The sequence below is a fragment of the Haliotis rubra genome, unplaced genomic scaffold (assembly GCF_003918875.1).
Source record: "Haliotis rubra isolate DU_JTF1 unplaced genomic scaffold, ASM391887v1 Scf140, whole genome shotgun sequence".
Lineage (NCBI taxonomy): Eukaryota > Metazoa > Mollusca > Gastropoda > Lepetellida > Haliotidae > Haliotis > Haliotis rubra.
This window is the reverse complement of record NW_025765337.1, coordinates 1,176,978-1,288,931: the sequence shown is the minus strand read 5'-3', so window position 1 is coordinate 1,288,931 and position 111,954 is coordinate 1,176,978. Positions and strand designations below refer to the sequence as shown.

General features: G+C 42.1%; 3 protein-coding genes across 6 annotated transcripts; all 3 read left to right on the top strand.

Moving 5' to 3' along the window:
- The first annotated feature begins 62,838 nt into the window (after nt 1-62,838).
- On the top strand, nt 62,839-69,036 carry LOC124268851. 2 transcript variants are annotated; one of them, XM_046703875.1, is made up of 4 exons: nt 62,839-63,681; nt 65,172-65,363; nt 66,209-66,316; nt 66,587-69,036. In XM_046703875.1, exons 2-4 carry the CDS (start codon nt 65,187-65,189, stop codon nt 67,190-67,192), a joined length of 891 nt encoding a protein of 296 aa, XP_046559831.1. In that variant the 5' UTR covers nt 62,839-63,681; nt 65,172-65,186; the 3' UTR covers nt 67,193-69,036. The 2 variants fall into 2 exon arrangements, with proteins under 2 accessions (XP_046559831.1, XP_046559832.1); XM_046703876.1 differs by lacking the exon at nt 62,839-63,681 and adding an exon at nt 63,714-64,513.
- A 13,067-nt stretch (nt 69,037-82,103) lies between these two features.
- LOC124268849 lies at nt 82,104-91,709 on the top strand. 3 transcript variants are annotated; one of them, XM_046703872.1, is made up of 4 exons: nt 82,104-82,210; nt 87,504-87,940; nt 88,344-88,451; nt 89,697-91,709. In XM_046703872.1, exons 2-4 carry the CDS (start codon nt 87,515-87,517, stop codon nt 90,402-90,404), a joined length of 1,242 nt encoding a protein of 413 aa, XP_046559828.1. In that variant the 5' UTR covers nt 82,104-82,210; nt 87,504-87,514; the 3' UTR covers nt 90,405-91,709. The 3 variants fall into 3 exon arrangements, with proteins under 3 accessions (XP_046559828.1, XP_046559827.1, XP_046559829.1); XM_046703871.1 differs by lacking the exon at nt 82,104-82,210 and adding an exon at nt 83,874-83,974; XM_046703873.1 differs by lacking the exon at nt 82,104-82,210 and adding an exon at nt 85,526-85,940.
- Nucleotides 91,710-92,769: 1,060 nt separating this feature from the next.
- On the top strand, nt 92,770-98,253 carry LOC124268850. The gene is made up of 4 exons (XM_046703874.1): nt 92,770-93,036; nt 96,224-96,454; nt 96,817-96,924; nt 97,351-98,253. Exons 1-4 carry the CDS (start codon nt 92,977-92,979, stop codon nt 97,618-97,620), a joined length of 669 nt encoding a protein of 222 aa, XP_046559830.1. The 5' UTR covers nt 92,770-92,976; the 3' UTR covers nt 97,621-98,253.
- Nucleotides 98,254-111,954: the final 13,701 nt, after the last annotated feature.

Sequence of the window (111,954 nt, the reverse complement as noted above, 5' to 3'; positions counted from 1 at the left end):
AATGATAAGCCACATTATCTAGCTGATATCACAGAGTGCAGTGCGCATACATATCTGTATCAAGGATACTGATACAAGAACCAAGACCACAACACCCAAGACGAAGTCTGGTTAAAACAACTCTTCTCCCCGACTGTTTAGTAACAAGCTACTCGATGCCATAAAGATGGCGTCCTTTTAATAACGAGGCGAGGTCAGTGTGACGTTCATTGTTTCATGGCACTGATAAGATTGTAACATGACACTATGAAGTCGACTGTTGCATGACACCGTGACGTCATCAGTTACATGCCATCGTGACGTCATCAGTTACATGACACTGTGAGGTCGCTATGACGTCCACTGTAACTGTGAGGTTGACAGTTACATGGTGCGTTACATGTATCCTTGATGTCACCTTTTACCTGACGCTGCATCCATCGCCCGGCTAGACTAGTGGTACATCTCTCAGGTAATTCTATTTATATTGGCAAACAGACCGTGTTGTAGTGCCACTTAGAACATGAGGACAATCTAGACTTGCTTCACTTAGGGCTGCTGCAGTCGGATGGGACCGGGAGGAAGGGACGACAGTAGGATTTAGGGACTGTGAGACAGACTATCGTTCGGCTGACGTTTTACCTTCTTGCTCATTTTGGCTCAGCAATGCAACTTCGTGAATGGTGTTTTCCGCCACAGACAGACTCAGTTAGATCACCACAATCTGTGAATAAGCGCCCCGCCGTGATATTGCTGGAAAGACCGCCTCCGTGGTGTAGTGGTTAGAGCGTCCGCCCGGAGAGCGGAAGGTCGCGGGTACGATGCCCGGTCGCGTCATACCAAAAGACGCTGTTAAAATATGGTACTTGTTGGTCCCTGCCTGGCGCTCGGCATTAATGGGTACAAGGACTGGTCGGCTCGGAGTCAGTATAATGTGTCTGAGTGAGGTATTCATGCTTCACTGCGACATGGTATCTCAGTGGGCTAGCACTATAAAACCAGCTTCAGTCTGGGCTAGTACAAGTAGCCGCACATACACATACACACGCATGCACGTCGTCATATGAGCGAAATATTCTCAAGCACGACGTAAAACCCAATTTCACCTCACCTCACCTATTGCTGGAAATGTCTACCTGCGATGTAAACCCCAACTCACTCACTCACTGTAAATAAGCTGGATTTGGCAGAGCAAGCCGGTGACTGACGGCACAGTGTTATCGAGGAGGAAACATAATGCTATCGGGTATCAGTTCACGGAACCACCAGGCAGGTAATCAATAAAACAAGATAAATACTGGAGTTGATCAGGTACAAGTCAAATCTCAAAGAAATGGGTACCTCATTGGACTGATTGCAGGGCCAACGTAGATACAGAACAGCGTCACCTGGTTTCCTTCTTTACTATATATATTGAAACATTTAAATAAAGACCAACAGTTGTGTGGCGCGTGAGTGACGTGTGTCACGTGATGCCTAGCGCGATGTTTGCTTGTTTCTCTAATGTATGAGCAGTGTCACCATGTCTCAAAACATTCACGATATATTCAAATCGTCTGATATCCAGATTAATCATTGTTTGAATAATGTATCTCATATTTAATCTCCCGGAAAGGAGGGTTTCCGGTGTTAAGTTGTCCGTACTGAACAGGTTCCACCGACATTAAATCTTCGCCGATAAAGAAATGCAAACCAAACAATTGTGAAACCCGCCGGCCAAATTACATCAATGGTGATTAAATAAGACCGCAGCTGTCAATACATGGAATAAGAACTCCAGCTTAAGTCTGTTGACTGTGTTTCGTAACGACTACAGCTCGTCTAATCCCCGGGCGCCATGTCACCAGACCCCATGACACACTTCACCGAGGGGGCACGGTGTGTTCTCCAGCCAGTGTCAACACATCCAGGCTTGATTTTTAGTCAAGAAACTGTGTACCTAGCAAAGCTTTGGTCTCCGTTCAATATCGATTGAGGTTGGTTCGACACCGTTTTGTTTGATCACAATCCGGGGCGTGTGGCAGCGATGCAGTGTGAAGGGCCCTGTTGAACTCACATTTAGTTAGGGGTTTGGGGGAGAAGTGTTAGACTGCAACAGGTGAGTGTTGATATGGTCATTATCGTTGAGGCCATATTTAATTATATGGAACTACAATGAAATAGGTATAGAGAGATCATACCCAGCCATATGTCAGTCACAACTGTACACATTTTGACTCCCAGTTAGATCCTACTACAATACTTGACTACCAGTCAGATCCATTCTACAATACTTGACTCCAGTTAGATCCTACTCCGATACTTGACTACCAGTTAGATCATTCTACGATACTTGACTCCAGTTAGATCCTACTACGATACTTGACTCGGGTACAGCAGTAAGATCTTTTGGGGAGTCAAGTATCGTAGAAGGATCTAAGTATCGTAGAAGGAGGTAAAAGGGAGTCAAGTGCACCTGTCCTAAACCTCTGCCCCCCCCAACTCCCCATCCCGTCCTCTATACCCCACCTGTCCTAAACCTCTCCTTTCCACTCCGTCTCCTCCAAACCCATCCTCACCCCAAACCGCGCCTACTTCCAACCCTGAAACTCGTCTGCTCATGACGCATCATATCTACTGATGTATATTAGATGTATTATTAAATGATAAAATTGTTTCTAAACACGGACGTGACAGATTGTGCCTGCGGTCCCATTCATAGCGGAAGCAGCAGCCGTTGATCATTGCCAGATCATGAAACAATTAAACATTGTTCCTGTGTTACGCTAATAACTACTTGTCGCTACAAACACTTCACACGGCAGTCACAATACCGAAATGTTGTCATGAAATCTGCGAGCTGTAATTAGTTGACAGCTCGGAGCCATGGAGCATGAAATGTACTTCGTGAACCCTTCGCCTGCCGACCACGAATCAGAAATGGCGTAGATGGCGTTTAATCATGCATATTGTTAAGCATGATTCCAAGCTGGTTTCCCGCGCAGTGTTTATGTCAATATTGACAAGCCCCTAACACCTGAAGATGATTGTCCATACAATGCTCGTAAAATTCCGATAAAGCAATTTTTCGCATTGTGAGGTGTGAGAGAATATATCTTACTGGTAACACAATAGTTTTCTGGATATCCGTTTGTCTGGTGACATCACAGTGTTCTGGATATCCGTTTGTCTGATGACATCACAGTTTTCTGGATATTCGTTTGTCTGGTGACATCACAGTGTTCTGGATATTCGTTTGTCTGGTGACATCACAGTGTTCTGGATATTCGTTTGTCTGGTGACATCACAGTGTTCTGGATATCCGTTTGTCTGGTGACATCACAGTGTTCTGGATATCCGTTTGTCTGGTGACATCACAGTGTTCTGGATATCCGTGTTCTGGATATCCGTTTGTCTGGTGACATCACAGTGTTCTGGATATCCGTTTGTTTGATGACATCACAGTGTTCTGGATATCTGTTTGTCTGGTGACATAATAGTGCCCTGAATATCCGTGTGTCTCGTGATATCACAGTGTCCTGAATATCCGTTTGTCTGGTGACATAATAGTGTCCTGGATATCCGTTTGTCTGCTGACGAGGGAGGTGACCAACTAATTAACCACATTGTTTATTTGTATATTACTACACTGTTATTTTGGAAGGGATGCACGGAGTGAACGGATGGATGTCTGTATTTTTCTCTTTCAGAATGCTGTACAATAAGGTTCCAATAAACAAACGCACATTTGAAGGTGGAAGTACTGGAAGCCCCAGGATCACGTGACACCCAAAGATTGAGTAACAGCAGGACGCGGACTCTTTCTGCCAAATCCTGTGATAGTTATTGTTCAAACAACTCTTACACCCTCAATATCCTCTCACCCCATCCAATACACCGTTCAATATCACCTCACTCCAATACACCCTTCAATATCCTCTCACCCCAACACACCCTTCAATATCACCTCACCCCAATACACCCTTCAATATCACCTCACCCCAAAACACCCTTCAATATCACCTCACCCCAACACACCCTTCAATATCACCTCACCCCAATACACCCTTCAATATCACCTCACCCCAAAACACCCTTCAATATCACCTCACCCCAACACACCCTTCAATATCACCTCACCCCAAAACACCCTTCAATATCCTCTCACCCCAATACACCCTTCAATATCCTCTCACCCCAATACACCCTTCAATATCGCCTCACCCTAATACACCCTTCAATAATAACTCACCCCAATACACCCTTCAATATCGCCTCACGCCAAAACACCCTTCAATATCACCTCACCCCAATACACCCTTCAATATCACCTCACCCCAATACACCCTTCAATATCACCCCATCCAATACACCCTTCAATATCACCTCGACCTAATACACCCTTCAATATCCTCTCACCCCAATACACCCTTCAACATCCTCTCACCCCAATACACCCTTCAATATCGCCTCACCCTAATACACCCTTCAATAATAACTCACCCCAATACACCCTTCAATATCGCCTCACCCCAATACACCCTTCAATATCACCTCACGCCAAAACACGTTTCAATATCCTCTCACCCCAATACACCCTTCAATATCCTCTCACCCGAATACACCCTTCAATATCGCCTCACCCCAATACACCCTTCAATATCCTCTCACCCCAATACACCCTTCAATATCCTCTCACCCCAATACACCCTTCAATATCACCTCACCCTAATACACCCTTCAATATCCTCTCACCCCAATACACCCTTCAATATCCTCTCACCCCAATACACCCTTCAATATCACCTCACCCTAATACACCCTTCAATATCCTCTCACCCCAATACACCCTTCAATATCCTCTCACCCGAATACACCCTTCAATATCGCCTCACCCCAATACACCCTTCAATATCCTTCTCACCCCGAAGACACCCTTCAATATCCTCTCACCCCAATACACCCTTCAATATCACCTCACCCTAATACACCCTTCAATATCACCTCTCCCCAATACACCCTTCAATATCCTCTCACATCAATACACTCTTCAATATTGCCTCACCCCAATACACCATTCAATATCCTCTCACCCCAATACACCCTTCAATATCGCCTCACCCCAATACACCATTCAATATCCTCTCACCCCAATACACCTTCAATATCGCCTCACCCTAATACACCCTTCAATATCCTCTCACCCAAATACATCCTTCATTATCACCTCACGCCAAAACACATTTCAATATCCTCTCACCCCAATGCACCCTTCAATATCCTCTCACCCCAATATACCCTTCAATATCACCTCACCCCAATACACCCTTCAATAATACCTCACCCGAATACACCCTTCAATATCACCCCACCCCAATACACCCTTCAATATCCTCTCACCCCAATACACCCTTCAATATCACCCAACCCCAATACACCCTTCAATATCCTCTCACCCCAATACACCCTTCAATATCACCCTTCAATATCACCCAACCCCAATACACCCTTCAATATCCTCTCACCCCAATACACCCTTCAATATCACCTCACGCCAAAACACCCTTCAATATCATCCTTCAATATCCTCTCACCCAAATGCACCCTTCAATATCGCCTCACGCCAATACACCCTTCAATATCCTCCCACCCAACCCAATACACCCTTCAATATCACCTCACGCTAATACACTCTTCAATATCACCTCACCCCAATACACCCTTCACCGTCATCTCACCCCAGTACACCCACCACACAACACCTCACCCCAATACACCTTCAACATCATCTCACCCCAATACACCAACCACACAACACCTCACCCCAATACTCCCTTCAACATCATCTCAGTACACCCACCACACAGCACCTCACCCCGATACTCCCTTCAACATCATCTCACCCCAGTACACCCACCACACAACACCTCACCCCAATACACCTTCAACATCATCTCATCCCAGTACACCCACCACACAACACCTCACCCCAATACACCCTTCAACATCATGTCAGTAACCTAGTAATATCGTTATTAAAGTAGTGACTTCTCCTCACAGACGAGGTGTGTGTAAGTGGATGTCAAATACCCCGTGCAGTATGTTATTCATCAGACACAAACATCATTGTGACCAAACACGTGCACGGCTTGAAGACGTACAGGGGACGTTACACACACCACGTCAAATGGGAAGAACCGACGGTGAGTAAACTCACACCTGATGGTCGCTTGTCTCTGTACCTTCTGGTGGAATTACACAGTAAATGGATGTCAGCATAATAAATACGAACAACCCATTCAAAGCCCGGCAAGATTAAACAACCATCAGTCTATTATGTTTATTGTGAAGAACACACATCATCACATGATTACGACAGACACATTCATTGCCATTTAAACTCTCTGCCCAGTCGTCGGTGAGGTTACAACCATGGGACATTTAATATCGGCATGTCAGAATCTTTGTAGACGCGCTCCCCCGTTTGGATTTGTCGCTCGTGCCGTGACGGAGTGTTTTATAGCTTTGATGTCAAACTCTATTGGCAACTTGCCAATCTGACAGAGACGTAAGCACAAAGGAATAAACATTGAGACTGAAATGGACACAGTTAGAAATGATTGACAGCTAATTACAATTCTTCTGGTAACAGGTGTGTGAGTTCTTTGTGCGCCGTGACTCGACGATTGTGTTACATCGGGCAATAAATGCCTTGTTTAAGAGAAAGCTTTGGAGTAGAGTATCTTCATTTGTTTCGTAACTGGTTTGAAGGTGCAGTTATATTTGTTTGTTTTTCACAGTCACGCGCCTTCTGTTTTGATTAGCAAAAATGAATGAACCAATATGGACACTTCATTGGTATTCATGGCAGAACTAACTGTCCTTAATGTGCCCCTCTACAAGGAATGTGAATCGGCTAGTACCGGGTGGTCTACATGTGTTCCCATCGGGTATCGGGTAGCCGAGTGGTAAACGCGTTTGCTCCACCGAGGACCCGGGTTCGATTCCCTACTATTCATTGTGGAAACCCTTTCTTGGTATAACACGCGCTGATATTGCTAAAAAGTTGCTGAAAGGGGTTTTAGTATTTACTCGGATAAAACTTGATAAATTGTCATAATTATTGATAAATAATTGAATTGGTCTTCAGCAACCCATGCCTGTCGTTATAAGAGACTAACGGTATCGGGTGGCCAGGGTCGCTGACTTGATTGACACATACTAATTCATATCATTGGATTGTCTGGTCCAGACTCGATTATTTACAGACCGCCGCCATATAGCTGCAATTTGTGCGGCGTTAAGTGTCAAAGAAACAATCACAGAATTTAACACTGCTAGAACAGAATTGCAGGCTCATGACGGTGTGGCAACCAGATAGGGTTGATTTGGTGTCGAAATACCGAGAAATATCCGAGCAAACCTGGCTTCGAACCAACGACCATAGGTATTGGTCCAATTTCCGTTATACAAGCAGTGCCATCAGGAGCTGATGACATGGGAAGTATGTGATGCCAACTATGGTGTCACTTTGGTCAAGCTCCGTGTTAACAAAACAGTCTCTGTCGTGACAAAAGTACAAAGCCGTGTGCCGGCATGTGTTGAAATGAAACTTTCCCCTGACATCAGTCACATACACTTACATACAGAAGCAGGTATATGGTGCATTGGTGGACGTCAGTACCAAGTATCTAAACCTATACATACAACTATTTATCGTATGTGATAAGAGTTCTTTAATTTGTTTAAGTTACTATTGGCCCATGAAATCAACACTTGCCAATGTCTCGAGGCAAACATATCACGTTACGATCACATTTCTTCCCCTAAAGTCTGACCGATATGGTCGATTCAGGTAAACATGTCCGAAATCACTCAGTGGGGTTCGATTGTCACAGATTGTCAAAAGCAACATTAATAGTTGATATAAACGCAGATGTTTTGGCAGCATTAACCGACACATATGCTTGACTGACTTTTGTTTCCCCTCAGTGTGGTCATCCGTGAAATTGACAACTTTTATCTACTTTGGAATGCGTGTGGATGTCAGATCAAAGATAATTGGAGACTTTTTACCGATGGAAATTTTATCCCGGAAAGCACCTGGGTGTTGTATATTAATTACCTGACAGGTTTCCAGTAACAAATTTTAACTTAGATGTATTGTCATCTGATTGACAGATATGTTTTGTTCATACACGTGTTTTATTGTTGTTCATATAATTAAGGCCTGGGAGCAATAGGCGGCCAATAAAACACACACGTGTGTCCGTGTTGGATATATATAGACTTACATATCGCACAGATGGGTGGTGTATATCAACTATACAATCCTCATGTTGACTGATACAAAATATGACTGGGACAAGCAACGGAATAGACTCCGCTGATCTGCTGGGGTGCGATGGATCAATTGTACATCTCTACATTTACATATACAGTCAAATCCCGATGAGTCGAATCGCTGGGGACCAAGTAATAAATTCGTCTTATCGATGTATTCGAGACATAGGTATGTCTATGAGGGTAGAAAAAAGATGATCCAGTCCTAATTCCTCCACCTAAGCATTTGTTTACCTAATGATTTCCATATCACTAATAGAGGCACCTTATCAGTTCCAGTCTGATTAGCACAGACAGTGATTTCCGTAAAATCACTAATCTGCCTTTTGAACTCACCCGCTTATGTATACAAGATTGCTGTTGTTTGAATCTCATGGGACCAAATTTCCTTCTCGAGTCATCGTGTGTATTTATGAGACGAATTCGTGTAACCGGTATTCAAATGATGACAACTATAACAGGGAATGGTCGGGACCGACAGGTACTTCGAGTTATGCATAATATTCGAGACACCGGCATTCGACTCATCGGGATTTGACTGTATGTGTAACTGAACTTACTAAAATGGGATATCATAATATTTTTTTTCACGACGCGCGCAGTGACAAATAGCAGATGCAGAGCGAAATATTTTTACTGTCTGGTGTCTATTTCCATGTCTAGACAGTGGTGTGATCATCGTACCATAGACTATGTATCGGCACAATTATGGTAATCGATAGACTATTATTCATAGTAACATTATATTAACAACAGTGTTGGTTTTAATTAATGTAAATAATTTTGTTGGAACTGTCTGTTGCTCCATGTAAACGGAACAGCGTGTTCATCGCATGAAGTCATAACTTCAGAAACGGGAATCAGGTCAAGTCGGATCAATCTGCTCGATAAGTTCGATAAGAAACTCATTGCTGTCAATCACTGTCATGACACCCTGATACCTGTACACTGTGTAAACAATGCTGATATAACATGAGTCCTCTGTGGGACAAACAAAGGTCAGACATCTTAGCTGTTGGTCAATATCAAGGTGAGTAGCAGCTCACACCCAGTATCGGGGGATCTCGTAGAGGATCAAGGTGAGTAGCAGCTCACACCCAGTATCGGGGGATCTCGTAGAGGATCAAGGTTTCGTTTTGCTTGTTTGTTTATTTGTTTACTATTTAAAGCCGCACTCAGCCATTATTCCAGCCATAATTATGGCGTCAGTCTGTAAATAACCGAGTCTGGACCAGACAATCCAGTGATCAACAACTTGAGCATCGATCTACGTAATTGGCATACGAGGGCATGTGTCAATCAAGTCAGCGAGTCTGACCACCCGATCCCGTTAGTCGCCTCTTACGAAAAGCATGGGTTCAAGCTCTCGTTCCTCAATGCGAATTTAGTGCTATGACAGCCGTAACCTAATATCAAAGAATGTCGGATGACGTGGAATATCAATTTGAGTATCAGATAACACCAAGTATCAGGCCACGCCAAGTATCTATGTAACGTAGAGTATTGGTTCACGAAGAGTATCAGGTCACCAGATTAGGTCACAGCCACTATCAGATCTCATAGAGTATATAAACTAGTACTCAAAAGAAACTATACACCGCAAAATATTACATAACAATTCACATAAAAATGAAGTGATAAAACCATATTGAGCCGTGTCACACACGTACAGAACCATCCTTTCCGGGAACAAACGGCGAACAAGTTAACGAATTGCCAGAACGTCGCAAAAAATCCAAAACGACTTTTTTGATGTAACACGAAATGCACGTGCATACTGACGGTATCAAACAGCCTACGCGACACGTGAGAAACACAGTAGTAATCAGGACACAAAAAATATGCCACGTTTTAGGCAAATCGATCGATCGAGAGAGAGAGGGGAGAGAGAGAGCGAGAGAGAGAGAGAGAAAGATTTTTTTGAATATTTTCCTCTAATTGATTAACTATATTATTTTCTATATACCCTGATACTAAGTTTGCGTAGGTTGTACCCATAGCTGTACCTTTAGTTAATGTATACCGTCAAAGAAGAAAATGTCATTGTTTAATATGAATTGTACACTTTCAAGTATAAATGACTTAGTAAATCTATCAGGTAATAATTATATATGCTGTCGCTTCAAGTCCCAGTTTATGGGGAATATTGCAATATTATTTGTTAACATTAAAAGTAACTGATTTTATATCATCAGGGATAGCTTCAGGTAGAAAGATTAAGAAATCCATCGTATCTCTGGTATAACTTTTTACTTTCATGAGATACGGTTTCAAAAGAATATCTATGAAATAACTCAAACAGTGGGTTCCACAGCTTGGACCGGCAATTATCGGTCTTAAGGAAAGATCTTGGCGATGTTCACATTGAATGTAGTTTATCGAAGGGCTAGCACATTTTGTGTTATAACTTTACATATAGTTTTATATTTCAAAGAGGTCATTTCCAATATCAGGTCACATCCAACATCCAGTCACGGTGTCACGTAGATTATTCTCTATGCCGATATATCGGGAATTCCTTACCAACTAGGTTCCGAATATCTCCCTTTACCGGGATTGTTAATGTTTCCTGGACATGGTTGAAGTAGTGACATCTGTTGAACTGTCACGCAATATAGTTCACTTATACATTCAATTCCAAATGACGGTTTATCTAAAACCACGCCAATCCACATCTACCACATCTGTGTGTGTCACTGCGATGTTGTCTCCGTGAACCCCGTGACTAGTCCCAACATCGGCTACAATCATGCACCGTGTCTCTCTCACCTGCAGGCCTAAACAGTGTTGCCATGTTCACCTGTGTATTAAATAGGTCAGCACTCTCCCCTCTTCTCCGTCCCGTGGGTGAGGATGAACTAGGGCACCGGGCCACCAGGCCACCGGACCACCAGGCACGACATGCTGTAACGGGTAGTGAGTGTGGACGTTTACGTCGCCTCAACTAATGTTCCAACTAATGGTCTTGTACAATACTTTAATCATATATATAGCGGAAGTGATAGGGAAAAGCTTGACCTGATATACTTGTTGTGTCTGTACCCTAAAAGAAATAACTTTCATATCTACAAAGTAACCACAATTACTACTACTGTATATACATGTACACAATATACTACGCCTATATACATAGTATACTACACCTATGCCCAAGACGGTAATAGTATATGTATATGAATGGACAACATACAGGCACCAGAATAGATGAAAGATGCATCATCAGAACAGATGAAAGATGCATCACCAGAACAGATGAAAGTTGCATCACCAGAACAGTTGACGGATGCATCACCAGAACAGATGAAAGTTGCATCACCAGAACAGTTGACGGATGCATCACCAAAACAGATGAAAGTTGCATCACCAGAACAGATGAAAGATGCATCACCAGAACAGATGCAAGATGCATCGCCAGAACAGATGAAAGTTGCATCACCAGAACAGTTGACGGATGCATCACCAAAACAGGTGAAGGATGCATCACCAGAACAGATGAAGGTTTGAACACCAGAACAGATGAAAGATGCATCACCAGAACAGATGAAAGTTGCATCACCAGAACAGATGAAAGGTGAATCACCAGAACAGATGGAAGATGCATCACCAGAACAGATGAAAGTTGCATCACCAGAACAGATGAAAGGTGAATTATATTATATATAATAAATACATACCGCTATCCACGCGTAACATGCGTCCATATCTATAATCGGGCAATATGGATTCTGTGATTTATAATAAATTTGTTTCAAGTATGATGTTATAAACGTGTTGGGTACCTCCTTTTCTGAATATAATGAACTTATTCTGAACCGAGTTTTCATAAATATTAGACTGAGCACATGCGTCATTTTCATCAAAAATGAGTTTAACATTTTGTGATTTTATTTCGAAACACAAATTCATTTTCCTGTGTTGTCCCTGGCGACAGAAGGGATGGTCACTCCACAAGTAGACAATGGGTTGGATAATTCTATAATTAGAAACTTACCTTATCGTACCTCGGGGCGATCAATTGTATTTGGGGCCGCGCCAAGCGCCTGCAGCAGATGCACGGTAACATGCACAATATATTATCTGATAGTAATCTGTAATAGTTGGGCTGTCTGGTTGGTTAGCCTGCTGCATGTTATATTTACTTTCAGTGTAAAACTGAATGTTCATCTGTTATAGATATAAATCAGGCTGTCCCGTGGTGGAATACATCGAATACAATGCACATTATGGTGCACAGTTGTTGTAGGCGTCGTGTAAAGTTGTACAGGTATAACAGCTGCCGTGTAAGGTTGTACCGTTATAACAGCTGCCGTGTAAGGTTGTACCGTTATAACAGCTGCCGTGTAAGGTTGTACAGGTATAACAGCTGTTGTGTAAGGTTGTACCGTTATAACAGCCGTGTGTTAAACCGTTGTAACAGCTGCCGTGTAAGGTTGGTATAACAGCTGTTGTGTAAGGTTGTACCGTTATAACACTTGTGTAAAGTTGTACAGATATAACAGCTGTTGTGTAAGGTTGTACCGTTATAACAGCTGCCGTGTAAGGTTGTACAGGTATAACAACTGTTGTGTAAGGTTGTACCGTTATATCAGCTGTTGTGTAAGGTTGTACAGTTATAACACTTGTCGTGTAAGGTTGTACCGTTATAACACTTGTGTAATGTTGTACAGATATAACAGCTGTTGTGTAAGGTTGTACCGTTATAACAGCTGCCGTGTAAGGTTGTACAGATATAACAGCTGTTGTGTAAGGTTGTATCGTTATAACACTTGTGTAAGGTTGTACCGTTATATCACCTGTCGAGTAAGGTTGTACCATTCTAACAGCTGTCGAGTAAGGTTGTACCGTTATAACACTTGTCGTGTAAGGTTGTACCGTTATAACACTTGTGTAAGGTTGTACCGTTATAACACCTGTCGAGTAAGGTTGTACCATTATAACAGCTGTCGTGTAAGGTTGTACCGTTATAATACTTGTCGTGTAAGGTTGTACCGTTTTAACACTCGTCGTGTAAGGTTGTGCCGTTATAACGGCTGTCGTGTAAGGTTGTACCGTTATAACACTTGTCGTGTAAGGTTGTACCCTTAAAAGAGCTGTCATATAAGGTTGTACCGTTATAACACTCGTCGTGTAAGGTTGTACCGTTAAAACAGTTGTTGTGTCAGGTTGTACAGTTATAACAGATGTTGTGTAAGGTTGTACCGTTATAACAGATGTTGTGTAAGGTTGTACAGATATAACAGATGTTGTGTATCATCTATCAATCATTTGTAAATTATTCAAGCGTATGATCATTCAATATTTTACTGATTAAATGAAAAACCGATCGATATTTCATTGAATTACCCTGACAATGGATTCGTAAAAATCTATAAGTGTTTATTGCCACTGCCAGGTTGGTCGGTTCGTTAGTATCCTTCATTTATTTAGTATCAATTACATTGATACATTACTGATACTTGTTACGTTTACAAAGAGTCATGAACAAGTGGACCTGAAGCAGAACCTCCCAGATTGTTATCAGATGGGGTATCGGAATAACGGCATCTGGGATGACGCGGTGTCAATCTTTGTACCATGGAACTTGTGAAAAACGAGGTGTGAATGCTACGGATGAAGAGGTCTGGTTTGTTTAGTACCATTACGGGTCACCGTGACCCAACTGAGAGGCCTCGCAACAACCCCGACAGTGACAACAGTGCCACGCCGCCATGCCCCGATGTAGCTGGTGTTGCAGAAAGCTTGTTGTAGAGTTGATGTGTAACACCAGCAGTGCACTCGGTAACCTCGCAGTGATGTCACATATCATTACTTCATCTTCCTCTCGATTTCAAAAACCGAACTCGTGTTGACCAATGTTCACACATGTTAACTGGTGACCATGATACTGGGTGCGACCTTCGCCTCCATGACGTCATCGTTAAGGTACAAATACATGCACTTTTATTTATTGATTCAATCATGAATTAACTCGGTGTTGTAGTATGTATACTAGCCACATAAAGAAACTGTGCATTGTCAAAATATTATCCCAGTTGATAAGTACGATAACAATGTCAAAGGTACATATAAACTTTAATGGAGGGATTATGAGACCATAACAAGTCGGGAGAATTTCAATTGAAAATTCAATCACAATGACGTCACGAGTCCACAAGCGGGACAGGGGTCAAACGACCATGTCACAAGCTCAATAACGGGTATGTCCACCATCGGCATTGAGAACAGCAGTGCATCGACGACGCATAGAGCCTATCAAACGTGCAAGGAAGGCTTGTGGGATGTCACGCCAGATTCTCTCAAGTTCTGTTGCAGGGTCAAGGACGTTATCTGGCGGATGAGGAAGACGGCGTAGACGTCGATCCATCTCGTCCCAAACATGCTCTATCGGGGAGAGATCCTGTGAATTTGCAGTAAATCAACGTTGTGGTGTTGCAAGAAATCCATAGCAACCCTTGCCGTATGAGGGCGGGCATTGTCCTGTTGGAATGTTAACCCAGGGCCATGACGTTGCAGAAAAGGAATTGCCACAGGTCGAAGAATCTGATCCCTGTAGCCCATACCAGTAAAGTTGCCCTGAACAATCACCAAAGGAGTTCTTTGGCGTACTGTTATTCCACCCCAAATCATCACGGAACCACCACCAAAGCGATTCCTCGTGGACGTCCAGAACGTGGCCGATCGATGACGTCATTTGTGTTCTGGTAGCGTCTCACCAGTGCAGAAATGGTGTTCCGGTGGCAGTGGAAATGTGCAGCCACTTGTCGTTGAGACATTCCCCCACGGACCATCCCAATGGCCTCATGACGTTGTGCAGTCGTGAGCCTTGGCATGCTATGCGTTTCAATAGCCGTTTAATTTTTTGAACGATCGCAAGGGCAGGGGTTGAGCTTTCCAAAGTGACAGTATTGTGTGGCATTCATTTGCTCTGTTTCTCTTTCCCGGAATGCACGTGCAACAACGTATTGCACATCTCAAGGACGAACCCACTGACGTCACGGAACGTGGCACGTGCGTGCATGTTGGATATATGTCACTAATCTCTGAGTTTAAATCCTTATGTGTCTACACAGGTTTGATAAATTTAGATTTTAAATTTTGTATGCACAATTTCTTTATGTGCCTAGTATATATGTTGTATGACCGGAGTCAGTGACGTCGTGTGTTGTTGATACATACTGTGTTGTCAGGAACTCAGCCTTGGAGGACAAGTGTCATAATACAACACAAACCAGCTTGCAATTCAGTCACCAGATAGAACCTTCTCCGTGGCTTGTCGAAATACATTCAATAGGAGGCCGTAATATGATATTATGTGTCACGAATAGTATCAACCGCAGATTTCGTGTTAAATATATTGAAATCACATACTTGCAGAAACACTCAGAGGTATCATTCTGTTGAAGGTAATGAACGGATGAGTGAATTCAAGGACGATATGCAACAGGACAAAACACAGACCGTGTTGGCGGTGGTCATTACATTCTGCTGACGTTTGGCCACCGAAGGTCATTCGTTACGACACGTGCACGCGTGACATGATCTCGTCGTCCTGAAAGTCTTTGACCAGCATGTGTCTCGGTAGTGCTGCCATTGACATTTGCATGGACAAACGCGTTGGCTTTCTTGCAGTGTTACTAACACTGCCCCATTGCAGTGCATACTCTGTCTCACCGTAATGTCGTCCTACGGTGACGTTTGTCTGGCGTTCCGTACGACGCCAACACGCCTCATGCTTATCCAGTGAACCTAAACTCACCTGGAAACCATCAGCACTGGTGTCTGGAAACTCCGGTAGCGTGCCGCAAGTGAACAGACTTCTGATTCATCCACCCTGATCTTGTGTCACCAGACGAGCACGTCCTGTGACAGACCCTCATTGATCCACCCTTGTGTCACCAGACGAGGACGTCTTGTGACGGACCCTCATTGATCCACCCTTGTGTCACCAGACGAGCACGTCTTGTGACGGACCCTCATTGATCCACCCTTGTGTCACCAGACGAGCACGTCCTGTGACGGACCCTCATTGATCCACCCTTGTGTCACCAGATAAGCACGTCTTGTGACGGACCCTCATTGATCCACCCTTGTGTCACCAGACGAGGACGTCTTGTGACGGACGCTCATTGTTCCACCCTTGTGTCACTAGGCGAGGACGTCCTTTGACGGAGCCTCATTGATCCACCCATGTGTCACCAGCCGAGGACGTCCTGTGACGGGCTCCCATTGATCCTTCCTTGTGTCACCAGACGAGCACGTCTTGTGACGGACCCTCGTTGATCCTCCCTTTTGTCACCAGGCGAGGACGTCCTGTGACGGACCATCGTTGATCCTCCCTTGTGTCACCAGGCGAGGACGTCCTGTGACGGACCCTCGTTGATCCACCCTTGTGTCACCAGACGAGGACGCCCTGTGACGGGCTCCCATTGATCCACCCTTGTGTCACTAGCCGAGGACGCCCTGTGACGGACCCTCATTGATCCCCCCATGTGTCACCAGCCGAGGACGCCCTGTGACAGACCCTCATTGATCCACCCTTGTGTCACCAGACGAGGACGTCCTGTGACGGACCCTCATTGATCCACCCTGGTATCACCAGACGAGGACGTCCTGTGACGGACCCTCATTGATCCACCCTTGTGTCACCAGACGAGGACGCCCTGTGACAGACCCTCATTGATCCACCCTTGTGTCACCAGCCGGGGACGTCCTTTGACGGATCCTCATTGATCCACCCTTGTGTCAGCAGGCGAGGACGTCTTATATATATTAAGTTTTTTTTCCATGTGTACGTAAGTCTGATTGTGTCTTCTGCTTCTTTAGGATATAAAAGACTATGTCCTATCTCAGCTGTTTCTACTTCTATTGACTTCTTCATATCTCATTAATTTCGAATAATGTCGCCTGTTTTGTCACCTCTCGATTTCTCCAGATTTCATTAGTTTCCTATACTGTCGCCTGTTTTGTCACCTCTAGATTTCTTCATTTCTCATTAGTTTGGTATGCTTTTGTCTGTTTCGCCACCTCTCGACTTCTTCAAATCTCATTAGTTTCCTATACTGTCGCCTGTTTTGTCACCTCTAGATTTCTTCATTTCTCATTAGTTTCCTATACTGTCGCCTGTTTTGTCACCTTTCGACTTCTTCATATCTCATTAGTTTGGTATGCTTTTGTCTGTTTCGTCACCTCTCGACTTCTTCATATCTCATTAGTTTGGTATGCTTTTGTCTGTTTCGCCACCTCTCGACTTCTTCAAATCTCATTAGTTTCCTATACTGTCGCCTGTTTCGTCACCTCTCGACTTCTTCATATCTCATTGGTTTGGTATGCTTTTGTCTGTTTCGTCACCTCTCGACTTCTTCAAATCTCATTAGTTTCCTATACTGTCGCCTGTTTTGTCACCTTTCGACTTCTTCATATCTCATTAGTTTGGTATGCTTTTGTCTGTTTCGTCACCTCTCGACATCTTCATATCTCATTAGTTTGGTATGCTTTTGTCTGTTTCGTCAACTCCATAGGTACATAGCTGCATACTTTCATCTGTTTCGCTTCAGATGACAGTAAATGTGAATGATCAACAACGACCTGTCAGTCAGATTGTATATTCCGATATCTTTTATTAACTTTACGGTTTAGTTGATCAAAGACATAGAGGACATAGAGTGCCCATGTCATACAATGTTTACGACACGAGTGCCTAAAGAACGCTGCATGCAGAACGCAAGTTCACAGAATGAGCGAGTGAGTTTAGTTTTGCGCCGTACTCAGCAATATTCTAGCTATATGGCGGAGGTCTGTAAATAATCGAGTCTGGACCAGACAATCCAGTGATCAACAGCATGAGCATCGATCTACACAAGTGGGAACCGATGACATGTGGCAACAAAAAAGCGAGCCCGACCACCCGATCCCGTTAGTCGCCTCTTACGACAAGCATGGGTTACTGAAGACATTCTAAGGTCACAGAAGAAACGTTCATGACGTCACGTCACCATTAAAAAGTGATATTTTGCCCTAGGGCATAGTATGAAAAATATGAACCCCGATATTTTCGCCCTTGTAGGTAATAAAATGTATGTATTGAATATGAAGTAACGAGTAACTATACGTTATTACATGCTGGATGAAATGTGATCATTACACACTCAAATATTACATTTACCGCAGACAAATACTTCATACATGAACGTTTCTACCTAAACATGTCCAACTAAATCATTGGTATGACATGGAACTGACGAGACATGATAATAGAAGTGACGCAACAGGTGAGATCCACAGTGATACGAAATGACACGAGACCGTTCAGGACTGCCACCTGAAATGAATAACTGCTGACTAATCAATATATGTGTTTTGTAAATAGAGAAAAAAATCTACGTTAGAAATCGATCAGGTACACAGTGAAATATATTGAAATCTGATGTCACATGTCACATTCACACACGTGTCTCCAGAATGTCCCATTCAGGGGAATTCCCAACCAAATCTGGGTCACGACAGATGTAGGTCTCAGCAATACTCCAACTCTGTCAAATGAATGCTATGACTGTGAGGACGCACGTATACGGACACATCAATAACGTGGACGGGAGAGGAGGGGCCGAAGGGGGGGTACCCTTGTGAGTGTGTGTGCGTGCGAGCGTGCGTGCGTGTGTGTTGTGTGTGTGTTGCCACCCGGAGAGCGGTGGATTGGCTGTTTCGATTCCCGGTTGCGTCAGTCCAAAAGACGTATATATTTGGTACATGTTGGAAATATTGATCAACACTGCTTCCGAGTGGGGTATCTATGTTAAACAGCGACTAGGTCGGGCCGCGAGTTGGCACAACAACAACGGTGCGTACTTTTGCCACCGGCTTTCTAATTCATATCATTACTTCGGGCTGTGTACAGCTATCCGAAAGGCTGATTAGATGGACGTCTGGCTACGTTGGCGATGACACAACTGATAGAAGTGTAATAGTGATGCTGAACCCCGTCTTACCTGAACACACGTGACTATATACATAATCCAAAGAGAGGCCAGAACTCAGAGACGCATTGACTTGCAGACCTGCATAATCACTCTATGCTTGACTTAACTTTAGAATACAATTGTTAAATATATCACACTTATTTGGGTGTTTATTCACACAAACTCCTTTTACGGACTGATACCTGATTAATTTATGGTTATTGCGTCGTAACACACAATATTAAAGTCTATAGTTTATAGCGTGGGATACAGCCGGGGTGTAGATGACGACGGTAACGTCACTGATGCTGAATGTCTTGTCGCCGCTCTGGTCTACAAGACTCGACATGTTACATGTACACATTGTCCTGATCGTGACTGGGATGTACGGTGAGTAATACTCGGAAACAACTGGTCATGGTTTACACGATTGTGTTAAATGAGGAAGCGAGGAGGTTCCAGCAGCTGTGCTTCAATTCCGTTACAGAGGTTCTTTGAATCTTCATCATTTCCCCGAGGCCGCTATAAATGCTTTCATCAATAATATTGCTTAACTTGGGAAGTTGGCCATTAAAAAACAGGTTACAGTGTGGTTGTTGCCGAGTACACGACGCCTCCTGTCGCCCCAGACGGGCCTTGGCACTGATACGGAACATGTTACATGACTAGTCGCGATACACAACCTGATTTAACCAAGTCTTTATATATATCCATTGCCTTCTGTGCAACCAGATGTTCTGTAGTTTGATGACAAATTACTCATCTCTTTTCAGTAGAAATATACACCCAGGTTCGTGTGAAGCTAATACCTAATTATTCAGTTTACCTCAACGGCAGAATCAAAGCATATCATCAGAGACCTCGGGTTCAATTTATGTATGAAGTAGACACATTGAAACTGCTATTAAAAGCATCATTGTCTGCATGGTTACGTCACCTGATTCGAGGATGAGACAGCACATTACTCAGGTCACCAAAGCATATATTTGATGTGAGCACATTTTAAAGAATCATATTGTTCATTTAATTCAGTGTATTTTCTGAAAAACATACACCAATTGTTGTACTTGAGGATACGTACATTGCACCCGATATCAACGACAGCACGCTTAGACACTACAATAATGAACTTAGAAAGGGTCTTCATTTTATCGTTTTCCGAGATGAGAATTTTTTTGGTTTTAATTTGTTCATATTCTGTCATTCACAGATATCTTTGTAACTGTGGGTTTAACAGAAGCAGTTCATGAAACCAAATATTCGTTAAGCTTCCACGAGGTTGCATTTCATACTTTATATCTTCATGTTTATTGTCGACTCAACTCAGAAATATTGCTTCATACTTTTACAGTGGATGTCCACACCATTTGATAGTGAATTCCTTTCTGTCCTTTATACGACCTCATAACTTCCATGTACACAATATATGGAGAATGGTCCTTTGCACCCGAATTCTCAGGTTGCCTCCCTTTGGTGTGCCAAGATGTACTACTCACGAAACCTAAATCACTATTATGAACTCCCTTATGTAACTAAATATGAAAATTGACACTTTATCAAATAGAATACTGAGATATGATAACGACTCTCCAATACACATAACCATTCATCGAGGAGCTCTGTGAATTTTTTTCTAACAAAATTGTGTCTAACTGAAATTTTGTTTCTTTCAAATAACCTTAATAACATTTGACAACAAAACGCCATGAACTTAATAGTCAACCAAACATGATATTTCTGCATCAACCACAAATTGGATAGGGCCTAGTACACGGCCCTAGCTCATACCCTGCTCCAATAAATTACAAGTTGTGTCACGGTGATAACCTAGGTGTCTCTTAGCCATTTATTACAAACGAGTTATACCCTGATCAATTGCAAGTTTCACATCGTGAATGTAAGGAAACCTGATTGAACGCCCGCCAATGCAGAGGCAAATAGCCCTCTTTCTACAAAAAGCAGCGGCCTATGACGGCCAACCAACCTGGTAGAATGACTTGAGAGGGAACATGTTGCAACAATGGGGTCAAACATAAACGTTGATTCTTTTATCGCCTGTCTATCGCGTATCAGGTTGCTGGACTGTCTGTTTGCGAGACTTGCATAAATGCTGAATCAGTAGACCGAGAACCGGATGACTATACAGTTTTCTTAACTAACGTTGTTTAGATCCTTTATGAATTTTGTTATATATTAATTATACTCCTGTGGTAAAAACTCATCTTAGCAGCATTGGAAGACCCGATTATCTTATGCTTCCAGGTTTAATTATATTGCTATCTACGAGGTAAAACAACAAATACTAATCCGCATTATAATACCGGTGTATTTTAATATCTTTTTGATTTACAGATTTGTACAAGTTCTTCAGATACTTTTACATTCCAAATTAAAATGTTATGTCATGCTTCGTATTTTCTAGTATTTCCTTCATATTTATAAATGTATACAGTATCCTCCCGTATTCTATATACATATACATATACTATACCAGGATGTAGTACATCCTCCGGTATACGTTGCATACAGGACACTAAATGTGTTGGATAAACACCTGGAGGAGATACCTCTGAGTGAGCGTCAGGAGTTAACGTACATCTATACCATGTATGTACTACTTTATATATTGTGAATTTTGTATCTTATTTGTTACTGTGATGTATGTAATAGCTCTTGTAAGCATCAGGTTTGCTTTACTCCGGACTTCCCTCCCACCATTAGCGGACACGCCTTGGTGTAGCTGAAGTAATGGTTTAAAGTGGTTTTAGGCCTAACTCAACGGTTGCTCTTGAAAATGTGACAGTGAAAGTGTGTGTGTAGAGGGAAGTGGACTTGCCTTCCACACAAACTGTTATAACCATGAGTGACTGACTGCTGCACCGCTATAATGACAGTGTGAATATCAAGGAAGTTCATAGCCCTGGTGAAACACTGCATCATCCCGGTCTGTGTACCTTTGCACGGTGTCAGTTGTCAACACACGTCACATGTCACCATCGTCAAAACTTAGATGCAAAACATTTCCCCCAATCGTGATCCCGTTATGATGCATATGCATTGATCACTGCTGCCTGACGGGTCAGCACAATGGGACAAAGTTGTAGTGTGACCCTCAGCCGACAGTTGCGTGGCCGGGGCCTGCAGACAGGGGTCGTGATTTACTCTACATACGTCCTTGACCTTTCCGTGAGGATATTTTTACATCTGACGTGTCTTTCTAAAGCAACACACTAATCGCAACAATCTGCCTCCGTTAATTTCTCATTTACATATCATGAAATATATAATTTCATACCTACAGGCAAGGAAAAAATGGCCAGTTTATATCTTCCATACGAACGAACGCCGGAACAACATGCCATCATCTGTCAGTCTCAAAGTATATCCACGCACAAAATAAGACATATAACGATTAATGTGTGCTGTAGACAAGGTGTCAAGCGTAATGTAGACCCGCCGGCTTGTTTTAAACCATAATTATCCTACTGCATATGTTTATTTATTTTTTTTTCAATGTGTTGTAACTTTTCTGTTTGCTGATGTTGCGTCCAAACATTATACAGGTTAGTTACAGTTGCTCTCCCCAAAACCCACCAGTTTCTCTCTCTCTCTCTCTCTCTCTCTCTCTCTCTCTCTCTCTCTCTCTCTCTCTCTCTCTCTCTCTCTCTCTCTCTCTCTCTCTCTCTCTCTCTCTCTCTCTCTCTCTCTATTTCTCTCATTGGCATATTCAAATGAATGCAAATTAATACACAGTAAGTACACTGGCATTATACATCCAAGGCAGGGTAACATAAACACAGTGATCATACAATAATTGCAACACTGGCCAAGCTTCCAGGAAAGGTCGGCCGAGTATTAGGGTGAACAGTGATCTTCACATAGTCACTCATGTCTTGTCATGTGATGTGGCGCTCCTCATGTATAGTGTTACTGTTCTGAAAGTTTCCATAATATTCAGTATATATTTCCATAATATTTAGTTTATTTGGAAATGCCCATGCAGTTGTCGTACCTTGCAGTTAACCTCCAGAACTCTCAGTCGATATATGGCGCAAGTCTGAATATGGCACACCCCTGCCTCCTGGCCTCAACTCCCACCCTTCCCCTGCTGAATGTCAAACAGTGTAATGCATTGGAAACAGTACCACCAGTGAATACGACTGTCACACTGCGGACCTCGTTTAACCAGAGACCCGTGGTGTGAGTGACTGGGTGAGTGATGAGTGAGTGGGTCAGATCCAGAAAGAAACAAGACTGGTCGTAGCTGATCTCCACGAACACTAGACCAGCACTGTCATACCAAGGCTCATAAACACAACCTTGTAGTACACCGTGGTCAATTCAGCTCCTTCAGTTTTATAAACACTTCCAGTGGTAATCTTAGATTATATTTTCAGCCACCACCAACCATGGGTATATATGGTTTTTTTCAGGTTTATAGCAAATTAATACTACAATTTTCTGCTGATGGTGCTTTTTACATACATAAGGAATTTGGTGAATTAGCTAGAATAGTCCTCTGCAATGTCAGTTGACATAGAGGGAAGGCGAATGATATCGTACTCGATGTTGTACTTGTAAGTCACAGTCAAAACATGTTTTAACAATTATTTACGATTATTGGTCTTTGGAAGATAATCTCACAGAACCGGGTGTGTACTTTCTTTTATACGTCAGTTTAGTTAGCACGTGTCAGCCGAGGTGTCATGTATTTCACAATTGGGTCACATTTGTAGTGAGGAAAAGTTGGCCTGAAATGTGACCACACCTTTGACACGAAGTTAGGTCAGAGGTCTGAGGTCACAATTGCAGCAATGAGTCAAATGTATTATACCCAGATCAATACAGAGATAAGGTTTCCTCGTGAGTTGCGTGATGCTAGTGCAATCCACCCATGTATGTGATCCCCCCACCCCACACATATGTGACACCTCCCCCATGTATGTGACCCCCCACTCCACCACATATGTGACACCTCCCCCATGTTAGTGACTCCCACCCACGTTTGTAACCCCCACATAATTATGTATGTGATCCCCTACCCACGATTGTGATCACCCACCCATAAATGGCATCCTCTACCGACAAATGAGACCCCCCACCCCACCCCCATTCCTATAAGTGATGCCCTACCCACGATCATGATCCACATATCTACGCGTGCGACCCCCACCTGTAGGTCGGGGTAGATCTGTAGGGAGAAATTAATCAAATTTTACGAAAATCTAGCTACAGAGTGATACATGTATCATTATCATGGCACGTGGAACCAAAGTGAATGGTTCGAGGGGATGGTGTGTGTGTGTGTGTGTGTGTGTGTGTGGTGGGGTGGGAGTGTTTGGCAGTGTTTTAGCGTACCAGACATTTGTAGCACTCGTTGATCGTGAACATGGATTACCCATTACATGCATAACCCCTGGGAAGAATGGGCCGTGCGTGGTGATGTATGGGGCTGGTACTACCCCACACAGATAAGTCGTACAGCATGGTGGTTTCTCCAGAATTAGTGGTACCAGGGTGAGACTGTCTGCGGCACCCTCATCACACCTGGCATGCAACTAGGGTGGATACCCCTCGTTGTAGCATGTCATACAGACCCAATACAGCCCGCGCAAGTCTAAAATAGGTCACAAGTCAAGGTTACCGCACTTTCAGAAAATGAAGAACGCCTCTGGGCTCTTTTTATTACATTTTCTGTGTATAATTTAGGAACTGTCTTTCTGTAAAAAGTGTTCATTAGCTATTACGGGTAATCAAGCATATGACAAATGGGGTAGCCTAGTGGTTAAAGCTTTTGCTCGTCACGCCGAAGGCCCGGGTTCGATTCTCCACATGGTACAATGTGTGAAGCCCATTTCTGGTGCCCCCCCGCCATGATATTGCTGGAATATTGCTACAAGCGGTGTAAAACAAAACTCTCACCATATGACCAATATGAGTAGGTGTGATTGTAGCTATTATGTAGCACAAGTCTCTAAGGTAACAATTAATAGTTTAAATGGCAATTTCTAAAAAATAATAAATAACAGACAGGGGTACTGTCCGCTTATTTAGACTTGCCTCTTTGAATGATAGAATTGCTGTACATCCATGGGCTCAGCAATCAGTACAGTCTTGGAGCAAGGCTATTATTACAGGTATGCAAGCATATGACCAATACGAGTAGGTGAGATTGTAGCTATTACACTTGTCTGTCTCACAGTCCTTGAACCACATTTATTTTCCCTAATGCCTGGACCCCACAGCAATGGTAAAACCCTAAATGGTGGTGGGCGAGCTGGCTAAGGCGCCAGGTTTAGGGTGGTGGGCGAGCTGGCTAAGGCGCCAGGTTAGTGAATCAGGGAGCTTAAGGTGCCGGGATCGGCAGACAGATTTCGTAGTTTCGTACTTTCAGATATATATGTGTCCTTTTGGCCGGCGGTAAATGCATGTGTTGATTTCATCGTAACGATAAGCTGGCAGAGGATCTGAAGCCTTCGTGGATTTACGGTAACATGGATTAGCTGATAGCGCATTGCCGGGAGAGCTACATTCACACGATCACTCAACCATGCCCATTGCCGATTGAGCCACACCATTTTCAACTCTGTTTTTCTTAAATGTGGCTTTCCCGGGCTATAACCCCAGGGCCTTATTACAAAATTGAAACTCTGGATACCAGTACCTTGAACATAAATCAACAATATGTGATCGCAGGGGTGCCTTGCCAAATGACAAATCATGATTGACTGAAATGTACACGGCATAGAGACACATTCGCTGGAAGACACACACTGTTATGAAAGGCGCGTCCCCTGCTATGGGCAAGTGGTGGCACTGGACGTGTTGATTGCTGTAAGACCATCATGGAAGTTGTCAACAACAGAACACGTTTATGTTTGTTTTGTGTCCCGTGTGTGCTATTCACAGCTGGAGATTCTTGCAGACATGAAATACATGACAGAAATGGTTTGATTGATTGATATCCGCTGCGAAACGGTTCCAGGGAGCCCTGGGTTGATTTCATAAACCAAGAAGACGGAATGGCGAGATTTTTTTAATCAAATATACTACCCATCAAAAGTTTAGATTCACTAGTGTAAATGTAGCCACTTACTTAGGTCAACTGTTCTAAACTAGATTTTGCAAAATATTCATACTGTTTAAAGGTACTGTTTACACATGAACTGATGTATTGTAAAACAAATTCGTAACGTTGAAAAGATTATTGTCATGAGTTCAATAAATGATGAAACTCAGTGAAAATTGGCGAATTCTTAACAAAACTTTACACCTTAACGCTGCTGTTCATATGCACTATGTGTGCACATGCTTTTCAGCAATTTGATGCATGATCCTCGTGCAATTCATCTTCATATCATTTGCAGTTGGTTCCCCCAAGTTAGTGGAGAAATTCATCTTCGATGTTACCACATATATATATATATATATATATATATATATATATATATATATATATATATATATACATAACATATAGTGAGTGCTTTAAGTCAGTCTACACCTTTGATGGGTAGTATATATACGCTTTCGAGGCGTGGATATAGAGGCAATTGTAAACTATTAATGATGTAATTTTAAACTCAACGACGTATCTAATGATCATATATCGTCACTGACAGTTGGACACTCGCAGGAGTAGGTGAGGAAGCAACTATGCAAGACCAGGTTGGAAACATAGTCAGGAGGAATCGGACCAACGTTCATGGATCCCCACCCAGCCAGTTTTGCCCGAGCCCAGGAGGCTGTCACCTCTGACCTGGAATGGATCGGAAACTGCCGATAACAAAATATATATGCCTTGGTCATCAACAGAATCATCACACAGAGGAAGTGCAACATAGAACCTCGATAAGGGTGTTATGTATGATATGACACAAGCCCAGACAGAGTCTGTTATACACAGGTCCTGTCCCACGGACATTTCACTCACCAGGTGGGTGTTGACGCAACGGGGTGTGAATGCCTCAACCCATTTTAACCGCCTTGGGTGCCTGTCTGTTATACACGGAATTATTATTTAGATCAAATTACCTATCGACAGGTAAGGAAACCTACTCCCAGTTGACGGTTTATGGGTGTTTTCCGGTAGTTAAACTACGCTACTGAATGCACGCTGTCAACCATTGAAAGTCTTGTCATACAAGGAGACAGAACCCGGCTCCCTGGGCGCTGGAGAAGACAGACGGTTTATCTGATGAAAGGATGCGTGCAGGCCGTGATTTATACCTGGTCAACGGATCGGTTCATGTTGCACTGGAAACTAGGGTGGTAATAATTTAATGCACTGAATCACTCGGCTACGTTCAACTTGAATCTGCTTTTGTAGTACAGACAATGGTATAGAAGTATATATGCTACTGTTGGTAACCCATTGCGTGCTATTTCATCTCGCCTACCCTTTGATTAAACACATTCACCAATGCTCCTGTCGTGTACCACGCTGATCATCCATGTCGTCGGGGAAAGTGGCAAATCTAGTGGCAAATTACAATGTTGTTTCGTGAATTGAATCATATAAAATTTCGGATTGAATATAAGTTATCAGCGACCGCTGCAACTTTACAGAACAGAACAGAATGTATTCACTATTTTGGCCGTATAGCCTGAAGTACAACTGTAATAGAAGTTGGGTTTTTTAACAGGTCACATGACAGTACGATCTTTATAACTGACGCAAAGCAAACACATGTTTCAAGGGAATAGCAACATTTTCAGTACATCAGTACTTGTAGTATTCAGAAGACTAACCATGTACATAAGCAGGAAGATACTTTAGGCGTCTATAGATATATGTTTCACTAACATATAACACGTGAAGATTCGTCTTCTAAGGATCCAATGCTGCATGGTGTACATATTACATTTGCAACTTAAACGTTAGGACGAGTCATGGTCCAGCTCGTCCCTGTTATCAGGCAGCACAGACACAGACACGACACATACACACACTCGACACGCACGCACGCACACGCACACGCACGCGCGCACACACACACACACACACACACACACACACACACGACACGACACGACACGACACGACACGACACCCAACACACAGAGACAGACACCACAGACTCGCAGTCGGGGCCTTGGTTTGACCTCTCGGGACCCCTGCAAGATATACAGTTGTAAAATGACACACTCTGGCGTGTTTTGTGTCATTAGATTGTTGACTTTATGACACGTTGTTTTGTAGATCACAAAGGGCTAAATCACCTGGTTTATCCGGATACCCCCAAGCCGGGCGCACACAGTAAGGGTTGTGGGGAGGGTGGGGGTCAAGTAATTATTTAAAGTTACTTGTATTTTTCCCGATCAGTAGCATCGGGACGAGTATCACCGAAATCGGGATTTGCGGCGTCCTAGAATAGAACCCTTCGTGCCATTCCCAAACACACATTGACGATTTTAGCTTTCATAGTCAAACGTGTGGGTTTATTATCTCGAAAATATAAGTAAATTCTTTATATTTCGTGTTTAATGAGGATCACGTTTCGATCGGGTCAATAATTGATTAAATAAATAAAGGACGAAAAAACGAAATACAAGTTTGGGGGATTAGGGTATTGGGGGAGCTAAGGGGCGCCTTAGTGGTAAAAGCGTTCGCTCGTCACGCCTGAAACACTAGTTCAGTTCCCACATGGGTCCATTGTGTAAATCAAATAAGGACACGAGGACCATGGTAACTTTGGGACGGTCCGCTCGTCACGGCGAAAACCCGGGGTCGATTCCCAACACATCATAATTTGACCAGGTTGCCATATTTTCTTAAATATGTCTTAAATATCCTACCATAAACAAACAAGAGATCACATGGTCAGAATATGTTTCAGTGTTGATGCGGTATTTTTATCATGGTGTTTATTTGTCTATCATATAGGCAACTGCCATACTGTTTGGTGTTTGTAAGTTTCACACTTGAAGATACAGGCATCTACTTAAACAAAGACTCAAAACAAACCTTCACCCCGCCAGCTCTTGTCAAACATTCGACATCCTCAGCCTCAGCCGTTTCCAGTCGTCGGAATCAGCTTTCAAGTGGAATTGTTTCTTTAACAATGAAATGCACGACCTTGCTTCCTCGATGAAGTGATACGCACACATTATCTGTCAATCAATCAGTCGGCGTTGTGTATCAGGACGCAATGTAAGTACATTGTTTGTTCTCAGGTCTATACTCAAGCTGAGGGTATTGACATGCCGCCAAATGATAGCACATTTGTCGTACATTTCTAAATATCGATGTTGAGTTGAATGTGGCCTTAACATGTTATTGTGTTTTGTTATTTAAATGGTTGTTTTTAGTCGATCCTAGTGACACATGGGGAGCACATGTTGTCGGCACATGTTGCCGGCATAACGGTGCATAGACGGCGGATCAAAAATATTGTATTGAGTGATTTCGGGAAGAATAATAGATGGAGTGGAAAGAGTCAAATGGTAGAGTTTTACCATAATTTAACTGATTGTGAAACATCATTGTTAGCCATACATGACTAGCATAAGTGTTGTGTTGTGTTCAGCAATGTTCCACCCACATGACGGCAGAATGTAAATCGACCAGACAATCACCCGGTCCATAAAGTCATCTGTCTGACAACATGGTCCATTAAGTCACCTGTCTGACAACCTGGTCCATTAAGTCACCTGTCTGACAACCCGGTCCATTAAGTCACATGTCTGACAACCCGGACCATTAAGTCACATGTCAGACAACCCGGTTCATTAAGTCACATGTCTGACAAAACGGTCCATTAAGTCACATGTCAGACAACCCGGTTCATTAAGTCACCTGTCTGACAACCCGGACCATTAAGTCACCTGTCTGACAACCCGGTTCATTAAGTCACCTGTCTGACAACCCGGTTCATTAAGTCACATGTCTGACAACCCGGTCCATTAAGTCACATGTCTGACAACCCGGTTCATTAAGTCACCTGTCTGACAACCCGGTCCATTAAGTCACATGTCTGACAACCCGGTCCATTAAGTCACCTGTCTGACAACCCGGACCATTAAGTCACCTGTCTGACAACCCGGTCCATTAAGTCACATGTCAGACAACCCGGTTCATTAAGTCACCTGTCTGACAACCCGGACCATTAAGTCACCTGTCTGACAACCCGGTCCATTAAGTCACCTGTCTGACAACCCGGTCCATTAAGTCACATGTCTGACAACCCGGACCATTAAGTCACCTGTCTGACAACCCGGTTCATTAAGTCAGTCACATGTCACCTGACAACCCGGTCCATTAAGTCACATGTCTGACAACCCGGTTCATTAAGTCACCTGTCTGACAAAACGGTCCACCCGGACCATTAAGTCACATGTCAGACAACCCGGTTCATTAAGTCAACCCGGTCCATTGTCTGACAACCCGGACCATTAAGTCACCTGTCTGACAACCCGGTCCATTAAGTCACCTGTCTGACAACCCGGTCCATTAAGTCCATGTCTGACACATGTCACCTGTCTGACAACCCGGTCCATTAAGTCACCCATTGACAACCCGTCACATTAAGTCACCTGTCTGACAACCCGGTCCATTAAGTCACCTGTCTGACAACCCGGTCCATTAAGTCACATGTCTGACAACCCGGTTCATTAAGTCACCTGTCTGACAACCCGGTCCATTAAGTCACATGTCTGACAACCCGGTCCATTAAGTCACCTGTCTGACAACCCGGTTCATTTACTCACCAGAGAGACCACAGTTCCAGTTAGTCACCAGTCTGACATCACTACATCCCTGACCCCGTCGTTACCCAGACCATAGCTCCTGATTAATCCTAACCCACACCCTCACCTCAGCCCCATCGTATAAATGCAATAAGATAGTTAGGACGATTGCCCACACACTGTAGATTCTCAGGTTAGAATGACCAGACGCCTCAGTGACCCAATAGAGCTTTATCTGTCCTACAGGAACCCGGCTGGGAGCAACCCTCGAGTACACCTGCAGGTGTTGAAGTGCTGTACTGTGCTGGCACTGTACTGGTGACGATGCCATAGGTAACTGCTGTACATTCTCTATTGGTTTGCCTATAGCTACGTACGCACATCCACTACATCGTCCAGTGACATACGCTTAAGGACAACCACCTCCCCCGTCTAGTGATATACGCTTAAGTACAACCACCTCCCCCCGTCTAGTGATATACGCTTAAGTACAAGCACCTCCCCGTCTAGTGATATACGATTAAATACAAGCACCTCCGCATCTAGTGATGTATGGTTATGTAAAACATTTCCGCGCCAGTGATATATGATTAAGTGCAAGCACTTCCTCGTCCAGTGCTATATGATTAAGTAAAAGCACTTCCTCGTCCAGTGGTATATCTTTAAGTACAACTTCCTTGTCCAGTTATGTATCTTTAAGTACAACTTCTCTGTCCAGTTATGTATCTTTAAGTACAACTTCCCTGTCCAGTGATGTATCTTTAAGTACAACTTCCCTGTCCAGTGATGTATCTTTAAGTACAACTTCCCTGTCCAGTGATGTATCTTTAAGTACAACTTCCCTGTCCAATAATGTATCTTTAAGTACAACTTCCCTGTCCAATAATGTATCTTTAAGTACAACTTCCCTGTCCAGTGATGTATCTTTAAGTACAACTTCCCTGTCCAGTGATGTATCTTTAAGTACAACTTCCCTGTCCAGTAGTATATGCTTACGTGCAAGCTGACCTCTGATCACCTACCGACACAGCGTAGACTGATCCGACGTGCGCACAGACGCACTGACGCACGCACGCACGCTCTCCCACTTATTTATGTTCTATCAACCCTGAAACAGTGATGTTTGGTTTTTACAGCCTGGAGATAATATACTGAATAAAGATGACTGAGGCTTCACCAGCAGCATCCCTTGTGCAAAGTGACAACTTCAGTATGGTTCACGTGGATGATTGCTGGGCTACAACATCCCAAGAGAATACTTCAGTATGGTTCAAACTACCAGAATACCACTATACCAGTATATATACGAGTACGGCCACCCCAGCACAGGCAACTTGGTAATCACACGACAGAGGGCTTTACGCAATACATCTATACTTACATTGTAATGAGATAAAGTATTTTGTAATGAGATATTTCAAGCTTATCAAAACCAGATGGTAGAACCACGATGGCTTGGGATCAAGCTGAGCTACTTGATGTCCCCCGCAGTGCTGTCAACAGCAACCCCGACCAGACAACACTTATCTCGCAAACTGAGACATCCATTTCCAAACGGCTTATAATGCAACAGATAGTGTACATACATGTAAACGTCCTTTGTAAGTACATATCAGTTTCCGTCTGTCTATTATCTATGTCGCATCGATCGATCACGCGTCTCTAATCCTTCGACTTTCCGGTCGTACCCCCAGGTGTTCGACGTGAAATCTTATCAACAAAGCAGCACACTTCGAACCATGTTCTGGTCTGGTGTAACACACACGGGTTTGTAGGGGAGATCGCTTAGTCACGCTACTGGGTCGGGACACTGGACAAGTCGGGACACAGAGAGGCTCGTTATTATACGTAGATACACTGGTGATGGGGAGATGGATGGATTGGTCAGCGGTCGGGTGGATGGGCACATGGGTGTGTGGGCATATATGCATATAAGTTTAAGTTGGTAGGGAGAAGAGGCGAGTGACTTGTAAGTAGATAGCTAGTAGGGTGCAGAAGTGTGTGTGTGTGAGTGTGTGTGAGTGTGTATGTAGATGGATGTGTGGGTGTAGATGGATGTGCACGTGGATGTGTGGGTGTGGATGAATGTGGGTGTGGGGGTGATGATGTGTATGTGTGGATGTGTGATGTGTGGATGTGATGGTGTGGATGTGTGGATGTGTGGGTGTGGATGTGTGGTGTGGATGTGTGGATGTGTGGTGTGGATGTGTGGGTGTGGATGTGTGGGTGTGGATGTGTGGGTGGTGATGTGTGGTATGTGATTGTGGGTGTGGATGTGGTTGTGGGTGGATGTGTGGGTGTGGGTGGATTTGTGTGTGTGTGTCGGTGGATGTGCACGTGGATGTTGGGTGTGTGTGGATTTGTGTGTGTCGGTGGATGTGTACGTGGATGTTGGGTGTGGGTGCATGTGCGAGTGTGGATTGATGTGATGATGAATGCGTGGATGAATGTCGAGATATGCACGTGTGTGTGTGTGGTCGGTAAGATGCAGACAGTGTGTTGAACAGACATGTGGTAAAGTAGTCGATCAGTAAAATATATACAAGGGTGATGGGTTAAATGGAAAGATCACACAGATACAAATTATTGGATTAAAAATTGTGTATATGAAAAAATGCCATCTATTGTCTCGTTGTTGTATCGAAAATAACATGCAGCATTGAGGTATCAAATTACTTTCGATATTCTATATTTTTTACCGACATGCATGACAGATGCCTCGTGTTCTACCTGCAGCACAGTGTTGTAGAACGGCTCACGTGACAGGTCGATAACCTTTTTAGGCGTTCTGATCACCCCTGTCTGTGATATGATGTTGGAAACACATGTCTTACGGCGTATGGTGTGGGTGGGGGACGTCAGCGTTATGAACTTAACCTTGCGACAGTTGACAGTCTGTACACGCCGAGTCTCATCTCGCTGACTGTTGTCATAATCCACATAAGATACATAACTCTATTCTAAAACATGAGAACACTGTTAACCAGGCATGCCATGATAACTGTAACGATTTTGGGGAAAATGAGTTGTTTGCAATGAACGTGTCCCTTTAAACTCAGCAGCATGTCAGTTTCAGTAAGGAATATGTATTACCCCCGGATTCAGCTCAAGATATTATAACTACTGATCCCTAGCTAATAGGACAAGGAGAAAAACAGAATCTTAGCCACAACTTGGCACCGTGGTCTTTGGAGGTAAAGGAACGCCATGTTATCAATCTGCCTGCTTCGTTCACTTTGCAGTGAATATAGACTGCTGATTTGTACAACAACCTCTCGTGAAGATTCAGGTTAGGAGGATCGGTCTTCAGCAAACCGTCTCCGTGACGACTAGCGGGATCAAGGGGTCAGGCACTGACTTTGGTGACGTCATTCTATCCCCAGTGCGTAGATCGAGGCTCATGGCGTCAATCACTGAGAATTATCAATTTACATATAGTTTAACTCTCTATTGTCTGGTCCAGACTTGGACTGTTGCTGAGAGCGGCTTTGAACAACAGTGTCAATATACACACGTTTGTGTCGCTAGTTACGTCTGATGATATACAAACCCAGCATTGTCCTGCATTGCACATGCATCATACAGTAATATGCCAGTCATTCTAACAACAAGCGTGTAACCGATGTCTATTATAGCAGTAACCAGATAATCATCAGACTAACGTGCAACCTCTCTCTATTGAAGAAATTATCATATTACATACTGCGGAGACTAACGTGCAACCTCTCTCTATTGACGAAAATTATCATATTACATACTGCGGAGACTAACGTGCAACCTCTCTCTATTGAAGAAAATGATCATATTACATACAGCGGAGACTAACGTGCAACCTCTCTCTATTGAAATTATCAGGAAATTATCATATTACACATAGCGGAGACTAACGTGCAACCTCTCTCTATTGAAGAAAATTATCATATTACATACTGCGGAGACTAACGTGCAACCTCTCTCTATTGTAGGAAATTATCATATTACATATAGAAGGAGACTAACGTGCAACCTCTCTATTGTAGGAAATTATCATATTACATACTGCGGAGACTAACGTGCAACCTCTCTATTGAAGAAAATGATCATATTACATACACCGGAGACTAACGTGCAACCTCTCTCTATTGAAGAAAATTATCATATTACATACTGCGGAGACTAACGTGCAACCTCTCCTATTGAAGAAAATTATCATATTACATACTGCGGAGACTAACGTGCAACCTCTCTCTATTGAAGAAAATTATCATATTACATACTGCGGAGACTAACGTGCAACCTCTCTCTACTGAAGAAAATTATCATATTAAATACAGCGGAGACTAACGTGCAACCTCTCTCTATTGAAGAAATTATCAGATTACATACAGCGGAGACTAACAAGCAACCTCTCTATTGAAGAAAATTATCATATTACATACTGCGGAAACTAACGGGCAACCTCTCTCTATTGAAGAAATTATCAGATTACATACAGCGGAGACTAACGTGCAACCTCTCTATTGAAGAAAATTATCATGTTACATACAGCTCTATTGAAGAAAGATCATATTTACTAACGTGCAACCTCTCTCTATTGAAGAAAATTATCATATTACATACTGCGGAGACTAACGTGCAACCTCTCTATTGAAGAAAATTATCATATTACATACAGCGGAGACTAACGTGCAACCTCTCTCTATTGAAGAAAATTATACATGTTGCAACATATCATTATTACGGAGACTAACGTGCAACCTCTCTCTATTGAAGAAATTATCATATTACATACAGTGGAGACTAACGGTGCAACCTCTCTCTATTGAAGAAATTATCATATTACATACAGCGGAGACTAACGTGCAACCTCTCTCTATTGAAGGAAATTATCATATTACATACTGCGGAGACTAACGTGCAACCTCTCTATTGAAGAAATTATCATATTACATACAGCCGGAGACTGCAACTAACTCTATTGAAGGAAATTATCATATTCTGCGGAGACTAACGTGCAACCTCTCTCTATTGAAGAAATTATCATATTACATACTGCGGAGACTAACGTGCAACCTCTCTCTATTGAGAAAATTATCATATTACATACTGCGGAGACTAACGTGCAACCTCTCTCTATTGAAGAAAATTATCATATTACATACTGCGGAGACTAACGTGCAACCTCTCTCTATTGAAGAAAATTATCATATTACATACTGCGGAGACTAACGTGCAACCTCTCTCTATTGAAGAAATTATCATATTACATACTGCGGAGACTAACGTGCAACCTCTCTCTATTGAAGAAATTATCAGATTACATACAGCGGAGACTAACGTGCAACCTCTCTATTGAAGAAAATTATCATATTACATACAGTGGAGACTAACGTGCAACCTCTCTCTATTGAAGAAATGATCATATTACATACAGCGGAGACTAACGTGCAACCTCTCTCTATTGAAGAAATTATCATATTACATACAGCGGAGACTAACGTGCAACCTCTCTCTATTGAAGAAATTATCATATTACATACAGCGGAGACTAACGTGCAACCTCTCTCTATTGAAGAAATTATCATATTACATACAGTGGAGACTAACGTGCAACCTCTCTCTATTGAAGAAAATTATCATATTACATACTGCGGAGACTAACGTGCAACCTCTCTCTATTGAAGAAATTATCATATTACATACAGCGGAGACTAACGTGCAACCTCTCTCTATTGATGAAATTATCATATTACATACAGCTGAAACTAACGTGCAACCTCTCTCTATTGATGAAATTATCATATTACATACAGCGAAGACTAACGTGCAAGCTCTCCCTATTGAAGAAATTATCATATTACATACTGTGGAGACTAACGTGCAACCTCTCTCTATTGAAGAATTATCATATTACATACATGCTGCGGAGACTAACGTGCAACCTCTCTCTATTGAAGGAAATTATCATATTACATACTGCGGAGACTAACGTGCAACCTCTCTCTATTGAAGAAATTATCATATTACATACATGCGGAGACTAACGTGCAACCTCTCTCTATTGAAGGAAATTATCATATTACATACAGCGAAGACTAACGTGCAAGCTCTCTCTATTGAAGAAATTATCATATTACATACTGCGGAGACTAACGTGCAACCTCTCTCTATTGAAGAAATTATCATATTACATACTGCGGAGACTAACGTGCAACCTCTCTCTATTGAAGAAATTATCATATTACATACTGCGGAGACTAACGTGCAACCTCTCTCTATTGAAGAAATTATCATATTACATACTGTGGAGACTAACGTGCAACCTCTCTCTATTGAAGAAATTATCATATTACATACTGCGGAGACTAACGTGCAACCTCTCTCTATTGAAGAATTATCATATTACATACAGCTGAAACTAACGTGCAACCTCTCTCTATTGAAGAAATTATCATGTTACATACAGCGGAAACTAACGTGCAACCTCTCCCTATTGAAGAAATTATCAGATGACATATAGTGGAGACTAACGTGCAACCTCTCTCTATTGAAGAAATTATCAGATGACATATAGTGGAGACTAACGTGCAACCCCTGGCTGAACATGACTGTTATCGCCTTACGTTCACGGAATGTCACTGAAACACGTACACAATGATATGACAGAAATTGCAGGTAAACAAAGTCATGCGATACAGTTGGAAAGATTAGAATTGGAGACCAATGCTCCAGATACTCAAAACATAACGGTCACCGTGACCCGCCTCAAGTCAAGTTCACCGTTAGTGAATTCAATATTGGGTCACACAAATCCACTAGTATCCAGACAGGCGCACCTGATTGCAGGTGTAGGGATATACATTGTCGCAATATACGCGTTGACAAGAAAGCATACCTACATGCATGTGTTTTGACATCTACCTGGATCTCAGACACAAATAGCCTGAGATAAGATCCAGATAATACATTGCATGAAACTACTGTTCAGTCTCTGAAAATGTAAAATATTCAACACACAGAAACAAATAAATTGAAAAAGATACCCAGTGACATGGAATATTTCTGAATCTGATTGAAGTCTATACGTTACAGAAGGGGGGGGGGCAGGAGGGGCGTAAGGTAAAATGACATGGTTTATAATGTGTGTTCAGCAAGATTATTTATATTTATTCCCGGTGGGGTCGGATGTTATAGCGTATTTGATGTACATTACCCTGACGAAATTACGAAGAAGTATATTCAGAAATGTCAACACCCTGTGATGATTAAATTTTGTGATAACATGACGGTTTTTATGACGAGGTATGTTAATATCAGCAGGTTACAGGGTTCATGCAGGGTCCCTATACTTGTATATACAGTCGTTGCTAGGAGAGGAAATAGGGTCCCTATACTTGTATATACAGTCGTTGCTGGGAGAGGAAATAGGGGTATGTACAGTCTGCTGAGAGGATATACAGTCCCTATACTTGTATATACAGTCGTTGCTAGGAGAGGAAATAGGGTCCCTATACTTGTATATACAGTCGTTGCTGGGAGAGGAAGTAGGGTCCCTATACTTGTATATACAGTCGTTGCTAGGAGAGGAAATAGGGTCCCTATACAGCCGTTGCTTGTCCCTATACTTGTATATATACAGTCGACGCTGGGAGGAGAGAGGGTCCCTATACTTGTATATACATAGGGTCCCTATACTTGTAGGGTCCCTATACTTATATATACAGTCGTTGCTAGGAGGAAGTGGTGGAGAGGTAGGGTCCCAATACTTGTATATACAGTCGTTGCTAGGAGAGGAAGTAGGGTCCCCTATACTTGTATGTACAGTCGTTGCTATGAGAGGAAATAGGGTCCCTATACTTGTATATACAGTCGTTGCTAGAAAAGAGAGGAAGTAGGGTCCCTATACTTGTATATAAAGTCGTTGCTAGGAGAGGAAGTAGGGTCCCTATACTTGTATATACAGCCGTTGCTAGGAGAGGAAGTAGGGTCCCTATACTTGTATATACAGCCGTTGCTAGGAGAGGAAGTAGGGTCCCTATACTTGTATAAATTCGTTGCTATGAGAGGACGTCTGTGCTCATGCAGGGGCGGTGGGGTAGCCTAGTGGTTAAAGCGTCCGCACGTCACGCCGAAGACCCGGGTTCGAATCCCCACATGGGTACAATGTGTGAAGCCCATTTCTGGTGTCCCCCGCCGTGATATTGCTGGAATATTACGGCGTAAAACCATACTCACTCACTCACTGTGCTCATGCAGCTTCGGTATGTGACGCCTTTAAACATGGTCCTGGAAGCGTGGTTCATCTGTATGTGTGTCGGCTACTCGGAAAGAGATACGTACTGGACAGATATGACGATTAGGGAATCTAAAAGCGATGATTTCACGGCAGTATAATTCCCGGCACCCAATATTTGTTTCCGCAGTTGAGATTCCAGTGTTTTCAAATCTTAATCAGTTGGTGCTCGAGACACGAATAACAAGAGATATCATCTCCACTTAATGGTGGCCTTTGAATGAAGTGACCCTTTAGTGCAACTTGCCATCATAATAATGTCGGCCGTGACATCCCGCCACACGACACACTGACCCTGTGACCCACCAACCCTGTTGCCCTGTAATCTGCTGTGCTGTAATCTGTTGCCACTGTGTTGCATTCGACTGAGTTGATTGGTGAATGTGTGTTATGTGCATACAAACAAACGGACCAGCCATAACAGTACTAGGTCGCTAGCCAGGTCGAGGTCCCAACAGTCAAGTCCTCACCACACCTCCCAACAGTCAATTCAGAACCCCACCTCCCAACAGTCAAGTCCCCATCCAAGGTCCCAACAGTCAAATCCCCACCCCAGGACCTAACAGTCAACCCTCCACCCCACCTCCCAACAGTCAAGTCCCCACCCCAGCTCCCAACAGTCAAGTCCCCACCCCAGGTCGCAGGTCAAGTAAGTCCCCACCCCAGCTCCCAACAGTCAAATCGCGACCCCAGGTCCCAGTAATGAACAGTTCCTGGATTCCAGGGCCTAGATTTTCGATAGTCGAGATAGTCGTAGGTTGATGTTAATGTATGGCACTTACGAGTATCTTAGCGCTAAGAGAGCTTCGAAAATCTAGGCCCAGGATTCCTACTGTCCAGTCCTCATACCACGTCTGAAAAGTCAACACTGATCGAGTCCTGGCAACCCTGTTCTGTGTGTGATTGTGCTCGAGGGTCCTCATGAGGGCTTTTATCAATGCTAATTGACGTATCTGTCAGTTATATCAATTGTAGACTTGGCCTCATGCAAGTGCAAGTCATATGATGTTTAATTATCATCACATTCCCCTCAACAAAACCCCGGGGTCATTTTGGCAAATAATATTTGTACTGTTGAGCGCTGCGATATATAAGTGGCCGTATTATGTTATGATAATTATGTTTCTTTTCAGTAAAATCTCACAAATGCCAATAACTCCATAATTTGATATATCATTTGATTAAAAAGATTGATATACATGGTCCTGTAAGTGATGCTGTCGGCATAATGAAATAGAATACACGAAACCGACGTGTGTTCCAGGACAATGCTACTGGTCTCATCATTACTGTAGTTACATCAGCAGATTCAACACAATAGATGTTGGTCCTGGTCGTCACAGGTCGGTGACGCCCCCAGCATCAGCAACCGATACGTTTGATTGACATGTGTTGATCACACCGATACCGCAGTTACCGGCCACTGTGAAACATGGGGACATCAAACCTCCCTGTATAGTGGTGAACTCGCTTCAACTGTTGCCGTCAGAGTGACTCAGGTCTTCCTGGTGTATGTAGGTTTCTGTGTTACGCAGTTTGTTGACAAAAACAGAGAAGTGGTCTGCACAAACCGCACAATACACTCCACGAACAAGTAGCAGATTCGTATATTTAACTCCTTTCACTGGAACACAGTTGTATAGGTCTTCTACACCTGACTCCGCCTCTTTTGTTTATCACCTGTAGACATGTACGCGTCGGCGCACCGACCGTAGCCACTTCAGATCTATTTATTAAGAAGGGGTTCATTCGATAAAGTCTTATTTCCACTGGCTTTAGAAAGGGAAATTACATTTTGTCTTCGTTTGTTGTTTGGGTTTAGTTTAGTTTCTTTTTGAGCTCGCCTCGTGTATGATTGTACGGCACGTGCTTCTGGGTTTCCTGTTGATGTATCCCAAGGACAATGAATTTGTTCGGTGCTTTAGTTGGTTCACCCAGCAGCGAATGGGTACCCGGTATGTTCAGTGGGGAATGTGAATGTGAACCTACTTCAGCTTGGGTTGTCGATTCCCCTGTGACATGTTAGCAACACTGGACGGAATGTCCAGTAATTGTTGCTGTCCATAGTTATTGCCATGAGTGTGCGCTGTGTGCGCTGTGTGCGCTGTGTGACAGAATATTCATAATTAGAGAAAGCCTTCCTGTAATCCATTCCTACTAGCATCACAATGAAGCCTTTTACGCACTATGGATTCTGTATCGGCAGATAATTGACAAGGATTATTCTCTGTCTTAATGTTTTGAATTTGCATTTGAACGAAAACAACAAATGATACATGAAAGCACACGGATCTGACGAACAATTTCGGGAGTAGTCTCTCATGACCATATTAAAAATATGTTACACATTACCATAGTACAAAACGCAATTAAAGATATCAGTATACGATATATCAGATATAGCAAAAACTGTAGTTTCTTACCCGATCTCAATTTCAATATATTATTTTATGTGAGTAACAAACTGCAGATTCCCGCAACCATAAGGGAAGACTCCAACAAGCCAACACTGTATGTTTATTTGCCAAATCCAGAGGGTGTAATATTGTGCGGCGCACATACACTGCTATCCCTCCCTCTGTCGCGACCTGGGGATTTATTCATTATGGTAACAAAACAATTATGAAGCTTGAAACATAAATATCTATAATTTGTTGACGATGTGGGCCAGCTGACTGACCCGCTGTGCAAATACAGATAATTATCTGTGACGGCCTCGTGGACTGGGTGTCCGTCTTACCGCATCAACTACCAACAATCCAGTCCTCGTCCCAGCCCTGAACTTGTCACCTGTGATTAGACACATGTTGCCAGTCGGTTATTCAATTTTCAGGAGCGATATACATTTTTAACTGCTCACTCCAGGGGTTGGGAATATCAGTATAATTGGGCGGGGTTGTGACCTCTCAGTGGCAACATTTTAACGAGCTTTGTAGTGTTGTGGGGTTTGTGTTGGGGGGTTTATGTGACGACAGCCACACGTGGTGAGCCGTTGTGCGACATCCGAGAGGACGATGGCAACAGATTTATACATAGGATCTGGGATGCTGAAACTCAACGCTTCTCAATCGTTTTTGGAAATGTCATAGGCGTTTGAATTGTGCTGTTAATCTGTAGGATGATAATTAATGGTCAAATTTGATCTGTGGAGAAACAGTTTTATCATGGGCAAGTGTCAGTACATGTATGGCGTACTAGATTTAATTACAGTAATAGAAGCGACAGATCGGAGAGAGTATTGATTGAGGATCGTTACTCATCCCAGTTCGATACTGTTCATGTCATTAATGATTAAGTAGAAGTTATTAAACACATGAGGACTGTAAGCCAAACTGTCAAAGTACAGGAGGGAGTCGGCGATCTTTACATTGCAGGGACACTTGTGTGAAATTTATGCTTCCTGAAATACATGTTCCCTGATATACATGTTCCCTGACATACATGTTCCCTGATATACATGTTCCCTGATATACATGTTTCCTGATATACATGTTCCCTGATATACATGTTCCCTGATATACATGTTCCCTGATATACATGTTCCCTGATATACATGTTCCCTGATATACATGTTCCCTGATATATGTTCCCTGATATACATGTTCCCTGATATACATGTTCCCTGATATACATGTTCCCTGATATATATGTTCCCTGATATACATGTTCCCTGATATATATGTTCCCTGATGTGATATATGTTCCCTATGTTCCCTGATATATATGTTCCCTGATATATATGTTCCCTGATATACATGTTCCCTGATGATATATATGTTCCCCTGATATACATGTTCCTGATATATATGTTCCTGATATATATGTTCCCTGTTCCCTGATATATATATGTTCCTTGATATACATGTTCCCTGATATGTTCCCCATTCCCTGATATATATGTTCCTGATATATATGTTCCTGATATACATGTTCCTGATATACATGTTCCTGATATATATGTTCCCTATGTTCCCTGATATACATGTTCCCATATTCAAGGTCCCTGGTCCACATGTTAATGAACATATATAGTTTATAGAGTTACATCAATACATTGATATGACGTTGTTGAATCCGTGATTGGCACGAGGGCGTGATCTGTGTTTCACATCACACTAGCAATAATAAATCATTAGTAAATGATGATTATAATGGTACTGCCATTAATGTATCGATAACGCATTTCTTACTTATTAATACAAAAACAACAACAACAGTATCAATACTAGACAGTATTTGAACATGAGGGGTGGGATGCTGCTGAAGGGGGTGTGGGTACACAGAGGTTATACCCAACGTTAAGTGTCCGGGGTTGGAGCAGGTACACCATTGCTGACCAACACGTTGTGGTCCAGTGGATAGTGCCAGGATCCGGAGAGCACACACACATACGCACGCATGCAGGCATGCGCCTCCAGTTTTAATTGCAACAATCATGAAAGTAACATTCAACCCACCATAGCCTCAGCTACCTGGACTAACATCTTGTCTCTGAAATGAACATATTTTACAGAAAAAAGAAATGTTCACATAAAAATGATAATAAAATCTAGTGAAAAGGAGCCCAGAGACTTTCTTCATTTTAAGAAACTGTGGCAATCTAGACTTGCGGCATATCCTAGACTTGCGGCATATCCTAGACTTGCGGCATATCCTAGACTTGCATGGGCCTTCTTGGATATATATTTGTTGCAGGGTCTGAATGACAGACTATTAGTCCCTGAGTATACATAATTTTGATAGTAACAAATAAACCTATTTAAATTGAAAAGGAGCCCCAGTGGGTTGCGAGATCCAGGCCTAAACCTGGGGAAATCTAGACTTGCTTCATTTACGGCTTTAGCATTGCAGGGAGGGCTTAGCATTAGGGGAAATAATGTGGTTCAGGGACTGTGAGACAGACTAACAGCTCACTCTCCTTGGATATTACATAGACCCTGCTTTCTGGTTACCCGCTCCAGCCACAGGTCCCCATCCCCTCCCTGTCTCACCCCCAACCCCATCGTTTCTACCCCACTGGGAACCCGACCCCGCCCCGACAATCACATCATCAAAGTTTATAGATCTTCCCTTTATTCGCCAACGAGAACGCTTGGTTGAGGCAACAACCTTCACACTGAATAAAAAACAGGCGTCGCTGTATACCATCAATACTGACACGTGATCGGCGGACCGGGGAAGAGATTTCCCTTTGTGCCGTGGACCTAATCAAAGCTCCACTAACGTAAGCTTTATTTATATTCCTAACAACTGCATGCATCTGAAAGGCCAAGATTGTTGTCATTTCAACAAATCGGCAACTTCAATGACGCGAGACACGTGTTGCGACTAAATAGCGTTTTAAATGGTTTAAAAGACTTGAAATAGCCCCACTGAACGCCGCTTGGTGTTATCTAACTACAGGATGGCGACATTAAATAGACTTGTAGAGATGTGTATACTTCATACACCTGTCTCCGGAATGTCCATACAGACAGGTGTGAATAAACTCTCCAATAGGTGGCGCTGCTTCTGATTTACATGAACATTTACCTGCATCTGTTGATTACCTGTGTTATGAAATGTTCATTATTACCATCATCATCATCATCAGCAGCAGCAGCAGCAGCAACAGTTTTCAGCAGGTCTGCGCTGTAAGGACAGTTGGGCTGTTTGAAAGAACTCTTCATGTACATCAATATCATTTGCACATAAGAACTCCCCATAATCAGTCCATAAACTTATTTGTACTTTTGTCGTACAGCGTTCCATACAATTGTAATATCCCAACCATGCATTTTCATATATCTTCCGGGAATTATCACAGGCTGAAATTAACCTGAGTAATTGCTAAAATAGACTGAGTTAAATTATTCAGTATCTAATTTGTAGATCGCCATTGTCAGTCTTCCCAAGAAAGGAGCCCATTAACAAAGACACAACTGATTGAAAAGATCACTTGAATTACCTATTGACAAACGATCATCAACCGTTCTTGTTACAAAGTATACAGAGATGAAAGGAGTTGTTTCAGCGGGCCTCGCTTCACGTCACAGTTAATATTGTACGATGATTTGTGTCCGTTTGATGACGCCGTGTGGACAATATCTTAATTTGATTTAACTCTCACAGTGCGTCGGTAAGGAAGACACACGTGGGGAATGTATCATTCTTCAGTATCATAATTAATACATAATTAATACATAATTAATAGTTGATCTTTGATGTCAGCAAACGCCGCTTTTTTCAACCATTAAAGAATTTTTTTGCTTTGGCATAAAGAAATTAATAACAGCCACGTGCAGACTTAATCGTATGAATGTTTGATGAGTAAAACACTGGAGCGCCCATTGAGTGGCTACTCCTGAACTGTATGCATGCGCTAAAAGATAGCGGACTGAAATTTAATCTCTTTAATCGGGACGCCCTCGAAGATCAAAGAACACTAGAAACTGTGGAGACAAAAAGCAGAAATTTTCCAGTCTGTGGAGATTTCTTTTTAAAGAACTAAACTTAAATAGACCTCTGTTGCAGTTCTGCTGAATAGAACGGGTCTTAACTACTACTACTACTACTACTGCTGCTGCTGCTGCTGCTGCTGCTACTACTACTCCTACTACTACTCCTACTCCTACTCCTACTACTACTATTGCTTCTGCTGCTGCTACTACTACTCCTACTACTACTACTACTACTACTACTCCTACTACTACTACTACTATTGCTTCTGCTGCTGCTACTACTACTACTACTACTACTCCTAGTACTACTACTACTACTACTATTGCTGCTGCTGCTGTTGCTGCTGCTACTACTACTACTACTCCTACTACTACTCCTACTACTACTACTTCTACTACTACTACTACTACTACTACTACTACTCCTACAAGTACTACTCCTATTACTACTACTACTACTCCTACTACTACTCCTACTACTACATGTAATTGCACTGGACATATTGGAAGAAGTCAGTATATCACATGATATGCATCTAGCTACTAACATGACAAGTGACATTGTTAAGCCGTCAATCAGAAAACAATCTATCTTTTGCTTTGAAGAACAATGTAGTTTTCAGAAAGTGTGACTCACATTGCCATAGCCAGTATTTCATTATAGTATGTCCAACCTTGTTGTGGGGATACTGGTTTTATGGTTACCGGTCATGGTTTGTGAGAGAAGATCAACATTTTTATCATTCAATGGATAGTGTTCTCGGCACGATAAAGCCAACGGATATTTTCGGTATCTGTTGGGGTCATATACGGATATCGATGCAAATTAGGGAGGTCATATGCAAATTTCAGGGACTACTTTCACAGTGTAAACAAACATGGCATCAAGGGTCGGCGGTCGTGTCCGGATTAACGGCCGTGGTTACGGTACTGTCAGTGCTTTGATCCCAGAAAATTCATGTCTGGTTTTGATAGATGGAGTAGATTACAAAGCGAAGATAGAAATTCATAGGCATACGAAGATACCAACATCAGTTCCCCGACCGACTGTCAGTGTTAGCGAGAGAACGGTGCACAATATCATGCTAACATTAAAGCGTGTTTGGTTGTTCAAAAGGGTAATTGAAGGTTTCCGAAGTTCCACATGAGTTTGTTGTTATTTTGCAAACGTAAGCTAAGATTTGTTGACAACAATACGTGCTTTAGCATAAAAGCTTACTGGGAACTAGAGTGATCAGGGGAAAATTATGTCACCGAGCTTGTGACGTAACGTATTACTCCGCACATATTTGTGATTTGTGGCATTTGAAATCTCATTTTTTTAAATTATAAAGCAAAAATGACATTGTAAGATAAATAGGATATCACACTTGTGTGTTTTGGGATGGTTAATATCCTGCATTAGGAATAAACACTATGTGTTTAGCTCGCCAAGGCTAGCTAAATACAATGATTATTCCTTATGCAGGATATTAACCATCCCAAAACACACTCGCGTGATAACCTATATTCCCTTTCCTCAAGAGGAAGTATGCTGATATATATCCATTTCACTACCTTACAAATTCCACCGTTTTCTTTTGCAACTCTCATTGTATTGTGATTTTGTTTCTGAGTCAGCAATAGATGGATTCTAGTGTTCTGATTGCTCCCGATGTATCATGGTCTGTAAATTTGCTTTTTTTACAGCTGTGAGAATCCGGGGTAAGAATAAAGGTCCTCGTGCAATCTAAGCTTGTCATGAGATGCGACTAAATGGATCAGGTAGTCCGGCTTGGTGAATTGGTTGGTTGTATGTTGTTGCATCCTAATTGCATGGATTAGTAAAATTTAATCTAAACCTGTCTCGACCAGACTTGACTATTTAGTGAACACAAAACATGTTAGCAAAATGAACTACCATGAAAGTTGAAGTAGGTCAAGCACTTAGATTTTATGTTCCCAGACCGACCCTCTTCAAAACCACACCCACTACCTACCCCCACTGTTATCACCTACATCTTCCTTGACAACACAAAACACACATCGTGTAACAAAAAGCTATATGTAAGAATGTGAAAAGCACCAGAACAATACAAAAGGTGGGTCAGTTTAGGGAAAAGCCATTTGAGCAATCCATTGAAATCTCAAGTATCATCAAGTTATACATACAACATTAGGAGATGGACTAGAGAGTTTGCTTCACCTGTATTTACATAGGATCACTAGAAACTGTGGAGACAAAAAGCAGAAATTTTCCAGTCTGTGGAGATTTCTTTTTAAAGAACTAAACTTAAATAGACCTCTGTTGCAGTTCTGCTGAATAGAACGGGTCTTAACTACTACTACTACTACTGCTGCTGCTGCTGCTGCTGCTGCTACTCCTACTCCTACTCCTACTCCTACTCCTACTCCTACTCCTACTCCTACTCCTACTACTCCTACTGCTACTACTCAGCTACTACTACTCCTACTACTACTGCTGCTGCTGCTACTACTACTACTACTCCTGCTACTCCTGCTCAGCTGCTACTGCTCCATGTATACTGCTCCAGCTACTGCTACTCCTACTCCTCCTCCTCCTACTACTACTACTACTACTACTACTACTCCTACTCCAACTACTACTACTCCTACTACTACTACTACTACTGCTGCTGCTGCTACTACTACTCCTCCTACTACGACTACGACCACGCCTACTACTAAACTATTAAATCCACTTTCAGTTTGGGTTAAGTGATCGGTCGTTCAAATATATTCGATATCAAAATTGTGTTAAATGGTACGCAAATACGTTCCATTCAAATAAGTTACTCCTTTAACACACTAGCAAACATCGCTTATGGACTGATCTGTCTTTTGCCAGATTCTCACGACTGACTACTATTGATTTGCAAACAAAACACATCTGATCTATATCGAGATGAATTTACCTGCCAGGTGAGATCGTATCTGAGGATAATGCCGATTGCAGGGATGCCCTGTAGATGAAGGGAACGCCAGTGTTACATTGCCATGCCCTACATTGGTTAAACATAACCTGAACACTTGTAAACTAATGTTGGATTTGGGGAACGATAGCTCACATCTTAGGTAAGAGCTGTGTGTATATTTTAAGGTATTTTATCGTGCAGGCATTCTTTATTACGTTGTGCACTGTTTCCTAACTCAGTGTAATGTGGCACAGTTTTAGCAAATCGAATCTTATTAATATTTAATTTGTATTATATTCGAGGATTGACTGGAGTATATGTTGTGTCTGTCTATATTTTTGTCGAGGTTCTATTTATGTAAGTACTGACGCTATGGTGACAGAGACGTGTTGTTGGTTACGTGTAATCAAACACATGACGTAGACGTTATCTGGAGAGGAATCTGTCACTGTCCCACTGCTCATTTCAACCCCGAAATTGACACGACTTTGATAATGGCTTCAGGTATCTAAACCTATATCATGATGAAATCGACAACTGTGTATCTGCTATTGACACTGGCGGTCTTTCTTAAAACACACTGAATATACAGGACAAACTACAGCGCTTCGTGTCAACAGATACCACCAGGTTAATACAGTAATGGGTCGAGTGACCCTATAAGCCGCCCGGGGGACGGGATCAGCGCCATGGGATACGATACACAGGTATCAGGTGCAGATATGTCCTCCTAGGTTATCACAAGACAGTGAGTGAGGGAGAGAATAGAGGTGTGAGTCAGTGAAGTTGTTACAGAGAGTGATTGAGGGTTTTAGTGGAGTAGTTACAGAGAGTGATTGAGGGTTTTAGTGGAGTAGTTACAGAGAGTGATTGAGGGTTTTAGTGAAGTAGTTACACAGAGTGATTGATGGTTTTAGTGGAGTTGTTACAGAGAGTGATTGGGGGTTTTAGTGGAGTAGTTACAGAGAGTGATTGAGGGTTTTAGTGAAGTAGTTACAGAGAGTGATTGAGGGTTTTAGTGGAGTAGTTACAGAGAGTGATTGAGGGTTTTAGTGGAGTAGTTACAGAGAGTGATTGAGGGTTTTAGTGAAGTAGTTAGAGAGTGATTGAGGTTTTTAGTGAAGGAGAAAGGGGGCTGGGGATGTTGTCGTTGGTAAAGGATACACTGCGTTCGATTTCAAAACCTTAAATATGTATTCTGTGTCAGGGAATAACATATATGAAGACTTAGAATCCGTTAGAAAGCTTTAGCTATATTGTTATTTGACAGTTGGTAAACAATTCTGTTGTCAGGAATGGATCACTATGTAAGGTAAGCAGTGGAGTGGAAGGTGGTACACCGAGATGATGTTGACGCCAGGGATAATCTGAAACCTTGAACACCTGTAGACTAACCCAGAATTGTATATGGAGCGTTGTATTTAAACAATCTCAGTGGGCACGTGCATGCCTCCCTCATCTAGTGTTCGACAAGGCCATGGGTTGTATAAACATCATGTTTGTACCATGTATGTCCAGACCATGTGTATTTTGGAACTACTGCCAACTGGCTGAATACTATTAGTACTGACGTTATTGTTGCTACAACTGCTGTCATAATTTATACTGCTTGTAATTGTACTGACATCGTGTTCCGCATTGTCGCTGAAACCACTCATCTGTAGCGTGTATTGGTTTGTGAACCTACACAACTACATAACGTTTCTATGTCGGTTGTCGGTTTCACTCCTTTGTTTAGACATCTCTATAATAACTTATTATGTGAAAGAGGAAATCGACACCTAGTAATAATTCCGCTGAATATTTAGTTTAGTGAGTGAGTGATTTTAGTTTTACGTCGTACGTAGCGATATTTCTGCTATATGGCGGCGGTCTGTAAATAATGGAGCCTGGACTATACAATCCAGTGATCAACAGCATGAGCACCGATCTACACAATTGAGATACGATGACATGAGATCAGTCCTAACCCAGATCTTCAGGGGGCCTATATTTAGTTATAAACCTCTTGGCACTGTTTGATCTAGTAGCATTGTCAGCTGTGGCCATCTTGTCGGGAGATACAACGTTCAAGTGAGACCTGGGAGGTTTGCATAATTTTGAATTGTACATTTTGATATGATTTTTTGAACGGTTAAGAGTCACATTAACATGTTATGACCTGAATTGAACCTACAAACTCACATCTGTATTCTGCCTTGCATGGCATGACCTTTGTTGACTTCAGGGGTTTTCTCTCCCTCGTCCGAGGCCATAACATACATGACCTACGTGGTTGCTATATTATTTCACAAGAAGGTGTCCCCAAGTTTTCGGATTCAATCTGGTACTTCTAGCATTTGGACAGTTCAAAGTTAGTTCAATATCGATCACTCAGCGGTTTGATTGAAAATGTAAACCCCCAGTTCGGGGTACACTCTCGGAAATCGGCCGTCATGCTTTTCCAAGCTGGGGATTTTACATTTTTAATCAAACCCTCAGAGTCGTGTTTAACTTCTACCTCCAGGGTTTCGTACATAACAGTAAAATGTCGGGACTGTAAGGGTCAAGGCGAGCTATTGTAGAGGAAGGTACTACCGGAGCGTGACCAGGGGATTTGTGGTAAGACATCTCGGAACAGCGCAAAACCAACCATCTCACCTGATGAAGACAAGGGTTAGCTCCCTTGAACATTACTCTTTGCAATAACATGGCGGCGCACTTTCTGACTGATTTACATATAGATATGTTCTCCATTGTTGATAAAAAGGATGACGACCTACAATTAAACTTCACAACCCAACGGGAGTATAGACCCATATCCCAGACACCTTAAATACATCATATCTAACATCATGTTCGAACTCTGATATCCATGTTGAGCGCACAGTGCCAAGTGTGGTGAATCTCAATATACACTTGACGGGCGTTCAGCCTATGCTTACTAAGTACAGTAAGTCCAGATCATCGGCGTGTAAGCGTCTGACTCATAGCAACCGGCTGTCCAAAAAGTCGAACTGTCCAGGGTTCAACCAACTGGAAATCCCCTTCCAAGTTTAGCACGTCCGGGGATTATTTTAATTGGCTTTCTTTGTCTGTTCTGAAACATGGAACTTTGGATGTCTCCGTAACCTGTGAGTTTCTTTCCCTCGACAGGTGGAGAGTGTTAAGGAATTTAAACCGCGTTACTTAAAAGGTTAATGCAACATTTCAAGTATTTGTAATAGATATGATCAACGGTAACTCTTGTACAGGAAGAAGGGCTATTGTGCTTTGACGATGTCATATATATCTAATCTCGTATATTGCTCACACACTGCCATATAGATAAGGTATTTCTCTCACTCACACACACACACACACACACACACACACACAAACAAACAAACACACACACACACACATACATACATACATATATATGTGTATATATGAACATGACTCACCGTGTTAGTAACCGACCCTCAAATCTATATATAGCAACTTCAAAGCTATTATTACTGCTTATTCATCCACTAAGGAGATATTGAACTTACATTATAGTTACTTGGTAAGCGTGATATAAAGGTGAATACAGAAATAAGTAGATGCATTGTAATTGACAAACTGATTTGTTAACGTTGACTGGAAAATCATAATAATTTTTAAGATATCTACCGATGCAATCGTCTTCACACTTAGTGTGGGTGCATGTTTTTGTTGATAGGCGTATTATCTACGATTTAAACGTTAATGTTTAACCTCTGACCTGTTGTGTGTCGCCACTAGCCTTAAGTCCCAACAAACACAAGTCAACGACCACCTTTAAGTATCTCGACCTTGGCAGGACACGTGGTTTGGGTTTTGGTCACTAACAATGGCACTGATTGTTGTGATGCTGGCTTTATAAATACTGGAGCAGATAGAGAATTCTAAAGTATGCGAATCACTGAAAACAACAATCTGTTCATTTAACAACACTATTTCTATGTCGTTCAACTTCGCAGCCCTTCCTGGGAGAGTGAGTGAGTTTAGTTTTACGCCACACTCAGCAATATTCCAGCTACATGGCGGCTGTCTGTAAATAATCGAGTCTGGACCAGACAATCCAGTGATCAACAGCATGAGCATCGATCTGCGCAATTGGGAACCGATGACATGTGTCAACCAAGTCAGCGAGCCTGACCACCCGATCCCGTTAGTCGCCTCTTACGACAAGCATGGGTTACTGAAGATCAGTTCTAACCCGGGTCCTTCCTGGGAGAAGTCCCTTTTGTTATCTGGTCTGTGTGTAGAGGGGTCAAGGGTCCTGAACTGACGATGAGCCTAACCGGGGTCACCCAAACCCTCTTTACTGCATTCAGGTATTTTAATCTGTAAATAATAATAGCTCACTGCCTTAAGTCTGGTTAATAAAGTAGTTCAACCTTTGTACTTCTCAGCGGCCGCATTGAAATATGCAAAGCATTTGTCGTGAGAGGAGTACGTCATGTTCAATCTTTTCCAACATGCAAATTGACGAATAAACGTTGAAGTGAATTTTTGCTTTATTTCTTATGTACTATTCACTACTGGGAAAACTATTCAACTATTGACGTTAAACAGAAGGTTAAGACAACGTAAAATACGTTGGCATCAAATGACTTTAACATTGAGGCGACGTGAAAATATTTTATGACAACGACACGTCATAACGTTGTGACAACGTAAATGTGAGTCTACAGAATAACGTAACAACGGAAGCATAAGGTTGGGACAACGTAAATGTGAGTCTACAGAATAACGTAACAACGAAAGCATAACGTTGTGACAACGTAAATGTGAGTCTACAGAATAACGTAACAACGGAAGCATAAGGTTGGGAAAACGTAAATGTGAGTCTACAGAATAACGTAACAACGAAAGCATAACGTTGTGACAACGTAAATGTGAGTCTACAGAATAACGTAACAACGGAAGCATAAGGTTGGGACAACGTAAATGTGAGTCTACAGAATAACGTAACAACGAAAGCATAACGTTGTGACAACGTAAATGTGAGTCTACAGAATAACGTAACAACGGAAGCATAAGGTTGGGACAACGTAAATGTGAGTCTACAGAATAACGTAACAATAACGTAACAAAGCATAACGTTGTGACAACGTAAATGTGAGTCTACAGAATAACGTAACAACGGAAGCATAAGGTTGGGACAACAAAAATGGGAGTCCACTAGTGTTGGGAACTGGTTAAAATCCCATAATTGATGATTGGTTTATTACAACCGATCAATCATCGAAAATAATTGGTTAGCGTCATTTATGAAATATTCCTGGTTATTTTTGTTTGCACAAAAACATAAAGAAAAAAACATGTAGTTCTTTGGGTTTTTCTGTTGCAAATTGCACATCTTTAAAGGATGACTAGTATGTTAGGAACATAAATTTCTTGGGGCCTTTAAGATAAATTCAATCATGGCTTGGAACGAGCTTGTACCGCTCATGAAATGTAACAGACAAATGTAACCAACCTTGTGAAAAATATTGTTAATGCAAAAAGTGTTCCAGAATTGTTTGTGTTCGATTATGAGAAAACATGATCGATTGCTTGGTCGTTTAGTCACTGTGACCAATCTTCGATTATTTCAATTAATCGGACCACCACTAGAGTCCACAGAATAACGTAACAACGAAAGCATAACGTTGTGACAACGTGAAATAGTTAAGAGGGGAAGGCTAATGAGGCGAGTGGGTAAAGAGGGGAAGGTTAATGAGGCGAGTGGGTAAAGAGGGGAAGGGTAATGAGGCGAGTGGGTAAAGAGGGGAAGGCTAATGAGGCGAGTGGGTAAAGAGGGGAAGGCTAATGAGGCGAGTGGGTAAAGAGGGAAGGCTAATGAGGCGAGTGGGTAAAGAGGGGAAGGCTAATGAGGCGAGTGGGTAAAGAGGGGAAGGCTAATGAGGCGAGTGGGTAAAGAGGGGAAGGCTAATGAGGCGGGTGGGTAAAGAGGGGAGGCTAATGAGGCGAGTGGGTGAAGAAGGGAAGGCTAATGAGGCGAGTGGGTAAAGAGGGAAGGCTAATGAGGCGAGTGGGTAAAGAGGAAGGCTAATGAGGCGGGTGGGTGAAGAGGGGAGGCTAATGAGGCGAGTGGGTGAAGAGGGGAAGGCTAATGGGGGCAATGAGTGAAGAGAGTAAGACTAATGAGGCGAGTGGGTGAAGAGGGGAGGCTAATGAGGTGTGTCGGTGAGGAGGAGAAGGCTAATGGGGCGAGTGGGTGAGGAGGAGAAGGCTAATGGGGCTAAGAGAGGAAGATGAGGCGAGTAGGTGAAGAGCTAAGAGGAAGACTAATGGGAAGCTAATGGGGAGAGTGGGTGACGAAGACTAAGAAGACTAATGGGGCGAGTAGGTGAAGAGAGAAAGACTAATAGGGCGAGTGGGTGATGAGAGGAAGACTATTGAGGCGTGTGGGTGAAGAGAGGAAGACTAATGGGGCGAGTAGGTGAAGAGAGGAAGACTAATGGGGCGAGTGGGTGACGAGAAGAAGACTAATGGGGCGAGTAGGTGAAGAGAGAAAGACTAATAGGGCGAGTGGGTGAAGAGAGGAAGACTAATGGGGCGAGTGGGTGAGGAGAGGAAGACTAATGGGGCGAGTGGGTGAAGAGAGGAAGACTAATGGGCGAGTGGGTGAAGAGAGGAAGACCTAATGGGGCAAGAGAGAGGCTGAAGCACGGGGCGAGTGGGTGAAGAGAGGAAGACTAATGGGGCGAGTGGGTGAGGAGAGGAAGACTAATGGGGCGAGTGGGTGAAGAGGGGAAGGCTAATGGGGCGAGTGGGTGAAGAGAGGAAGACTAATGGGGCAAGAGGGTGAGGAGAGGAAGACTAATGGGGCGAGTGGGTGAAGAGGGGAAGGCTAATGAGGCGAGTGGGTGAAGAGGGGAAGGCTAATGGGGCGAGTGGGTGAAGAGAGGAAGAGGAAGAGAGGAAGAAGAGGGGAAGGCTAAGGGAAACGAGTGGGGCGAAGAGAGGAAGACTAATGGGGCAAGAGTGGGTGAGAGGAAGACTAATGGGGCGAGTGGGTGAAGAGAGGAAGACTAATGGGGCAAGAGGGTGAAGAGAGGAAGACTAATGGGGCGAGTGGGTGAAGAGGGGAAGGCTAATGGGGCGAGTGGGTGAGAGAGGAAGACTAATGGGGCGAGTGGGTGAAGAGAGGAAGACTAATAGGGCAAGATGGGGTCGAGTGGGTGGGAGAGGAAGACTAATGGGGCGAGTGGGTGAAGAGGGAAGGCTAATGGGGCGAGTGGGTGAAGAGAGGAAGGCTAATGGGGCGAGTGGGTGAGAGAGGAAGACTAATGGGGCGAGTGGGTGAAGAGAGGAAGACTAATGGGGCAAGAGGGTGGGGAGAGGAAGACTAATGGGGCGAGTGGGTGAAGTGGGGAAGGCTTCATGTGGCGACTAATGTGTGGCACACCTGCGAGACACTCAAAGCGTGGAGACAGTCAGTGATCGCTATACCCTCTAAGCGTTCAGAGCGTCTTATGTGGCGGTCTATTGTCTATGTTATACATACATAACGTTGAGACAAGGTCCTTCTATTTCTGGCGTTTATATAGTTTCATGCTATACGTATTTACTCTCATCGAGTTAAAACACTGGCTTCGACAACGCTTCCTGATTGCCTTTACAGGAACGTGGTTTGTCTTCTCCCCGCCTATAGGCTGGCTGGGACGCCAATGAGAGACCGGTACCCATGGCAGTGTGGCGGGCACCTGCACTCACGTGATGATGTGTAAGTACATGTAGACATACACAGATCAAACTAAGACAGCTCGCCACAGGTGATCCCGTGCCTGCGAAACCACTCAGATACTGTATAACAGTAATTACGTCATACTTTTTTCTGATAACGAACTGATAAACCGATAAAAACCTAAGACACAAACTGGGCTATTGTGTGTCAGTAGAGCAAAGGAGACCTGTTGCAGTCGGACCTTATTACATTTTATATTTTTTATAACATGTACCATGCCGTCCGTAATTCCGCGCACCTAAGCACATCGATCGCAACACGGCAACTAACGTCTCTAAGTTTTTGTGGTTTACGTGACTAAACATGCTGGTATGCATCATATTTACCTAGATATATAAGTTTTATTGACTATAAGAATCTAACATTGCATTATGCCATATGGTTGACCTTACCGGCATTCTGACGACATCGCTTGCTGTCCGGTAATTCTGCGCAGCAACTGGTGCGCATAACATCCAGCTGGAGATCCGAAGTATGGAAGCGTATTAAGGCCTGATTATTTTCAAAAATCACTTCATCAATGTAAGGAAGAGCGTTTCATATCAAATACAATTATGAATTATGAAGAAAAAGGTTTAAATGTCTGAAGAAAACGAATTTTCATAAAACTGTCAATTTATCTGTCAATTACAGTTATTTACTTACCTTTAGTGTTTAAAAGCCAGTCCCTTATAGAAATGTCCCGATTTCAAGCGTAAATGTGGTAGCAGACGATGTTACCTTCGATACGGAAGTACGCTATTGCAGCTGCGCAGAATTACTGGACTCGCTTGTATGTGTTAGGAATTCTGTGCCCCCGTGGGAGCACACGGGTACACTTCTACGTTAAAATATCAGGAGGTATCAAACCATGGACACCTATATTTTGAACAATGGGGAACCTGACTACAATGTATTTGGGATAGAAGTGGGACATGTCAAATGCGAGGTCCGCATATATATCGTGCTTTTCCTGAATCTCGCAAATCACATCGCTGTGAAAAGGAACACACATAACACATATTCTATAACATATATGATTATATTGGCTTTATAATACTGGACAAGATAAGGCTAGTTGGGAGGGAATTTTCTTGATAACCTGTATATGGGCCTATATTCCAAGTGCATAGTTACCATGACGACCTGGGACTACATATTAAGTGCCGTACTATGAGTGGACCTCGGGGTCAAAGCCATAGGGATGGTGAAGACGGAAGTGGAAGCAACAAGCCATGCCATCATGTCTTGCAAGGACATCCACTGACAATGTGTTGAACAGTTTCAGCAAATTCAATACACAGACGACATGTCATGTTAGAATCACATTTTGACGATTGCAGGTTAAGTGACACCGGATGTCGGGGACATTGCGAGCGGGACACGAGGGCAAGGAAATCGAGCAATCATTGAAGATAACAATCCAACTTTTGCTTTACAGTTAACGAGAATCTGACAGAAAATAAAACTGGGAAGAGGAATCCTGCTGTGTCCTTCTCTTGGGTGAAATCGGCCGGCCTGAAAAGTGAAACAGACAGCTTTCTGTTCATTGCTCAGGACAGTCACTTGAAATGTTTATTCTGCTGTAATTTTAATGAAGTTGTCCAACACATTTTACGTCAACCCCCGGCGTTGGCGCAAGTACAATATCTGAAGCGAAGGGCGGCACGGTTCGTTCCTTGTCCTTACGTCTTCGTCGTGTGTGCGGTTTGACTCCAACCATGCTACGACAGAGCCAGTGTAGAGGGCGCCGTGGAAAATGGCAATTATACAATTCTTTGGAATAGGTCCGTATGTATACCCAAGCCAACAAACCTGACCTTGACCTTTATAGAACCCATGAAATTATTCATGTCACTGAATTCTTGTCACTTTTGACAGTAATGTGACAATATTCGGCAATATTCAGAATGTAACATGGGAAATATGCGGACCTCCCCTACGAAATGTTAGCTTGCTGCCCAAGTACCAGGATTCCAGACTCCCCATTGTTTCTGGTGCCAGTCTGTCACCTGACTGACATTGAGAGAGCACCCGGGTTTTGCCCCACACACAACATTTCTGACATTCTGGGTAATGCAGAAGGCTTCGGTGTTGGGGAGTCTCCATATTCTTTTTTTCTTCTTTTTTTGATTTTTTAATTTTCGGGGATGGGGGGTCGACTAGGCGGCGCTTCTTGGGAGAAGACTGGGCCGCGTCCAGAGGGGTCAGGGGCCCTGCGCTGATGGTGAGTCGAACCAGTCTGACTGGGCCAGACTATTTACTATTTATGCTAATGAGTAAATAATAATAATAATTGCACGTACGTATCTTCCGCATACAGTATAGACTTTGGCTGATCTAATCATAGCATGTGAATATTATAGACATATGATTGTCGTTGACGAAATAACCTCGACATCCATGTGTGACGCAAATAGGAATACTGCTTGAACTGCGCAAATGAGGCTTTTAGAGAAGGGTACACACGGGGCTTCCCCTGCAGATATAACTTGCTATCTAAATCTCAGTGTGACAAAACGTTTTATATCCCTGATGGGGTGATATGAAATACCCCTTTGAAATAGACATGCCGGTCATGAATGAGCGACGACAGCACTGATATAAACACTTGTCATAACATAAGGGAGGGGATTTATGTGTGTTTCACTGAACTTGTCTACTGCGTTGAGAGGTAATCGTATAAATATCAACAGATATTCACACCATTTTCTTCAAGCCCTGTGTGTTTGTGTCGACGAGCGTATGAGTAGGTAATTCCCCAGTCAAAGAGAAAGAACGTGTCAACAGATACTCTCATTTTCTGTTCAAGCTTTAGGGTGTGCGATGTTATATTTTATCAAAGCAGGTTTCACCATGAGGCCGTTTTCCGAACTATGTTTACATGCACGTTCAATCGATCTAATAAGATGTCAACATGTTGCCCCATCCTTTTATTCTTCATATCATCTTGAAATACATACGACACCCAGCTGGAATCTCGTGACGTATTCAATGATACATTGGCTGCACTGTTAGACATATGATCCGTACTGCAAACACGCTCCTCGCCATCAGTCGGTGAAGGCTGTACTGTCCTTTCTGCTACCCTCGCTGTTTAACCCTGATAATATTGACATATAAGACGAGTATATGGATGACAACTTCTTCTTTATTGTATAACATAACGTTTCTGGGCTGCTTCTTGCCCCTTCTTCTGGTGATATAAAGACAGGAGTACAAAACATACTATATATACCAGAATTACAGGAAGCCAGAGATGTACATCTATATACAATCAATCAATGACGACAGATCAATTAGAAGTTATAAAAACAATTATGATAAGGAGATGTGTACACAACAGAGTGATATACAGCTAATTAAATGACAATAGAGGCGGCTTTTGTGGTGTTCCAGGCACTAGGGGAGGTATACACCTTGATCTCTATTAATCTCTGGGGTTAATCTCCTGATGTTGATGGCTTCTAGTATTTTACCGTTTGCGCCAATCGTGAACATTGGTAGCCAAGATGCTAGTCTGTTGTCAGTCAATGGAATGGGTGGGGTTGTTGATTATATGCTCTGAAAGGGCTGATTTGTGGTCGGCTTTTTCAACAGATATTTTGTGTTCTTTGAGTCGTATATCTAAGGGACGTGATGTCTCTCCAATGTAGTTACTGCCACAGTGGCAGTTTAGTTGGTATATGCAGCCTCGGGGATTGTGCGTAGTCTGGTTGCTGGTACCTCGTCCATTTGCCTTTAGGATGGTGTTCAAAGTTTTGTCCGAATAAAATGTCACGTCTATGCTGATGTGATGACTACTCTGGCCTTGGTAGGGGATGCTGATCCTGATTGGCGATGGTTCAGTTTTGGGTGGGCGTTGTTTTTGCTGTTTGAGAGTTTTAGCTATGGTCTGCTCAACAATGTGTTTGGGATAGCCGTTTAGGGTGATGAAAGTTCTCTTGAGGTGATCTATCTCAGCGCGTAGTTTGACGGGGTCACAGATGGATCTGGCTCTTCTTGTGAGAGTTGATATTATGGCGCGTTTAATCTGGGGGTGATGATTGGAATTGTAATGGATTATTGGTCGGTGTGGGTTGGCTTTCTGTAGACTGATGTATTCACCCTGTGAATATACGTCTTTGATATAAACAATAATTACATAAATATATATAATACTAGTAATTACATTAATATAAATAATAATTATATACATATATATAGAATATTAACGTTACATAAAATTCTATACATAATAGAATAAATATATAATAATTACATTAATATAAATAATAATTATATCATAATATATATAATATTAACGTTAATATATAAATATTCTATACATAATAGTTACGTAAATATATAATAATTACATTAATATAAATAATAATTATATACATAATATATATAGAATATTAACGTTAATATATAAAAAAATTCTATACATAATAATTACGTAAATATATAATAATGACATTAATATAAATAATAATTAAATACATAATATATATAGAATATTAACGTTAATATATATAATAATTATATACATAATAATTACATTATCATGATTAAAGATTACATAACTATAAATAATTATTATATAAAATATAGATAGAACAACACTATAATGGGTACATGAAATAACACTGGATATGTGATAGAATACCACAGATGTACTTGTAGTCTGTGATAGAATACCACAGATGTACGTGTAGGCTGTGATAAAATACCACAGATGTACGTGTAGGCTGTGATAGAATACCACAGATGTACGTGTAGGCTGTGATAGAATACCACAGATGTACGTGTAGGCTGTGATAGAATACCACAGATGTACGTGTAGGCTGCTTGGCGAAGTAATAGTTCTATTATCATTTGACTTACGAGTGACTTTTTGTGAATGAATGAATCGAATGAATATCTTTATTTCCTCCAGAAATACGAAGATTTACAATATCTCTGATGTTACGCAGAGCAATGAAGCTAATATGTTCTGAATGAAGAGTGCTGATCAGGAGGTGTGAATATGCCCAACTATCTGTTTACTAAAACGAATAGCTGGAGATCCATACTCATCACCACGCACGGCGTCTCGTGTTTACACAAATACATCGACTAATGCTTGTCCTTGAGATACCACCCATGACTAATATACAGAGTTCGGCGTCTTCTCGAACGGAAACAAATTAATAACAGTTTATGTTTCCTTGTCCACTTTCAGAATACCTTTCACTGTCACGGATGTGAGCGGATGTTGCAGCATTGACGATGGTTGGCGACGTCCACGAGGGAAGCCCAAAACGTACATGTGTATAGTAGCGAACGTTTGATTTCCATGGGTGGGCGTGGTGCGGAGCTCCACACCCCACACCCCGAGGCCCCACACCACCAAAACCATCCCCGCCTTCCTTCAAGAAATGCATCTGGTGGATCCCGTGACCCACAGTTATGCAGTTATAACATAACAAAGGGAATGACATATACTGATTCCGCTGTGATAACGCCCATGCCATAAAAATGGCGAAATGAGCCTCCGCCTCAATTGAAATAATCTGTGTCTCACTTCCCGAATGTGCCTGAGCATTTAAATGTTTCTGCCTTAACTATATTTCTAACACAAAGTTTCTGTTATGAAATGTACTTCAAACAAGTCATATTTGTAAACTAAATTTACGGCTTACTCGTACGTGTCGTATGGCGAATTATTAACATACAGTGGAAACACATTATGTGATATACATTTATACACTGATAGATCTTCCTACTTTTATATAAATCCCACTTCAATTTAATTTTGCGTGTTATCTTCACTCAGATATAGGAACCGCCATGGAATTAATATTCAGTTGATTCCAACCTCGCATTATTTACGTTGTACAGTCGTCACATGTCGGGGGCATTAGTTGGGGATGTTCCAGAGATAAGTGTTCACAATAATATAAAAAGATGCGTGATATTTACTGGTCCTCTGAGCGGTGTCCCTGTGTTGGCTTACTGCTAGCCCGTGAGGTTAACGTCCCCTGCCTATCAGTATTCTATCTATATACAACGGACATATCTGCAGATTTAACTAACAGTAATCATGCCTTATACATCCTATCAATCTTCGAATGAGTTAATTAATTTTCTAAGTGTACCTGTGACTCATATACATGTACAGTATGTAAAACCGTGTCTTATTCTGAGTCTGTTAGGGTAGTCGTTATAGCACGCGTCCCCACAAGGACACACGCACCAAAGACAGGCTACTAATATCGTCTATTAACATTCAGTACAACAAAAAGGACCGGGTTTTATTCCCAACGTTATGGTATTTTCATGAAGTAATTGTAATGCTCAGGAGATATCCGTTTGTCTACGCCACATCCACACAACACCATCATCACAAATACGGAGATCGTCACGATATGGCTGAAATATTGCCGATGTGACGTTAAATATTAACTCACTCACTCACAAATACGGAGAATGTCTGGTATACAGCAATCAAGTTGTTAAACTGTGCTTGTTACAGGTGTAATTACCGCGGTCGTTTACTGACAACGCTGGATTATATCTCCAAATCTAGTGCAGAGTCAGTCCATGTGTTGTCATCTCGGAGATATGTTTGGCAGCCTGACCAAACGACGGTGGTCTCCGTCGGAATACATGTGCGCTTGTATATGAAACCACAGTAAAATGGAATGATACAGTTTTATCCGGGAATACCTAGTATTTCACACACCGTCCAGGGATCTGTTTGAGGGCTCTTCCTTATATTAATTACAGGAATTGTTATCAAGGCCTGGTGAGATTCGTGGAAGCCGATCTCATGTCGCAGGTGGCTGTCGTGTCTTAGCGATAGTCACCAAAATATTACACAACATGCTCAAACAAAGGGGAGTAAATATATATGTACCAGAATTTACAGCTGGACTGCATATATTGGTAGATACAATACGGTACTTATTTCGAGTGCCACACCTGGTAAAACCAGACGAAAATAGTAACTTAGGCAATCTGACCCATATGAATACGTCACCCAACAGCCTCTATTTGGCGCCAAGAGCACAGGATCAGTACCAACCAATAGTTTTACTGTTCAAGGCGACGTTATCAAATTGCTTTCACGCGAGTACCAGCTCTTTACTGTTATGTTGCCAAGGCTCATTTGCATTGTCACGTGACAAATCCGATTGGATGATAAGTCACGTGCCCGCGTGCCCCAATGCAGTGATGTTTTTACTATGAATACTCGTAATAGCTTGCCCCTGCTGTCAAAGCCCGACACAGCACAGGTGAAGTCACTCCCTCCCGCAGTTCGGTTTCCGCCTGTGTATATTTCAGCAAGCGAGCACGAGTTGACCGGAGTCCTTCTCGGTGGTATATTTCATTCTCACGGACGGTTGTACATTACACCACGGTGAGTGTTTGTCAGCGACTGTGTCAATCACATGTGTTGTATATTTCTGTTTCTCAATGTGTGTCAAGCCAGGCCGCCTGTCTGTGTAGGAAGGGAGGCAACCCTTGTCACACGATCAGCTGATTTTTCTCAGGTGTTGTCGGTGAAGTTTAAGCAACTGTTATTAAAGATTTGTCAAAACGATGTTCAGGTATTTAGTTGTTCAGATTTCTGAGAACAAACATTGTACACTGTCATTGAAAGAAATACCATCTTTGTGTACCCTGATCTATGATTTAGATAGTTTGTTCAACAGATTCGAAAGAATCCCATGTATGCATTCCCCACAGCACTGGTCACTTACACGTGTGTAAACCCACATACACAGTCACGTGATTCGTTTGCCCTCTGTCACAATCCGAAGCTTCTTTACATGATGTCAATTTTTTTTGCTAATTTCCACATGCACGGACTGCGTCGTAAGACCGACTGTCGTCATGTCCACACAATAACTATGTCATATGACCACTAATCACTCCGGGATGGATATGGCGTATAGATACAGATACAGGTACATGCGTATCGAACAACCGTATCAGTGATAGGCTGATCAAACTCTGGGCTCACACAATCGCGACACTGATAGTTTTGTAAATCAAAACAGCACGGGATTTCGTGTTAGGAGGAACCCTATGTAAACACCCTGTCAATCATGTGTCAGCCATGGTGATAGGTGCTTGTTGATTTCTCTGAGTTTTGGGCTGTACAGCTGGCTGATGCAGCTGGTGTGGACAGAAGGAGGTCCGGGGATACAAACCACCACAGCCTCACAACGAACCACCAAAACATCACTGTAAGCGTAAACAATATTCTGAACAAATATGGGAACCACTTATTGGCGAATTCAACTTATTATTATTGTTATTGATGGTGTAATTTAACTTGGTAGCCTTTGTATTACTGGTGGCCGTAGTAGTAGTAGTAGTAGTAGTAGTAGTAGTCCCGCCGTGATGTTGCTGGAATATTGCTAAAAGCGGCGTAAAACCAAACTCAGTCAGTCAGTAGTAGTCGGGTAATAATTTTAAATATCTTTACAATCACTCGTTGGTATTATTGTTATGTTTATTTGTTTATTTTGTTATTTATGGATGTAGTTTAGCGATGTGTTGATGCGTCATGTTGATGCGCTACCAGCAGCTGCGCCCGGCAAACTGCACTCTTGCCCGCGTCCTTTGTTCATATGTAAAATATAACAGTTATGTTTGTAAATGTTTTTATCGCCCAAGAGTTTTAATTTGTTCACGCAGTATACAAATATCATGCTTAGGGTATATCAAGTATTGTTTGGTAAATTAATTATCTATATATAAATTATCTCTTGATTTCATAACACATTTTAGGTATAAATTTATCAGCTAGTCCTTCTGTCCTGTAGATAAAGAGTACTTCTCAATCAAATATTTTTTGCAATGCGAATTCAGTAGTTATATACGACTGTCGTTAATTTCCAGAACATCAAACAAAATATGCTCGCCGATCGCGACGATGAGGCTCGATTGCAATTGGCAACTCAGGTTTCCATGGAGACACAGCAGATGACTCCATTAATCAAGGAGGAGCTACGTCTGTCAATCATAAAGAAACGGCACGCGAGTGGTCAAGAAGACATAAAGGTTGAATTCAAAGAGGCAGAGAAGCATGAGGTAAGCGTCAAATATGTACCCCGTGTCATTCTTGACTACCCTAATACTGTTTATATATATACATGTAGTTTTAATATATATATGTTAAGACCACGCCCTTCAAAATTAATTGCGTCTTACTGTCAAATGGACTGTATTTATATATTTATTTATTTATTTGATTCTGACATGGAACAATTTTAGAAACTAAGTAGGAAATGTAGAAACGTATTTATTTATTTATTTATTTATTTATTTATTTATTTATTTATTTATTTATTTATTTATTTATTTATTTATTTATTTATTTATTTATTTATTTATTTATTTGGTACAGATATGGAACAATTTTAGAAACTAAGTAGGACATGTAGAAACATATTTATTTATTTATTTATTTATTTATTTATTTATTTATTTATTTATTTATTTATTTATTTATTTATTTATTTATTTATTTATTTATTTATTTATTTATTTATTTATTTATTTATAAACGTCTCGAAGGGAGGCGCTTTGTGTATTTTCTTGTTGCAAGTAACCCATGAAGGACTTTATTTATTTACAATGTCATTGAGGAATAAGTCCCTGAAGAAACTTCGAACAATAAATATTTTGGTATGATCAACAATACGTTTTAATAAACCCAGGACAAATGGCCTGTAGTCCACGAAATCTATAACTGCGCAGTTGAAACGCAAACCCCAAAAGAAAGTATTTCGAATTTCAAACAGTTTAACTATCATATTTACTTCGGGATTCTTATCTCAATTATTTATATTTTGTTATTTTTTCCTTGATTCCATGTGTTGTCTGGTATTTGATGCGTCGATCCAGCTCGCTTTAACAACTGTTATATTTCCCAGCTCACGGCACATGAGAAACTGAAACGCGAGAGGCGGAAGGAGCAGAACAGAAGAGCCGCTCGTAGATGTCGTGAGAAGAAGAAGTTGCAACAATGCGGGAAAAGCCAGGTGAGATTTTTACTTCTCACTTTCAGGAAGATTTTTACTTTTCTAATTTTCAGTAGCCGATAGTATAAATTGTGAATTTGTTATAACTAGTTTTCGTGAGTGAAATATTTTCAAATCGGAAAATGATATTTAAAAAGGTTGCAAATACATTTCGAAGAATTATTTTACATTAATGATTCACGTTAAATTATTTTCATGTGTATCTATTATGGTATTATTATAATTGTTTTTCATTGTTACTGATGTTTAATATTGTGTTTTGTGTTGCAGTTTTTCACGGACATCATTGACCAGAACAGTCAGCTTCACGCGCAGGTGAAGCGGCTCCGCAAGGAGAAGACCAGCCTCGAGGACATACTCCATGACCATATCTCGTCTGGCTGCTGTCGCCAGGTCAAACTGGAAATCGAGGCTGACGCCGTAAACCCTATCATCAACGCTGCCTCTACCGTGCGCCCAGATGGGGTTTACGGAAACGTAGGGACTGTTCCTGTTGTAAACGAAGGACCGCCTGAAAACGCTCTACCGTCGTTTTCCGAGACTTTCCTGGAAGCCGTTTCTCCAACATCAGGAAACCAAGATATCTTCCAGTTCGCTTCCGCTATTCCAGACATGCGCACTGACAATGTAACAACCAGAACATGGTCTGGTGCCTCTGATGACGTTACCCCTTCGGACACTCTACCGGAAGCCATCTTCGACGCAATGGATCCTTCGGCCAATGACGACGTGTTTTACGACAACGACCAGTTTGTGGCAAAGAAGACGACAGATGCGACCCTAACTGATCTGATGGACACGTGGACCCAGGACCAGTTCATCCTACAAGGGGATACGTTCATGGATCTGAATTCATTAGATCCGAACGAGCCGTGAGAATCTTCGCAACGACCACAACGACCACTACCACACAGTGAACAGCCAACGACCAGACGTCGGGACACTCCTTGTCCGCTACTTCCCCAATACACACACTTCCGGGGTACAGACTTCAAGTGTTCAGCCACCAACTCTCTCTCTGTTCCATGTTGATAACTTCCATTTGTGATACAACACCTTACGGCGTTTGTTATATATATTGACAATACATCACAATGGATTCATATGTTTTTCCAAGACGGACACGAATGGTGTTATCAGCAATGGGAAGAGGTATTCTGGGTTAAAACAATCGATTACCTACTGTATCATACAAGCGGTAACGTACAATTGTTTCAAAGAGTCAGTTTCAAGCCATCAACAAATTGACATTTAACAAGGCGAAGTTTACAACAATTTTTGTTCTTTCTCAACCCTATATCGCGAGTCGCGCTTTTGTAAATATTATTCCCTTGAAAATCGCCCATTCTTGACAAATCCATTCCATTCACAATTGTTATTCTCGCCTACATTAATCAGCATTCATCCGATCTGATAGTTCGTATGGGTCACAGCGCACAAATTCTAAATACAGGTAAATCAAAGCATTTCTTGGTTTTCATTTGTGCACGTTTAAAACATCACCGCTACCAAACAGCCAGTATTTACATCGCCATAAGTCAAAACAGTTCACAAAACCATTCCGAACTAAAATTCACTCCATGTCAAGTATCAACACTGCATATTTCCTGTACCACGCAGTATGTATATTACAGGCCGCTTTACACTAAGGTGGTGTCGATGTGACTGGGACTTTTTGTAAAGAAATCGTTCAAGAGCAAAATGAAAAAACGAGGGCAATTTTTTGTTTTGAGGCTTTTTACCCAGAACAATAAATTGTTCGTTTCACAATTTGGATGTTCTGAAAAATATGTGTTGTCAAAACTAAACTATTGAAATGCCAGGCCCAGCTGTAGGCGGCCCTGTAGTGCTGTATCGTCATCAGATGTATGTGATATGTATCGCATATATCCTATATGTGTACATAGGCTTTGTAATCAGTGTAATGTGAGATGTCGATATGTTGTAAACTACACAAGAAGATACCCGAAATGTGTTCAACCATAGATTCAACTTCATTTCACTTTTCTAAACACCGTCTTTTGAGAATAAATCGTATATTGAATATAATAATCCATGTATCAAGATCTCAAAAACGAAATGTGTTCATTTTTATATGTATTCACAACACTACTAGTCGTCAGCATATTGAACGTTTCATCCCGATTTCAAAACCAATCAAACTTTGTAATAATAAGTTAGTGAGGTTTCCATTATGTTGTGTTGAGCGAACGACAACGATTAACATACCATATAGCATTCGTGATCAATATTGTACCAAGTGATTAATATTGTACCAAGTGATGAATATTGTACCAAGTGATGAATGCAACCCATCGTCTTGAGGGTAATCCGTAGCACTAGTCCCGTTTGCAACATGGAAAATGTGGATTTTGTCTATGAAATCTTTATGCAATGTAATTTCAATGGGAATTATTTTAGATATAATTTTTGTATATGCAGATATATTTACAACAATCTCATGCGAATATCCACGATGAAGTGACCGGCTATTTATTGTATATTGTTTAGTATTTTGTCACAATGATTTTGCTTCCTAAATGTATTGATATTGTCTTCACCAAGTGCTCTGTCGCTGTATATTTCATTAGTGTAAGCTTTACAAATCTGTCTATATTTGTTTTACAAATCAATATCTCATTTCCATTTTTTGTTTTAAATTTTATGAAATGGTAAATATTTTCTTACCAGCATTAAAAATAAAATTTGGAAAATACAGAGAGTTACTGTTTGTCGTTTCCTTTGTTATGGGCTTTCCCCAGCCACCCAGTAGGACAGTGATCACATCAGGCTCAACTGGTAGAACGTTCACGATGGTCGCACCATGCTGGATGCCACTCCGTGTTCATGGTGCAACACTGTTAATAGTTGTGTCAGCCCACGTCGTTCACCTGTGTTGGAATACACGGTGCTTGGTGGGGATTTGGCTTCGTTTCGTTGTGTGTCTTGAAACGTCTTCCATCAGTATCCTGCTCCAGAGAGTGGTATGAGGCGCTGCGATCCTCTGTGCAGAGTTTCGTCATCTGGGCACACCATATCCAATGATAGTGGGTTCGAATCCCATGCTTCAAGGCTTGACAGCACATTACCCGTTCTCCAGGGTTCATCAAGGTGAAGTCGCTGTAAGGCTGAAGGCGCTGTAGGCTGAAGTCGCTGTAAGGCTGAAGTCGCTGTAGGCTGAAACAATGCTGAAAGGACGTTAACTCAGTCGCCATGTCTGACCTGCATCACCTCCGACGTTCTGGGCTCTTCCCACTTACCCCACTCCTATTGTTTCAGTAGAAGAAACCACTGGGTTATGATAATCCCCTTTAATCCCTTATTTTGTTCCCTGTGAAATAGTACTGCGCCATACGTATCACTAGGCCACACGTGTCACTACGTCTTTGTTTACGAAATAACTATTCATCCAAACTTTCTTGTGACATGTGCACAACGCAGTGTCCACAAATGAATATATAGCTAGGTATTTTAGGTACATACGTTGTCTTCAACTGACATTGCAATGAATGTTTGTTGGCTAATATATCACCAGTCAAACAACACTATACAAAGACCCGTAACACCGGTACCCAGTATCGTCATTGTTACCAGCCATGGCGTCTAAAGCAGTATGTGGGAGCTTTTTCAATGTAATGGCAACACATGACTAGACCGATTGTAGGCTGTGAGCCGCTATCTGTGAGCATTGTAGATAACTCTGACCCCCACTACAGTTCGTGACATAAAATGTAAGGTCAGTTTCATGTCAGTTCACACTGCTCACAATATGTTTTCACAAAGGATAGCGTTATCCAATCATTTTGTTTCACATGTTTGTTTAAATGCCGCTGTCAGTATTATTCCATATATATGATGACGGCATCTAAACACTTGAGTGTGAACCAGACAGTCCAGTGATCGCTATTGTACACTGTCAGACTGACACCCTCACACAGCTATACCACCAGACAGTCCAGTGATCGCTATCGTACACTGTCAGACTGACACCCTAACACAGCTTTACCACCAGACAGTCCAGTGATCGCTATCGTACACTGTCAGACTGACACCCTCGCACAGCTATACCACCAGTCAGTCCAGTGATCGCTATCGTACACTGTCAGACTGACACCCTCACACAGCTATACCACCAGACAGTCCAGTGATCGCTATCGTACACTGTCAGACTGACACCCTAACACAGCTATACCACCAGACAGTCCAGTGATCGCTATCGTACACTGTCAGACTGACACCCTAACACAGCTATACCACCAGACAGTCCAGTGATCGCTATCGTACACTGTCAGCCTGACACCCTCACACAGCTATATACTCAGCTATATATTGTCTGTTACACCAGTCCTACACATCCACAGATTTACCTGTACACATATGAAAGTCTCCTGACGTGTCAACAGTAGGACCTATCATCCAGGTGGTATCGCGTGACAGCTCGACTGCAGTGACAATCGTGACGGAGAACGTCACGTCGTTTGTGACGTCATCAGTTGTGTGTGACATAGCCATAGTCCAACTCATTGCTGGTAATCATGGATTATTTCATACAAAGTCGAGAAATGTTTTGTCGCAAAATGTAAAGAATCAGCAGAATTACCTTTAGTGAAAAAAACACACAAAATGTTGTTCAATTATGCATGCATTATAGAGCGGCGGCGCCATCTTGTCTCGTGTTCCCAAATCGATTTTGTAACGTCGCCGACATCTGAAACAGACCCGCCTTTTTATGACATGACGTCATTGCCGTGAGCCCAGCACAAAGGGCGATAAATGTGGACTGCAGAGGCTATTCTCCTTCAAAACCTATTTTAGCTATCCCAGATCTGCTGTATGTACAGCGGTAATGATACTTGTTGGTGTTGCATAATCTGCTCAACATAGGGAGCTCGAGGCAATACGAAGGGGTATTGACAGTGATACAAGCAAACAGAGCGAGCGAAGTCGTCTCGTATATTCTGTCACGTTCATCGGGCGTATCCGTCTTCTCAATCTCAAAACTGTTATGCCATATAAGATTGTTCCACGTCACATGTACGTGACGTTGGTTCCATACACACTTCATCACTCCAACAGTCTCTACTGCCATCCCATTCTCTAATACTCATCACTTTTATATATTGTAGCGTGTTAGTCAGTAATTAATATATGATGTAAGTAATTAGTGTACTATTCATGCAACTATTATGTTTAAATGTTTTGACCATACACAAAGCCATGGCTATCTAAAAGAGTTGGGATCAGTTCAGTTTGATATGCATACAAACAGCAGTATTCATCGAATAAAATAATGATAATTATCATAAACACGTTATGCTAAAAACGTGATATTGTTAATACATAAAGTAGTAAAATAAAATGAAATGAAATGAGATAAATTGAAATAAAATAAAAAGACAGACTGATGTCGAGGCGACCCGTCTATACCTGACACATTGTCTCCGTTTACATGCATACTAATGTATACGTGCTGACTGTTTTCTTCTGACTGACGTGGCACATATGTGTATTTCGATCATTTCTCTCAGATTCCAAGGTATATTACAGCTTGTATGTTTCAGGTGACCTTGTGTCGACATTCGTGCCGCAACACCCTCTTGTCTATTTCACTAACCTACTCTTGCGTCAGACCAATGTAGCTATATTTAACGGTGAGTAATGGGTTTAGCTATATCATCAGATAGAATACACCTGTGCTCAATACTTAATCTATCTGGAACTTTCTAAACTAATGGCACAGGAAAGATAATTCAAGGCCGGTGTTGAATTTGGCAATTGTTCAACTTTGATATTGCACCACGCCTTGTCGTCCACACTGCGGCGCGTCGTCCATGGCTGCTGGCAAACGTGGGGAGTATTTGTTTAAACATTAATTGTTATAAAATATCGGAGAAATAAAATGCTACTTTCAAGATGCCAAGACACTGCAGCGATAGTTTAGACTTCTCACTTCTGACAAGGATGAAACGATGTTACGCAAACAATGGAAGTGAAATGACATCAGGGCCAATTAAAAGCAAATCTTTCACCTTCAGCGAAATACCGTGGAGAAAGTTATTACAAAGTGCCTTTGATCGATCAGTTGAGAAGGTTTTGACATGGTGAAAGCATGTTTATGCCTGCTATGCACTATATTTCATGCTTGATGTACATTGTATTTCTTGTCAGTTGTATATTGTATTTCATGCTTGTTGTACATTGTATTTCATGTTTGTTGTACATTGTATTTCATGTTTGTTGTACATTGTATTTCATGTTTGTTGTACATTGTATTCATGTCTGTTGTACATTGTATTTCATGTTTGTTGTACATTGTATTTCATGTCTGTTGTATATTGTACTACAAGCTGTCAACTATGTCTATATATTTCACCACAGCGGGACACAGTGGATATGTTAGTATCAAGATAACACCGACATACAATGATACCGTAAAGATGTCAATTCTGGACAATTCTGGACGTACAATATAGAATTCCACCTTTACGAAAAAATATTCTACCTCATGAAACATCAACTTGATAAAGTCAGTTCAGGACAGGCGGCCTTAGGGTGACTGGTTGGAAACAGAACATCGGGGTGAGGTAGATATATTTCTTGACTAACAGTACACAGGTACTGCATATTGTGATGTCCAGAGATTAATACAGTATATAGTAAGGTGGATTCCACTCCGTCGTCTCACTCTGTTTTTAACATTTCACAATGCAGCAGAGTGGTTTCGGGTGACTGGCACACTCAGGGTGGTTCAGCTCATCATCAGCCCAGGGTCCCCCCTCTATACACAGCCCACACAGCCGATGTGACTTTACACCCTCTATACACAGCCCACACAGCCGATGTGACTTTACACCCTCTATACACAGCCCACACAGCCGATGTGACTTTACACCCTCTATACACAGCCCACACAGCCGATGTGACTTTACACTGGAAGCGCTGCTTGCCGAACATACCAAAAACTTTCGGAAAATGTGTAGAACGCAACGCTCTGCATTACCCAGAGCGTCATAAGGGTTGTATTCCTGGGTACACACGCACCTATTATTGAAACCTTAATCCTAAAACACAATGCATGTACAAGTGTTGTACATCATGTCAATACCGCACCTATGGTCCGGCAAGAGATGTAATATTATCCCGAGTCCCAAAGGAGCAATGTTCAAGCCGTGGAAATATGTATGTATGTGCGTTTAACCGCAGCGCGCGATCGGCACGTGGGTGTGTGCACATTTGACCGTTATTCAGCGATGGCTTGAGGTGTACACCTTACAGATTCCCTCAGTACAAAGAGAAGCTTCTCTTGCTCTATTTTCCCGGCCACGATCGAACAAATATCAAACACTACGTAGTTAGATTGGAAAGGTGGTCAGATTTTAGAGCAAATAGCAGATCATATTTCATTAACAATTATTAATCTCGAAAGTGATCATATGTGACCTAATTCTGTCAATCAATCAATAAGTCGCTCTTCCCGCAGTCACTCTTTGGTTTGATCACCTTGGTCTCTAACAGCGGTGCGCTGTAAAACCACACAAGGCCCACCTTTCAAATACATGTAACAATTTTCTAGGGACCTCGTCACAGAGATTATGTTAAAGCATTATTACTTGGGGGGTTTTACCTGGCAAATATCAAATAATGTTTTCAGTGATAATGCGACATTTAACGATTTGTTATTATGACTTTAATAGGACCATAGAGTACGAACAAGAATTAAGTCAAAATATTGTTTCATTTGTATATGTATCATATAGAATATCCAAAGTTGAATACTGTGACCGATATAGGCATGTCCTAGGATATATACTGTGACCGATATAGATATATGGTAGGTTGAATAATGTGACCGACATATAGACATGTCCTAGGATAAATGCTGCGACCGATATAGACATGTGGTAGGTCCAATAATGTGCCCGACACATTGACATGTCCTAGGGTGAATAATATGACCGATATAGACATGTCCTAGGTTGAATAATGTGACCGATATAGACATGTTTTAGGATGAATAATGTGACCGATATAGACATGTCGTAGGCTGAATAATGTGACCGACATATAGACGTGTCCTAGGTTGAAGAATGTGACGTATATAGGCATGTCCTAGGATGAATACTGTGACCGACATATAGGCATATCCTAGGATAAATAATGTGACCGATATAGACATGTCCTAGGATGAATACTGTGACCGATATAGGCATGTCCTAGGATGAATACAGTGACCGACATATAGGCATATCCTAGGAGAAAATAATGTGACCGATATAGACATGTTTTAGGATGAATAATGTGACCGATATAGACATGTCCTAGGGTGAATACTGTGACCGATATAGACATGTCCTAGGATGAATAATGTGACCGATATAGGCACGTCCCACGATGAATACAATGACCGATATATAGGCATGTCTCAGGATGAATACAGTGACCGATATATAGGCATGTCTCGGGATACATAATGTGACCGATATAGACCTGTCCTAGGATGACTACTGTGACCGACATATAGGCATGTCTCAGGTTGAATACTGTGACAGACATATAGGCATGTCTTATAATAAATACTGTGACCAACATATAGACATGTCCCAGAATGAATAATGTGACGAATGGTGTATCGCCATCGAAGAAGGGCTTATACACAGTGATAAATAAATTATGAAAGCACGTGATTACAAACGACCTTGAGTTATTTCCTTGCTGGGTATTATAACATAATAAAATGCGCTATCTATTGGAGAATTTGCGTACACGCCCCTCAACATTTTCTAATGACGAATACATTCACATGAGATAAGCCCATAATAAATATGCAATCTCTTTGCATCGAGACAACAACTGTCACATCGGAGGTTTAAAGAAGGAATTTCAGTAATTATCGCTATGACAACATTCTGCAACAGCCGCACGTACTCCGAGCTCACGTACTCCCAGCTGACGTACGCCTAGCTGACGTACTCCTAACTGACGTACACCTAGTTGACGTACTCGCAGCCGGCGTACACCCAGCTAACGCACTACCACCTAACGTACACACAGCTGACGTACTCCAGCTGACGTACTCCCATCTGACGTCCTCCCACCTGACGTACACCCACCTGACGTACACCCACAAGATGTTCTCCCACCTGACGTACACCCACCTGGCTTACTCCTACCTGATGTACGCCCGCCTGACGTACTCCCACCTGGCTTACTCCTACCTGATGTACGCCCACCTGACGTTCTCCCATCTGACGTCCTCCCACATGACGTACACCCACCTGATGTACTCCCACCTGACGTTCTCCCACCTGACGTACACCCACCTGGCTTACTCCTACCTGATGTACGCCCGTCTGACGTACTCCCGCCTGACGTACTCCCACCTGACGTACTCCCACCTGATGTACACCCACCTGACGTTCTCCCACCTGACGTACACCCACCTGGCTTACTCCTACCTGATGTACGCCCGTCTGACGTACTCCCACCTGACGTACACCCACCTGATGTACACCCACCTGACGTTCTCCCACCAGACGTACACCCACCTGACGTTCTCCCACCTGACGTACTCCCACCTGGTTTACTCCCACCTGACGTTCTCCCACCTGACGTACACCCACCTGGCTTACTCCCACCTGACGTACTCCCACCCTGACGTACACCCACCTGACGTACTCCCACCTGACGTTCTCCCACCTGACGTTCTCCCACCTGACGTTCTCCCACCTGACGTACACCCACCTGACGTACTCCCACCTGACGTACACCCACCTGACGTTCTCCCACCTGACGTTCTGCCACCTGACGTACACCCACCTGACGTACTCCCACCTGACGTACACCCACCTGACGTACTCCCACCTGACGTACACCCACCTGACGTTCTCCCACCTGACGTTCTCCCACCTGACGTACTCCCACCTGGCTTACTCGCACCTGACGTTCTCCCACCTGACGTACACCCACCTGGCTTACTCCTACCTGATGTACGCCCCCCTGACGTACACAGACTAACTCCGCAGAGCCGGAACTGTCACTGAGTCACGCGTGCTCGACTCCGTATCGATCTTGTCTGGCGTAAAATCAGTGCAGACAGATTTATTGATTTGCACCTATGAAATATAAAAAACAAACTCGTTTGATCTCATGTCCAACCAGTGTTACCTGTGCAGGTGTGGATGTTATTTACTGCAATTACTCGCGCTATATCGCAATGTGAAAATGTTGATTTCCAATCGGAGGGTCTGACCCCCGTGTAAGGCATTAACTCCTGTTCACTTTCAATACCTACTACAGGCAACGATAGCTGTAGACCAGAATACTTTTCTTAATATTTCGTTAGGGATTGTGTTTCATAAAAAATACCCAGTATGTATGTACTATTTATGTATGTGTAGGTTACGTACATATGGTCCTTAATCTGTCAACGTGATTGTTGATATACTAGTGAACTCTGACCCGCCTCTCTGTCTCTGCGATCGTCCTACATACGACAGGCAGACCCTTTGTGGTGGAATTAAAATACTCATCAAAGTGGAGTTACACCCAAACTATTCACACTTGAACTGCTATGCTATGTCTGGCATGTATACCTCTAGCCCCATGCTTCACCGTCACCATCAATAATAATAATAATTGTACTACTTGATTGCGTAACGAGTAATGGAGACGCCATTTACTTCAGTATGCATCTACAGCCGACTAGTAACGATTAAGTCAAACAGAATCGATGCGATTCTGCAGTCAAAGTGTATGCTGAACCCGGGCCTGTATTGGACGTTGGTGGGCCCTGCATATGTATTATGGACTGTTAGCAGGTAAACGTCGACGAGGAAGTTGGAGTGCTGCCAGCGAAGCATGTGATTGTCCCTTACAAAAACTGTTACTGTTGCATGCTTATTTCCCTAATATGTTTATCAAACAATGGACAGCACACTTGTTCATGCATACGGGCGATCGAGTGAGTGAGTGGGTGAGTGAGTGAGTAAGCGAGTGAGGTGAGGTGAGGTGAAATTGGATATAACGTCGTGCTTGAGAATATTTCGCTCATATGACGACGTGCATGCGTGCGTGTGTGTGTGTATGTGCGGCTGCTTGTACTAGCCCAGGCTTAAGCTGGTTTTATAGTGCTAGCCCACTGAGATACCTTACCGCAGTGAAGCATGGCTACCCCACTCAGACACATTATACTGACTCCGAGCCGACCAGTCCTTGTTATACTCATTAATGCCGAGCGCCAGGCAGGGACCAACAAGTACCATATTTTAACGTCTTTTGGTATGACGCGGTCGGGGATCGAACCCGCGACCTTCCGCTCTCCGGGCGGACGCTCTAACCACTACACCACGGAGGCGGTCAGTAAGCGAGTGAACGGGTGAGGGTGGGAGTATACAGGTGCTAGACACCACAATGTTATGTAACACATAATATCCCATCCAAGATTTGATATCAGTGAGTGAGTGAGTTTAGTTTTACGCCGCTTTTAGCAATATTCCAGCAATATCACGGCGGGGGACACCAGAAATGGGCTTCACACATTGTGATATCAGTAATAATAGGCTGGGATGGGTGTGTATTGCTTCCATCCCTAGGATACAGTGCACCGACTGGGAATTCCGTGCACCTGGAATAAGGTCATGACTTGATCATGTTAATTTCTATAAGTATGGCCAAGACTACGATGGTAGGAAATGTTCCTGTGGGATGAACAGTGTAGGACTCTTGTACACCTTTGACACTCTTCTCCTGACACTATCTCAACCTTGTTCCCATATCATCATCAACCGCCCGTGAAACGTCCTACCCAATCCAAAAGACAGTCCCCACCACTGTCCTCAGAGGACCCACTACATTGCCCTCCAGAAGGCCACCCAATACCCCGACCCCCCGAGGACACGCCCAATCCCAGCACCCAGTGCGAGAATGCTGTTACTGGCACACTTCAGTACAGAAACACGCATGAAGCCGGCCAGTCAGGCAGTGAGTGACGTGGCCAGCATACAGATACTGACAATATACACATTACCATACAGTATATACACCACATGTTCAGTATGTAAGACTCTGTGTACACAGACTAAACACGTACAGTCTACACACACATATGATCTGCATACACAGCTACCACACAGACCATCTTACAACTAGAAGACAGAGATCGCCTACAGCCCCGGGTGACTGAACGTCGATCTTAGCCACTATATGCAGGACATGAGGTTCACAGGGTCACTATTTAACATCATAAAAAACATCACGCACGATACAAAACACGCATGCATCCTGGACAAAATTACAAATACTAGGTTCGTGAGCACGTGCCGTTAATGATACAACAAAATTAGTTGTGTAACAGTTTAAGTTTTGTGGTGTAAAATAACTCCCGTAGTTTATCATGCTAGAGCTTACAATAAATACTAAGTGAGTAAAGATAGTCTTTAATTAAAAGTGATCGCATGTCAACAAATAGTGAAGCTCCTCGCCCTATTCATGCTGCTCCACAAATTCCAGATTCAATCGCTATATGTAAAATCTGCTGTCTGTTTCAATCGCTATATGTAAAATGTGCTGTCTGTTTCAATCGCTATATGTAAAATGTGCTGTCTGTTTCAATCGCTATATGTAAAATGTGCTGTCTGTTTCAATCGCTATATGTAAAATGTGCTGTCTGTTTCAATCGCTATATGTAAAATCTGCTGTCTGTTTCAATCGCTATATGTAAAATCTGCTGTCTGTTTCAATTATAAGAAATGATTACAAACGTTAAATTTCAGTCTTTCACGTGACCATCGTTCTTGCAAACTGATAAAGTAATTTTCAAAACGTAAATTATTCTAAAATATTGATTATATTTTACCTCTTGATTATGGTATGGTTATATATCCGATTGCCATTTCGTCTATAATGTTGTATTTTGTTTTAACGGTAGTCTTCAGCTAGAGTGTGAATTTGGAGATGTATGAATATATACACCACACTAGAGATATAAACAAGAATATTTTAATATCGGGGCGCCGTGATGAAGAAGTGCACACAGTATATAATGATAATAATTGACGACATATCCATGATGTAGTTTATCCCCCAAACTGATCTAGTATTGCCTTTATACACTATATACATTCGTGTGGAGTTCTCACACAAAGTCAATTTCTCAGAAATGTTACATGCATTTTTTTACACATGTTTTAAACTCAATCCATACACAAGACACCTGTGAGCTACATACAGCAGCGTATACTCCCAGTCGTGAAGCCAAGTCTTTCATTTAAATAATTTATAAGGAATCAAAACGTCCGCAAAATACCAAGGTGGACGATTAAAGACACAATAATACCCATCTATACGGATAAATCTGAGTGCATAACGTGCATAGCGGAGTCTGGATAATGTCTTCCTGGTTGTCTGCGGAAACAATTAATTAGTTATTTGCTATGTATCTTTGATACAGTGATTTAGTGAACTGAAGTTAATGTGACTTTATTGCACACACGCCAATAGTTCACTCGTTCCGTGCTGTATCTTACCCTTCCCTCCCACCTTCTACATAACACGGCTCCATAACAAAATGGACGGATACCTCTTTTTGCGTTAATGTCACTATGGAAACCGTCCTATGTATTGTATTAAGCTTGCCATTATTGAAAGAAAGAATAATTCATGAAACTTTATACCAAGACACTTGACATGCAGTATCAGTGTTTTCTCATCAGGTGTTTGTGTGTTGCTACGTGTTCCACGACATAAGACAGGGTATATCTGGTAAGTGTACCAGGTACAATAGCCAGTCAAGATACCGTGTAGGTAAAACCCCCTCCTACAATAGCCAGTCAAGATATCGTGTAGGTAAACCCCCTCCTCAAACGTCAACGACTTCCGGGACTAACAGAGTGAACTTATCTATTCCGAGAAACATGACTGCAACGTGTAATCAGCCTGGACAGTCACAGTCCTTTGGAGTCCCATTGTCCCGCTATATAACAGCTTTAGGTGACACCAAGTCAAAACCACGGGTTCATATACGGCAGTCATTCATATTGACATATCAGTACATTCCTATAAATTAACATTCCAAATTGTACAATATTTGTCGTTTCTTCTATGCACAATACAAATATTTACACAAAAGTTTAGTAACATTTTCAAATTTTGAAATCATAAGCGTCGTTTTAATTTTGTACATAGCTGGGTTGTTACAGAACCAGTGGGAAGATAACACGATCTACTGTCACTGCACACAGAACACATTAACGTGGTATTCGTCTTCTGCACCTACATTACATGTTGGACATACAAATCAGTGCCAAGCCATCTTCTCTATGTCACTTTCAGTCTTAGCAATCCAGCTCTTATTTTCAAATAAATTTGTCGATACGTTTTAATTAAAGTTAAAATATAAATATATTTCAGGTTTCAGTAAACGTTCAAGAATTGTACATTCTATATTTGAACTATTACATATTGCACATATGCTGGAAGAACACACTTTCAGCAACATTTGTAAATTGATTAAGAAACTCATTGTCTCCTACACCTTCAGACAACCACACCACCCGAAAACCATGTGAACACAGTTTAAATTGTACACCCGACACATGATAACAATAACCACAGTTGTCCAGGTACATCAAACACAGGTGTTCTAGGAGGTTTACATTGTTTTGTGATTCGAATACGTACCTTGTGATGGGGGAAATTTCACATTTATTCTTATTCGATGATTGTAATAATTATGCTTCATTTCTTGGCCAGGGAAACCGGCGGATGCAGTTGCTGGTGTTGACTGTGTGTAACTGGTGCTGTGAAGTGAACTCCATGAATTCATATACACCATGAACTAAGTGTATGTTTTCCTGCTTAATTTTTAAAAGTATACACTGAAACGTTTTGGCGCTCAACGGAAACCCTACAAAGAACACCGTAAGACACACTGACGTTTGATGACAGTAATGTTTTGTGGCATGTATACAGCCGTGAAACGCATCGGTTTCATATTTTCTCGCAATTTATCAAATAGAAGAAATATATTACATCAGAGGTTCAATCATTTCAGAATGAAAACGATCATTTATTGAACTGCCGACTAAATGTATACTCAACTATTGCATTGCAAATTTGATTTAATCTATTTATGTTGTTATTGAAGTATTTAAAATACTTCCTTGTCCTGGTAAAAATGAACAACACAACAAATTAATCAGTACTCAAGTTACTCCTAAAAACCCTGTCACAAACAGTAAAACATATGTGCATTTAACTGAAGCGTGTATGAAATATAGACAAAATATTTGCGAAATAGGTTTAATTGCGAAACCTATATAATCAGGAATCTACAGGAAATATGTGGATAGCGTCAACCAAAAGCTCCGGAGAGCGATGTCCCGAGTCTAGAGCTTATGCAAATGCCAGGTGTTCATATCATCGCATGCAGCTGCTATCGACTAGAGTATATATGACATCCATGTAAAGGCGGTGACTGGCAGTCTGATATTTACAACACCACATGACAACTGATGGGCGGGACTCTCGCCTCGATTACGCACGGAGATTCCGTGCGAGGGAGGAAATTGCGTCTTAATTGTACGTTCTTGTTTGTAAAATGTTATTGGGTACCGATTTCCACGATCGATCTGTCTTAGCTCAAAGAAACATAACTTTAAAGTAAACGAGTGACCACAATAAGGTTAAATTGGGTGATTTCGCCATTTTGAGGAACTATGTATGATTACAATATAAGTGATCAGAGTTATCTCCCATGATTTCATGTCTGAACCTGTTTGGTAAAATTAAATGGTCGCAAACCCCGGGAAACCCTGGATCCTCTGAAACCCTGTAAAGAAGTGTGTTTCGGCACCCTGGACGTGATTTACTGAAGCTTTGCATGTACATTTAGTTATGGTAAGTCACGTGTTTATCTGTTATCAAGTGTACATGTATAGGGATACAACAACCAACATCGGCTGAATAACTGACATCTGTCAGTCACTTTGACAACACGTGCTCGCCGAAAGGAAAATTCACTCTCTCTCTCTCTCTCTCTCTCTCTCTCTCTCTCTCTCTCTCTCTCTCTCTCTCTCTCTCTCTCTCTCTCTCTCTCTCTCTCTCTCTCTCTCTCTCTCTCTCTCTCTCTCTCATTTTGAGTGACATTAAAAAGATATATCACGTTTTAGTGTAATGTGTAGACAAGACATGTAGAGCGGGTACATACAACAGTGATATGTAATGTACAACGGGTAGATACGACGTGGATATGTAATGTCCAAAAATGGATGCAAAACAGCCATGTGATGTAGAACGGCTAGAAGCCATACAGACGATTATGTACAACCGCAGACACGACCGACGAATACACAACGTCGGTGGTCCGTATATAGATCTGATGAAATACAACATATCACCAAGTTCCTCCTGTAGATAAATAATCCGAAGACGAGTGAAGACAAGAAAAGAACTCTTATCAAGAGTCAGACATAAGCAAAATGAAGTGACACAACTCGACACCGCGACTCGCACCGCAAGGAATTTTTTTTTCTTTCGAAGTGTACATCGGTATAACAGTCCTCGATGAAAATGTACCAGTTAAAAACTCCTAAAAATATGCTTTGGTTCAAATGTCCTCCGAAATAAAGTCACCTTTTCAAGTTCTAGATTTACAGAAAAATACTGATCTTTTATCTTTTCATAGTCACACAAAGATCTTATGACATAATGACGTATTGAAATGTTTACATAAAAATCATACGAAATGAGGTCACATAAGTATTGGGTTACAAATGCATGTGCCTTTACATTGAACATAACTTACTGGACTTGCGACTACATTCCCATACAGTCCTGGCTTTTCGAGTTGCGTGTTTGGTGTACATGTGACCACCCCAGACCAGGTACTAATGATGTACCAGGATACATATTTATACCCTGCAATATCGTCAAAGTCGTTTAAAAGATGAAACATCAATTTAAAAAAATTAATCTGTCATTACATGTGATTTCTTCATGTTTTAAAAAAAAATCTTTCATGTCAATCTTGTCAAATAAATAAATGAATCAGATTTGCTACGAAAGGACTTTTTTACCAAGGACTGTCATCGTTCTTCTCAGGTTATACAAAGGGGCGTTTCAGAATTACGCGTACCGTTTTGTCAACCAATAATTTTGTGGCAAATATTCTCTTCTTGTGGGGGCGGTGGGGTAGCCTAATGGTTAAAGCGTTGGCTCGTCACGCCGAAGACCCGGGTTCGAATCCCCACATGGGCACAATGTGTGAAGCCCATTTCTGGTGTCCCCCGCCGTGATGTTGCTGGAATATTGCTAAAAGCGGCGTAAAACCAAACTCAGTCAGTCAGTCTCTTCTTGTGCACAAAGTCACAGTTATAAAACATCCAGAAGCGTCATTTCGATTGGATTATGACCTATACCAGGCGAACCACAAATCAGATGCAACTTAGGAGTTTGTTGTCGTTAAACTGTTCAAGGCGTGACTTGTAACACCACTGACAAACCCGCCAGAGTTACTTCCCCTGATGATTCAACCGCTCAGCCTATTACTGTTCGCCAGGAGAGCCGAGACGCACTTGATGCGTGGAGCCCCGCGTAGCCGACACGCGAATCGGTTGTGACGTTTGTACTGGATTCCTATATTTACCTGTTCCTTGAATAATGGTAAGAACCACATTTACTCTCAATGTTGCCAGGTTACAGCGTCAGGGGTTTGTTTGTATTATAAAATATATATATTACCTATTTTTTAACATTGAGTTTCGTCAGTGACATAACGCCTAGGTATCCGTGTCTGTTAGTTGAACGTTAACCTTTGAAGTGTTGATCTCATTATTTTCTGTTTCTGTCATTTATCATTAACAGTTCTTCTACTCGTCATGAGACTCTCTGAACAAATACCATTTGACGAAAACTAAATAACCAAAGTTTTAAGAACTTTTAAAGGAATAAATGCTGATATACCCGCTTAGACATCTGACGTCATCCCCAAACTGTACCGTTACAAAACCTCTAATTTCGTGGTCGGGAACATCCATATATCTGCTGTGCATACGGCGTTGTACATACCACGATACTTTATTGAGCTCAGCAATCATAGTTTAAAATAATCAACATTATACACACATTTAATTCAGGGCGTGACATACATGCCTATAGTCTGTTGATGGAGTCAGTGTGTCAACTGAGGAGCCGGTTCTCTAAGAGTCTGTACCTGAAAATAGGCACATGTTACAGTTTTATCAATATTTCAGATTATTTATCACTTTATATATTTCAAGGTATTGTATATTGTGGTGATCTGGAACTTCGAATGCCCGGTACCGAGACATTGTATAATGTGTGCGGTATTTCAACTGTATAGAGAAACCTCTCATTCACCCATAACCCCAATGTCACATGTTTGTATCGGGTGACGAAACAGGTAGAAACTCGTGGCCCAGGAAGCAATATTATCATAACAGAATGATTTGAATCAAAAGAATGTGTAGATAACATTGGTGGAGCATTTTCCTCACCCTGCCTCTCCCATCCGCAACCCAAACTCCTGCAGACACGACCGTTACCTCGTCTACGACCACTGGATTAAACATTACAATTATCTTTGCTGTCCTCTTTAATAATATTAATACTGAAAATGATACTACATTTCTACTAAAAATAATTATAGAGTGATATGGTTTTAGGGCGCTTTTAGCAATATTCCAGGAATATCAACATGGGAACGCAGATAGTGATGATGATGATGATGATGATGATGATTTAACATAAGAAGGTTTAAACATGCTACTGCGACTACTGCTACTGCTACTACTGCTACTACTACTACTACTACTACTACTACTACTACTACTACTATGACCAACAGTAATACAAAAGCTACCAAGTTATAAGAACGATGCATGTCGATTATGTACAGGATTTGCTTCCCAGCTTAACTAGGTTAGGTAATCGGCATTTCCTACAAGAAGTTAACAAAGGGGGGAAAACAGAAAAAAAAACAAGAGGCGTATCCATTTGTCCCGTGAGTTCCTGAACGGTTCCCCAACTTTCCCGGTAGTCCCGGGTGGGCAGCGGGGTGCCGGGTAGGGCGCCCTCGGTGTTTGTCTTGTCACGACTACGGTGCGGGTATTTTTAAACACACGTCAGTTTTGTCAAACACACGGAAGTCATGTGGCGGTCATAACACCCGTCCGTCAGGGATTACAACACAACGAGCAACCGCGAATGTTCCCGAATGTCTACAGGTGCAGTTTTTCAGAGACACGGTCGACTGGTCAGCACGCCTGTCCCGAGTCCACGAGCTGTGATTCGTCATTACTCTCGCTATAGGAATCGATTTCACTGAATCCAGCGTTCCTGAGGAGTATATCATTTCGCGGAGATCGATTTCTCATTATCGATATTATGCGCTTGTCCATAAAAGGCTATCAGTGAGTGAATGTTGATTTACCACGACTCCAAAATAGACGGGGGCTGGCCTATTGCGTTGTGGCGAGGTTGTATTTTCGGTTTAGCGCAGATCGTGTCAGTCAGTGTTGCGTCAATGATGGTAAACGACGTTCTGCTTTCACGGATATCTGGAGCTCATAGTATCAGCTGATGATATGGGTGATGTCAGTTTAAGCGTGTATGGCTGTCAAGTATTAACCTTTGATCTATGTAATCAGTACGCGGTATGTTTAGTTAAACAGCTGTCTGACGTGCCAGATGGTGAAATGTTTATGATGTTTCAATCATATTAATCATAACATTGGTAGACATTGTTCTTGTGTATTCTTTGTCCCAAATAGCTTGATACAAATCTCTGAAAGTAGAGGAACGACTTCGTGGTATGGGCGCAGTGCAATGTGGAGACTGCATTGCGATGATATTCCGCTCAACATTCACTGGGATAATGTGAATTATATATTTCATATTACTTAAACATACATAACACTATGGGTCAGCTGGATTTATTATTGAATAATAGGACTACTTTACATACAGTTGTGCAGTATATGTTTAACTGACAGGTAGAACAGTGCGATGTATTTGAGGGTGGATGTATTACATGGAACTGTCTGTCCTAACGTGTTTTGTAACCTAGGGGCATATCTAGTTTGTTTGTTGAGCTCGCGACCGACAGAATAAAAAATAACGTCTACCTAAAACAGGTATATATACATTATTAAAATAACTTAGAGTCTGTGATTTTATCCGTAGATTATTTTCCTTCGCTCGTTTAAAGGTTTCGTAATATGTCGATATGAACCTTGAACCTTTCCGCCATTATTTTCATACATACCGAAAAGTTCATACACACGACGCCACTCTGTCGTCTTGATGGTTGAATATGTTTTCCAAATACATTGGTATTCCTTTGTGTGTAATTGTATCAAAATTAAGGTTACCAAAATATACGGAATTTCTTCAGACATTTGAAATAGTGAGGGTTTTATCTGACGTTGACGAACACCAGAATTCTGAGTATATCTGAAGTTTAATGAAGACTATGGGATTACAGTATCAAAATACAACGTCATATTGTATGATCCACATATATTGATCCATTCTTATGATACATTGAGTTTCATAATCGACGGCTTTTCATATTTTATTATATATTTTAATCGACCAACTTCTTGTGATATATTATTTTTATATATATTTGGCCGATTCTTATAATACAATGAAGTATATGATATAACTCAGTTGTATATATACAGATTAATACACGAGCAAGTGTGACGGCCTTTCTTAATTGACGTCACGTCACGTTCAATTGTTTAATGACGTCACAGACGACGACATACAGAAGAAGAAAGAAGAAAATATTTTTATTTGTGTGTCACATGTTATATATAAAACATACATAGACTTTAAAACATTCAATAAAATATAACATCCAGTCATATGGCCTATGAGACACAAGGCACTATATTATATCTAAAACAGATGGTAGTAAATAAAATATAGAAACAATAGTTGTTAGGCAAAAGTGATATGAGCACGTGTGCACATGATATATATGACACTGATTATGTTTCACCATAATATGTTATGTTAAACAAATCACTGAATCTTAGTATACGTTATGTTAAACCATTCACTGAATTTTAGTATTATTATATTTTATTTCCTACTGAATCTTATTATGCATACATTAAATTTGATGTTCTAATACCTATTGTTTTGTTTCATTATTTGTCAGGGGTGAATATCATGGCGCAAGAAAACATATCTGACAGCATCTTAAGAGAAACTGCACTGGGCCCTTGTGACTCAACTTCACACTTTCTCAGGAAGATTGAAGATCAAAAGAGCGAGGTGGGATCAACCGGCCCTACCTCCCCTCCCGTCGACGATATGGGCGGGGCCAGCTTGGAGGCGTGGTCACCGTATTCTACTCCACCTCCCCTCAGTTATATGGGCGGGCCCAGCTTGGAGGTGGAGTCACCGTATACTACCCCTCCTCCGCTCAGTCATATGGGCGGGCCCAGCGTGGAGGCGGGGTCACTTCAAACGGAACAGCGTGTGCCCTCGTCTTCTCACGTGCTCTGTGCGGTACGACACAAGGTGATGAGCGAAAGGAGAGCCCGGGGCGAGGCGGACATCAAAGTGGAATTCACCACGCCGGTAAAGCATGAGGTAAAGGGTCAGCATGTGTTATATACATCACTTGCAGTGAGTGTGTAGGCTATGGGAGACCGGGGTCGAGTCTGGAGGTGACAAACCACATCACTACTGACATCGTGTATACCATTGTTGTTGGGGGCTATACAATATTTTATTTGGGGTGGGGGTTAGTTGGTGGGGGGTCCTGGGGTTTCCTGCCCAGTGTGATTGAAATATGTGTGCTGTAGTGAAATTATTTATTGGGTTTTAAGTAAACGTTTCTGCCACATATTCCACGCCACGTGAATATCACCTATGTCGGGGTAAACTTGCACTATATCTTGGAATCACGAGGAAAGACACTAGGTTTCCAGTAGAAAACCATGACAATTACAACTGCCATTAATGCATGCATTTCAAACCGATGCTTCCTCAGCTGACGGAGGAGGAGAAGGAGAAGAAGGCACGGAGGAAGAGGCAGAACAGGGAGGCCCAACACAGGAGTCGGCTGAAGAAGAAGAGTGGCCTGTCTCTGACTGACGCGGTAGGTAACCATTCATCATCACTGGTCTGTGTCACATCACTGGTCTGTGTCACATCACTGGTCTGTGTCGCATCACTGGTCTGTGTCGCATCACTGGTCTGTGTCACATCACTGGTCTGTGTCACATCACTGGTCTGTGTCACATCACGCATCACTGGTCTGTGTCACATCACTGGTCTGTGTCATCACTGGTCTGTGTCACATCACTGGTCTGTGTGGTCTGTGTCACATCACTGGTCTGTGTCACATCACTGGTCTGTGTCGCATCACTGGTCTGTGTCACATCACTGGTCTGTGTCACATCACTGGTCTGTGTCACATCACTGGTCTGTGTCACATCACTGGTCTGTGTCACATCACTGGTCTGTGTCACATCACTGGTCTGTGTCACATCACTGGTCTGTGTCGCATCACTGGTCTGTGTCGCATCACTGGTCTGTGTCACATCACTTGTCTGTGTCACATCACTGGTCTGTGTCACATCACTTGTCTGTGTAACATCACTTGTCTGTGTCACATCCTTTGTCTGTGTCTGTGTCACATCACTGGTCTGTGTCACATCACTGGTCTGTGTCACATCACTGGTCTGTGTCACATCATCTGTGTCACATCACTGGTCTGGTCTGTCTGTGTCACATCACTTGTCTGTGTCACATCACTTGTGTCGCATCTGGTCTGTGTCACATCACTGGTCTGTGTCACATCACTGGTCTGTGTCACATCACTGGTCTGTGTCACATCACTTGTCTGTGTCACATCACTGGTCTGTGTCGCATCACTGGTCTGTGTCGCATCACTGGTCTGTGTCGCATCACTGGTCTGTGTCGCATCACTGGCATCACTTGTCTGTGTCACATCACTGGTCTGTGTCATCATCTGGTCTGTGTCGCATCACTGGTCTGTGTCACATCACTTGTCTGTGTCGCATCACTGGTCTGTGTCGCAAACTCTGTGAAAGGAATTAAAATACATACAATGACTGGCATTTTATCACTGCGTATTATTTGTTCTGGGAGCAGCTTAGGTTCATTTGAAATAATTATTTCTGGGACCATTAGCCGTCGCAACATGAACATACAAATTATCTCGACCCGTCTGACGTACATTCCACCACATAATACACCTCGATCCCTCCCCTCAATCTTGCAGATAGTACCCCGTCAATCTACCCCATATTCAATCCACCTCAATCCACTTCCATGGCGGAAGGTTAGATTTTCTCATGTATATAACTGACTGTTTCAGGAACTGGACAGCTTGATGAAGACCAACTCCGTGCTTCAGGCAGAGGTAGAACAACTCAAACGGACTGTGGAGAATCTCAAGAGAATTGAACAAGAACATATCATGTCTGGCCAGTGTGTTCGTTATCGCCAAGGCTACGTAGGTGAGTGCTCTGACAACCACGGAGACACCCCCCATGCAGGACTTCCTGACCAATACCCAACAGGGCAGGCCACTGGTCACGCCTACAGCCCAATAAGTGACAGCGGTGGTAGTCCCTGCCCTGACCACCAGGTGACCGATATGATGGACAGCCAGTGGATGACGACGGCAAGGAATCTAGAATCCTTCTCCGTTGGACCCCAAGCAAACATGGACGAACCTGGATACCCGGGGTTCAAGGTCGAAGGATGTGACGCTCGGCCCAGTTGCCAGGCAGATCTCTGTAGCCAGATGTACAACAGACAACACTCAGACAGAAGCATGTCGGGTGGGAGCTTACGGGTTGACGCTTGGCTCAATGTCGGCGTCGACAGAGACACTCCAGATATTCCGCACGACAATGTCACCCGTTACTCCACATACCAGGCCAGTGACCACGTGAAACAAGAAGGGGAATGTAGGCCTTTAGGGGAAATTGGCATCCCGTCACTGGACAACATCTCACTGGACCAGCTGATACCAGCGAATATAGATTTATCGAGATATTTCTCCACACAACGCAACTGACAACGTGCCACGTGTATTGTAATTGTGGGAAGTGTCCACGCTCTGTGCCAAAACTGCTGCCCACAATCAGGCTGAGACGTTTGCTTGGTTTGGATGGAAGGATGGCGAAAGCTGAAGTGAGCGTATCTCGTTCCACATACATCTGATTCACCAACACAACACTGACACACGGCTAACTACTGAAGGTACCACGTTGTGTTCAACCTTGAGAACTGACGGACAAAAGAAAGTATACACCCATGGTTGATGGATGCTCAACAAACAACAACTGGCTTGTCTTGGACGAATTGTTTGATACGGGTATTACAGCTGTATTGTGAACCTATTTTCAGCTTCGCAACGCTTTGATAAGGTTTCAAATGTTTTGGTCGTAGCCAATGTTCAAGTGCATACTCTGGTCTGTCTATCATAGCGTAACTAATTCATTTGGTCATTTACACAATAAAAGGTGACTGAATGTTTAATACATTATTCATTTCAGATCACGTTAAATAATGTCTAGAGGAATCAGTACACAAGTTCCTTATTCCTGAGACAAATAGTTTATGAGATTCTAGCTTATGAAAAGCATTAAAATCCAAACTAAGCAAGCCAATCTGATCTCTAATGCTCAGGAATTATTACCACTTAAAAGGTGTCTGCTCAGGAAGCCGACCTTTCGAATTTTATAAGGCTCAATAATAATCTTTATTTGCACGAGGCCACAGGCCTATAGTACATGTATACTGACTACATGTATATTGTTCTTAGGCAGTAGAGAGAACATTTCTCCTGTGGAGAAAGGCATGGTATCAGTTCGTGTGATATATTTGTGTGTCAGGGTGGGACCAGGCGTCTTCCAGGCCGTCGGTGGCTGATGTAGGGGACATGCTGCTGAGATTATTCGACAGAGGATGTGTAATAGCTCACTAGGATATGTATCCTACTTGCTGTATCGTAATCAGTTAGATCATATCCTATATTTTGCTTTGTTTGATGTTTGCCAGCAGTATGAATTTATTCATGTTTTCTCCCATTATTCAGTAGTCGTGTACAGTGAACTCACTACTGAATGACATTTATTCAGCGCTCAAGAGGACACGTGACACCACTGTTGATGCAATATGTAATGTGGAAATACTGACTGAGTTTGTTACTGTGTACATATATTTATTGTGATATTGACCAGATCTCCAAATCACATGACGCTCTGGTTCTGTTGATGACATGATCTCCGTTTGTCGTATCCTCATAAACATGTATTGCGCGATTGCAGCTACGCACGATGTCAAATATACATACTTCCAATAAACCATTGAAAACAGATTATGCACACGATACCATTGTGTTGGCTAAGTGCACCAATGTGGTTCTGGAGAGGACCTGGAAGGGGCGACTGGGGGTGGGGCGGTGTGGGTGGGGTAGCAGAGGGACCCAGGTACTACACCAATGTCTGTATGGGTTGATGAACCTGAGTAGTGAGTGTCAACATAGAGGAGGTACTATTTACATGCCTTGGTTGTCTATTGCTATGTGATGCTGTGATAGCACTCGCGGGTCGGGGATGTTGCTGGCACATACCCGGGGATTATTTTGATATGATTGTTATACTCTTTGATTAAACGATTTTTGTTATTATTGTTTTTATTTGTATTTTGTGAATAACTGCAGTTGTTTAACGCAGTAGTCACTTGTATTCCTGTGTTTTACTGCACCTCAGTGTAATGGAATGTTTTCAAGGTGAAACAGTGACTGATCAGCTGGAGATGAATGTTACCGCGAGGTACGACACAACACAGTCAAACATGGCCGCCCCTTGGGGCCAATGTCACAATGCGCCTGGCCTTCGTCATTGAGAGAAATGTGCAAGGGCTGGTCGGCTCGGAGTCAGTATATACCGTGTCTCACGCACGCTCGCACTCACAGAGACACACGTGCGTGTATGCACGACACTACATCAGTGCAATATTCGCGGCTTCACTTCAGCGGGGAAAAGAAAATAGAAATTGTGTCCAGAAAATATTAAACAATTAATTATTACTTGGAGGTATACGCAAAACGCTGGTTCGTTATAAAAAATACTTAAAAGGAATGTTTATCTGTCTTCCATCCCGAAGGAAGCACCTTCTCGATCAAGTGACAGTGTAACGAGGGATGATGTGCAGCACGTCACGGTGAGGACGTTTGTGAACGAAGTGGACAGAGCTTTACCTTGCTGCTATTTTTATAAATCTATTCTTCCACGTGTTTCGGTCCGGGAAAACCCCATCTATTTAAAGACATGGCGTCAGGTCAAACGGAAGAGAAGCGGCCCCACGCTTCTGGCACGAGTCAGTCAGTTATCTCAGATTTCCGATGAACAGAACACCGAGTTACAATAAAGTCAACATCATGTCGATCACTTCTCATATCAGTAACAAATAAGACACTTTTAGATACCTGAAAGTGAAGTTATTCCAACTTTAACCGCAAAACAATATTTCTGGTGGGCGGGGCGTTTGCGATTTCCCGCGGAATATTCAGGCACCGGATTACCTCCCTTGTTTCATGTTCAGTCATGTTATGACATTAAAGTTTGCAACTCGCCAGCCACATGCATTTAGTCTTTGTACGGATGCTGGACAGCACGAGCGTTTATAGAAATCAAGGAAAGGTAAGTGTAAATATTGTCATATTTTAATACTCCAGGGAGTGTTTGTATGACGATGCAAACTAATTTGATCCAGGTATCAATAATGTCTTGTGCAATTAAAAAAATTTAAATTATTAAACACCTGTTGAAGGAGAATTCTTGAATGCATTATCTTACAATGCAAAATGATTGATGTCATGATATAAGATTACAAACACACAGCTCTTAAAACCGTGATGTCTTGACCGTGATGTCACCCCGATGTTTGTCTCATGGCTTGATGATGCTGTGTTAACTAGTTATGTGGCTTGCTAAGAGAAGATTGTTTCCGAATAGAAACTAAGTCTTTCTCATATGACCAGTAACCTCACCCTTTATATAATCTAACTGAGATTGCCATGTTCTGTGCTCAATCGTGCAAGTACGAGAGTACCGTTATCGGAATTTAGCACATATATTTTGAAAACACGAATACAGCATCAAAATATTTTAATCAAATAATTTATGCGAACCAGTAAATACATTGACAAATTTCTGTAAATAGCATACTTTTTATCTCAAATAAGCACATATCCGTTCTTGTTGCATAATAGTCGAACTGACGGCAGCTATATCTTAAAAAATGTGGGCACATTGTCAATAGTAAACAGAATAAACAAACAATCTAACAAACAAATTTGGCATTTTATGAACATACGGTATCTCAGCAACAGCCCCCCACTAGCAGGCACGGGCCATGATGATGCATAAACTATTTATAGTACTTACCTCAAATGAGGAATGAATTACATTAATCGGAGGACAAAACATAATTCCCCCTTCAGCTGATGCACATCATGCATATAGTTCCGGACATCGTTTACCGTAATATTGTAAGTTTTGTCTTACATAAGAAACAAATACCACGATTGACGTGTTCTATATTTACCCAGACAGAGACACCGAATGTCGCTGATGTTGACGTATATATTGACTGCGAGGTAGGGTGTGGTCGTCAGGGTGGGGGTGGAGGGTGGCAGACCCCGTCAGGGTGGTAAAGCTGGGTGTGATGGACATTTTAGTGCCAGTAGATTGTAAAAAATATGCCGCAACAATTCAATCACGTCCCCCACCTCAAACCACTACCTCCGTTTACTTCCTGCAAACACAATGCTAAATGTTCCTGTAACAGTACTGTCATATTATGGCTTTAAACAATTTTGTATGCTAACTGTTTTTGCGATTATTCAAACAGAATCATTTGTATTTATATCTAACTTATCATTCAAAGAACATTTCCAAGTGATATTTAACAAGTAAACGGGTTTAAATGGCATGTAAAGACAAATAGATGTGTTTCTATGCGAGGTTGGATTAACGCTGGATGTGTTGCACCATCATCAGTACACTTAGCTTTTCAACTTATCAACCTTTGCGTGTTTCTTCAGTTTAAGTCGACGTAAAAAAACAATCAAATATAGTTTATTACGTTTACACCCTTAAATACATGTTATTTACAAATGAAGACTAAACATGCTGTCAAAATAAGTTAACCAGTTACATTAGTCAGTGTTCACTTCCCGTCATGCTATATATAACACAAAACGTGCGTTTAGTCACCGCCTTGTAATTATCATGGCTACTGATGTACATTCTGTATTGTAAATGTAAAGAGAGAGTGAGGTAAATAACTAAAAATGAGAAGATGTGGTGTGCCACGCCTCTCTGGTCTCGCCAGGGAACGTCAGTACGTTGATCCCGTGCTGTTGTCGACACTCACGTACCTGTCAATGTAAAGTGGTCAAAGGGAGGTAACTTGTAGTGAAGGTGCACTCTGCAGTGGACGTCGGGCGCGTTCAACCATTACAACAATGTTGCCACTTAACAACTCTGTCGTGCTTTCCTACAAGTAAAGACAAAGACATATGGATCTGATGGAAATGTAGCTTTATTCCATCTCAAATGAGTGCAGTTATGTCGTGTTATCTGTCAGTCATTAGTGGACACCAAGCTTCCCATCTGTTATGAATACACACTGTCATTCAGAAAGTGGTCAAATACAACAGGGTGCGGCGTAAAACTAAACTCACTCACTCAAATATAACATGTGTTACATTCCCATCTGTTAACATCTTGCTTCCAATCTGTGTACTCCCAGCTTAGCCTCTGGGTGAGTGAGTTAAGTTTTACGCCGCACTCAGTAATATTCCAGCTATAAGGCGCCGGTCTGTAAATAATCGAGTCACGACCAGACAATCCAGTGATCAACAGCATCTATACGCAATTGGGATAGATGACATGTGTCAACCTACCCGTGAAGGTCCGGGTTAGAATATTCATCTTCAGTAACCCATGCTTGTCGTAAGAGGCGACTAACGGGACCGGGTGGTCAGGCTCGCTGACTTGGTTGACACATGTGATCGGTTCCCAATTGCGCATATCGATGCTCATGCTGTTGATCACTGGATTGTCTGGTCCAGACTGGATTATTGACAGACCGCCGCCATATAGCTGGAATATTGCTGAGTGCGGCGTAAAACTAAACTCACTCACTCACGTGTGTCAACCAAGTCAGCGAGCCTGACCACCCGATCCCGTTAGTCGCTTCTTACGTCAAGCATGGGTTACTGAAGATCAATTCTAATCCGGACCTTCACGGGTCTTAGCCTCTGAAAAACACTTAGCTACCCCTCTCTAAACACCTAGCTACCTCTGTGAACACCTATCTTTCCCTCTGTGAACACCTATCTTTCCCTCTGTGAACACCTATCTTTTCCTCTGTGAACACCTATCTTTCCCTCTGTGAACACCGATCTTTTCCCTCGTTGAAGGCCAACTTTTTTTAACACCAATCTTTCCATCCGTGAACACCAAGCTACCCCAGTGTAAACACCTATTATTCCCTCTGTAAACACCTAGCTACTTCTTGGAACACAAATCTTTCCCTCTGTGAACACCTAGCTATCCCTCTGAACACCAATGTTTCCATCTCTGAACACCCATCTTTCGCTTTGTGAACCCCTAGGTACCCCAGTGTAAACACCTATTATTCCCTCTGTGAACACCTAGCTATCCCTCTGTGAACACCAGTCTTTCCGTCTGTGAACACCGATCTTTCGCTTTGTGAACCCATAGCTACCCCTCTGTGAACACTGTAGCTGAAACTAACAGGTGTAGCATCACCACCGTTTTACTCAGTGATATTCAAATGAGACGATCGTTGTTTCAGATGGAGGTTGTGGACAGAAGGCAGGAGGACTATGGCGACTTCCAGGCACCGACGGTCACATTCAGAGACATCTATGACCCCAGATTGGAGCGTGCAATGTCTGTTGCCATGAAAACCAAACAAATAACACCGCTCCTTAAGGAAGAGTTACGCCTGTCAATCTTAACGAAGAGGCTTGCCGAGGGAAAGGAAGACATTCAAGTCAACTTTCCTCAACCCCATTCATATGACGTAAGCACCGACAGCTAACTCAAGTTACATTGTATTATTGCCTTATGGATTAAACAATTATTATGAATGTTATCTTTGTCAATTATATAACAGCATGTCAGTCGAAAACCTCCAAGATAACATCTTACACCTTGTTGACACCATAGTGGGGTGACACTACTTGTCCTTTGTGCAGTTTTATAATTTAGGTCAAGTGAACTGGTTACTTGCAGGGACCAGCAGCCATATTACTGACTGACTCACTGGCTGATATGATATAACTGTATTTCAAGAATATAATACTGGTCATTCCATTCGGCCACTAGTCGTGGAGGACGCCCCAGCACTAACCGTAATTATGACACTTCTGTCTGTTGTTCCAGCTCACCCCGGCAGAGATGGAGAAACGCGAGAAACGGAAGATGCAGAACAAGATCGCCGCGCGCAAACACCGCCTCAAGTCCAAGTCTAAAATGCTGAACATTGTTGAAGTGAGTCACATGCTGTCATATTGATTATATCTTATTTCTTGGTACAGGTTTAAAAGGGCACATGATGGTGACTTGACGGTGGTTATCGTTACTGGACTATACAAATCAGTGGTCGATGGTATGAACACCGAATCTGGGAATGTCCGTGTTATACAGTCATTGTGTTCACGCGGACGCTGCACTGCACATTCACAACCACACAAACAACAGACAAACCAACACTGACAAACAACAGACAAACCAACACTGACAAACATCACAACCGCGTTGTTTACAAAGTAGTGAGTCAGACTGGCCTTTCACAACCGCGTTGTTTACAAACTAGTGAGTGAGACTGACCTTTCACCTCGAATGTCCATTTCAGCTTGTTTTCACGCCTTCAGTCCTGTAACAATTACACATATTAATAAGTCTTTTATTTTTCAGGAGTTGCAAAAACAGGAACAGTTAAAAGAAGAGTTGGAGAAGGAGTACAACAGGTTATTCAACGAGAAACAAGAGATGCTCTGCAACCTCTTGGACCAACACAATGGCGTGGCACTGTCATGTGATCACTGCGAGAACGAGGCTGGACGTGAACCAATCAAATTGTTGCTCAACGTCACAGGCACCATAAACGTGGAATCCAGCTACTTCACAGCCATACAGCTGGGCGGCACAGACGCCCTTGCAAGTCCTCTCACAGATGTCCATTGAATTGGGTCCTCATGACATTAGCCATCTTAATATATATACACACACACACATGCCGTAAAATACCATTCAGGAAACAAGGATAAAAGTGTTAAAGATTAATCTTTTTGTATCGTGACTTGACAAATCCTGGCGTGATGTGGAAGTTGTGTACGTAAAGACGCTGCCGGAGTCGGTGTAGACCACTTATGTTGATGTGTACATACTGACCACGCACATCGTAGCCGTTACTACATCATCCTTCCTACCTTCCCACAAGCTATACAACACGTCAACGTGTACAGTTACACACACCACATAATGTGTACATCGCATGCATTCAAGACGGATGTGTTGTTGCGTTGTGCTTTCATTGTCATATCCATGTATTACATGTTCCATGCTGTCAAATACAGTACGTCTTTATGAGAACATTCCGGTAGAGATCCGGGGCGACCGTTAGTTATTGGTGCACTTCCGTAGAGTGCTGTAAACGTTGGGCCATCATCATCACATCAAGTGAAGTATATGCACTGGTGATGAAGTGTAGCACACACCAACGCGCCGGGTGTAATACGGGTGCATGGTTGTAGTGTACTAGACGTTAAACGCACAGATGATGATTGTTATTGATGAATAAATGTGTTTGTGACATGACATTTGTCGCACTGTTTTACTCCTTGTGTTTCCAGGCCGGTGCAAACAGCCCTCGGCAATAGGGGGTCTACACTGATCGGACCTGCAGTACGAAATTGACGAAATCTAAACAGTAAACCGACAAAACGGGATTTGTAGTTATGTGTTTTTAAACATGACGATACGACGCATGAAGTTGTAGTGTTGAAGTCGACAGCGATGCAGTCACCACGTAGTAAGAAATCCTCGTGGCCAGGCCCAGATCATATCGAACATATTTTGAGATGTCTGAAATTAGAAAAAATTGTATCAAGTATAAAAAAACAAACAAAAATTTAATAAGTTTTAGATTGCACGTTAGTAAAGTAAATTCCATGTGATTATCGATCAACTTAACCTTGGAGCACTTGAGTACAAGGTATGTGTTACATTATTACCTGGCTGCTGCTGAATACATTGGCGCACAACCCCGGTCACACTCAGGTCTTCTATTAGGAATAATTATCGAGCGATAAAGCTGTGGTGGTATGTATATGTATGGGCCGTGTTATTGTCATCAAATGTAAATCAGACAGCGTATACAAAAAAACTCTTAAAAAAATACGGACGAGTTTGAAAATATTTCTGCATGTGCCAGCGGCGTCATTCAGTAACCGCCATTGTATGTACCGCCGATACACCGCGCCCACTGAGTCGAGAAGGATAACATTGTTTTTAACATAAAACAAGTTTTTTCTTCGTCTTTGCTGTTGAGCGTTAGTCCGAATGACGTCAATATGGACCATACATCAGTTCAGTCACCGTCATATCGTATGTCGTAGTTGTAACAATTATTAATGGAGATTCAGAAAAAATGCATATAATCACTGAAAAAAAATGTACATTGGCCTCCCGGAGCAAGTAATCTGCCCCGCACAGGTTTCATTGTGCAGCTGGTTAGATTAGGCTAGATTCCAGACCCAGTTTACAGATGAATACCCTTGAATGAAATGACTAAAGGGAGGCCCGGGCACTGACATGAAATCCGGACATGCATTTTACAGCTCCATATTTTAATAGAGATATTTTGAAACTGATATCTAAACATATATTAAAGTTTCAAATGGGATTAGTCATTCCACGCTACTATTGTTACAAATCTAATCAAACAAGTTAAACCCGTGCACTAGCCTGTCATCGAGTAAAACATATTATATTCATCATAATCATTACCTAATTACACCAGCAACATTGCGTGCAGGAGACTTCTTTATATGCACATAACAAACTGAACGTCTTAATGCGGTGATTTATGAGAAAACGGTCAATGGTGTGTTTTTTTTATCATATTAAGGCATGTCGCACATATCACAACTAATTCAATACGCTCTTTTGTGATTTTTAATCGGCCAACATTTACACGATCAGGAATGCCTCGTAATCTGTGTGGTCGATGGTATTGTCAACTGTTTTTAGACTGTCTACATATTTTCATGTTTTTACCTCCCGGGCGCTTCGTGTGTTTTTTCACATGAAGCTAGTCCATGTTTAGAATGACAGTGCAGTTTCCATGACCAGACTGTCGAATGCAACTGAACGGCCCTCCTCTCTAGACAGGAGGCGGTATGTGACGACACCTAAACGTAGGGACAAAAAACTTGTTTCACAAGGGGATTTATATATACCTTTAATAAAAGTAATTAAAACCTGCTTCTGGAAGTTTAACACTATCAATCCAAAAGGTAGACGGTGATAGTGAAACATGTTGGTCAGGCGGAGCTAGGGGAAGTTAGAATTTAAGCAGACATGTTGTAGTTACGGATTTCCATACAATCTTACGATTACGAAACACAGACAGAGACACCACAAACATGTTCGTCGATGTTTAGTACATAACATACTGTAAACACTGAACAGCATAATGTCAGCCCAACCCATATATAGTCGGAACCTCAACCGTGACAACTGTCATAGTAGCGGTTTGTATAGTAGCCAATAAATGGAAAAGTAGGAAAAGGATTGTGATTCCTGGAACAAGTCCCCCGACATAGTCAGAATAATATGAACAATGCTCTACACCTACCCTTTACATACGGAGTTCGCTAATAACGACGTTTCGACAGTAAATAAACGTAATATCCTATCAAAGCCACGTGGTAACTCTGGTAACGAACAATCTAACAAAAGGCAAACATTTCAGAGAGTTAATTTTAGTAAACCAAATACATGTTGCCAAAATCCTGTTTACACAGAAATTTAGATGCATTTTCTTGGAATCCTATTACTTACTCATCATTTCTATGGGCTTTTCAGATTCCGTAATTCATACAGAACAGAAAATAATTATGAATTCAAATCTAAACATGAAATAAATTGCAGTGCCCAAACACATGTATGTTATATCTACACAGACACACTGAGAACAAACAATTGTTTAGTTGGCTGACGTCAGCTGTGCAGGTCAGGCAGTTCCACACGTGCACTCCTCAGCCTCTCCCTCTCAGTGCCCCTTGGGACAAATTCTCCAACACGTTTTATAAATTACGGGTTACTTATTTTGTTAAACATACACTGGGCAACTAACAACATAACGGGAATGCATATCAAAATATGAAAAATACATTGAACAAAAAATGGAGTGAAAATTACACAGAAACTTGGAATGATATGAATTTTCTTTCCAGTTATCTGTACACCCCAATGTCCCGCCAGATGTAACAGGACTGTTTGACACGGGATGAATGAAGTTATTACAAGTGGTATATTAACACAGAAACAATTCAAAGAAAACAAAATACTGGTCCAATTAATGCGGTATTGGGCACATATTCTACCAGAATTTTATAAATGTAATTATTGGAGACAATTCTATGTGTTCACGGAGACGACAGTGTGAATATTACTGGTGTTTCAAGGCAGCTCTTCCATACAGATCACGAAGCAACCTTTACTAAGGTTAACCTTAACTCCCATTCTTTAACATTTGCACTGGGTTAGCTTAGTGACTTACGATCACCTTAGTGTTGTGTTAAAGGAGGCCCTGAAGGGGAAGCGTTTCGCCGCCGTACAGGAACACATTGAATGCTGGTGTAAGGGAGATAACTCGTGTAGATCCGTTGACTCGTGCCCCTCGCTCCGAAGTCCCTTGTGTCTTTGCGAGGATTAAATATTTTATAAAATACATACACAAATTTGAGATGACCCCCGACTCGAAATGCTTCACAGTATAATACATCATGATGTATAGTACTGTGAAGCATTTTGAGTCAGGGGTCATCTCAAAAACCATATTTTTAATAATTAATCCTCGCAAAGACACGAGGGCCTGTGTCTCGCTCCTGTAATTTGACAGCTATGCAGCGTTGTCCACTTGTGCCTCCGGCCAAACCAGGACACATGGCCGCATTGCTACCCGAATTCAGCGAAGAAAACGAAAAGTTTCCCTGTAACTCCAACTTATCCCAAGTATAATGAACGTGTTAACCACATCTACATCTATATACCTTAGTACTTGTGTACCGGTCATACCGCGTGTCATGGGTCATGCGGCGTTATAGTGCGTGCTTGTTAGGAATATACCATACTTACAGTTTACAATATGTGAGCGAGGAATCCAGGTGGGCGTGGCACATGTAAGTGACAGAGACACTTGATGAGGAACACCACGACACCAACTGCTGCCATGTACCCACGAGATGGTTCACACCATGTACCCACGAGATGGTTCACACCATGTACCCATGAGATGGTTCACACTATGTACCCACGAGATGGTTCACACCATGTACCCACGAGATGGTTCACACTATGTACCCACGAGATGGTTCACACTATGTACCCACGAGAGGGTTCACACCATGTACCCACGAGATGGTTCACACTATGTACCCACGAGATGGTTCACACTATGTACCCATGAGATGGTTCACACTATGTACCCACGAGATGGTTCACACTATGTACCCATGAGATGGTTCACACTATGTACCCACGAGATGGTTCACACTATGTACCCATGAGATGGTTCACACTATGTACACTATGTACTGAGAGGGTTCACACTATGTACCCACGAGATGGTTCACATGTACCCAATGAGAGGGTTCAGATGTACCCATGAGAGGGTTCACACTATGTACCCATGAGATGGTTCACACTATGTACCCATGAGATGGTTCACACTATGTACCCACGAGATGGTTCACACTATGTACCCACGAGATGGTTCACACTATGTACCCATGAGAGGGTTCACACTATGTACCCACGAGAGGGTTCACACTATGTACCCACGAGATGGTTCACACTATGTACCCATGAGATGGTTCACACTATGTTACTATGTACCCATGAGAGGGTTCACACTATGTACCCCCTAATGAGATGGTTCACACTATGTACCCATGAGAGGGTTCACACTATGTACCCACGAGATGGTTCACACTATGTACCCATGAGAGGGTTCACACTATGTACCCATGAGATGGTTCACACTATGTACCCACGAGATGGTTCACACTATGTACCCATGAGAGGGTTCACACTATGTACCCATGAGAGGGTTCACACTATGTACCCATGAGAGGGTTCACACTATGTACCCACGAGATGGTTCACACACCATATGTACCCATGAGAGATGGTTCACACTATGGTTCACACTATACCCATGAGATGGTTCACACTATGTTACCCACGAGATGGTTCACACTATGTACCCATGAGATGGTTCACACTATGTATGTACCCACGAGATGGTTCACTATGTACCCATGAGATGGTTCACACTGCAAAAACCCAATGAGAGGGTCTCACTATGTACCCACGAGATGGTTCACACTATGTACCCACGAGAGGGTTCACACTATGTACCCACGAGAGGGTTCACACTATGTACCCATGAGAGAGATGGTACCCACGAGAGGGTTCACACTATGTACCCATGAGATGGTTCACACTATGTACCCACGAGATGGTTCACACTATGTACCCACGAGAGGGTTCACACTATGTACCCATGAGAGATGGTTCACACACTATGTACCCACACGATGAGATGGTTCACACTATGTACCCTATGTACCCAGAGAGGGTTCACACTATGTACCCACGAGATGGGTTACCCACACACTATGTACCCACGAGAGGGTTCACCACCCATGAGATGGTTCACACACTATGTACCCATGAGATGGTTCACACTATGTACCCATGAGATGGTTCACACTATGTACCCACGAGATGGTTCACACTATGTACCCACGAGATGGTTCACACTATGTACCCACGAGATGGTTCACACTATGTACCCATGAGATGGTTCACACTATGTACCCACGAGATGGTTCACACTATGTACCCACGAGAGGGTTCACACTATGTACCCATGAGATGGTTCACAGGTGTCTCTAACCATTTTGTCACTTGCATTATTATTTTGTGAGTTCTTGTACTTGGGCCTATGGCCTTTATACGGAATAAAAGTTTGAATTTGAATTGAATTGAATTTGAAGATCCGGGTTAGAACTGGTCTTCAGCAACCCATGCTTGTCTACCCGTGAAGGTCCGGGTTAGAACTGGTCTTCAGCAACCCATGCTTGTCTACCCGTGAAGGTCCGGGTTAGAACTGGACTTCAGCAACCCATGCTTGTCTACCCGTGAAGGTCCGGGTTAGAATTGGTCTTCAGCAACCCATGCTTGTCTACCCGTGAAGGTCCGGGTTAGAATTGATCTTCAGTAACCCATGCTTGTCCGGTGGTCAGGCTCGCTGTCTTGGTTGACACATGTCATCGTATCCCAACTGATCGATTCTCATCACTGGATTGTCTGTTCCAGACTCGATTATTTTCAGCCCGCCGCCATGGAGTAAAATTATTTAAACTCACTCACTCACTCATTCTTCACTGTACAAAATATGATAGTATCTCAATAAATGAAATTTAAAGAAAGAAGGATGTTTATATCTAGAGCCCAGCCTTCTCGTGGAGTTTCACTTCTCCTCTATATACAGCCTTCATCCCATCACTGACAAAGGAAAGAAGCTATTGAATGAACAGTCGGTAGATCCTGAGTTCGAGTCGGCGGAACTAAAAAACAAACTTTGCTGACCAAATTACAGTCGTTCTGGTAATGAGGAACATAAAACATGTATGCCCTAGTAGCACTGAGTGTAATCAACCCCGTGATTATATATATACATGTATATATGTGTGTGTGTGTGTGTGTGTGTGCGTCGTGCGTAATTTACGTAATTGCCCAATCCGCGAATTACGCAAGATATTTGCGTAATCCCCAAGAATGGGCGACCCTCTGCCCAAACCCTGTCATTACGCAATTAGTATTGTTCATTCCCGTGGATTGAGCAGTTAAATAATCTGCGTAATCCCATAGATTGAGCAAGCTGAGTTTGTGTTTTTAGACAATGATTAGTTGCACTGAGAGGGAGGACACAATTGGATTTGAAAGTTTAATCAACAGGGGTACATTCTCTGTATTTGCAAGAAGTAAAATATGAAGAAGTTAGAAAGGACGTTTCTTCCGCCAAAGACTGTAACAAAGTAAAAAGCGCGAATACAGACTTATCAAAAAGTTTGCTGTAATTGAAGTTGGCGGGATTAAGCGCTTGATAAAGGAGGGAACAGAGGAATCTCCTAAATATTTCGTTCAGTTTGAATACCTATATTGCGTGATAAACGATGCTCATCAGTCATGTGGACATTATCAAAACATTTCTTGCTCATTTTAAGGGATTACGCAGTGAGGCGTGCGCAATCCGCAGATTAAGCAAACGGTTATGGCCCGGGAAAGCGAAATCTGGACCAAACCTCCCCAATTTAGGTGTCGCTTTCGCGGGAACGGTCAAGCTACAGTGAATACACAAGAAAAACAAAGACATGTGAGTCGTCATCTGATACCGTAGTCATGGTAGAAAGGTAACCTACGCATTTGCCATTTTGATAAAGAAAATACAGAGAGCTCTTCATATAGGGCATTTCATTCTCGTTAATATCAGTTAACAGGCTTCAAAACTAAAATATTTAATCTTAAATTACCTTAATTGCTTGAATTTTTGTAAATACTCAATAAATTAACATGCGTACTGTAACATTCAGCAAACCTACTAGAATTTGAAGTAAGCAGATCCATGTGCTACAGATGGAGGTTACTGGGGATAGATAGAATAACTCAGGTATGTTGTGAGGTTCAGCACATAAACTTGGCAACTTGCAGTCTTTATCGTTTCTCATATTACAGATCAAATATAAATAACACACACGTTAACCAACAATTAAACTATATTCTATTTTTACAAATATTGGAAAATGGCTAACTACCCAATTGAGTTTGAGTGAGGTGGGTATAATTTATTTGGTTACTCAACGGAAAATTAGGACACCCAATTGAGATGAACACAAGCGAGTACATAACTCAATGACCCAAAAAGTCATCTGTAGCTCTGTTGATCTTTGTTAGACAATGTCACATGTAAAAGAGTCCGACTTATTCATTTATTTTATTTATAAGGTAACAGGAAACTTCATCTCAGTTAAGAGACTCACAGATCGAGTATTGGGGCCGCGCGCTAATCTGATGTACGGTAATCCGATGTTTTCATAGCAATTCGCTTTCGCGACACTTCTATTGTACTGTCGGAAATAGAAAAAAACTGTATTTTCTCATTTGTCTCTACAATTTATGTAGTTGATATGTGAAAGTGTGAAATATCTGTTAAACTAAGTTCGGCCTAACTACAGTCGCAGTGGTAGAGAGATAAGAAACGGAGAAAAAGGACTTTACTGAGGGGAAATTAGTGCAGAAATGAGCAATGCGGGGTTTTTTATGTCCAAAAAGACTTATTTGGAACAGACCATGGCTTTATGCAAATTAGTGTGCAACGATATTGTATTACAAAGGACACTTTTTAAATGCCCAATTTGAAATTAGATGTAGATTCATTATAAACGATAGCTGACGTAAAAAAATAATAACTTTTATGCCGAAACTACTAAGGATGTAGCTACCATGCAGTCTCACTGTCACTATACAAAGAAACAGATAGGAGGGGTCGCCTCAAAAGCAAAACCTGGGGTCGGGCTTGGGGATAGAGATATCAGCTAAGATAAGATAATCCTTTAGGGCAATTATACTGGGGAGGTACATGGCACGTCATAACAATTTACAAATAATATCCAGTCCTGTCGATCTTCGGGTGGTCATGTCACCTATATACTACGATGCGTTTCGATGGTTTTCGGGTATCATACTCTCTTACATATCTCAACATAAACTTTATGAAAGAAAGACACGTAAGATGTTAATCAGTAGATGAGACATAGTCAACACACATGAAAAAGCACAAAATATCTTTGAGATGACCCCTTGTGCCTGTAGGCAGCACGTGCATTTCATGCCAGGTGAGTCGACGGTCCGTCGTCATACCTGGCTGAGCGACCTAATTGCCATCTATAGTCTGATCTATTGTTTTCAGCAGCTATTCGTATTTTTTGCCCGATTTTACGAGTAAACAAGCTTTTCTGGATATCGTATTACGCATCCCACTAAACGCCCAGTTAGGCCGAAGTGGGTTATTTCAACATATGCTATTTGCAATTGTGGCAATTTTAGGGATACAGAGTAACAGCCTAAAAACAGTTTTTTTTCTATTTCCGACAGTACTATAGCACAACTTTGGTTTTCGCTTTACCGGAAATAGGGAATATTGAAATTTCGCTTTCCGGGCCGACACCAAGCAAACAAGGTCGCGGTTGACGGGAATGGGGCAATACCTTTGCGTAATTCGCGGATTGGGCAATTCCGTATATTACGCACGACATATTATATACATGCGAATTTCAAGAGTTTTAGAAAAGTGACATATGTTATATTTGGGTTTACACTTTCTTAGTAAAGTACATATTCTTGTACTGTCGTTTGGTTGAGTCCTATCCGGGATTTGAACCCACCCCCTCAGAGCCAGGAACCTAATCGCCAGCACATAAAAGTCACCCGCCTAACCCGCTCAGCCACCGCGACTTCCATTTTCGTGCAGTCTCATACAAACTGCTGTTTAAAACTACACAGGTTTAATGCGGTCGCGTGTGCACAGCTTCAGTTAACGAACATGTGAATCTGTCAAACATTTGCATTTTCACTCAATAATTTATTAGAACCCCCCCCCCAAAAAAAAAAAAAAAATTCTAATTCTCGCCTACGCCCCTGTGTATTCGGCTCCATCTGCTCGTTCTCTTTGGCAACAATCTAAAAATATACCATTAAAAAAGTAGGGGATATTCCATTTTGCGAGCATACCACCAGCCAATGCCTATGAGAAACAGTAATATATATCTGTACAGATTTTCCCTTAATTTCTCTTCATCATCTGTTTCCTGCTTGGCTTCATCATTGGCATTTTATCAATCTTGTAAATCCAATATCCCCTACTTTTTTTAATTGTGTAATAACTTATTAACATATTATTAATCCGTGTACTGTCCAGGCTGGTGCATCCAACCTTGTTGTATAAAGCGGGAGTAAAATACCTACACAATAGTTCTTTGAGACCAGTTGTAGGATGTCGATTCCAAAGTTGAAACAATAAGGGACCATACAATAACAAACTGTTGGGGAGAATGACAGACCTGTTTTATTGCTATGCCACATGTTTTATATTACAGATATAATGTTCAGACGAGGAATGACAAATGAATATTCTAGCATGACTTAAGTAAATACTGGATTGTGATTATTTAATTAAAGTCATTCATAGGTATATAACCACGTTATATACCTCTGATTTTCCAACACAGTATGTATCTTTTTTAAATCTTTAAAAACGCGATTATGGTAGAATGGATATAAACATACTGTGTTGAAAAATCAGAGGTATATAACGTGGTTATATACCTATGTATGACTTTAATTTACCAATCACAATCCAGCGTTCGGTTTTAAATAAAATTTAGAGCTATCATAATTTCGTTATTTATACATCTGATTTTCCAACACAGTATGTTGATCTCCTAATTGAACAAAACACGCTTCAGATAACGATTCCATGGTCAAGATAGGATCGGAGACAGATGTCTTATTGTATTAAACACTCAGATATTTGGTAAGCTCAATTTGTGGGATGTCTTCATTCCTACTCTAAACATAGTAACTAGTAGAGAACTGCAACATACAGAAGCAATGGAATACAAATACAACGGTGTACAAAAGTGTATAACATTGACAGAAAAAATACATGTACAGTACAACCAGAAATTATTGAGAATTCAAAGATTGTATTTTTTTTCACTCATTACTCACGTATTAAATGTGAATATTAGCAGACCTTAACTCAAGATTCAAAGACTGACTGACTGAGTATAGTTTTACGCCGTTTTTAGCAATATTCCAGCAATATCACGGCAGGGGACACCAGAAATGGGCTTCACAAATTGTACCCATGTGGGGAATCGAACCCGGGCCTTCGGCGTGACGAGCGAACGCTTTAACCACTAGGCTATCCCACCTCCCCCCCAGATTCAAAGACAGGTGAACAGTTAGTATTTTGTCAAGTCACCTAGGCAGCAATGCAGGCTTCAATGCGGCGGGGCATACTACTGATCAAAGAAGTTAGAAAGTCGTGGTCAATGCTGTCCCAATATCACACCACATCTTCTTTCATTTCAGCAATATTTGTCAGATTTGTCTTATTGACACTTTCCTTCATAAGTGCCCAAACATTTTCTATTGGATTTAGGTCAGGGCTATAGCTTGGCCAATCTAATAATGTCATATTTTGGGTCCGAAACCAGGCCTGTGAATGCTTTGAACGATGTTTTGGGTCGTTGTCCTGATGGAAAATCAAAACTTTTCCATAGAACACGTGAGCAGATGGAAGTAAATGTCCCTCGAGAATATCTGTGTACCGCTCACTGTTCATATTCCCTTCAAATACACAAAGGGGCGTTGCCCCTAACACAGATATGCCACCCCATACGTTAAATTTCGGACTGTGCTTTGGTCGCTGATACAAAGGTTTTTCAGTTTGTTTGATCCAGAATTTCAGTTCCTCTATCAAACATATCCAGTTCCTCTATCAATCATATCCAGCCTTAAGTTTTCTAAACTCCTTCGTTTGTTGTTAGAAACAAGAATACCAAGCCGCCCCCTGTCACCGACAGTCAATTTTCTGGGCCTACCTGCGCCTCCCTGGTGCTCACTGCCAGATCCATTTGCAATATTTTTCAAAACACGATAAACAGTGGACAAAGGGATGCCTGTTCTACTTGAAATCACTTTAGCTGATCTGATGTCCTTGTTATGATACTCTAAAATCAACTTCCTCTTCTCTGAATCATCCATACTGAGGATCACTGAAAATGTCGTCTGCTAGCAAGTAAACAAAGGGGGATAACTCTTCACAAACTAATGAAAAAGGATTAACGGAGTTGTCTCTCTTGAATGAAACCAAGCACTTGATAGCTGGTCAAGGTTGTTTATACTAGAAATCCAATTAAACATATTCCTAAAATTCTCAATAATTTCTGGTCATACTATAATTACATGTAGGTCTAGCATGTCTGATGATACTGTTATATTTCAACACGCACGACCGACATAAGTAGATGCTACACAACATGTCATCGTGACCATCGTCGTGACACAAGTAGATGATTCGACATAAGAAGAAGCTACACAACATGTCATCGTGACCATCGTCGTGACACAAGTAGATGATTCGACATAAGTAGAGGCTACACGACATGTCATCGTGACCATCGTCGTGACACAAGAAGATGATTCGACGTACGGACATTTTCAAACACGTTACGGTGTCCATGAAAATGTCAGGTTTCAAATTTACGTTTGAAATCGATAAAATTATAACAGCATTTGAATTGCAATATCTTTCGGAAACCGTATATTCTCTCAGTGTATTTGAACGATTGTAGACAAACCACAACATCAGAACTGTATATGGCTCCACGAAGACAAAGCGTGAGAGGTACGAGGAACTCACGTGTCCGACGCCCAGTTGTTATAACGTTAGTTGAAAGGCTTGAGGAACCGCCCCATTTCAACCTTATCTTAGGACAAGGCACTAGTGTTATAACCGGTACCAGTGTCACAACCCGGCACTAGTGTTATAACCAGGTCCTAGTATTACATTCTGTACCAATGTTACGACCGATCACTAGTGTTACAACCGGGCACTAGTGTTACAACCGGGCACTAGTGTTATAATCAGGTCCTAGTATTACATTCTGTACCAATGTTACGACCGATCACTAGTGTTACAACCGATCACTAGTGTCACAACCGGGCACTAGTGTTATAACCGGTACCAGTGTCACAACTGGGCACTAGTGTCACAACCGGGCACTAGTGTTATAACCGGGTCCCAGTGTCACAACCGGGCACTAGTGTCACAACCGGGCACTAGTGTTATAACCGGTACCAGTGTCACAACCGGGCACTAGTGTCACAACCGGGCACTAGTGTTATAACCGGTACCAGTGTCACAACCGATCACTAGTGTTACAACCGGGCACTAGTGTTATAACCGGTACCAGTGTCACAACCAGGCACTAGTGTCACAACCGGGCACTAGTGTTATAACCGGGTCCCAGTATTACGTTCTGTACCAATGTTACGACCGATCACTAGTGTTACAACCGGGCACTAGTGTTATAACCGGTACCAGTGTCACAACCGGGCACTAGTGTTATAACCGGGTCCCAGTATTACATTCTGTACCGGGCACTAGTGTTATAACCGGGTCCCAGTATTACATTCTGTACCAATGTTACGACCGATCACTAGTGTTACAACCGGGCACTAGTGTTACAACCGGGCACTAGTGTTATAACCGGTACCAGTGTCACAACCGGGCACTAGTGTCACAACCGGGCACTAGTGTTATAACCGGTACCAGTGTCACAACCGATCACTAGTGTTACAACCGGGCACTAGTGTTATAACCGGTACCAGTGTCACAACCAGGCACTAGTGTCACAACCGGGCACTAGTGTTATAACCGGGTCCCTGTATTACGTTCTGTACCAATGTTACGACCGATCACTAGTGTAACAACCGGGCACTAGTGTTATAACCGGTACCAGTGTCACAACCGGGCACTAGTGTTATAACCGGGTCCCAGTATTACATTCTGTACCAATGTTACAACCGATCACTAGTGTTACAACCGGGCACTAGTGTTATAACCGGGTCCCAGTATTACATTCTGTACCAATGTTACGACCGATCACTAGTGTTATAACCGAGTACCAGTGTCACAACCGGGCACTAGTGTTATAACCGGGTCCCAGTATTACAATATGTACCAATGTTACGACCGATCGCTAGTGTCACAACCGGGCACTAGTGTTATAACCGGGCACTAGTGTTATAACCGGGTCCCAGTATTACAATCTGTACCAATGTTACGACCGATCACAAGTGTCGCAAACGGGCACTAGTGTTATAACCGGGTCCCAGTATTACATTCTGTACCAATGTTACGACCGATCACTAGTGTTATAACCGGGCACTAGTGTTATAACCGGTACCAGTGTCACAACCGGGCACTAGTGTTATAACCGAGTACCAGTGTCACAACCGGGCACTAGTGTTATAACCGGCTCCCAGTATTACATTCTGTACCAATGTTACATCCGATCACTAGTGTTACAACCGGGCACTAGTATTATAACCGGTACCAGTGTCACAACTGGGCACTAGTGTCACAACCGTGCA

Excerpts from the sequence above, each read along its gene's own strand:
- LOC124268851 (XM_046703875.1), top strand. The coding sequence starts at position 65,187 with ATGCTCGCCGATCGCGACGATGAGGCTCGATTGCAATTGGCAACTCAG. Across the intron at positions 65,364-66,208 it reads AAGAGGCAGAGAAGCATGAG|CTCACGGCACATGAGAAACT; the intron begins GTAAGCGTCAAA and ends TATATTTCCCAG. Across the intron at positions 66,317-66,586 it reads AACAATGCGGGAAAAGCCAG|TTTTTCACGGACATCATTGA; the intron begins GTGAGATTTTTA and ends TTTGTGTTGCAG.
- LOC124268849 (XM_046703872.1), top strand. The coding sequence starts at position 87,515 with ATGGCGCAAGAAAACATATCTGACAGCATCTTAAGAGAAACTGCACTG. Across the intron at positions 87,941-88,343 it reads CCACGCCGGTAAAGCATGAG|CTGACGGAGGAGGAGAAGGA; the intron begins GTAAAGGGTCAG and ends ATGCTTCCTCAG. Across the intron at positions 88,452-89,696 it reads GCCTGTCTCTGACTGACGCG|GAACTGGACAGCTTGATGAA; the intron begins GTAGGTAACCAT and ends TGACTGTTTCAG.
- LOC124268850 (XM_046703874.1), top strand. The coding sequence starts at position 92,977 with ATGCATTTAGTCTTTGTACGGATGCTGGACAGCACGAGCGTTTATAGA. Across the intron at positions 93,037-96,223 it reads TTTATAGAAATCAAGGAAAG|ATGGAGGTTGTGGACAGAAG; the intron begins GTAAGTGTAAAT and ends TCGTTGTTTCAG. Across the intron at positions 96,925-97,350 it reads AAATGCTGAACATTGTTGAA|GAGTTGCAAAAACAGGAACA; the intron begins GTGAGTCACATG and ends TTTATTTTTCAG.